Here is a 138,580-nt window from a genome sequence, read left to right as displayed (position 1 = left end):
TGTTTAACCAAGCCTGGATGTGGCACTGGGTGCCAGGGCTGGGTTGAGGTGCTGGGGCTGGGCTGGACTCGGTGGGTTTGAAGGTCTCTTCCAGCCCAGGGATTCTGGGATTCTGTGAAATCCTGGCCTGCCCCTGCCCGAGGGCAAGAGGGGTCTGAGATGGGCTGGCGTGGGAAGTGTCCCCGTGCCTGGATGTGGCCCTGGGGACAGGGTTTAGGTGTAGGGGTGCTGCTGGTGCTGCTGGGGTGGCCCTGGGTGACCCCGAAGGCTCTTCCAGCCCTGCTGACTCCGCGTTTCTGTAACCACCAAGGCCCACACTCGTTTTCCTTCCTGGGAATTAGAAAGAAACAAATCCCATGAATCCCCCTCGGTAAGTCTGGAACTGTGGGTCTCAGGTTCAGCCAAAGAAAGAAACTGAGAGTTTCTAGCCAGGCAAAAAGCCTGGGAAAGAATGTAAATAATTCTTTATCTCTCTTGCTTTTCACATTATTTATAGTTAAGTTCTATCACTGTGCGTCAAGCACTGTACACCAATGGTTTGCATTGTTTTCACTTCAGAACCAGTGGAGTTGGTCCTCATGAAGCTCTGTATAAAAGAGCAGTGTATTTTGAATAAATCAGAGTTTTATTCCCAGCAGCTTCTGAGTCAGACTCTTCTCATTCCCATCCTGCCTCGACAGCGACACGGAACGGGTGAGCTTCACGTGCTGCTGCTCCAAATCCTCTCGCAGATTTTGCACAGCACTGGCAGAAGCTGATGCTCGCAGGGCCCGCCTTGCCCAAAGCTGGACTCGGGAAATCTCAGAGGTTTTCCCAAGCCCAGAATTGTGGGATCTGTCCCTCGGGGGTCACTGACACCCCGCTGCCGTAGAGAAAAACGCAATTCCGGCCGTGCCGCGGCAGCAGCCCGAGCAGGGGGAGCGCTTGATTCCCCTCCTGCTCCCTCTGGCCGTGCTCATTACCGCCCGTGCCTTGTTCCCAGAAAAACAAGCGCTGTCTGCCCGGGAGGATCCCACGGGAGCCCGAATCTCCCGTGGAGAGAGAGGCGGGCTCTCGTTAGGCTCTGGAAGAGGCTGCGATGCAAATGTGCCGCGCCTAATTGCCCATAAACGTCATTAAGTCGAGAAATGTTTTCCACCAAATTAACTTCGGCTCGCGGTGTCTAATTAGGCGGAGATGCTGAGAGATAACAACTTATCAGGCGCTGTTTAACAAACCATCCTCAATGCGGCCGGCCAGGTACCGCAGCTGGCGCAGCGCGGCCTTGGCGGGGCAATTAGGCAATTAGGGACGAAGCCGCTTCCCCGCAGGAAAATGTGACAGCTCCTCCTCGGACCTGGCGGGATTGCTTCGAGATTGAGTTTCGCTTCTCTTTGATTATTTTTTATTATTATTATTTTATTATTCCTTTCTCAGCGTGCGCAAACCTCCCGCACTCCTTTCCCGCTCGCTCCGAAGCAAGAACTTTTCCGTCGAGGTTTTCAAAGCGCCGAAGGAGAGGAATTAGCAGGGAAGGGATGGTTAAATCCTTGTGTTTTACTGGTTGAAGGCGAGGATTTTCAGGAAGGGGTGTTAAATCCCTTTAAAACCCTCGTGGTTTGCTGCTGCAGTCTGGAGCTGAGAGCGTTTTCCCCTTTGCCAGCAGGAAGTTTTTCCCCCAGGAAGGGCAGTGCCCGCAGGGTGGGTGAGGGGATGGCACCGAGGGATTGTTTTTCACCAGGTTCTGCCGAGCAGAAAAGTCACCCCGAGCTCCCGGAATTGCTTTGTGTCAGATGCAATCTCTTGCACTCCCCTCTGCTGAGTTTATTCCACGCTGTCCTTGCACACAGATCTTTATTCCAGCTCTTGACAGGATGCGAAGCCCCTCCCATTCCTGGTTTTTCTCCCAAATAACTCCCAAACTTTCTGGCTCCTTGCTCAGCCCTGGTGAAAATCAGCACAGCCAATAAATCTGGAATTGCTTGTGCCCAACGAGCACCTGATTCCCAAAATGCAGCCCTATCCCTAATTCTCATCCCTATCATTTTCCAGATTTTTATCCATTAGGAGATTTAACACTCATTTCCCACTTTTGAACCCCTCGTGCTGGTGGTACACATTTCTCTCACTCCCATCCCTCTCCTTTCCCAGAGCGCTGGAATCCATGCGGGTGGTAACAGCTCTGCTGTAAAAACTGTCCAATCTTCCCTTCAAAAAAGGATTTTAATCAAACACCCCCTTTTTTTCTCCCTAAATTGGAAGCATGGCCTTGCTCAGTTTGATAACGGATCCACCAGGATGGAATAAGGACAGAAACCAAACCCGTGCAAGCAGAGAGGGGAGCGCATCCACAACCCCCACGGCAGGGCTGTAAATTAGGATTACATCCCTTGTGCCTGGGAGGTCATTTGAACCCGGACACCGAAAACTCCTGAGAGCCTCACCCGAGCCCCCCAGCTGGACAGGGGGTCCCAGGGCTGGCACTTCCCACTGCTCCCGGCTCCTCCCGGGGGGTGTCCCGCGGGAAATCAGCGGCGTGGGAGCTCGGGGCAGCTCTGGGAGTGTGGGAACCCCACCTTCTTCTGGGGTCCCATGTGGGGGTGAAATTCCTCCTCCAACCCGTGCTTCCAAAAGAAAACTGCTCAGGCTCTTGCTTTTCGGTCTCAAGGCAGTTTATTGTGAGTTATCTAAAAGATTTTCTTCTGGGGCTGCTGTGGTTTGCTCAGAGCTCAGGCAGAGGCACACACACACCCTGACATCCTCTCTGACTTCTTCTCTCCCCGCCCAGGGCTGCTGCTGTCTGTTATATGGTACATTACGTGTTACATGTTTGCAGTTTTTCCCAATGCCTATTACCTATATTAAATGGTGCTTTTCTATCTTTTATATGGTACATTACATGTTACATGGTTACAGTTTTTCCCCAATGCCCATTACCTATATTAAATGGTGATTTTCTATCTTTTATATGGTACATTACGTGTTACATGTTTATAGTTTTCCCCCAATACCTACTACCTATATTACAAAGTGCTTTTCTACTCTAAGCCAATCTGTGAGTGCCAACATCACCAAGAACATGGAGGCAAGGAAGAAGAAGGAGGAAGAACAGGATCAGCCCACTTTCCTCCATCTTAGAACTTCTGACCCCCATGTACAAAGTAAAACCCCCCTGTACAGGTGCTAAAACCCCCCGTACAACACTAAAAAAATTTCCCGTCTGTTTTGTAACTACTTTTACTATCCCATCTAACCCTTTGTGACTGCTTGTTCCACCTCCAAAGTTGGTAACTCATCCCATGGCTCAAACCCAAAATCTCAGCTGTTTGCAGCTGCCTGCCAGGGTCTCAAATGCTCCTGACCAAGGCCTGGAACCTCTAAAAATGTCTGAGAGACATTTGGAGTTCCAACATGGGAGCAGGCGGGCTTTGTTCCTGCAGGAAGAGAGGGATTTGTTCCTGCAGGAAGAGAGGGATTTGTTCCTGAAGGAAGAGAGGGATTTGTTCCTGAAGGAAGAGAGGGATTTGTTCCTGCGGGATCAGGATGTTCCTGCAGGATCAGGATGTTTTTTTCCAGGCAGGAGAGGGATTTGTTCCTGCAGGAGTGAGATGTTCCTGCAGGCAGGAGAGGCTGTTCCTGCAGGAAGGTGCGGGATATTCTTGGAGGATCAGGATGTTTTTCCAGGCAGGAGAGGGATGTTCCTGCAGGAGCAGGATGTTCCTGAGGGATCAGGATGTTCCTGCAGGCAGGAGCAAGAGCAGGAGCAGGAACAGGAACAGGAGCAGGAACAGGAACAGGAGCGAGAACAGGAACAGGAACAGGAGCAGGAGCAGAGCATCCATGGCTCCGTGCTCTCCCTCATCCCAACACCTCTTCCCGACGGACAAGTGATTTCCCCATTGGGAAAAACCTCCCCATCCCGGAGCTTTCCCCCATTTCTTTCTCCTCGCTGGATCCCTGCTCACCCCACTCATCCCAAGAGCTCAGCTCAAAGGATTTGAGCCATGTTTCCCTCCCGTGCAGCCGCAGGGAACGGCCCCTTCCCCTCGGCCCAGGGCTCCCACCGCCCCCCGGGCCCTCCCCGGAGCTTGGGAGAGAAATTCCAGGGGGGAATTTTCCTCTCCGAGCCTTTCCCTCCCCGGAGCTTGGGAGAGAATTTCCAGGGGGGAATTTTCCTCTCCGAGCCTTTCCCTCCCCGGAGCTTGGGAGAGAATTTCCAGGGGGGAATTTTCCTCTCCGAGCCTTTCCCTCCCCTCCCCGGAGCGCTCCGGGGTTTTCCCACGGCTGCTCCATCATTTGAACCCCCCGGGACCCCAAACAGGACCGGGAGCCCCGGAGCACCATTCCCCCCCCCACCCAGGCTGGGCCCGAAGTTTTTCCTTTTTCCTGGGATTATCTAAACCCTGGGAGTCTTGAACCAGGCTTTGACTTCAGCTCTGTCCTATAGAATTCCGTTTTATCCTATATAATTCCATTTTCCAAAGTCTCCGATGGTCTTTTTTTGCAACAGGTGTGTTGGGAAAATCCCCGTGTCACCTTTTCTTGGGACAATCCCCTAAAACCTTCAGGCAAACAAAAGAGCTCAAGGGATTTTGAGCCAAAAATGCTCCAGAGTGGAGAATCCACCGAAGCTCTGAGGAAATATTTGGGTTTACACTGAGATAATTTAAAGGCATTCCAGGTAAAGAGTAACAGCCATTGACAAAGGGATATTCAAGCTTTAACTGTTATCTCCCAGGAAGAAATGTCCATAGTATTCAAAATCATAAAAATACCTTTTATTTAAAAAAATAATTCGAGAGAAAACTGAAGTTTGGCAGAAAATTCTCTACTGCAGAATTTTAAATACCCAGCACATACAGAAATACCCACAGCTGTCAATCAGCTGCAAAGCATCTCCAAATGGATGGTGGAATAAAAATTTTAAAAAATATTAAAGAAAATTAAATAAAGGAAATGTAAAGAGTATCAAAAGAGGTAAAATTTGGAAATTTGGAATGGAATTGGCAGCTTCCACCGTAAGGTTCGTTCAAAGGAAAATGATGATTTATGTCCTGCTAAAACTAAAAATCCTTTCTGGGGTTATCTTGGACTCTTCTCTACCTGCAAACTGCTGAGTGACATAGAAAGACAAAATACCAGAATTTACTTTCTAAAAGGACGAGGGGTTTATGCAACACGTGTTTTGCATTAATTTTAAAGTATCTAACTTGAAAAATTGGGATGATCCGTATTGGTTTTGAGCTTCACTGCTCTCAGTGAGTACTGCGCGATCAGTATTTTGGAGAGCAGGTATTTGGGTTTCTGTCGGGCTGTGATTGGCACTGCAGCTCCCCCTGCTCGGCAGGGGGGACACAGGGGAGGGAAAAGGTGTCAGGCAGTTTGGAGGAGAAGGAAATGAAATTCTTCGTGGCACCATTTCGGCTGGAAGGACTTTGAAGATCACCGAGTCCAGCTGGAGAGGAGCGTTTTTAGAAGCCTCCACGGGAAAACTCCTGAACTCCTGAATTCCAGCCCCAAATTCCATCCCGGCCACCTCCCACTGCTCCAGCCCCAGTGCCCAGCCTGGCCCTGGGCACTGCCAGGGATGCAGGGCAGCCCCGGCTGCCCCGGGCACCTGTGCCGGTATCGGTGCCGGGTTCGGTGCCGGGATCGGTGCCGGTATCGGTGCCGGGTTCGGTGCCGGGATCGGTGCCGGGTTCGGTGCCGGGATCGGTGCCGGGTTCGGTACCGGGTTCGGTGCCGGGTTCGGTGCCGGGATCGGTGCCGGGTTCGGTACCGGGTTCGGTGCCGGGATCGGTGCCGGGTTCGGTGCCGGGTTCGGTGCCGGGTTCGGTACCGGGTTCGGTGCCGGGTTCGGTGCCGGCTCCGGCTCCTCCCGCGCCGCTGTCGCCGCCGCTCGCCCCCCGCGCGGCCGGGCTGGCCCGGCCTCATTAGCGCCTGCTGCTTAATTGGGCCCCGGCTCCGCCAGCTGCCCCTCGCCAGCCCCACCGGAGCGCCGGGAGCGCCGGTCCTCGGAACCGGGAATTCCCAGCGCCATCCCGGAGCTCCGGTCCTCGGAACCGGGAATTCCCAACGCCATCCCGGCTCCGGTCCTCGGTACCGGGAATTCCCAGCGCCATCCCGGGGCTCCGGTCCTCGGTACCGGGAATTCCCAGCGCCATCCCGGCTCCGGTCCCTCGGTACCGGGAATTCCCAGCGCCATTCCGGCTCCGGTCCTCGGAACCGGGAATTCCCAGCGCCATCCCGGCTCCGGTCCTCGGAACCGGGAGTTTCCAGCTCCATCCCGGCTCCGGTCCTCGGTACCGGGAGTTTCCAGCTCCATCCCGGCTCCGGTCCCTCGGTACCGGGAATTCCCAGCGCCATCCCGGCTCCGGTCCTCGGTACCGGGAGTTTCCAGCTCCATCCCGGCTCCGGTCCTCGGTACCGGGAGTTTCCGCAGCGCGGATGTCCCCGGGATGCTCGGACCGAGCCTCCGGCATCGCCGGGGCTCGGGCATCGCCCCGCTGCCGCCGGGCTTTGCCCCCGGCGAATCCAAACGTGGAGCCGAAGGGGAAATTCCCGCATTTCAGAGCTCTTAAACACGCAGCTTCTTCTGCAAAGCCGCTCCCCGTCCTCAGGAGTGGAGGAATTAAAAGGGGATTAAATTTCAGCTCTTAAATTAAAGTGGTCCTCAAAAATCCCAGATAAATGCACAGATGAAAATAGCCAATAATGTCAGGGAACAGCAGATCGGCTGTAACAATAAATAACGTCATATGGAAAAACAGGACAAAATTCGGGCGTTTTTCTGTGCCCGGCACATCCGTATCGTGATTGTAACGGAGCTTTCCTGGATCCCTTTAGAATAAATTCCTTGATATTCTGTGAATGCGTTCCGGGAGTTATTTGTTTTTAAATAATACACAGATATTGTAAAAACTGGACAATTTCTGAGCTCAATTCTCCCTCATCACGATCCCTCCACCCATCGGGATCAATTCCTTTCCACCAGCAGCCCCGCATCGTGCCGGAGCTCGGGGGTTTCCCTGCTCCAGGATTCCCCACGGAGACCCTGGGATTTGGAAAACGGGAATTCTCCCTCGAAACATCTGTCAGAGCGCTGCTGAGACAATTGCTCCCTGAGGAATTCCCTTCCCGGGCGCTGCCGTGCGGTTTGACCCCTCAGGCTCCTTTTCCCAAATTCGCTCCGGGCCGCCCCCGGGGCTGTCCCGGGGCTCCCCCCGTGCCCCGATCGCCTTTTGGGGTTAAAGCATCCCCAGGGAGCTCGTGCTGGATCCATCCTGCCTTTCCCAACCCTTCCTGAACAAAGCTTGGAACCCTTCCCACCTAAATTCCACCCTCTGCCAAAGCCCGGCCACGGCATTCCAAGGCAGGATTCCCCCTGTGGGAATTCAGGGTGGGATTGAGGGAAAAGGCTCCAGGGTCACCTGTGCCCTGGGATGGGGACATCCCACCTTTCTGCAGCCTCTGGGAGGTTCAGCATCTCCCCTGACCGAGGGGGTCCCAAAAAATCAGAGGAAGACCTGGAATGTGAGCCAGCCACACATCTCAGGCTCTGCCTCAGGCAGGAAAATCTCTCTCTGAAAGAGTGGATTTTTCCCAAGGTTTTACCAGGCCATGCATGCAGCCCAGCAGGGTGAAGCTGGAAGGGATTCGGGGATGGTGCTTGGAGGTGCTCACAGGTTTTACTTTTCTTTTCTTCTGCAGTGGAAAAGTGAAGAAATCCTGGAATGGGCTGGGTTGGGAAGGGACCTCAGAGCCCACCCAGTGCCACCCTGCCATGGGGACACCTCCCACTGTGCCAGGCTGCTCCAGCCCCAGTGTCCAACCTGGCCTTGGGCACTGCCAGGGATCCAGGGGAATCTGGGAATTCCATGCCAGCCCTGCCCACCCTGCCAGGGAACAATTCCCAATTCCCAATCTCCCACCCAGCCCTGCCCTCTGGCAGTGGGAGCCATTCCCTGTGTCCTGTCCCTCCATCCCTGGAAATTGTCTCTCTCCAGCTTTCCTGGAGCTCCTCCAGGCCCTGCCAGGCCACCCTGAGCTCAGCCCAAAGCTTCTCCTGTGCAGGTGAACAATCCCAGCTGTGCCAGCCTTTCCTGCCAGCAGAGCTGCTCCATCCCTCTGCTCATCCTGGAGCCTCCCCTGGGCTCTCTGCAGCAGCTCCAGCTCCTCCTGGGCTGGGGCAGACAAATGCTCAGAGTCAGTTCTGGATGGTTTTGCCAACAAGCCCCTGGCATTTTGGGATGATGTTCAGGAGGAAAGCGCCGGTGAGCCCAGCCGGGAGCTCCGGGGGTGCTGCGGGCAAAGGGAGCTGCCGGGGAAAGCCTGGAGCACTCGCTTTTGTCCCGGGATGGAATCGCGGGAGTCCCGGGGCTTCCCTCGGGGCACCCAGGGCGATCCCAGCACAAATCCCCCGGGCCGGGCGTCCAGGGAGCCACGGGAGCGCCTGGAGCTGGCGGCTCCGCGAGCTCCATCCCACAGTGGCCTTTGTCCCTTTTCCCTGTCCCCTTTTCCCTTTTCCCTTTTCCCTTTTCCCTTTTGTCCCTTTTCCCTTTTGTCCCTTTTCCCTTTTCCCCTTTTCCCCTTTTCCCCTTTTCCCCTTTTCCCCTTTTCCCCTTTTCCCCTTTTTCCCTTTTTCCCTTTTTCCTTTTTTCCCTTTTCCCCTTTTCCCCCCCTTTTCCATTTTTCCCTTTTCCCCTTTTTCCCTTTTTCCCTTTTCCTCTTTTTCCCTTTTTCCCTTTTCCCCTATTTCCCTTTTCCCCTTTTCCCCTTTTCCCCTTTTCCCCTTTTCCCCTTTTCCCCTTTTTCCCCTTTTTCCCTTTCCCCCCCCCCTTTTCCCCCCCTTTTCCATTTTTCCCTTTTTCCCCTTTTCCCTTTTCCTTTTCCCCTTTTCCCCTTTCCCCTTTTCCCTTTCCCCTTTCCCCTTTTCCCTTTCCCCCTTTTTCCTTTTCCCTTTTCCCTTTTCCCTTTTCCCTTTTCCCTTTTCCCTTTCCCCCTTTTTCCCAGCAAAGGACAATAAGGCCATTTCATTGTGAAAACATTTGGATATTTTAGGATGGGGTGGATGAAGCTCAGCGCCTCTGGGCAGTGTCAGGAACATTTCTCTGGAGCCTTTGCCGCCTCCTGATCAAATTCTGCGCGAGGGGATGGCCCAGAGGGGAAGTCCAAAATTGGGTTTATCCTCCCAAGGATTTCCGAAATGCTTCACTCCGGTGCTTTGGGGCAGCACCGAGCAGCTAAAAGATCAGATTTCAGTTCTACAGACCGAAATAATGAAATACTATACAAATATCACAGAAATATTTATATATTATAGAAATATTGTACAAATATGATATAAATTTGTATAGTTATATCGTACTGTATAATAATATTGTATTGTATTATATTGTATAAATACTGTATTATATTGAAAAGTATTATGTAAGCATTGCATAAATATGACATACATATTATATATTTTTATATAATATATAATAATATATTATTATAAGAAATACATTATATTATATTATATTGTATTATATTATATTATATTATATTATATTATATTATATTATATTATATTATATTATATTATATTATATTATTATATTATATTATATTAATTATATTATTTTATTTTATTTTATTTATATTATATTATATTTATTTTATTTTATTTTATTTATATTATATTTTATTATACCTATTATATATTATAATATTTACATGCTATTTATATACATAATATTATATTATCTCTCATATAATAAGAGCAATAATATGTATAACATAGATATATTATCTGTACTGTACAATAATAATACCTAACAATCAGGGTGGAGCCCTGGGTCTCGCCCCATTGCGGCGGGAGCCGTGCGGCGTTTCAGCCCCGCTGGGTGACGAGGGCAGGAGCGGAGCAGCGCGGGGGCTGCGGGCTGGGCCGGGATCCCCGGCGCGGAGCGCTCGGAGCCGTTCCGCGGATCCTGTTCCAAAGCGATTCACGGAGCCAGGCGCTCTGGGTTCCGGCTCCCCGCGGAGCCCTGCGCGCTCCGGCCGCAGCGCACCCGGCGTTTTATTTAAAAATAAAAGGGATTTGAGCCAAGCCTTGAGCTCCCGAAGTCCGACTGCCCGCAGCTGCCCAGCTCGGTGCCAGCCGGGCCGGGCCGGGCCAGGGAGGGGCAGCTTGGCACGGAGCTGGCCTGGGGCACAGAGCGGCAGCTTGGCACGGCGCTGGCCCGGGCCAGAGAGCAGCAGCTTGGCACGGAGCTGGCCCGGGACACAGAGCGGCAGCTTGGCACGGAGCTGGCCCGGGACACAGAGCGGCAGCTTGGCACGGAGCTGGCCCGGGACACAGAGTGGCAGCTTGGCACGGAGCTAGCCCGGGCCAGAGAGCGGCAGCTTGGCACGGACCTGGCCCGGGACACAGAGTGGCAGTTTGGCACGGCGCTGACCCGGGCCAGAGAGGGGCAGCTTGGCACGGACCTGGCCCGGGACACAGAGTGGCAGTTTGGCACGGTGCTGGCCTGGGGCACAGAGCGGCAGCTTGGCATGGACCTGGCCCGGGGCACAGAGCGGCAGCTTGGCACGGCGCTGACCCGGGCACAGAGTGGCAGCTTGGCACGGAGCTAGCCCGGGCCAGAGAGGGGCAGCTTGGCACGGTGCTGGCCAGGCACGGCTGGGATACTGACCCGGGCACAGATTGGCAGCTTGGCACGGAGCTGGCCCGGGACACAGAGCGGCAGCTTGGCACGGAGCTGACCCGGGACACAGAGTGGCGGCTTAGCACGGTGCTGGCCCGGGACACAGAGCGGCAGCTTGGCACGGCGCTGCCCCGGGGCAAAGAGTGGCAGCTTGGCACGGTGCTGGCCAGGCACGGCTGGGATACTGACCCGGGCACAGATTGGCAGCTTGGCACGGCGCTGGCCCGGGCACAGCCGCGGTGCTGACCCGGGCACAGAGTGGCAGCTTGGCACGGAGCTGGCCCGGGGCACAGAGTGGCAGCTTGGCACGGCGCTGGCCGGGCACGGCTGGGATGCTGACCCGGGCACAGAGTGGCAGCTTGGCACGGCGCTGGCCGGGCACGGCCGCGGTGCTGACCCGGGCACAGAGTGGCAGCTTGGCACGGAGCTGACCCGGGACACAGAGTGGCAGCTTGGCACGGTGCTGGCCCAGGACACAGAGTGGCAGCTTGGCACGGCACTGACCCGGGCACAGCCGCGGTGCTGACCCGGGGCACAGAGCGGCAGCTTGGCACGGCGCTGGCCGGGCACGGCTGGGATGCTGACCCGGGCACAGAGTGGCAGCTTGGCACGGCGCTGGCCGGGCACGGCTGGGATGCTGACCCGGGCACAGAGTGGCAGCTTGGCACGGCGCTGGCCGGGCACGGCTGGGATGCTGACCCGGGCACAGAGTGGCAGCTTGGCACGGCGCTGGCCCGGGCACGGCTGGGATACTGACCCGGGCACAGAGTGGCAGCTTGGCACGGTGCTGGCCCGGGACACAGAGCGGCAGCTTGGCACGGTGCTGGCCCGGGACACAGAGTGGCAGCTTGGCACGGAGCTGGCCCGGGGCACAGAGTGGCAGCTTGGCACGGCACTGGCTGGGCACGGCCGTGCCGCTCCACGCTGAGCCGCCAGCTGCCAGCGCGCTCCGCGGCCGCGCCGGGGGAGCCCCGGGCTAGAAGCGCTCCTGCGTCACCTGGAAATGGGTTTTTATTAAAAATAAATCACGGCTAGCGGCGCGGAGCGATCGCATCCGTGCCGAGCCGCGCATTGTGCGCACAGCGCTCCGCGGATCCCGCACGCAGCCGGAGCGGCCCAGCAGCAGAGCCGGGGGGAACACCGGGATAAAAGCCCTTTGAAGCGCCTGAAAATCGGGTTTTTATTAAAAATACATGGTGTGTAGCAGCGCGGAGTGCTCAGCTCCGTGCCGCACCGCGCATTGCGCGCACACCAGGCTAAAAAGCCCCTTAACCACTTGGAAAAACGCTTTTGTAAAGGGAATAAATCGCCTGTGGGATTTAAAGGGAATAAATCGCCTGTGGGATTTAAAGAGAATAAATCGCCTGTGGGATTTAAAGAGAATAAATCGCCGCGCTAGGGCCCGCGGCGTTCAGCGCATCCCACGCGGCGATGGGCGGCCGGGGAGTGCCCAGGGAGCGCGGAACTCCCGGCGGGCAGGGCACAAACCTCCTGCCCGCTCTCTGGGCAGAAAGGGGCGAACCCCATCCCCCAAACCGAGGGGAGTTTGCGGGCTCAGGCTGAGGTCACCCATCAGCTGCCCCGCAGGCAGTGTCGGAATCTGAGCTATTGATGATTCCAAAATTACAGAAAGTCTCTGTTTTTCAGCCCCGCTGCCAAAGCAGAAGCCATCATTGGTCTGTGCTGGTTTCCAGGTTGTTTATTCTGTTTATCTCTCACATGTTCTGCTGCCCTGCCCAGCTCTGTCCTGCAGGGCAGCGTGTGGGGCTCTGCCCTCAGTGGGATGTGACAAACATTAAATACCAGAAACTCCCTGGGCTGCATTTACAAGAACGTGCCAATATCTGTCACCTACGTTGGACAGTGTGTCCCCAAATTCCCCTGCTCCCAGACCACCATGGATGTGTAACTGGTGCCCTCCCGGGAGAAATCCAGCGAGGCTCTGGCTGCAGCCGGGGCCGTTGTGAGCCTCTGCCTTCGAGGAAGGTGTAATTAGTCGTGATTAGTGCTTCTACCTAAATGGCAGCAAAAAAATCCCACAAAACACAGCAGAGCTTCCTTCAAGTCTGCCCTGATCACAAGTAATTCCCTGAGTAAAATAATGTGAAGAAGTTAAAGACACTTTCTCTGACAGTGATTTGAAAACACTTTTCCAAAATATAAATACTTTAAAAAATATATAAAATGATTGCAGCCACGTTCTCAGCTTCTCCCGCTCCCCATTTCTCAGTCTCAGGGTTATTCTGGTGCTGAGGAATCAGAGCTGAGAGGGGGCAGGATCAGGCGAGATCTTGGACTTTGCTTCTGTCTCCTGCCAGGTCATTGAGGACAGAGGTGTAAGAAACATCAAGGGACACTGAGCTAAATTCCTGATCTCCCTATCCAGGCAAAGTGTACGAAGAAAAGATTTCATGGGATCCCTGAGGCTGGAAAAGGGAGCTGGAAATGCTCCCTGTCAGCCCGTGGAGTGCCAGCTGGGCCCCATGCCCACCTTGTCCCCAGCCCAGAGCACTCAGTGCCACCTCCAGGGGACACCTGCAGGGATGGGCACTGCAAAGCTCCCTGGGCAGCCCCTGCCAAGACCTCTGACTCCCTTTCCACAAAGAAAATTTTACCTGAGTAAAAAAAATTCTTCCTGAGAAGGCACCTTGATCCTTGGTAATTCACCAGCACAAGGTTTGAGGTGGAAGCTTCCACCCCACTCCCTTTGCCAGGGAAAGGGGTGAGGACACATCCCTTGTGGCCACTGAGTGCCACCCCAAGGCACTGCCATGTTCTGGTGGCACATGGGCCAAAGCCTGGTTTGTTGGACAGGACAAGGGGAAACGGCCTCAGGCTGGGCCAGGGCAGGCTCAGCTGGGACAGCAGCAGCAATTTCCCCATGGAAAGGGTGCTCAGGCCCTGGCAGGGGCTGCCCAGGGAGCTTTGCAGTGCCCATCCCTGCAGGTGTCCCCTGGAGGTGGCACTGAGTGCTCTGGGCTGGGGACAAGGTGGGCATGGCCTTTGCCAGCCTCAGGGATTTGGGATTCTGTTTACATTTCTTTGACCAAACCTTACCTGAACTCTTAGCACTGATTTGATCTCCAAAGTCAGCCTCCCCTTTGCAATCAGATTAAAATCCTGGTTTGATTCCCATTGCCAGAGCTCTGACGTGTGGAAAGCTTCCCACAGTCCTGTCCTTCTCCCACACATTTGTGGCTACAGAAGGGAGCATGATTCCAAACTCTTTCTTCCTGAAGGTTTAAGGGGATTTTTAAATGCTACTGTTCTAGGTTGTTTCATATTTTATTTTCTTATCTGGCACCTTGTATGGAAAAATTAAAAATCCCCCGTAATATTGGACGTTCTGCACCACAGAGACTTTTGTGCCAGGATCCTTCCACACCTTTTAAAATCATCAATTCCTCAAACATTTATTCTCCTGCCAGTTATTTCTTCTGACAAGAGAGGAAATATCAGTACAGCCAGAAAAACCTTCTGTATTGATCCAGCCCCTCCACCAAACGCTGGCCCCACTGAATGCAGCAGCAGAATCACCTGTGCCACACCCCAGCACAGGAGAGGCTCCACACAGCAATTCCTGCTCAAATTCTGAGGGATTCTGCTGCAATTAAACTGAGATTTTAGGAATGACCTCTAAACTTCCTGAAAAATCAAGCCAGGCTGTCCTCCAGGCCAGCAATGACTTTCATCTGATGCTTCTCATCTCGGGTAATAAATTCACAGATGGACCATCCTTGTCCTTCCAACGCCTAAGAATAACTCCTAAGTACTGCTCCCAGGGGATTTGGTCTGGTTTACACACATCTGCTGAGCTACGTGTCTCTGAGCCCAGATTAAGTCTTTGTTTGACGATATTTGAGCATTTGTGAAACTACTTGGCAAGAATGTCCTGATTTTATTCATTCAGAACATGTGCTGGTCGTTGCCAGTGGGATCCCAACACCTCCCACAGAATCCTTTCATTCCCAACCTATTCACAGGGAAAGGGAAATGATGGCAGAGAACGGGCAACTGCAATACCTTGAAAAATCAGTCATTCTGGTTTTAGGTAAATAAATTTTGGACTCAAACCTTTTCCCTAAGAGACTGGTCTTGTTTTGCTGCATGAGCCCCGTGGTGCAAACCTGCTCTGGCACAGCCAGGAAAGGTTTGCATTTCCCTTCTGTGGCAGAGACGGGGAAAAAGCACAACCTAAACTTGTGGTTTTATACTGAGATTGCAGAAAAGGAGCTCAGGGGGGACCTTGTGGCTCTCACAGCTCCTGCCAGGAGGGGACAGCCGGGGGGTCGGGCTCTGCTCCAGGAACAGGGACAGGAGGAGAGGGAACGGCCTCAGGCTGGGCCAGGGCAGGCTCAGCTGGGACAGCAGCAGCAATTTCCCCATGGAAAGGGTGCTCAGGCCCTGGCAGGGGCTGCCCAGGGAGCTTTGCAGTGCCCATCCCTGCAGGTGTCCCCTGGAGGTGGCACTGAGTGCTCTGGGCTGGGGACAAGGTGGGCATGGGGCCCAGCTGGGACTCCATGGGCTGGGAGGGCTTTGCCAGTCTCGAGAATTTGGGATTCTGTGAGGCCATGGCTCTTCCAGAAGCAAAATGTGATTTCCAAAGAGCACGGGAGCCCTCCAGCAGCACGGGACTCCTTGCAGCCCCTCCTGTGAGCCTGAAGCCCTGAAGGTCACCCCAGGAGCCACCGGCTGCGAGCTCGGAGCCCAGGGGACTCGGGCACCTCGGGGCCAGGCTGCCAGGGGTGCAGCTTGGTGTGGCACGAGGGCAGGAACGTCTCCAAAGGCTCTCAGAAGTGTCCCCTGTCCCCAGCCAGGACATCTCCTGGCTCCTGGCACCCCTGGCTGGTGTTTATTGCCAGGAGGAGCAGCACCTGCACCTTTCGTGGGTGTGAGGCACCCGAGGAGCTGTGGCCTCCTCGGGGTCCCTGCAGGCTCATCCCAGGCCAGGCTGGGCACTGGGGCTGGAGCAGCCTGGCACAGCGGGACGTGTCCCTGCCATGGCACGGGGCACTGGGTGGGCTCTGAGGCCCGACTCAAACCATTCCATAATTCCAATATGCCGGAGTTCACCCTAGGGCAGGGGTGGCTCCCTGTGGTGGAAAGTCTCTCCTCCAACCCGAGCTTCCAAAGAAAGGCTCAGCAGTCTCTGTTGTTTGGTCTCAAGGCAGTTTATTGCAAGTTATCTAAAAGATTTTCTCCTGGGGCTGCTGTGGTTTGCTCAGAGCTCAGGCAGAGGCACACACACACCCTGACATCCTCTCTGACTCCTTTTCTTCTTCTTCTTCTTCTTCTTCTTCTTCTTCTTCTTCTTCTTCTTCTTCTTCTTCTTCTTCTTCTCCTCCTTTTCCTCCTCCTCCTCCTCCTCTCTCCCACCCAGGGCTGCTGCCCTCTTTTATATGGTACATTACGTGTTACATATTTACAGTTTTTCCCAATGCCTGTTACCTATATTAAATGGTGCTTTTCTATCTTTTATATGGGACATTACGTGTGACATGGTTACAGTTTTCCCCAATGCCTATTACCTATATTAAATGGTGATTTTCTATCTTTTATATGGTACATTACATGTTACATATTTACAGTATTTCCCAATGCCTATTACCTATATTAAATGATTTTCTATCTTTTATAAGGTACATTACGTGTTACATGTTTACAGTTTTCCCAATGCCTATTACCTATATTAAATGGTGCTTTTCTACTCTAAACCAATCTGTGAGTGCCAACATCACCAAGAACATGGAGGTGAGGAAGGAGAAAGAGGGAGGACAGGGCAGACCCAAATCCCAAATCCATCTTAAACCCTCTGACCCCCATGGACAAAACCAAAACCCCCTGTACAGCACTCAAAAATTCTTCCCTCTACTCTGTGACTACTTCTACTCTAATATCTAAACTTTTGTGACTTCTTGTTCTTCCTGTAAGGTTGGTAACTCATTCCATGGCTCAAACCCAAAATCCCAGCTGTTTCCAGCTGTGCCAGGGTCTCAAATGCTTCTGACCGGGGCCTGGAACCTCCAAAATGTCTGAGGGATATTTTGAGTTCCGACACCAATATGCATAAACCCTTATTATGTCTTCAAAATACGTATCTATGGAGGAGGTTTTACAGTGACTCCTGTGAGCCAGAGAGAAGTTGGATCACAGGATCTGTGTTCACCCCTGAAAGAATTTCCTCCCAAGGCCATTGACACAGAAACCAAGAAAGAAAGAAGGAGAAATAACAGAAACCTGCAGGTGCCTGTTCCAATAAACACTTGGTTTGTCTTTCCTGACCAATAAGTGAAGTGTGAACTTCTGAGTTTTGTAAGAATCTATATAAAGCATGCATGCTAGAATAAAAAAGAGTTTGAAGCCTTCTAAAAATGGAGTGTGGTGCTTTGTATTGTCTCTGCCTCAACTATGACAATAGGGTTTGTGTAGAAATAGGGTTTGGGTAGAAACAGGGTTTATGTGGAAATAAGGTTTATGTGGAAATAGGGTTTATGTGGAAATAAGGTTAATGTGGAAATAGGGTTTATGTGGAAATAGGGTTTATGTGGAAATAAGGTTTATGTGGAAATAGGGTGTGGGTCTCAGATTCAGTCAAAGAGAGAAACTGAGAGTTTCTAGCCAGGCAAAAGCCTGGGAAACAGCTGGGAAAGAATGTAAATAATCCTTTATCTCACTTGTTGTTCACATTGTTTATAGTTAAGTTCTATCACTGTGTGTCAAGCACTTTGTACTAATGCTATGAGTTGTTTTCACTTCAGAACCAATGGATTTAGTCCTTGCAAAGCTCTGTATAAAAGAGCAGTGTATTTTGAATAAATCGGAGTTTTACTCTCAGCAGCCTTCTGGGTCAGTCTTCTCATTCCTGTCCTGCCTCGACAGCGACAATAGGGTTTCTGTGGAAATAGGGTTTCTGTGGAAATAGGGTTTCTGTGGAAATAGGGTTTTTGTGGAAATAGGGTTTTTGTGGAAATAGGGTTTCTGGTTGATGGTTTCTCAGCCATGCTGACTCCACAGGAAGCCCACACAAGCAAAGCCAGACGCTTTGGGACCTGTGGGATTTGTCCTACCTGAGCACAAGGTCTCAGGCAGGTTGGAGCTTCTCCCCCACAGCAGGAAATGCAGCTCTGGGCTGGCTGCGAGGCTGTTCCTGGGACAGTTCTGGGAGCCCTGCTGGCTCCAGTGCAGCTGCTGGCTCCAGTGCAGCTGCTGGCTCCAGTGCAGCTGCTGGCTCCAGTGCAGCTGCTGCAGGAGCTGCTGCAGGACCTGCCCTGCTCAGAGCAGCCCCAGGAGCTTTGGGAGGCATTGTCCACACAGGGCTGGTCCCTCCCTGTCAGCTCAGGCCCTTTTCTGACCCAGGGGTGGGGCAGCTGAGAGGTGCTTTAAAAACTTTTACTCCATCTTCAGTCTCAGGTGACGGGTGAGACAGTCCAGATGTCATAATTCACGCCATCACAATCAGAAGCTATTTTTTAATTACAATATAAGTGTTTCTTTGTTTATTAGTTTTTGCCACACCACATGGCAAACACTTAAAAGGGAATTATTTAAAATTACTTTTTGTAAATTTACATTATAAAAAACAATATATTTTTTCGGTTTTATTTTTCTAAAGTATTTTGGTTTTTTGTAAGGCTGCCTTTTGAAACTTGTTTCTATTCCCATTTCTCTCTCAACGGCGTCTGTCTTTCCGGCCAGGAAAAGCCCCGGGATCAGCCTGGCAGCCCCAGCCTGGGATGTCCTGGGACCCTGGCAGGGTCAGGAACCCCCTGGACAGAGCCCCCAGAGACACTGTCTGTGATCTCTGGCCATGGAAAAGAGTTTTCAATCTCACAGGATGAATTACCAGCTCTGAGTGTTTGATATCAGTAATAATTAAGTGTGGCATGGGTGCAAAAGTAAAATTTTAGGATTCTAGATGAGGGGTCCAAAGGGGACAAGCTGGAGGAAATTGGGTATGCCTTGTCCTTTTTCTCCTCCTTCATGCCCTCCATGTCTCACTGTGGTGTTGGCATTTTTCTGTTGGTTCAGGCTGGGGACACACTGTCCAACGTAGGTGACAGATATTGGCACGTTCTTGTAAATCCAGCCCAGGGAGTTTCTGGTATTTAATGTTTGTCACATCCCACTGAGGGCAGAGCCCCACACGCTGCCCTGCAGGACAGAGCTGGGCAGGGCAGCAGAACATGTGAGAGATCAACAGAATAAACAACCTGGAAACCAGCACAGACCAATTCTGGCTTCTGCTTTGGCAGGGGGCTGACAGACAGAGACTTTTACAATCTCAGAATCATCAATAGCTCAGATTCTGCCAGCTCAGGAGGTGGCACCTGTGCTGGCAGAGCCGGGAGCTGCGTGGAGAATTCGGGAGCTCCGGGGCACACGGGAGGGATGGAGCCACGGACGCGCAGGGATTCACCGCGGGCTGCAGGGAGGCTCCTCACCTCAGCACAGGACAATCTTCTGTTGCCCTGATTTTTAAAAGTGTTACATTTTCTAGCTCTTTTGAAGGTTTTAATGTTCTCATAAAACTCTTTCAGCTTTCTGATCTGTTTGCATCTTTCTACTGGAGTTCTCACGCGCTGTTCATGTAAATAATGATTGTTTTGCATTCTTTGAGAGAGGAGAGGATTGATAGACTGTCAGTTTGACAGTGTGGTTGGAGAGGTGGTAATTCCACCCTCCAATCCACTGTCACCTCTAGAATTCTATAAATACCAGATGCTCCAATAAAATGCTCTCTTTTTGTAGCCCTTGAACTTACCAAGTGTTTGTGGATTATTTCATGCCCAATAGCAACAATTTCTCCTCCAGTGAGTCCTCATGTGCTCCTTTCACAGAATCCCAAATCCCTGGGGCTGGCAAAGCCCTCCCAGCCCAGGGAGTCCCAGCTGGGCCCCATGCCCACCTTGTCCCCAGCCCAGAGCACTCAGTGCCACCTCCAGGGGACACCTGCAGGGATGGGCACTGCCCCACAATCATCCCAAAATTGCAGGAGCTGTTGGTTGTCAGCCCTGGCTGGCCGTGCCCCCGTTTCACACTGAGCATCTGCCACCTTTCAGACTCACAGTCGCCGTCTCCCTTTTGTCCTTCACCTTTTTCTCAGCTTAAATAAAATCGTTTTGAGGAGAGTCTCAAAATCCCTCGCACATCTGAATTCCTAAACGAGGAAAGCAGCGTGGGTTTGCCTTCAAAATAATGGCCCTCAGTCCTCTCCTGCACACACGTCATGCTGGCCAGCTTGGAAATCTTGAATTTACAAACTGGAACTGGTAAAGGAATGCCATGGATGTCTGGGAGCAGCCAGGAGTTACTCAGGGGGTTTCTCAGGAGGGATTTCCCCATGGGAAGGGTGCCCAGGCCTTGGCAGGGGATGCCCAGGGAGGGTTGGGGTCCCCATTGCCAGGAAAATTCATCCACAAACACCAGAGGTTTATGTCCAAAAAGGAGACAGAGGAGTCCTTTTGCCTTGTTCAAACAAAGGGAGAGGCCATGGGGCGTTGCCCTGGGGTCTCTCTAATTTTTTGGGAGACTCAGCCTCCTTTTTATCCTGATTTCCTGGCTGCATGTCCCTTCTCTCTTTCCCCATGGCTGAGGTACTTGAGAGGTTCAGACTTCCCAATACGACTGCTGCCAGAGATTTCCTCTAATGTGCAACCCTCCCTTTTAATTGCTAATTCGTATGGAATTTAGGGTTTTCCCCCCACAATTTCTTTCATCTTTCAACGTCTAATTTCATTTATCAGCAAACTTAAAGCTTATTTGTAAAAGCAAATGATCTTTTTCCGTTCATCAATCAGTGGAATCCTTCCCATTGTTTCTTTTATCTCTCAGTGCCAGTTTTATCTACCAGCAGCTTGTTTGGAAAGAGAAATCTGCTGCTTCTCTCACCATCCCTGGCAGTGCCCAGGGCCAGGCTGGAGCAGCCTGGCACAGTGAGAGGTGTCCCTGCCATGGCAGGGGTGGCACCGATCAGCTTGAGGGTCCCTCTCAACCCAAACCTTCTGGTTCTCCTGGGATTCTGTATTACTCTCCACAATTTGGGGATCTGGCAGCTCTAGACACTCCCTTGGGGATGGCTCAGGGTCAGTGCACAGTCATAATGGGCTCCAGATTTTGTTTTCCCTCCAAAATCAGGCATTTGGGGTTTGAGCTGATCTTTGCTAAAGAGGAATTGCCAACTCCTTTTGAATGGCTGGGGTTTTCTGTTAGGGTACATCAGGAAATTCCTGTTATGCTGAGTAAAAATGATTTTTTACTGAGTAAAAATGATGCTCTTTAAAAGATGAGGAAGCTTCCCTTCTCTTCTCTGTTAAATGTAGGGGAGCAGAGACCAGATTTATGGGATCAGCAGACAGCAGGGCAAGGTGGAGATCATTTCAATCTAAGCAAATCATGGAATTGCCAACTCCCTTTGGATATCTGGGGTTTTCTGTTAGGGTACATCAGGAAATTTCTGTTATGCTTAGTAAAAATTATTTAGCTGCTAATGTTTTATATGGTTTAAAGGATGAGGAATCCTCTCTTCCCTCCTCTGTTGAATGCAGGTGAGCAGAGCCCACATTTATGGGATGAGCAGACACAGGGCAGGGTGGAGATCATCTCAATCTAAGAACGTCTGGTCCCTGTGGGCCACAGCCACTGCAGGAGATCCCAGCCAGGCAAACCCTGAAGAAAACATCATGAAAAGAGAAGAAATGAGAAGAAGGGAGAGGAGAGGAGACCTTTTCCTTTCCCAGCTCCCTGTTGATGGCCTTGCCTTTCAAATCAAAACCTTGTGGCACAAGGCCCTGGTTGGAGCCTTGGGAAGATCTCTGGATCTAGGAATGCAGAAGGAGCCACATCCCCAAGGAAAGGAATCATCCAAGGGAGAGGAATCATCCCCAGGGAGAGGAACCATCCCCAGGGACAGGAACCAGCCCCAGGGAGAGGAACCAGCCCCAGGGAGAGGAACCATCCCAGGGAGAGGAACCATTCCAGGGACAGAAACCATCCCAGGGAGAGGAACCATCCCCAGGGACAGGAACCAGCCCCAGGGAGAGGAACCGCCCCAGGGAGAGGAACCATCCCCAGGGAGAGGAACCATCTCCAGGAAAAGGAACCATCCCAGGGAGAGGAACCATTCCAGTGAAAGGAACCATCCCAGGGAGAGGAACCATCCAAGTGAAAGGAACCATCCCCAGTGAAAGGAACCATTCCAGTGAAAGGAACCATCCCAGGGAGAGGAAATATCCCAGGGAGAGGAACCATCCCCAGGGACAGGAACCATCTCCAGGGAGAGGAACCATCCCTAGGGAGAGGATCCATCCCAGGGAGAGGAACCATCCCAGGGAGAGGAACCATCCCCAGGGAGAGGAACCATCCCAGGGAGAGGAACCATCCAAGGGAGAGGAACCATCTCCAGGGACAGGAACCATCCCAGGGAGAGGAACCATCCCTAGGGAGAGGATCCATCCCCAGGGAGAGGAACCATCCCCAGGGAGAGGAACCATCCCCAGGGAGAGGAACCATCCAAGGGAGAGAAACCATCCCCAGGAGAGGAACCATCCCAGTGAAAGGAACCATCCCAGGGAGAGGAACCATCCCAGTGAAAGGAACCATCCCAGGGAGAGGAAGCATCCCCAGGGAGAGGAACCATCCCCAGGGACAGGAACCATCTCCAGGGAGAGGAGCCATCCCTCAGCGTCCCCAGAGCAGCCGGGTGTCCCCAGCCCGTGCAGGAGCTGCAGGGCTCCGCTCAGCTCCCTCAGGCAGCAGCAGAGGTCATTAAGGATTCATTATCTGTCCCCCTCTCTGGCCCTTTTGTCCCCACTGTCACAGTGTCGTTCTTTGTCTGTTTGCGGTGGATTATCGGCCAAGAACACTTTGTAGGGCCTTTCAAAGGAGCTGTTTGCTCCGAGTCAATAAGACATTCACCCAGGAGCAGTTAATGCTCTCCCATCCAGTGCGGGGACAGCTCCAGGGGCTGCGCAAATCCCACCCCATTGTTGTGGGATTTGGGCTCCGGCTCCTGCTCAGCCCTCCCTGCAATCTGCATTGAAGGGCGGGCTGGGTGGAAATGAGGGGCCAGGGGCTGCCACTGCCAGGCTGGGAACCCAAACAGCTCCGAGGAACACCACAGAACCAGAGAATCACAGAGTGACAGAATCAGAGTGACAGAGTGACAGAATCACAGAGTGACAGAGTCACAGAGTGACAGAATCAGTGACAGAATCACAGAGTCACAGAGTGACAGAATCAGAGTGACAGAGTCACAGAATCACAGAGTCACAGAGTGACAGAATCACAGAGTGACAGAGTCACAGAGTGACAGAATCAGTGACAGAATCACAGAGTCACAGAATCAGTCACAGAACCACAGAGTGACAGAGTGACAGAACCACAGATTCATACAATCACAGAATCACAGAATCACAGAGTCAGAGTGACAGAATCACAGAATCACACAGAATCACAGAGTCAAAGAATCAGTCAGAGTCACAGAGTCACAGAGTCACAGAGTGACAGAATCAGTGACAGAATCACAGAGTGACAGAGTGAGAGTCACAGAGTCACAGATTCACAGAATCAGAGTGACAGAATCACACAGTGACAGAATCAGAGTGACAGAATCACAGAGTCACAGAATCAGTCACAGAATCAGAGAGTCACAGAGTCACAGAGTCACAGAGTCACAGAATCAGAGTGACAGAATCACACAGTGACAGAATCACAGAATCACACAGAATCACAGAGTCAAAGAATCAGAGTCACAGAATCACAGAGTCAGTCACAGAGTCACAGAGTGACAGAATCACAGAGTGACAGAATCACAGAGTCACAGAATCAGTCACAGAATCAGAGTCACAGAGTCACAGAGTCACAGAGTGACAGAATCAGTGACAGAATCAGAGTGACAGAATCACAGAGTGACAGAGTGACAGAGTCACAGAGTCACAGAGTCACAGAATCCGAGTCACAGAGTGACAGAATCAGAGTGACAGAATCACAGAGTGACAGAGTGACAGAGTCACAGTGACAGAATCACAGAGTGACAGAGTCACAGAGTCACAGAGTCACAGAGTCACAGAATCCGAGTCACAGAGTGACAGAATCCGAGTGACAGAATCACACAGTGACAGAATCACAGAGTCACAGAGTCACAGAATCAGAGTGACAGAATCACAGAATTCACAGAATCACAGAGTGACAGAGTCACAGAGTGACAGAATCACAGAGTGACAGAGTCAGAGAGTCACAGAGTCACAGAATAAGAGTCACAGAGTCACAGAATCAGAGTGACAGAATCACAGAGTGACAGAGTCACAGAATCACAGAATCACAGAGTCACAGAGTGACAGAATCAGAGTCACAGAATCACAGAATCCCAGAATAATGAGGCTGGAAGAGACCTCTAAGATCATCAAGTCCAACCCATGCCCCAACACCTCAACCTGACCATAGCACCAAGTGCCATGTCCAGTCTTTTTTTAAACACACTCAGAAATTTTGATTCCACAACCTCCCTTGGAAGACAGTTCCAATACTTTATTATTTCAGTGAAATTTTTTTTCCTAATATCCAACCTGCACCTTCCCTGAAGTAGCTGGGGCTGTGTCCTCTGGTTGTGTCAGTGCTGCCTGGTGGAAGAGACCAACCTCTCCTGTCTGCACCTCCCTTCAGGGAGTGTAGAGAGCAATGAGGGCACCTCTGAGCCTCCTCTTCTGCAGGCTGAACAGACACAGCTCCTTCAAAGGTTCCTCGCAGGGCTGAACAGGCTGAACAACCCAGGCTGAAGAACCCCAGCTCCTTCAAAGGTTCCTCGCAGGGTTTCTGTTCCCAGCCCCTCATCCTGACATACCTCACTGCCTCCTCTGAATGCTCTCAAGTGTCTCAAGGTCCTTCCCAACCTGAGGGGCCCAGAACCTCAGAGGGCAACTGGCTGCACTTGGCTCTCAGGACAGAGCTGAAGGTCCACCTGCAGCTGGAGCATTCCTGCTCAGGAGAGGAGCTGCAGGAGCCACAAGGCAGCCCTAAAATCCAGGCCAGTGCTGTGCCAAGGAGCAGGGCTGGGCATTCCCAGCAGCAGCCCCAGGAGTGTCTGGGGACACAGGGCAGCTCCCAGGAGGGAGGAGAGAGAGGGACAGAGCCAGGGGATGGCTCCACTGCCAGGGACAGGGCTGGCTGGGAGATTGGGAATTGGGAATTGTTCCCTGGCAGGGTGGGCAGGGCTGGGATGGAATTCCCAGATTCCCCTGGATCCCTGGCAGTGCCCAAGGCCAGGTTGGACACTGGCGCTGGAGCAGCCTGGGACAGTGGGAGGTGTCCCTGCCATGGCAGGGGTGGCACTGGGTGGGATTTGAGGTCTCCCCAACCCAAACCTCGTGTGATTCCATGATTTTATGAGCCAAAGAGAGTGACACGAGACTTTTTAACTGAGGACAAAACCCAGAAGTTGTTACTGAGTTCTCTGTTTTCTAATTGAGGACAAACCCAGAACTTCTTACTGAGTTCTCTGTTTTCTAACTGAGAACAAACCCAGAAGTTGTTGCTGGGTTCTCTCTTTTCTGAGGATAAAAACCAGAAGTTGTTGCTGAATTCTCTCTTTTCTAACTGAGGACAAACCCAGAAGTTGTTGCTGAGTTCTCTCATTTCTAACTGAGGACAAACCGAGAAGTTGTTGCTGAGTTCTCTCATTTCTAACTGAGGACAAACCCAGAATTTTTTGCTGAGTTCTCTCTTTTCTGAGGACAAAACCCAGAACTTGTTACTGAGTTCTCTGTTTTCTAACTGAGGATAAAACCCAGAAGTTGTTGCTGAGTTCACTCATTTCTAACTGAGGACAAACCCAGAATTTTTTGCTGAGTTCTCTCTTTTCCAGCCCTGCTCAGGGGGATCCAAAGGGGACCAAGCCCTTGAGAGGCTCCCAGGGACATTCAGCAGCTGCAGTGGAGGTGACAAAAGAGCTGTGCAGGAAAAGCAGGGCCAGCACTGGGTGAGGGCTCGGGAAGGGGGAAATGTCCCCAAATGTCCCCAAACAAACCCCAAAGCCGGGCTGGGCTGGGGATTGCATCCTGCTCTCCTTCAGTCAGATGATCCGTGGCTCAGAGAAGGGAAATTATTTCATTTCTAAACTAAACGCACAAGAAGTGCCTCAGTAAGGTGCCATTTCACTGGGATAAAATCAAATTAGCACCTTTATTTCCCATCTTCTCCCTCCATCCCTGGAAATCTGGGCTGCACCACAGGCCCAGGGAAGGCAGAATTTAGCAAAGGCTAAATTTAGGAATTTCTCTGAGAGGATTCGAGGCTTTTTAGCCAAGGTTTGCAGCAGCAGGTTGGGTATATCCCGCTAGGAAGAGGTGCTGAAAAGGAAATCAAGGAGAAACACCCCCAGAAGAGATAAATCTGAGTATGAAATCCATTTTGTCGAGGTTAATTGATTTAAGGAACATGAACCCTGTCCCTGCTGTCACCTCTATTGGTTCCTTTATTCTGTTTTCCATGGATCAGTCTGACAGTTCTCCTTAGCTTGGATTTGTCAGAGGGATTTGATGGAACTGATCTCAAACATTTAATGCTGAATCCCACAGATCTGAGACTCAGAGGGGCTCCAGCAGTTACAGCACAGCAAGAAATAATGCAACAAAAATTATTTCTTCTTTAGCTTTTAATTAAAGCACATTTTCCCCCAGGAACAAAATCCAGTTTCACAGCATAAAAAAGCCCAAAAATGAAATACAGCTAATGAAATTAATATTTTATCCCTCCAAAAAGAGTTTGTTTTTTTTTTCTTGAATCCTGTGAAATATTCCAAGCACAAAGCCATCCCAACCCATTTTCCCAAAAACCTGCTGTGGGTTGTTCTGCATCCACACTTTCACAAGGTGTTGTGACAGTTTCAGTGATGAAAAAAAAAAAAATTAATAATCTGAGATAAATTTTCTTTGGTTTGGGCAATGCGAGAGGCCACAGTTATTTGAGCCACTTATAGATGTGGAGAGGATTAAAAATAAACAGATTATAAATGTAATGCCTTGATTACACATGCAGGGTAATTCTCCCACAGACTCTGAGGAATACTTTTATCCCATATTTTTTAATCCTACTTTTTATCCCATTTATTTCTACCAATTTTTTTTTTTAAATTTTTAGGCAGACCTAACTTGATGGAACAGCTGAAAAAAATTATTTACAAAGCAGAACCGGGATCAAACAAAGCTAAAGAGACAAAAGTCCTCTTTGAAAGGCAGAAACATTATTGTCGTATCCCAGGGAAGAATTTGGGATAGAAGAATAGGGAAGGAGAGAAATTAGAGAGAAATTAGAAATTAGAGAGAAATCAGAGAGAAATTAGAGAGAAATTAGAGAGAAATTAGAAATTAGAAAGAAATTAATTAGAGAGACATCAGAGAGAAATCAGAGAGAAATTAGAGAGAAATCAGAGAGAAAATAGAAATTAGAGAGAAATTAGAGAGAAATTAGAAATTAGAGAGAAATTAATTAGAGACACATCAGAGAGAAATCAGAGAGAAATTAGAAATTAGAGAGAAATTAATTAGACAGACATTAGAGAGACATCAGAGAGAAATTAGAGAGAAATCAGAGAGGAAATCAGAGAGGAATCAGAGAGATTTTAGGGTGATTTTAGGGAGATTTTAGGGAGATTTCAGGGAGATTTTAGAGGGAATTTAGAGGGAATATAGAGGGAAACTGGGAGAAAAGACAGGCCCAAAGTCACCCAAGTCCAAGGACAAAACACCAAACATAAATAGAAATTAGGGGAAAATTTATTTCCAAGGCAAAGAGACACTCTCAGGGTTACTCTAAAATCAATTAAGAAATGGGGGTTTTTCTGCTTTTTGAGTTCCTGGATCTGTCCCTTCATTAATTTCAATCCTCTCTGGTTTCCCTCCGTTATGGAGAAGTGTGAGGGGAGATGTTTGTGCAAAGAAGGACCACGAGGGTTCCTGGTTTCGTGTGCAGGATCAGAAATTCCACTGCAGCAGCTCAGGGATTGCATACACAGAATTCCCAGAACATCCAAATTTACACCACCAAAATCAGCTGTGGAAGTACACGTCTGTGATACCTGCGCTACATGAAATAAAAACTGCATTTAACATTTAGTTCTATTCCTCCAAAGCGTCCAGTCTTCTTTGTAAGACCATCCTTTAAAACTGTTTTTTTAAACTTCATTTCTCTCTCAGCAATATCTGTCCTGTTCCACGGCGTTTCTGAATTAACATTCCTTATCCCAACATTTATATACGAATAGCTGCTGGGTGAAGGTTTTGTTAAACCCTGAAAAACTCTGCAAAAATATATTTCTCACAAATTCCCAGCAGGAAAAGGGAACCCACCTGCATCCCCTGTGCCACCCCCAGAGCCAGAGCAACTCCTGAAAGTTCCAAGAATTTCCTCCAAAAAGAGCCCACGCTCCTCTCGTCTAATTAGAAAATCTGCCCACGTGTTTAGCACCAAGCCATCCACTCCTTAATTGGAAAAAGTCAAGGGCAGAAACTAATTAGCAGCATTAATCAAAAGCAGGGGTCTAATGATAATTAACAACACGTCCCCACTACAATAAATGCTTTTATTTCGGAGGTGTTTCGGAATTGTAAAATTAAAGGAGTTTTACAGTGAGTGTTTCCAATTGCCATCTTCTGGCAGAAGTCTGCAGTGTTTCCTCCAAATAAAGATTGGGATCAGGCTGAACAATGAATTTCCACTCGAGGCCTGTAAATATTCACCCTGTTCTGCTGAAAAAGGAGAAAGGTGAAATGCCCATGTCACTTTATTTTTATTATTGCAGCCACTGAGTGCCACGGCCAGACCAGCCTGGCCCAAATTCTCCCTCCCATCCTCAGTGCAGCAAAAAAAACCCCACACAAGGGGAAGGGGAAAGCACCAAATTATTCTACAAGTGGGGGTTTTGCTGTTCTCCACAAGCATGGGTGGCTACAAGGCTTAAAAGGGTGGCAAAGACCTGAAATTTTGGGGGGAATAAAGGGTTAATGAGCTGCAGAATAAACCAAAAACTAAACCAAAAAACAAAAAAAAACCCCAATTAAAAAAAAAATTAAACAAAAAAAAAAGAAAAAAAAAAGAAAAAATGATGCTACAAGTGGGGGTTTTGCTGTTCTCCACAAGCATGGGTGGCTACAAGGCTTAAAAGGGTGGCAAAGACCTGAAATTTTGGGGGGAATAAAGGGTTAATGAGCTGCAGAATAAACCAAAAACTAAACAAAAAAACCCCAAAAAACCCCAATAAAAAAAAAATAAAACAAACAAAAAAACCCCACAAATTAAAAAAAAAAGAAAAAAAAAAAAAAGAAAAAATGATGCTACAAGTGGGGGTTTTGCTGTTCTCCACAAGCATGGGAGGCTCCAAGGCTTAAAAGGGTGGCAAAGACCTGAAATGTTGGGGGAAATAAAGGGTTAATGAGCTGCAGAAAAACCAAAAAACTAAAAGAAAAAAAAAAAAAAAACCAAAAAACCCCCAAAACCAAACAAAACAAAAAAAAATTAAAAAGGGAAAAAAAAGAAAAAAAAAGATGCTACAAGTGGGGGTTTTGCTGTTCTCCACAAGCATGGGAGGCTCCAAGGCTTAAAAGGGTGGCAAAGACCTGAAATTTTGGGGGGAATAAAGGCTTAATGAGCTGCAGAGAAAGACCCAAAAACTAAACAAAAAAACCCCAAAAATCCCCAAAAAACCCAATAAAACCCAATAAACAAAAAATTAAAAAAAAACAAACAAACAAACAAAAAAAAAAAAAAAAAAAAAAAACAAAAAAAAACACCAAAAAAACCCCCAATTAAAAAGATAAAAATAAAAATTAAAAAAAATATATATATATATTAAAAAAAAAACCCAAAAAACCAAACCCCAGAGCCAGTGCAGAGGTGCCCAGGGATAAGAGGGCTGGAGGACAGACCCCCCATCCCTTCGGGAATGTTTTCAGGAGTGTGGACGTGGCAGAACACCCCGAATGAAGCCCTGGGCTCGGGCCCTGCCCTCAGCTGCTCTGGCCCTGGAGGGAGGAAGGTGAGCCCTGCTCCTGCCCCCCTGGGGCTCTCCCCACATTCCCACCTGTTTTTCCCTGGAATTCCCTCTGCAGAGCTGACAGAAATTCATCCTCACGCCGAGGTGCCAATTCCCACCCCACGGAGAGACAAGGGCAGCGGTTGTTTGCTGCCAGCTGAGCCGCACACGATGCTGTTAATGACATTATTAGGGTATTAACAGATATTTCCTCAGGAAAAACAAGGTTCTGCCGTGCCATTATTGGTTATTGACGGCCAGGGAAGCGTCGAGGGTGGGCACAGCTCAAACCGGGGGGCTCGAGGTTCCTGTTGCACTCCCAAAAATGAGATCTGTGCCCACAGAAATGAAAGCTGTGCCCACAGCTGCAGCTCTGCCAGGCACGGAGCACATCTCCCCTCCTGCCCTGCCCCGGGGACAGCACAAAGGAAAAGCCTCAGGTGGCACCAGGGGAGGCTCAGGTTGGAGATTGGGAAAGAAAATTTCCCTGGCAGAGTGGCCAGGCCTTGGGATGAGCTCCCAGGGAGGTTTGGAGTCACTGGAATTGTCCCCGAGGAGTCTGGATGTGGCCTTGGGGACAGGGTTGGGGTGATGCTGGTGGGGCTGGTGATCCTGAAGGGTTTTCCCAGCTTGATTCTGGGATTCTGAGAAGATCCAGCACTTCCTAAACTCCACCTTCAGGGCAGGTCGGACAAGTCAAACTCTCTGGTGCTCAGCCTGGAGCAAAGGAGGCTCAGGGTCCCTCATTGCTCTGCACAGCTCCTGCCAGGAGGGGCAGGGACAGGAGGAGAGGAAATGGCCTCAGGTGGCACCAGGGGAGGCTCAGGTTGGAAATTGGGAAAGAAAATTTCCCTGGCAGAGTGGCCAGGCCTTGGGATGAGCTCCCAGGGAGGTTTGAAGTCACTGGAATTGTCCCTGAGGAGTCTGGATGTGGCCTTGGGGACAGGGTTGGGGTGATGCTGGTGGGGCTGGGTGGTCCTGGAGGGTTTTCCCACCTTGATTCTGGAATTCTGTGATCCTGACAGGGTCCTGCTCACTCCTCATTTCCCATCTGCTCCAACTCCTGCGAGGCACAAAGCTTGAGCCAACCTCAAACTTCACAGGAGCAGCCAGAAACCAGCAGAAATCCTTGTGCCACACCATGTCCAGGGCCCAGCACCTTTTGGAGGCTGAAATTCTGACTGGAAATTTAAATTTTCCACTCCTTCTTTACCTTTCTCTACTCTTTCTCTACCATTCCAAGCCCCTTTACTCACACTCATTTAATAATCTCATTGATTTCACTGAGACTATTCCTGTGAGTAGGATCAAGTAAATGCTTGCAGGGCTACAGGAACACTGAAATTCTGAAAATCCATCCCCTTTATCCAGTCTCCACGGGCTGCTTCATGTGCATTCCATGTTAGTCTATCAAATTCTGAGCAAGAGATTCCCAGGACTGGAAATGCACCATCTTTCCAGAAGTTTACAGAAGGGAGAACATAAATAAAACCCCCTGAGGTCCAGTCTTCACAAGCCCCCCAAACCAAGGTGGTTGGGATTTTCCAGCATCCTCCTCCCAAAGGACACTATTGGATTAAGTTATTTTTTTATTTTCTACAAGTTGTTTTTTTTTTTCCCTAAATTTCTACAAATTAATTTCCCACATCCTCTTCTGGAACAAAATAAATCCAACTGCTCCACCACCACGACTGCATCATTTTGCTGTTTCTGTGCTCCACTTTAGTGAGGAGGCAGAGCAAAGCAGGAGAAATAGAAATTGTTATTTCATCTGGTGCGTGCCCTGACAACAATTGCCATCCATATTGATTAACCCGTGGGGATTCCAAGCCACAGGCTGTGAAATCCCAGCTGAGGCAGGATCAGCTTTGGGGAGCACTGATTGCACGTGCCTGTGTTTGTGTTTGTCTGAACCGCTGGTGCCATGTGCAGTCTGAACTTCTTTTTGCCAAATTGGGATTAAATGTGTGAGAGGGAATTTTGGGACTCGGGTGTTTATCAGTTCTTGTCTCTGTCACAGCCTCACAGACCCTGAGACTCTAAAAACTTCACTCTAAAAATTCAAAATGGAGCCCCATCTGTCTCTCTGCAAGGCCTTTTAAAGCCTGTAGAAATTAATAATAGCAAACTGTCCAATTGAGAAATGACACCTTAATTATTTTCACTTTTAACCCAATACCCAACCACCCATGACCACAATGGGAACTTTTTTATCCAATTACACAAAACCACCCAAACCCATGGAGAAGGAGAAGAAGGAGAAGGAGAAGGAGAAGGAGAAGGAGAAGGAGAAGGAGAAGGAGAAGGAGAAGGAGAAGGAGAAGGAGAAGGAGAAGGAGAAGGAGAAGGAGAAGGAGAAGGAGAAGGAGAAGGAGAAAGAAGGAGAAGGAGAAGGAGAAGGAGAAGGAGAAGGAGAAGGAGAAGGGAAAGAAGGAGAAGGTTCAGCCTCCACCCTGAAACCTCCATCTTGCTTTATATCTATTCCTGCACTCTAAACCCTTCAACTCTGAGTTTCCACCCTGTGCTATCACACACTTCCATTCCAACTCCACACCTGTAATTTCAGTTTTATTGTTGAATTTTGGAAGCCTCTCCACGGCCTCAGGTCAGTGCAGTGTTCTCCTGGGGTCAGTGCCTGGCAGCACAGAACTGAAGTTACTCTAAAACAGAGTAACCTGAGAAATAAAACAAAACAAAACAAAACAAAAAACAAACAAACAAAAAAAAAAACAGAAAAAAAAAACAACCAAACAAAAAACCCCAAAAACCTCCCCCAAAAAACCCCCAAAAGCCAGTGTAGTTATGAGTTTTTACTAGCCCCAGAAAGCATCTGATGGTCTTTAACTCAGCACTGTTTTTTTTCTTTTTAATGAGTTGAAATCACCAGAGATTCTGCCCGCTGGCTGCAAACCCTGCAAGCTTCATTTGCTTCACTGAGGTGTCACAAATTCGCCCAGAATTTGGGTTAAAGAGTCACAGAATCATAGAGATGCAGAAAGGTGTGGGTTAGAGGGAACTCAATGATCATTTCATAATTTAATTGCACCCCTGCCATGGGCAGGGACACCTTTCACTGTCCCAGGGCGTTTGCTGTTGTGAGGTATTTCCTGTGCTTGGATATTTATCTAGTGCTAGATATTTATTTACTATTAGATATTTATCTGGTTTTAGATGGTTGCTATTTTAGATATTTATTATTGCTATTTTTGTCTGTTGTTAAATATCTATTATTAGTAGATATTTAGAATAGAGACTCGACAAGGTAAAGGCTTTGTCAAACCTCTGATGGGGGGAGACAAAACAATTCTGAAGCCATTATTATTATTATTATTATTATTATTATTATTATTATTATTATTTTAAAAATTAATTACTGGCTTTTATTTTGAGTGTGCTGATCCATGACATACTGGAAGGTTTAATAAACTGAGGTGGTGCTCAGACACAACTCAATCTTCCAAAGGTTTAACGAAAACTTGCCAAGACAAAGAGCAAAAATCGGTGTACATTGAATTTTAAAACAGGTATATCCCACCAGACTTCCCAATGGCTTTTCCAGTATTTTTTCCTAGAGAAACAGCATCACCTTCAGGCCACAGAAAGACACATCCCGGGTTTTTTTTTTAATTGGGAAAATGTAGAAAAATACTTCTCAAAATCTTACTTCTCAAAATCTTACTTCTCAAAATCTTTAAAAAATGCTCTTTTAAATTCTTTCTGAGCCAAGATTGCAAAAAACGAACATTAAAAAAATTAGGACTGTACACAAATTAAAATAAACAGAGGGAAGGAGCAGTCTCTCCTGGTTTTGGATGCACTGAAGTCTCAGAAGAGCCCACACAGCAAAAGTCCAGCCAGCAGAAATATAAATACATATTTTTTTTTATTCTCCACCTCTTTGCAAAGGGCACTGTGGCAATTTTTCTGCAAGCTGAAAGCCGCAGTGACGCCAAGAGAGCCAAAAGGCCCCTGTGGTAGAGGAGCAGTAGAAAACAGGATGTTTCAGGCGGTGCAGGACGACGTCCTCAGCAGAAATCAGATTTCTGCTCCGAGTTCAGACCCAACCACCACAGCACAGGAGGAAACGCTGTGGGCACCTGGGCTGCTGCAGGCGCCCTGCCAGATCAGCTCTAAGGTCTGCTGGAACTCCAAATGTCCCTCAGACATCTTTAGAGGTTCCAGGCCTTGGTCAGGAGCATTCTAGACCCTGGCAGGCAGCTGGAAACAGCTGGGATTTTGGGTTTGAGCCATGGAATGAGTTACCAGCTTTGAAGGTGGAACAAGCAGTCACAAAAGGTTAAATAGTATAGTAAATGTAGTTACAAAGTAGGGAGGAAATTTTTTTAGTGTTGTACGGGGGGTTTTAGTGCCTGTCCAGGGGGGTTTTTACTTTGTACATGGGGGTCAGAAGTTCTAAGATGGAGGAAAGTGGGCTGATCCTGTTCTTCCTCCTTCTTCTTCCTCACCTCCATGTTCTTGGTGATGTTGGCACTCACAGATTGGTTTAGAGTAGAAAAGCACCTTGTAACATAGGTAGTAGGTATTGGGGGAAAACTTTAAACACGTAACACGTAATGTACCATATAAAAGATAGAAAAGCACCATTTAATATAGGTAATAGGCACTGGGGACAAACTGTAAACATGTAACACGTAATGTACCATATAAAAGATAGAAAATCACCATTTAATATAGGTAATAGGCATTGGGAAAAACTGCAAACATGTAACACGTAATGTACCATATAAAAGAGAGCAGCAGCCCTGGGCGGGGAGAGAGAAGAAGAAGAAGTCAGAGAGGATGTCAGGGTGTGTGTGTGCCTCTGCCTGAGCTGTGAGCAAACCACAGCAGCCCCAGAAGAAAATCTTTTAGGTAACTCACAATAAACTGCCTTGAGACCGAACAGCAAGAGCCTGAGCAGTTTTTCTTTGGAAGCACGGGTTGGAGGAGAAATTTCACCACCACATGAGACCCCAGAGCAAGCCCAGGGTTCCCACAAAGGTCCACCCCAACCAAAGCGATTCCACAATTCTTTGGTGTTAAACCAGATGGGTTTCACTGTGCCAGGGGAACTGCAATGAACACTCTGGGTTCTTCTCTGTAACTTTGCTTTGCAGTGAGAGGCACAAGGCAGAGGCTGCAGTGAACAGGAAATTCAGCATTTCAGCTGCTCCCTCAATGTTCCCTCAGGCACCTCCTGCCCTGCCCAGGCCGAGCTGCTCCTCACCCAGCCTGGCTGGGCAGGAACCCCCTGGGCTATGGAAGCACCCCTGGGATGCTCTGGGGGGAAAAACCCCTGGAGGGGCTCCAGGAGAGCTGCAGAGGGACTGGGGACAAGGATGGAGGGACAGGAGCCAGGGAATGGCTCCCACTGCCAGAGGGCAGGGCTGGGTGGGAGATTGGGAATTGGGAATTGTTCCCTGGCAGGGTGGGCAGGGCTGGGTGGGAGATTGGGAATTGGGAATTGTTCCCTGGCAGGGTGGGCAGAGCTGGCACAGGGTGGACAGTGAATCAGAGAATTCCAGAATATCCTGAGCTGTAGGGACCCCCAGGGACCCCCCAGTTCCCTGCCCAGACCCCACCAACCCCAGCCTGGGCATCCCTGGCAGCACTGCCCAAAGGCTCCTGCAGCTCTGGCAGCCTCGGGGCCGTGCCCATTCCCTGGGCAGTGCCAGCACCTCTGGGGAAGAGCCTTTCCCTGATTGCAGCCTGAGCTGGCCTGGCCCAGCCCCAGGCACTCCCTGGTGCTGTCCCTGGCCCAGAGCAGAGATCGGAGCTGTCCCTGCAGCCCCGGGGAGCTCTGACCTCAGGCTGCTCCAGGCTGAGCTGCCCCAGGGACCTCGGGGGTCCCTCCAGACCTTCCCCACCTCTGGGCACTTTCCAACAGCTTCTGACCTTTTATTGAGACAGCCAGAACTGTCCCCAGCACTGGGGCTGAGGCTGCCCCAGCCCAGAGCTGAGTGGGACGATCCCTTCCCTCCGGGCAGTGATGGTGGGCCTGGTGTCCCCAGGACAGGGATGTCCCTCCTGGCTGCAGGGCACTGCTGCCTGTGTGATGATCTGCCCGACTCAGATATTGCTGCCCACGGACCAGGATGCACAGGTCTCTTCCTTTCCCTTCCCTTCCCTTCCCTTCCCTTCCCTTCCCTTCCCTTCCCTTCCCTTCCCTTCCCTTCCCTTCCCTTCCCTTCCCTTCCCTTCCCTTCCCTTCCCTTCCCTTCCCTTCCCTTCCCTTCCCTTCATCCCTGGCAGTGCCCAGGGCCAGGTTGGACCCTGGGGCTGGAGCAGCCTGGCACAGTGGGAGGTGTCCCCATGGCAGGGGTGGCACTGGGTGGCATTTGGCGTCCCTCCAACCCAAACCTGCTGCGACTTTGAGTCTGTAAACACGGCAGGGCATCAGCCACCGCTCCCGCAGCTTTCCCGCACAGCGAACAGCGCAGAGCCGGAGGCGGAGCGGGCGCGGAGGAGTGAGGGAAAGGGAAATAAGGGAATAATAGTGGCAGAGAGGGAAATAAAAGCAGAAACCGAAACAAAAGCAGCGAAGCCTTCCCGCGGGCGCGGGGACGGAGCGGCGCCGCTGGGCGGGGCCTGAGGGCGAGGGGCGGGGCTCAAGGGATGGGGGCGTGGTCTGGGTGAGGGGCGTGGCTTACCAGTTAGGGGCGTGGTTTCTCTGTTTGGAGGCGTGGTTTGCCTGTTTGGGGGCGTGGTTTATCTATTTTGGGGCGTGGTTTTACTGTGTTGGGGGCGTGGTCTGACTGATTGGCGGCGTGACCTGACGTATCAGGGCGTGGTTTGCCTGTCTGGGGGCGTGGCCTGGCGGAGGGGCGTGGTCGCTCCTCCCCGTCCCCGCCGCCATTTCCCGCTGGGCGCCGCCGCGGGCGGCAGCGCTGGGCATTAGTGAGGTGCTACGGGCAGCGATAAGGAGCGATGAGGAGCCGGAGCGGAGCCCGTGGGGACTCCCCGCCGCAAGGTACGGCTGGGAGGGGGCGGTGTGCGCGCTGCCCTGTCCCCCCGCTGCCCCGGGCGCGGCAATGCGGCGGCTCCCTGAGGCGAGCGGGCCGCGCTCCCTGCGCCGCCTGAGGGGAGAGGTCTGGGCCGCCGCCCGGCTGCTCCGGGCGATTCCGGCAGGGCTCCGCGGCTCCGGGAGTGCTCTGCTGGCGCACCCGGAGCCGCACACGGAGCCGCAAACCCCGCCGGGTTCGCCTGTGGCAGCGCCCCGCTGGCTGCACTGAGCGCGGCCGTGGGCTGCGAGGTGCCTGGGGCTGGGAACAGCACCGCGGCCTGCTGTTTGTGAGGGGCTGAGCCATCCCCACGGGTCCCACTGCACAGAATCCCAAATCCCAGGGCTGGCAAAGCCCTCCCAGCCCAGGGAGTCCCAGCTGGGCCCCATGCCCACCTTGTCCCCAGCCCAGAGCACTCAGTGCCACCTCCAGGGGACACCTGCAGGGATGGGCACTGCAAAGCTCCCTGGGCAGCCCCTGCCAGGGCCTGAGCACCCTTTCCATGGGGAAATTGCTGCTGCTGTCCCAGCTGAGCCTGCCCTGGCCCAGCCTGGGGCTGTCTGTTCCCCAGCACTGTGGCAGTCCATGGGAAAACGGCTCTTGGTAATGGTGTTGGGTTACTCAGGTTGGGTGATTTCCAAAACCTCAGGAGTGGTTTATCCAAAGTCTCCCAGCACTTGTGGGGGGGAGTAATGCTACAGACATGTGGTTCCTTGGCACAGCTGGATTCAGGATTTTATAGAGCTCCAAGGGTGCCAGGATGGTGCCAGGCTCTGCCCAGTGGTGCCAGTGGCAAGCCAAGGAGCAATGGCCAGGAACTAAACCACGGCAGTTCCAGCCCAGCCCGAGGAAGAACTTCCTTCCCTGGAGGGGCAGAGCCCTGGAAGAGCTGCCCAGGCAGGGGCTGGAGTCTCCCCCTCTGGAGACCTCCCAAACCCCCTGGGCACCTCTGGAGACCTCCCAGACCCCCAGGGCACCTCTGGAGACCTCCCAAACCCCCTGGGCACGTTCCTGTGTCGCTGCTGCAGGGGGCCCTGCCTGGGCAGTTTCAGAGGTCCCTGTGCAGGCTCAGAATGTTCCCCTGCAGACATCCCTGCTGCCAGTCAGTCTCTCTGCCTCTCTCAGTATTTCCATAAGATGATTTATGTAATTTAGTAGACCATCTGCTTGCTTCCAAGAATTGGGGAAGAGTTTTTCTGAAATATGAGCCTCTGACTTTTAAAACCTCAAAGCAGCTTTTTTTTCTTTTCTGATTGGAAGCAAATATAACCCCATCCAGCCTGAACCTGCGAGCCACTAAAGTGATCCCAGGGCTGGAGCCCCTCTGCTGCCAGGCTGGGAGAGCTGGGAATGTTCAACCTGCAGAGGAGAAGCTCCAGGGAGAGCTCAGAGCCCTGACAGGGCCTGGAGGGGCTCCAGGAGAGCTGCAGAGGGACTGGGGACAAGGATGGAGGGACAGGAGCCAGGGAATGGCTCCCTACTGCCAGAGGGCAGGGATGGGTGGGAGACTGGGAATTGGGAATTGTTCCCTGGCAGGGTGGGCAGGGCTGGGATGGAATTCCCAGATTCCCCTGGATCCCTGGCAGTGCCCAAGGCCAGGTTGGAGCAGCCTGGCACAGTGGGAGGTGTCCCTGCCGTGGCAGGGGTGGGGTGGGATGAGGTGTGGGGTCCCTCCAGCCCAGCCAGCTGTGATTCCATGGGCTCCAGCTGTGGCTGCTGTGCCAGTGTGCCCTGCAGTGGGGCTCCAGGCAGGTCCCGGGGTCTCCCGTGGGCACAGCCTGGCCTCAGGGCCTGATCTCTCTGCTGATTTGTGGCCTCTCCACAGGCACTGCCGCAGCCCTGAAGAGGAGGAGTGGCAAAAGCTCGTCACCGTTCTGACAGAAATGGTTTTCCTCTGGAATCTCCCTGGCAGCGGTAGATCTGCAGAGGACATCCAGCTTTAGACAGCTGTGGAATCCTGGCGATGAGCACATTTTATCACAATTTCTCAGGAAGGTGCAGAACAAGTCAGCTGGCTTTGAGCATGCCTCATGCAGGAGACTCCTTTGTTCAGCAGGCAGAGGCACACGGGAGCCTGCTGTGATTCCCAGAGTGGCACTGTTGCTGTCCTGGCAGCATGGCCAACAAGGATCCGAGGTACACCCACACATCCCCGGGGCAGGGGGGGCTTTGGACAGGGCCTGCCGTGAACTGCAAGGGTTAACAGGGAAAGGAAATGCTTTTACAAGTGAATGCAGCATCCCCAGGCTTTCTCCTGAAGGGAACACTTTGAACAGCCTGGAGAAACACAACCTGCAGGTGTAGCTGCTCTTTGCAATGGCTTTTGCTTGAATGAAGTAACAAAGTGAGGGGGGTGGAAGGTTCCCTGAGGCTGTGGAATTGTTAGTTGCACAGAGACAATTTCCTAACATTTATCCAGTGATTTCTACACTCCTGCCAGAACTCCGAGCACAGAGAGATTGGCTTCTCAGATAAGGGGTTTTACTTAATCTGAATTTAACAGATGACTTCTGTCCCGTGTTAATATATGATTATACAGGGTTATATATGAATATACAGAGTGTTCTTTGACATGATTTTAAACCGGTTGTTTTGCAGGGAAAATAATTCCAATTGTATTTGCAAATCATGTTAAGTTGAAAAGCAGTTAATTTTTGTTAAGCCTGAGGGGAAGATTCTAACTCAACTAATCCCAGCTAACTCAACACCAGGTCTTGTGGATGTTAATATTATGGGGATGTTAAATAGAGTAAAAAAAACAGTGAAGAGAAGGATTATTTTAATAGATCTTATGCATTAAAAATTGTAACATAAATTTAATAACTTCTTCATAATGATTTTTTTTCTAAGCTCCCTGTTCATCTTTTCTCTTTCTGGAAATGTTTTTTACAATGGTGAGGAGTATATTTCAAACAAAGCCAAGGAAGTTTTGTTTCCATTGTATAAATGAAGTTGCAGTGAGTGGCATTGAATTTTCAGATACAATCTTAATACAAAGTTAATATAAGTAATCATACAGTGGCTTCTGCTTTATTTGAGGTGGTAGGAGCCCCTTCCATGTGGAAAATGGGGAGTGCTGTTGCCATGAAAATGGACAAAATTGCCATAAAATGATAAAGATCAGTCCCCCCGCCCAGTAACTCTTCCAGTACCACTGCCCTCCTTCAGACACTGGAGAGTGAAGGCAACTCTGTACAGGAACCTTGGGTTACTTAAAACTTATTTACTAAGGTAATTTACTGTGATAATTTAGTAAAATGTGCTTGTTTTTGATGTTTTTGTAGGAACTGCAGCAGAATGTTCCTTTGGCAAGCAGAGAGGTTTGTTTGTTAACCTCCATGAGAACTCCAATGGATGTGCCAGTGCCTCTCTGTCAGCTTGGTAAGTACCTGAACCTTTGGGTTAGAGAGCAGCACTGCAGGGAGCTCATTAATTCCTTAATAATCCTGCTGAGTTAATGAAGTAAGCAAATCTCGGGGTCTGTGTGTCAGGATGACCCCAAGATTGTAAAAGTCTTTTTTCTCCCAGCCTGAGCAGCCAAAGAAGGAGTCTGGATGTGCAGGGTCAGCCTCTCAAGGTTGTTTCTCTTTCCTTACCTGTAACATTCTCTCTCTGAGCTGCTGAGCTCTGTCCAGCAGGCCAGCCATGGCATTCTGTCCTGGACTCTGACAAGAAACCACCATGGTATGGTAGAACTCTCCCTGGAGTAATTCCCACAGTAAGGGGCTCTTGTGTTACCCCTGCATGCTCCATTCTGTGCATAAACCACGAGCAGGGCTGGAGCCCCTCTGGAGCCAGGCTGGGAGAGCTGGGAATGTTCAGCCTGCAGAGGAGAAGCTCCAGGGAGAGCTCAGAGCCCTGCCAGGGCCTGGAGGGGCTCCAGGAGAGCTGCAGAGGGACTGGGGACAAGGATGGAGGGACAGGAGCCAGGGAATGGCTCCCACTGCCAGAGGGCAGGGCTGGGTGGGAGTTGGGAATTGGGAATTGTTCCCTGGCAGGGTGGGCAGGGCTGGGATGGAATTCCCAGATTTCCCCTGGATCCCTGGCAGTGCCCAAGGCCAGGTTGGACACTGGGGCTGGAGCAGCCTGGCACAGTAGGAGTGTCCCTGCCATGGCAGGGGTGGCACTGGGTGGGATTTGAGGTCCTTCCCAGTCCAGACCATTCCATTCCATGGTTCTGCCTCCCTGCACATCCAGGAACTCTCAGTTACATGTGAGGGTTTTTATTTTTTATTCTGAGTTTTCCCAGCACTCCTCAGTTTCCAGATTAGCAGGTGAAACAAGCACAGTTTGGCTCAGCTGTTGTTGGTGTGAGAAGGGGTTTGTTAGGATCCTTTAATTGTATAAAAAGGGTCAGATCATCATCCCAGAACCCCAGACTGGTTTGGCTTGGGAGGGACCCTAAATCCCACCCAGTGCCACCCCTGCCATGGCAGGGACACCTCCCACTGTCCCAGGCTGCTCCAAGCCCTGTCCAGCCTGGCCTGGGACACTTCCAGGGCTGGTAGAGACTCTAGATAGACCAAGATGCTGAAGAAGATTCCCCACACAATTTCCAGACTATCTGTATTTCCCCAGGCTGAATCTCCCCAGTTACTTGTTCTAAGATATTTGTCTTGGTTGTGTTTCCTTTGTTTGAGTGTATCACAAACAATTTTGCAACTGTATGACTTCTTTGCTAAACTTGTTTGTTCAAACAAAGTTCAGAGGCAATGGGAGCTCTGAACTGAAAGGAATTTGGCTTGGGTAGAGAAGAGGCTTTGAAGAATCAAATAATGTTAACTGGAATGCAGCAGCTGTTCAGCAGACACAAATTATTACAAGTCTGATCTTGTGCTCAGATGATAATAATAGTTAAAATATTGCTTTATTTATCCCCACTGGATGTTTATTTCCAAGTGGGTGATTTCCTACCTAGTCAGAAATCCATTGTTCTACCTTTAGTTGCAGTTAAACCCATTGTTTGTGGATCTCCATAAAGATTATTTAGGTTTTCTAATTCAAGGCCCAGATTTCTCTTTTCACAGTCATGGTGACTGTGGTACATCTTTTTAACACAACAGGTCAAGACAAAAGAGAGTTTTATGAAGATAAGGAAGGAACTCTCCAGATTTTCCCATGGAATTGATGTAAAATAGAGAAGAAATGTGTTTGGAATTAAAGTAGTGACTGCTTTGGCCAACTGAGTGTGGGAGTCAGCATCTGAGTCAGAGACATGACCACAAAATACCTTAAAATAAGAACAGGAAGTTTCTCCTTGTTGCATACAAAGCAGAAGGGAGGCTGAAGGGGCTTGAGAAAAAAAATAATTTGAAGAGTGAGAACCAAAACTTCAAGTGTTTTGAAGCACTGTGTTGAAAAGATGGGAACAGTGAGAAGCTGAGTTGGTCAAGGAAAAGAATCCTGGATGCAGAGAGACCCTGGGTGGGTCACAGCTTCCTAGGGAGGTTTTACAGAAGCTGTAGGAACCCCTGGAGTGGCAGGACTGCCAGGGAAGCTGGGGCTGCCCCTGGAAGTGTCCAAGGCCAGCTTGGAGCAGCCTGGGACAGTGGGAGGTGTCCATGCTCATGGCAGGGGGGTGGAATTTGGTTCTTTAAGGTCCCTTCCAACCCAAACTTTCTGGGATCCATGAGAGAGAGTCAAGCAATAATGGAATATTTTCCCAGATCAGTTCTAAAATTCTTGGGATGGCTTGAAAAGGTGTTTGAAATCCAGTCAGAGTCCTCTGAGACATGATTTGATGAGAACATCTTGGGTGTTTTTGCTGACACTGAGTCTTAAACCTCACATGAGGGAGCAGCGTCAGGATCCAGGAACCAGCTCCTCCTCAGGTTCATGGACATTTCTCCCAGGCTCTGGAGAAGGAAGGAAGTGTAGGAAAATCTGGGAAGACGTGAAAGAAAGTAACAGTTCCACCAGGGAGTAATGGGTGTGAACCCAATTGTTGCAAATGAATACCTGAAATAAAAGTCAGGTCCTGTGGATACACCAATGCATTAATACAGAGTTTCACTTTCCAGTGTGCCTGACCTTTCTGTCTACAGCTGTTTGCAGCCTGCCTGGTAAGAGTGTTACCATCTTTAAAATGTTTTCCCTAACACATTTCATAGCTTGCACATCCTCACCAATCATCATTGTGGAACTTCATGCTTTTTGAAGAAAGAGAAATGTACTCCATGTGCACAGTGCTTTGCATTGCTATGTCTGTTGTGCTGAGCTCTCCCCTGAGGCTGCTTTTTGGGGCAAATCCTGAGCTGCTCTGAATGGGTTTATTTATTAGAATTGTTGCAAAGCTCAGAGTTGTTTGTTGCTTGTTCTTTTTTGTTTTGTTTTGGTTTTTTTTTTGTGTTTTTTTTTTTTTTTTTTTTTGGTTTTTGTCCTTTCTAGAAAGAATTTTGGAGGGGCTTCCCTACAACCTTCAGATGGACTCCCACAATTTCCAGCACATTTTGTCCTGGCAGGCAGAACATGACCCAGCTGTGCCAGCATCCTACAACGTGCTGTACAGAGACCACAGGCAAGTCACACTAAAGGCACAAATTCTGCTTCTCATGTTTTTTGGCCCAAAGAGAAGGGAGCTTTGGAGTGCCCCTGGAGGTGGCACTGAGTGCTCTGGGCTGGGGACAAGGTGGGCATGGGGCCCAGCTGGGACTTCCTGGGCTGGGAGGGCTTTTCCAGCCCCAAGGATTTGGGATTCTGTGAAAATAGTAAAGCTGAGGTTTTTCTCTGTTTTTCCTGGGTTTTTTTCCTTAGTTTTTATGTTATTTTTTTTTTCCCTGAGAAATGCCCTTCTCACATCAGAGAATGGAGACTCTTTTTCTCTTTTCTGCAGGAGCCAGAGCTGGATGAGTGCTCAGCAGTGTTCAGGCATTGCCCAGCTCTCCTGTGAGCTGACAGAGGAGTTCAAGGACACATCCCCTGAGTATTCTGTACTTGTTCAGAGCATTGGAGGAGCTCAGGTGCTCAATTCTTCTGTGCTGCGTTTTGTGCCACTCATTGAGAGTAAGATCTCTGCATTTCTTTTTTTTGTAGTTTTCATTAGCAGCTGATGCCTGAATTATGTTCTGCTGCCTTTTCTGTAAGACTTCACACTGACTTGGTTGGTGGCTATTTGTATGTAGTATTTCATAGATCTGTTACAAAGCCTAAAGTACATAGATAAGTTTCTAAAATTAGTAGTTCTGATAAAGGAGTGAGGCTCTGGTTTTGAAATAAGTGCATTATAAATATAAAGGAAATACAGTAGTGCATTGACAAACACCAAGTAAAAATCTCCTGACTGTGTAAGCTACATAACTTAAAAAACAACATTGTTTTTGTATGTTCAGATAGTGAATGTTAAAAAATGCCAAGTGTGCACTTGGTGTAGGGAAGAGATTGATGGACAAACTATCAATCTGCCCTTTTCCATGCTGAAGAGACTTGTCTTTATTGCCAGAGGTTGGCTTCACCCCTGGCTCTGCTTAAAATGCAGTTTTGAGCTCAGAGAGGCAGATATTGAGGAATAGCTGGAGAGCTGTGGAGGATGAACTGATGATGTTTCCCCTGAGCTCAGCAGAGGCAGCTGAGTCCCCTTCCAGAGCCAGAAATGAGGGAACACTAGGGAATGAGGAGAACATCCCGAGGAGGAGCCCTGCAGTCCCTCAGCAGCTGATTTAGTAAAAAGGACAGGACAAAGGGGAATGGCTTTCAGCTGAAGGAGGGCAGGGCTGGATGGGATACTGGGAAATAGGAGTTGTTCCCTGGCAGGGTGGGCAGGGCTGGGATGGAATTCCCAGATTCCCCTGGATCCCTGGCAGTGCCCAAGGCCAGGTTGGACACTGGGGCTGGAGCAGCCTGGGACAGTGGGAGGTGTCCCTGCCATGGCAGGGGTGGCACTGGGTGGGCTCTGAGGTCCCTTCCCAACCCAACCTATTCCAGGATTCTCTTCTGTACTTTAACCTCAGCTTCAATCTCAGGCAGATACAAAGATCACATTTCTGTGAAGCTGGAGCAAACCCTCTGTCCCCTTTCTGCTTCTTCCTTCCAGTCCTTTTCCTTTAAAATCAGGCCATGTGGGAATGATGATTTGGCTGTGGAAGTTAAATGTTGCAAGGCCAAATGTGGATTTACAGCAGTGACCTCTCTGGACTGTGCTGAGCCAGCTCTGTGTGCATCACAGAAGTAGAATTGGTGCTGGATAAGGTGTGTATTTTTCCATCATTTTTTCCTCTTTCTTGTTTTCCAACAGCAATTCTGGGACCACCAGAAGTGAATATCACTTCCTGTCTAAGCTGCATCAATGTCACCATAAAGCTGCCAGCCTCTCACTTCAGAGCCAAGGGGAAGCTGCTGTCTTTAATTGATATCTATGAAGAGCTGGATTATGACATCACGCTGAAATCAGAGGATGGAGAGCTTAAGGTAGGGAAATTTGGGAACAGTTGTGCTTTAAGGGAGGAACACAGAAGGCATAAAATGGCTCTGATGCTTAACAGGTTCCCAAAACCAAGTATGTGAATAAAAGCAAAGGAAAACATAAAAATAGATTGCTTAGAAGAAAAGAGAGATCACAGCCTGCAGAATCTGAGCTTCCTTTCACTGCAGGGGGCAGGTCTGGAGGAGGGAGCAGGGGCTCTTTCCAGCCAATGACCGACTTCAAAACATTGTTTTTCATGGCAGAGGCCTCGGCAGACAACCACTGAAGAGGTGTTTAGTACTGTCATTGAAGAACTGTATCCCAGCAGGAATTATTGTGCATCCGTGGGGGTCACTGCATCCCTGAACAGGAATTTTGTCCCCTCCCCCTTGAAATGTGTCACCACAGACTCGGAGGCTCGGCAAGGTGAGGGAGCTGTGGGGCAGGGGGTTGGTCTGGGTGTGCTATGTGTTCTTTTGGTGTAGAGACACTTACAGTTCAGTCCTAAAAAACAAGTGATCACAGAATCATGGAATGTCCTGAGCTGGAGGGACCCCCCAGTGCCAGCCCTGCCCTGCCCAGACCCCACCAACCCCAGCCTGGGCATCCCTGGCAGCGCTGCCCAAAGGCTCCTGCAGCTCTGGCAGCCTCGGGGCCGTGCCCATTCCCTGGGCAGTGCCAGCACCTCTGGGGAAGAGCCTTTCCCTAAAACCCACCCTAAATCCCTCCTGGCTCAGCTCCAGCTGATCTTTGGGTGCTCTCCCTCAAAGCCTCACTGGCAGAGAGAAACATTCCAAGAGAGAACCATTATGGGTGTTTAGGAGGGAAATATAAAACCCCACCAGCTTTGGGGCAGCAAATCTCTTGGCAATCCCCTGAGCCATACAGATCTCCACTAACTCTGCAGAAATACGGAGTCACTTCTTTTATAATTCCTGATGCTAATTTGGGATTTGGTCTTGTTTTGAATTTGACTTTCACAGGTCCCTTCTAACCAAAATTATTGGTGATTCCTAATAGCTGTTGTGACTGGGAGATCTGGAATGTGGTGGTGGGACACTTCCTCCATGTGTGTTTATTTGATTTTTATCACTCCAGGGTATCATGAAGTTCCAGTGGCAGTTGCTGTCGGTGTTTCACTGATAATTGCTGCAGTCCTGAAGTGTGTGCATTCAGCAGGTTTTATTTTCCCGGAGTTTACCCTTCCTCAGACCTTGGTATGTAGCAGCTCTCAGATCTGCCCTTTCTGCCTGGCAGCAGGATGTTTTAACAGCTGGAATTCCCAATCTTGTGCTTTAGGTACAAGTTCTGTAAGAGCACAGAATGTTTGCATTTGCAGTTTACCTCAGTCAGAGATGATCTCTGGGCTGCTAAGTTTTGTCTGATCTTCAGAAAAAATATTCAAAACCATTTCTTGCTATTTCTGTGACAAGCTACTAGCAGAGAGGATCATCCCACCCTGCTCAGGGGGAACATTCTGGAATATTGCACTCAGCTCTGGTCCCCACAGGCTGGAGTAGGCCCAGAGCAGGGCCAGGGGGTGAGCAGAGGGCTGGAGAAGCTGCCCTGTGAGGAGAGACCGGAGGAGAAGTTGTTCCACTGTTTAATAATAATAAAATAATCTCTCTTGGACTTCTTCTGTGATCAAGCACAGAGGGAGCCAGTCCAGAGGCAGCTAATTTATTTCCATAGATTGAATTGCCACTAAATTTCAAGCAAAAAAACAAGACTTCTTGTTTCTATATTTTAGCTTGTTCTATTTTTTACAGTCTCTGACTTCTTTTCCGTTTAATTCTTTAGAGTTTTTCAGCATAGATATTTTTCATTTTTTACAAACATGCCCAGATGGGTATCACTTTTTTCTATCACTTTTTTCTAAGACTTTTTCCATGTTTCTGTTATTTGCTATGTCAGCACTCGCATCCCAACAATTGCTGAACGCATTACTAAGGAATGTCTAAGGTTTATTTATTTATTATTGTCAACATGACAAATGCTTCAAATATTGAATAATCCTCTGAAGTGCAGAGGGAAGACAGGGCTTGGGATATTAAAATGGTGAAGATTGCTTCAAAAGATAATTTCTAAAGGATATGAAAATTGCTCAGCCTTGATAGAGGTGACTGCAGGAGTTGAGAGAGTGACAAACTCAGCTCACTCTGGCAGGGTGGGCAGGTCCTGGCACAGGTGCCCAGAGCAGCTGTGGCTGCCCCTGGATCCCTGGCAGTGCCCAAGGCCAGGCTGGACACTGGGTTTGGAGCAGCCTGGGACAGTGGGAAGTGTCCCTGCCCTGGCAGGGGATTGGAATGTGATGGTCTTTTAAGATCCCTTCCCACTCAAACCATTCAGGGGCTCTGTGATGTTCAGCAACAGAAAAGAAGGAGTGATCCTAGATACCCTGAACTCTGCAAAAAAAAAAGCCCAAACTGTGGCACAGAGGGAATCATTTGACAGCCTCATGGCTGGAGGTTGTTTGGGGTATTTTTTCATGCTGTTGTGTGCATATGTGCAAAAGTGGCTGAGTGGATTGAATTCATTTTACTCTTCCAGGCATACATCAAGAAGTTGGCCTACTCGCCGTGGGTGTCTGAGTCAGAAGCACTGGCCTCTGTGGAGATCATCCCCAGAGAGGTGAAAAGCAAGGCCAGGCGCTGCAGAGGCAGCGACAGCAGTGACAGCGACAGCAGTGACAGTGACAGCAGTGACAGCGACAGCAGTGCCCCGTGTGACCACGACTACACCAGGCGGGACAGGCTGGGCAGGGGCAGTGTCCCCCAGCGCTGTGACACCCCCAGCAGCCCGAGGCAGTACTCGGAGAGCAGCACCTGTGAGCACAGCAGCAGCCAGGCTGGGGACACGCCAGCTGCTGAGCCACAGCAGCTCCAGGAGCACCCTGGAGGGGACGGAGACACGAGCAGCCAGTTGCTGAGCCCTCTCTCTGGGGACAGCGGCGAGCCCCAGAGCGGCAGCGGGTGCTTCACCATCAGCCTGCACACGGTGCTGCTGGGAACCCTGGAGCAGGACGGGCACGGCTCTGCAGCTGCTGCCCCAGCCCAGCAGGATGCAGAGGGCTGGCACTGTGCCCATGCTCTGCAGGAAAAGCTGCTGGAGGACACGGGAAGTGGGCAGGGGGCACCTTGTTCTAATGACTTCCCTGAGTGGCAAAAGTCCTCCTCTTCCTCTGAGGAAAGCGACTCTTCGGACTCGGACACAGAGCAAGTAACGGGGTACATGAGGAGGTGAAGGGAGAACTGCTTTTACTTTATAACATAGGAACCGGTGTTGTCCAACTTTTATTTCTGCACTGAACACACAGGTGTTGTCCTGTCATTAGCATTGTGTGAGTGTGGGCTCCTACAGAAAGAGCTGGGAGTGTTTGTCTGGAGAAGGATCCAAAGAGACCTTAGAGCCCCTTCCTGTGCCTAAAGGGGCTCCAGAAGAGGGGCTTTGGATGAGGGATGGAAGGACAGGGCAAGAGGGAATGGCTTCAGACTGACAAGAGGGCAGTTCTGGATTAGAAATTGTTCCCAGTGAAAGTGAGTAAAGACAGTTTGCAGGGGCTGGAGGGACAGGACACAGGGAATGGCTCCCACTGCCAGAGGGCAGGGCTGGATGGGGGTTGGGAATTGGGAATTGTTCCCTGGCAGGGTGGGCAGGGCTGGGATGGAATTCCCAGAGCAGCTGTGGCTGCCCCTGGATCCCTGGCAGTGCTCAAGGCCAGGCTGGACACTGGGGCTGGAGCTGCCTGGGACAGTGGAAGGCTGGTCTCCCAACCAGACCACTTTTACATTTTTTTAATTCTTTGTCATTGGATTTTTGTGAAACCTGTTCTTCTGGCTGGATGCTGTATTTGTGCAGAGAACGCTGATCAAGTGGAACAGTGGGGGCAGAGACAGGAACACTCAGCTGACAAAAGAGTGGATCGAGGCATTAATACATTTCTCCAATTTATTTTTAAATAATTTTCTACGATTACTCATTCATATTAAAATATTTTTATAACACTTAAAATCCCCGCTCTGAGCAGCCCCAGTGTGTGAGGGGGAACAGAGATGGCCTGTGAGGGAACCGGAGTATGAGGTGGCCCGGCTCGCCCTGTGGGGAAGGGCTCGGGGTGCCAGGGCTCCCTCACCTGCTCCTCTCTGTGGGAAGGGTTTGGGGTGCCGGGGCTCCTGGTGCCCGCTCCTCTCTGTGGGAAGGGTTTGGGGTGCCGGGGCTCCCGGTGACTGCTCCTCTCTGTGGGAAGGGTTTGGGGTGCCGGGGCTCCCGGTGACTGCTCCTCTCTGTGGGAAGGGTTTGGGGTGCCGGGGCTCCTGGTGCCCGCTCCTCTCTGTGGGAAGGGTTTGGGGTGCCGGGGCTCCCTCACCCGCTCCTCTCTGTGGGGAAGGGTTTGGGGTGCCGGGGCTCCCGGTGACTGCTCCTCTCTGTGAGGAAGGGTTTGGGGTGCCGGGGCTCCCTCACCCGCTCCTCTCTGTGGGGAAGGGTTTGGGGTGCCGGGGCTCCCGGTGACTGCTCCTCTCTGTGGGGAAGGGCTCGGGGTGCCGGGGCTCTTGGTGCCCGCTCCGCCCCGTGGGGAAGGGTTTGGGGTGCCGGGGCTCCTGGTGCCTGTTCCTCTCTGTGGAGAAGGGCTCGGGGTGCCGGGGCTCCCTCACCTGCTCCTCTCTGTGGAGAAGGGCTCGGGGTGCCGGGGCTCCTGGTGCCCGCTCCGCCCCGTGGGGAAGGGCTCAGGGTGCCGGGGCTCCTGGTGACCGCTCCTCTCTGTGAGGAAGGGGAAGGGCTCGGGATGCCGGGGCTCGCTCGCCCGCCCCGCCCCGTGGGGAAGGGGAAGGGCTCGGGGTGCGGTGCCGGGGCTCCCTGCCCCGCCCCGTGGGGAAGGGTTTGGGGTGCCGGGGCTCCCTGCCCCGCCCCGTGGGGAAGGGCTCGGGGTGCCGGTGCCGGGGCTCGCTCGCCCGCCCCGCCCCGTGGGGAAGGGTTTGGGGTGCCAGGCTCCGTGCCCCGCCCCGCCCCGTGGGGAAGGGTTTGGGGTGCCAGGCTCCCTGACCCGCCCCGCCCCGTGGGGAGGCGGAAGGCGCGGGTGCGGGCGGCCCCGCCGGCGCGGCCATGGCGCGGCCGGCCCGGCGCGGCTGAGGGAGCCGCCATGGGCGCGGCGCTGCGGGCCGGGCCGTGCAGCGCGCTGCCGCTGCCGCTGCCGCTGCTGCCGTCTATGCCGCTGCTGCTGCCGCTGCTGCTGCCGCTGCTGTGCGGTGAGTCCGTGCGGGGGCACGGGGGGACGGGGGCAGGGCGGGCGGCGCTGCCCTCGGGAGCGGCGGTGAGGAGCCGAGGGCCCGGCCGTGCCCCGCGGGCGCTGCGGAGCCGGGCTCGGGCTGTGCTGGGAAACGGGGCCGGTCCTGCCGGCAGCGCGGCGCTGCAGCTCCGGGAGAGCAAAGCCGGCCGAGAGCTCCGTGCCATGCCTGCGGAGGGGACAGGAGAGAGGGAGCGGCCCCAGGCTGGGCCGGGCTGGGACAGCAGCAGCAATTTCCCCATGGAAAGGGTGCTCAGGCCCTGGCAGGGGCTGCCCAGGGAGCTTTGCAGTGCCCATCCCTGCAGGTGTCCCCTGGAGGTGGCACTGAGTGCTCTGGGCTGGGGACAAGGTGGGCATGGGGCCCAGCTGGGACTCCCTGGGCTGGGAGGGCTGGGCACAAACCTGAAACCCCAGAAGTATTTCCTCATCTCTTTGGATCCACAGTGCCCAATGAAGCAATCTACCCGGAGGCTCCTCAGGTAGGCAGCACTGTGAGGGAATAATGCCCCGGCAAGGAAATGGGATTTTTCCTGGGAAATTGCATGCCTGCCTCAGACCTCATCCGCAGAGCAGGGGCACTGCTCCAAGAGAAATGAGAGGGACTTTGGACAAGGGATGGAATGCCAGGATAAAAGGGAGTGGCTCCCACTGCCAGAGGGCAGGGCGGGATGGGAGATTGGGAATTGGGAATTGTTCCCTGGCACGGTGGGCAGGGCTGGGATGGAATTCCCAGATTCCCCTGGATCCCTGGCAGTGCCCAAGGCCAGGTTGGACACTGGGGCTGGAGCAGCCTGGGGCAGTGGGAGGTGTCCCTGCTGTGGCAGGGGTGGCCCTGGGTGGGATTTGAGGTCCCTCCCAGCCCACGCCAGTGTGGGATTTGAACTTCTGTGTTTGTGATATGCACTGTGTTGGATTTATTTTTTGGGTGCAAGGGTAACACTGTAGGACCAGAGTCTGAAACAGGTTTTGTTTAAGCCAGGTTCAGATTTGAAACTCTTGTCTGCCAGCAGGGCGTGACTGACACAGCAATTTCATTAATTTCTGCATCAGCTGGGGCACAGCTCAGGGGTGATTGTGGGCTGCTGGGGTGGCACAGGTGACCTGAAAGGTCTCTTCCAGTCCTGGTGATTCTGTGGACCACAGGCATGGAAAATGTGTTATTTCTCTTGGAGTCTGTCATCAGGTGTGAGTCCTGTGACATTTAAGTGCTGCTCTGCTCTGGCAGGGTTTGTTTGCATTGTTCATTTGTGATGCAGTAATGGGCTGGTATCTTTGCTGTTTTAGTCTCAATACCTTCAATTATGTAAGAAAAATCATAACAGTAATGGGCTTTTCATTGATTCTTTACACCAGTTTAGGGTTTCTTTGTTTCAGTTCCAAGAAAGGAGAATAACTGGGATTTTTTCCCTTGTGAATAATGCTGACTGATAATACATAATTACATTTAATTATGTGTAATTGCTCTCTTACCTTCAGAGTTGCTTCTGGTTTATCTCTGTTTATCACTCCCCACGCCCTTGTTATTCCCAGTGCTGCTGGAGCACTGCTTAAGAAAACTGGGGTTTGACAATCTCAGGGAGAGTTCATGTCCTGAGTGCTGGGCAGCGCCAGCTCAGTCATGCAGGAGAAACGTTGTTGTCACAAGCACTTACTGGAAGTCACCAGGGTGCCAGTAATTTGCTTTGTTGCATAAGGAGGCAGGAGAGGCATCAGGATTTAAATTAATTTACTTGGCCTCTGTTTTTCAATAAGCACCTAAGACAAGGCAGAGGCTGCATTTAAATTTTGGATGAGTGACAAGTGCAGGAGCAAACACTGAAATGTTGGTTCTGCTTCCTCCCACAGTTTCTGGAATGATCCCAGAGCCCCGGAACGCAAGAATTACTTCAGTCAATCTTCACAGCACCTTGCAGTGGGACGCACCAAGGTTCCCCAGAGGGAACCTCACCTACACTGTGCAGTCCAAGAGGTGGGGCCGGGCTGGGCTGGCTTTCACTCATCCCAGGCTCTGTGTGCCTGGGATTTGTGTCCTTTGCAGAGCATGGTCTGTCCCTTCATTTCAGGGACTTCGCTGTCCCAGGAGCTGTCCCTTTATTTCAGCTTCTGAGAGGCTTCTCTGAGCTGAGGGCAGAGGCATTTCCTGGGCATTCACACATTCACTCCCAGGGCAGCTTTGTCCCGTTTGTTTTGGAACCACAAACACATTCTGACATTGGGTGTTACTGGCTGTGTGTGTGGTTTTTCTCTTCTGTGATTGAAGGGACCTGGTTGTGCTGAGGGTTTGCCCTTCCCTGATGTCTCAGATGCTCCCATCCCATTCCATCCCATCCCCATCCCATCCCACTGCCCCAGGCTGCTCCAACCTGGCCTTGGGCACTGCCAGGGATCCAGGGGAATCTGGGAATTCCATCCCAGCCCTGCCCACCCTGCCAGGGAACAATTCCCAATTCCCAGTCTCCCATCCCGCCCTGCCCTCTGGCAGTGGGAGCCGTTCCCTGTGTCCCGGCACTCTCTGCCAATATAAAAATTCTCCCTTTTCTTTAGAAGCCCCTCCAGGCACTAGAAGGAACTCTAAACCTTGCCCAGAGTCTTCTCTTCATGCTTAGTTGAGAGAAGATTTTTTTCAGGATTCTGTAGCCGTGGTCCCTTGATCAGTACATTTCTGGGCAGGGTTTTGATGCAAAGCAGAAAGGATAAAATATATTAAATATCATTTATTAAATCATGTCTTGATCAAGGCCAGGGGCTGGAGCAGCCTGGCACAGTGGGAGGTGTCCCTGCCATGGCAGGGGTGGCACTGGGTGGGCTCTGAGGTCCCTCCAACCCAAACCTGCTGTGGTTCTGTTCCCTAAGCAGCTCCTGCTCACTTCCAGCCCTGTTTTTCTCTGGCTTTTCCTCGTGTGCAAATCCTGGAGACAGCTCTGGGCAGAGTCCAGTGGGACAGCAGTGCCCTGTCGTGGCACTGGCTGAGTGTCTGCTGGCTTCTCTGAACTCCTGCCTGCTGAATCCTGCGACCCGACCAGGAAATGGGCATTTTTTAGAGTTAGAATTTTAACCCCTAAGTTTATCATGGATTTATAGATGGGTGTAAAATCCCTAATGTGAATTTTACGCGCACTGGGTACATTTTTGTGTCCATTAATGCTAACTGCTCCCATTAACAGCTTTGTTAAAGCCATTTATCCGGCTGGAATGACCCATCTGTTTGTGTTCCCTGCAGCATCTACTACCTCGGGGGCAGCTTTGAGACGCTGAGGACAGAGCTGAGGCAGCCCTGGTGTGACGTGTCCTCGCTGTCGCCCTACGGCAGCTACCTGCTGCAGCTGCGGGCCGAGGCAGGGCAGCTGCACTCCCCCTGGGTCACCCTCACCTTCAAGCCCATGGATGACAGTGAGCCTTTCCCTTTTCTTCCCAAAAAATACTGCCTGCTCTGGGAGAGAAGCTGGAGGATGCAGAGTGTTTGACATTTAATGATGGTGTGCTGGTTCCTGGCTTCCTTTCCCCACCTCTGCCGAGGTCGGGATTGAAGGTTTTTCACATTCAGGCTTTGATGTTTCTTTTTTCTTGCCTGTGTTAGTCTGTGAATTCTGCAGTGTTGCACTGACAGGGTACAGAATGGCTCACTGTCTTTCTCTGCAAGGCCTTTTAAGGGTCAACTGTCCAATTAAGAAATGACACCTCAATTATTTTCACTTTTAACCCAACACCCAACCACCCGTGCCCACAATGGGACTTTTTTATCCAATTGCACAAAACCACCCAAACCCATGGAGAAGGAGGTGAAGAAGAAGGACTATCTTGTCTTAAAACTTCTATCTTGTTTCATACCTATTATTATGTTCTAAACCCTTAAACTCTGAATTTCCCACCCTGTGATATCACACACTACCATTCAAACTCCACCCCCACAATCCCAGTTCTGCCATTCCATTTTGGAAGCCCCTCCACTGCCTCAGGTCAATGCAGTGTTCTCCTGGGGGTCAGTGCTGGCAGCACAGCAAGTCTGAAATTCTCAGCAGACAGGGTTCCTACAACGTTGAACTATAAAATCTTAGTTGTAACACTGGCAGAAAGCAGAGCAGGTTCACTGTCATGGTATTGATCACCTCTTTGGAGGAGATTTTCAAACAAAGCATCATTTTCTCTTAAAATAACAAACATTTATATTTTCCAGCTAGGGAGAAGTTGTCTACAAGGAGCCAGACTTCCTGTATGTCTAAATAATTCAGTTACTTCCTTATTTATTGCTTTGCCAGACAAAAAGCTTAATTTCTATTTTTTTCTTACTTCAAAAAAACCCCACTCTCACAGAGAAAGGTTAATTTTCAGCCAAGAAATCTTGATCGCACAAGGCAGAAATAATTCAAATATTTTCATTTTTCAAGCTGCTGATAATCAAAGCCCCTCAGCAAAACACTTTTTCTAGAGGGCCTGCTCAGGACAGACAGATGTTGTGGCAGTTTGGCCCAGAAGGAGAAGTGAGTGATAGCCATGGAAATGGTCCTTCCTCTCCTGGAGTCACCACAGCTGGCTGAAGGGAACCGAGTTCATTTTGAGGTGTGGTAACGGAGCCTGCCTTGGTACCTGGTTTTTAACTGCAACAACAAAATCAATTCCCAGAGCAGTTCTGTGAGGAAAACACTGATTTTTGCCTGACCCAGGGCAAAGAAATTCCTTCCTTCTAATGCATGATTGAAAAGGTGACATTTGGGCTGTGTGAGGATGCCTGGCTGAGCCAGCTGAGGCTGAATCCTCTCCTGTCCCTCTCCTGTCCCTCTCCTGTCCCTCTCCTGTCCCTCTCCTGTCCCTCTCCTGTCCCTCTCCTGTCCCTCTCCTGTCCCTCTCCTCTCCTGTCCCTCTCCTCTCCTGTCCCTCTCCTCTCCTGTCCCTCTCCTCTCCTGTCCCTCTCCTGTCCCTCTCCTGTCCCTCTCCTGTCCCTCTCCTGTCCCTCTCCTGTCCCTCTCCTGTCCCTCTCCTGTCCCTCTCCTGTCCCTCTCCTGTCCCTCTCCTGTCCCTCTCCTGTCCCTCTCCTGTCCCTCTCCTGTCCCTCTCCTGTCCCTCTCCTGTCCCTCTCCTGTCCCTCTCCTCTCCCTCTCCTCTCCCTCTCCTCTCCCTCTCCTCTCCCTCTCCTCTCCCTCTCCTCTCCCTCTCCTCTCCCTCTCCTCTCCCTCTCCTCTCCCTCTCCTCTCCCTCTCCTCTCCCTCTCCTCTCCCTCTCCTCTCCCTCTCCTCTCCCTCTCCTCTCCCTCTCCTCTCCCTCTCCTCTCCCTCTCCTCTCCCTCTCCTCTCCCTCTCCTCTCCCTCTCCTCTCCCTCTCCTCTCCCCCCCAGCCACCATCGGCCCTCCCGAGGTGCGGCTGAAGTCGGAGTCGGGCGCGCTGCACGTGGACGTCTCGGGGCCCTTCGCGGAGCACGAGCAGGAGCGGTGGCCCCTGAGGCTCTACTACGGCTCCTGGAGCTACAGGATCCTCTACTGGAGGAAGGGCAGCAGGGAGCACCCGGCCTCTGCCTCCTGGGTATGCTGTTTCCCTGCCCTGCAGCCCTGCTTTCCCTGCAAACACTGGCCTGGGGGCTCCTGGGGGCTCAGAGCTCTGGGGCTGGCTGGGAGAGCTGGGAATGTTCAACCTGGAGAGGAGAAGCTCCAGGGAGAGCTCAGAGCCCTGCCAGGGCCTGGAGGGGCTCCAGGAGAGCTGCAGAGGGACTGGGGACAAGGATGGAGGGGCAGGAGCCAGGGAATGGCTCCCACTGCCAGAGGGCAGGGCTGGGTGGGAGATTGGGAATTGGGAATTGTTCCCTGGCAGGGTGGGCAGGGCTGGGATGGAATTCCCAGATTCCCCTGGATCCCTGGCAGTGCCCAAGGCCAGGTTGAACACTGGGGCTGGAGCAGCCTGGGACAGTGGGAGGTGTCCCTGCCATGGCAGGGGTGGCACTGGGTGGGATTTGGGGTCCCTCCAGCCCAACCCAGTCTGGGATTCTGTGATTCTAAGAGTAAAAATGGATCTCTACTAATTACAGTTAATCAAGTCTCTTCACTACAGCTGGGACTCAGAGTAAGTGCAGGAGCTGTGCAGTTACACAGCAGCATGGACAGAATTTTCTCTTTCCTTAATTATCAATAGCCCTGTGTATTTTCCCCTCTGAGTGGGACTTTGGGCTTTTTACCCCCAGAAATATCTAAATCTGGGTAAGGCTTTTGTTTACTGTGGCCACCTGCAGCTCTGCAGTTTGTATCCACTGCAGTTCCCTTTCTCCCTCTCAGGGCCAGCCTCTTCCACAGGCAGTTGGTGCTCCTGCATGTACAGTGCATGGAGAAAGATCATTAATAATATATTAATTAGAGCATTTTGGCCTCTGTTTCAGGCAAACAGGAAGCAGCAGAGCAGCAGACCCCAGTGCCAGTTAATGAGTGCTCTGTACATCAGTGCAGGTTTATGTAATGGAGTCCCCCATGTGTAATTCTGATTTTTATCTGTTGCCTGTAACAGCAAATTCATCTGCTCAGCCACCTCACAGCTCCCAGAAATATTCTCTTTATTTCTTTTTTTTTTTTTTTTGTTTTGTCTAGATGACAGCTCACAGAATCACAGAGTTGGGAAGGTTGGAAGAGCCCTCTGTGGTCATCAGTTCCAGCCATTAACCCAGCACCCCATGTTCACCACTAGCCCATGTCCCCAAGAGCCACATCTACATATTGTTTACACTGTCAGGGGTAGGGACTGCACCATTTCTCTGGGCAGTCTATTCCAGGGCTTTTTCAGTGAAATTTTTTTTCCTAATATCCAATCTAAAACTCCCCTGGCACAACCTGAGGCCTTTTCCTCTTGTGCTGTTCCTCCATCCCACTTGCTCCCTATGCAGTTAGATGTTTAGTTAGTTTGCATGTAACTGTGCTCCTAGCTGATCTCATTTGGTTGGATGACAGTTCCTGGCTGCCCCCAGATCTCATTTATCATCCCTCATTAGCCTAAAACTTCGTTAGGGCTGCTGGCAGCAGCCCAAAGGTCGGTGCTGTGGATGGTTGTACAGTGATTGTAATTCAGTACAGTTGTAATTGAAATTGCAATTCCTTGGTTGTTCCTTAGCTAATTGCAGAGCTGGGTCACTGGTCTCACACGCATTTCTGTGTTCTGTGTGTTTGCAGGTAGCTCAGGTGGACACCAGGCACAGCTCTGAGATCCTGGCCCAGCTGGAGCCATGGACAGTTTATTGTGTCCGGGTGCAGGCGCTGATTCCCGAGTGGAACAAGACAGGGCAGCTGAGCAGGGAGCTCTGTGAGCAGACCACCCACAACGGTAACCTGGGAGCTGGAGATCATGGAATCACCCTGGGAGGGACCCCAGATCCCACCCAGTGCCACCCTGCCCTGGCAGGGCCACCTCCCACTGCCCCAGGCTGCTCCAGCCCATGTCCAGCCTGGCCTTGGGCACATTCCCCTGAGACAGTGGTCATTTGAAAATAATCACTCAGAAGTGAATAATGACAGTTTTAATTGTTTTTTTCCTTGTCTCTGGCAGGTGTAACCCCTGTGTGGATAATTGTGACTGTTCTGGTGGGGTCCATGCTGGTCGTGGGCACAGCTTTCACCGTTTGTTTCTTCTCCAGTTTTTATCTGTACAGACTCTTCAAGCATGTGTTCTGCCCATCCTACATTTTCCCACAACACTTGAAAGAGGTTTGTTTCCTGACCAACATGTGAAAATTGGCCTTTCCAGCAGAGCCACTTGTTTCTTCTAGGCTCTCAGTGACCAAACATTTCGAGCTTCTTTTATTTTGCCTCCTCTCCCTGGCATCTGATCTGTAACTTGCCATCACCAGCCTTTTATGGCTGGTGAAACAGGATGGATTTGTTGATTTTGAAGTGAGAGAGTACCAGGTGTCAACTTCAGTTCCTCATTTAGCCAGTAAGCAACAGAAATCTCTGTCTCTCCTGCCTCCTTTTAGACTTAAACCAGCTCCTTTTTTCCCCTGCAGCAAAATCCTGAGTTTTAACTTCTGGAAAGTGTCTGAGGAAGGAAGCTGGGCTAGATCAGCTGTACCAGAGCAGCCTGGGCTATGGAAGGTGTCCCTGGCCATGCAGGGACAGGATGGGAAGAGCTTTGGAGTCTCATCCAACCCAAACCATTCTGGGAATCTGTGATTCTATGGAGTCTGAAAATTCCAGCTAAAAGGAGAGCAGTGGCAGCAGCCATTGCTGATGGGGACCCACTGCCCCTGTCACACAGCCAGAAGACAAAGAGGCTGCAGCAGGATCCCTTCCCAGAAACAAGGCTGTACAAAATGCTCCTGTAGCAGCCTGTGCTCTCCTGAATCCCTGCAGTTCCTCTGGGGCTTTCATTTTCACTCAGAGCTCAGCAGCCCAGGTTTGCAGCTGACTTTGGCTCCTCTTTAGGTTGCTCATCATGAGGAGTGTCAGGAATCACAGAATCCCAACTGGGTTGGGATGGGAGGGACCCCAAATCCCACCCTGCCATGGGGACACCTCCCACTGTGCCAGGCTGCTCCAGCCCCAGTGTCCAACCTGGCCTTGGGCACTGCCAGGGATCCAGGGGAATCTGGGAATTCCATCCCAGCCCTGCCCACCCTGCCAGGGAACAATTCCCAATTCCCAATCTCCCACCCAGCCCTGCCCTCTGGCAGTGGGAGCCATTCCCTGGGTCTGTCCCTCATCCCTTGTTTGCAGACCCTGGAGCTCCGAGCCAGGCAGGCAGCACCAGTTCCACACAGGACGTGCTCCAGGCTCCTTTGCTCCAGGGGTCTCTAAAGACAGGAGAGCTTTGGATCAACGGGCAGCTGTGCCTCCCTAAAATGTGCCTCTGGCCAAGGCAGTGCTTTCACCAGGGAAATGTTTCAATGGCAGGCTTGGGCCACAACATTCCCAATCCCAGTTTGGTAGAAAAGGGTCTGACAGTGAGGATGCTTGTGCTGATGTTTGTACCTGCAGTGCCCAGCACTCCTGAGAGAGCAGCCAGTTTCTCCCTCCAGGTTCAGCTCAGAACCGTTTCCTCTGAGGGCCCCAGGACGAGCAGAGGGATGGAGCAGCTCTGCTGGAAAGGCTGGGAGAGCTGGGATTGCTCAGCCTGGGGAAGGAAAGGCTCTGGGGCAACCTCAGCGTGGCCTGCCAGGGCCTGGAGGGGCTCCAGGAGAGCTGCAGAGGGACTGGGGACAAGGATGGAGGGACAGGAGCCAGGGAATGGCTCCCACTGCCAGAGGGCAGGGTACTTGACAAATCTCTCTTCCCCTACAGCCCAGATACTGTTGAATGTTTGTTCCCAATCAAAACTGTTTGGTTTTTTTTCCAAGTTTCTGTCCCAAACAAGACTCTGAGCCCTGGGGTTGTTCTTGAAAGGCACTTCCCTCTTGCACCCAAGCCTGGAACAGGATTTTAGGGAGGAAATGACACTGTTGGCCCTGTGGGACTTGTAGGGCCTGAGAAGTCCACTTGATGTGTGCAGAACAATCCCAATGTTGTTTAATAATGCCAGTGTTTCAGAGCAAACAGGATGGGACAGCTGGAGAGACCTAATCCTCACTTCCTCTTCATTTCCCAGTTTCTGAGCAAGCCTCCCAGTGCTCCACAGCCTTTCCCTCTGCTTCCACAAGAAGAGCTCCTGGTTTGTGACAAGCTGACAGTGATTTCAGAGCAACCCCAAACCCTCCGTGAAGGGAGTGGGGATGAGGCCAGCGGGACACCAGAGCTCCCTCAGGACTCTGCACAAGGAGACACCAACTCAGGAAAAGCCTAAATATCCTCCCCATTCTTCCTTGGAAAAGGAGAAGCAAACGGACTTTTGGGTTTATCTCATTGTTCTCCAGCAGGAAAAATCCATAGACAAACACGGGGTCACAGACTTTTGACAGAATAATTTTATTTTTTTAAGTACAAGAAACTTGGCTCTAAATGGGGAAATAAAAGATCCGTAACTTTTGCAACTGTTGGTTGTGGCTCCCTTAGGAGTTGTAGCAATTCTGGCACTGATTAGGACACTAAAAATGAAATGTCATATTTATACATAATACTAATTAACTTCGATGAACTATTTATTGCAAAAACGAATCAAAATATTTATAAAAGAAAATAGTATTTTGTAAGGAAAGACCTGATCTGGTTTATTTTTTTCTAATGAGAAATGATGTGTTTTTAAGGATATCCCCATTGGCATCATCTTTATATGGAATTTATTCTTCTCTGATGCAAAGTTGTGAAATTTTTAGGGTGGGGTGAACTGATGTCTGTGGGAAACTTGGGTTAAATAAGGTTCATTTTAATTATCTGCTCATTTGTATTCCTAATTTTAAAAATCCAGGGAGCTGTGACTCCCTGTTCCAAGGCCAGCCTCACCTGCACAGGTGGGTAAAGGCTGTACCCAGCCCTGGGGCAGAAGTGGGACCTTTGCACGGGCACTGACTGGGTTTGTGTCATTGCTTCAAGGTGGGAGTGAGGAATTAAATTCTGTCACCAAAAGGAACCTTCCAGGAGTGAAGTTGTGTCATCTCAGCTTGATGTGGGAATTGCAGAGTTTGGGGGTTGATGTTGGTTACCTGGTGTGTAAATGTCTCTTTTTGGGAGTGGGTGCAGGAAGAAATCAGGAATCGATTCCATCAATTTTCATCTCCCAGCTCCCCTCAGAGGAGGCTCAGGGGGATCTTCCCAGTGTCCCCAATTCCTGCCAGGAGGGGACAGCCGGGGGGTCGGGCTCTGCTCCAGGAACAGGGAGAGGAGGAGAGGGAACGGCCTCAGGCTGGGCCAGGGCAGGCTCAGCTGGGACAGCAGCAGCAATTTCCCCATGGAAAGGGTGCTCAGGCCCTGGCAGGGGCTGCCCAGGGAGCTTTGCAGTGCCCATCCCTGCAGGTGTCCCCTGGAGGTGGCACTGAGTGCTCTGGGCTGGGGACAAGGTGGGCATGGGGCCCAGCTGGGACTCCCTGGGCTGGGAGGGCTTTGCCAGCCCCAGGATTTGGGATTCTGTGGAATCTGTAACTTTGGTCATATTCTGCTTTCTTGGGGAATATGGAATTTACTGAATTGATTTTTTTCAAGGTATTTTGTTTAACCGGTGCTTTTCTGCACCTCTCCTCAGGGCTGCTCTGGAAATGCTGATCCTGTGTCTGGATCACCATGCCAAGGAACAAGCCCAGCTCCCTGTGTGTTCCCTGTCCCTCCTGCCACAGCATCAGCTTCTTTCTATATTTTATTTTCCCCCCTTTTCTCCCCTTTTATTTTGGCTTGCAGAGTGGCAAATGCCACTGCACGTGGAGCTGAGAGGGGCTGGAGATCCCTGCCCTTCCCTCAGTGCTCCTGGAGCTGCTTTCTCCTCTCCAGCAGCTGCTTGGCACAGGAGGCCAGCGAGCTCCTGGCAGCTCCAAGATGTCTCAGGCACATCCTTCTCCCTCACAGGATTTTTCATAGAGCAGCACAGAGAGAAGAAAGCGAAGACAATTTGTTTCTGCTCCTTGTTTTCCCATGTGGGATGTGTTTGGAGAATTGTTTCCCTGGGGTGTTGCTTGGTTGGATTCTGGTGAGGATTGTTTGAGCCTGGTGGCCAATCCAACCCACCTGGGACTGGGTGCTCAGAGAGGGGCACCAGTTGTGGGGGAGTTAGATATGTGAGTTAGAAAAGTAGGTTTGTGGTTTTAGTATCTCCTTTCAATAGTATATTAATGTATTTTAGCATAGTTATACTAAAGAAATCATTCAGCCTCTGAGCTGAGTCAGACATCAGCATTCCTTCCCACCGGGCTCACCTGCATTTCCAACACCAAGGCTCTGCTCAGGGCTGATAAGGCAGAGATAAGGAGAGATAAGGCTGGGCCACCTCAGGCAGCCAGGGCAGAGCAGGAGTGGCAGCTTGGGCTGCTGGGGGGGATTGGGAGTTCAGGTGGCAGCAGGACAAGTGTCTGCAAGGACATCATGGCACAGGTGCCAGAGCAGCCAGGGCTGCCCTGGATCCCTGGCAGTGCCCAGGGCCAGGTTGGACACTGGGGCAGGAGCAGCTGGCACAGTGGGAGGTGTCCCTGCCCCACAGCCTTGGACACCTCCAGGATTTGGGGGCTGCTAAAATCACCCCAGATGTGGTTTTTTCTGCTGATGTGCACTTTGGCTTGCTGCAGAAACCTTCCTGCCCACGCCCAGGAAGGCTTTGGTAGGTGAAAGGCCTCTTCCCCTGCCACAGCTTCCCTGAGAGCCCCGTGAGCCAGGCCTGGGGACGAGGGGCAGCCTCTGCCTGTCCCCACATGGGCTGTGTGCCCAAAAATTTAGAGGAGGAGCAGTCATTTAGAGGGAAGCAGCAATTGCCAGGAGAGTTCATCTTGAGCTGAGCTTCTGGACCTTACCATGACAAGTCAATAAATCAGGTGAACTTTAACCGTGTGCTGATGTCAACTGAAAGTACAGAGGGATGCTGGAGGCTGCTCACTCTGGCACAGCGTGTGTGGCAAAGCCACAAAGAAAACAGATCCCTTGAAGGCCTGGGAGTGCTTGGAAAAAGATTTCAGACCTGGAATGCAAAGTGGAACAATTAAGGAATAGGGAAGTGGGGAAAACTGAAGGAGAAGAGTCTGAGCTTGTGGTCGGTAAAACAGATTCCAGGAGAGGGCAGTGAGGGAGGGCAGACAGGAACAGGTCAGGGAATTCCAGTCATGGCAGTGGAGGGAGAAAGAGGACCCAGAGCCCAGGACCAACAGTCACCCCCAGCTCCACATTTTTGTCCCTCTCTATTTCCTGTTGGGAACTTTGGGGTCTTTTCTGCCCAGCAGGTCCCCCCCAGTCCAGAATGAGTCCAACTGAACAGCAGAGCCAGAGAGGCTTTCAGAAAAATCCATCCCAAGCTCTAGAAAAGCTTTTAAATTGATCCTTAACCAGAAACACTTGTGCTTGTACCTCATGCTTTTTTCTCCCTGATGCAGAGTCAGAAAGATCCATTATCACCTGGCAAAATGTCATTTTCTAGGATTCATCATCCTAGAAAAGTATCACTGAATAAGTGGGATGCAGAGCAAGGCTCTTCCCTTGAGATTGTGCTGCTGTGGAAAACAGGGCTGCAAAGAGCTGCTTTCCAGGCAGAGCTGTGAAAGCCCACAGGACCACCTGTGAGCAGTCTACTGGAAATGTCCCTTCCTTAGGGACTGGAGTTCCTGAAATTCATTGACACCGGGGGCATGGAATGATGATGGCATCACAAGGACAGAGAGAAGCGCCTGGGGAAGCCTGAGAGGGGAAATCCTCGCTCCAGCATCACCCATGAGCATCACCAGCCCCAGGATTCCCCACTGGAGAAAGCACCAAAGAATCTGATGAACAACTTCCAGTTTTTCCATTTTCCCATCACCTCTGCCAGCAGCCACTCAACTCTCTAATTTCCACTCCCCCCTCTCTGCTCTGGTTCTGTGGCAGTTTTTGAAACCAAGTTACAGTTCCTCAGAGAGCGCCTTGGTTTTCCCAGCTGGGCGAATGTCCTGACAAGAGGATTTGCAGTGGGTTGGATTTTCAGCCCAAAGGTGAAACCGGGGTCTGGAACTCCCCTGAACAGGGCAGAACTCACTGATCACTGAGAAATTCCAACCTGGAGAGGAGAAGCTCCAGGGAGAGCTCAGAGCCCTGCCAGGGCCTGGAGGGGCTCCAGGAGAGCTGCAGAGGGACTGGGGACAAGGATGGAGGGACAGGAGCCAGGGAATGGCTCCCACTGCCACAGGGCAGGGCTGGGTGGGAGATTGGGAATTGGGAATTGTTCCCTGGCAGGGTGGGCAGGGCTGGGATGGAATTCCCAGATTCCCCTGGATCCCTGGAAGTGTCCCAGGCCAGGTTGGACACTGGGGCTGGAGCAGCCTGGCACAGTGGGAGGGGTCCCTGCCATGGCAGGGAGGCACTGGGTGGGATTTGAGGTCCTTCCAACCCAAACCTGTCTGGGATTCCAAATATTCTCTGTGAAGATGGAAGTCACAGATGTGTTCAAAATTACATATTTTGAAGCACCACAGGCTGTATAAAGAGGTTTATATGCCAGGCTTTCCTCATTCTTCCAGCCCGGTCAATGCTACCTAGGACACTTCTGTCCTTCCAAACCTAATCCCAGGACCATCAGGGCTGGAAGAACCCTTGGGGATCATCCAGTCCCACCTCAGCACCAGCATCACCCCAAACCCTGTCCCCAGGGGCCACATGCAAACCTCTGGGACACTTCCAGAGACAGTGAGTCCAAACCTCCCTGGGCAAATCATTCCAATGCCTGACCCCAAAGAGAATCCTTGCTGCTCTTCAGCACTGCTGAGGCCTTGTGGAGAGCTGTAAGCAGACCTGGGGAGGACAAGGAACAGAGAGGAGATGTCGTCATGTGTCTGGGGAAAGAAGTCTGATGGCAGGGTAATGAGAAACTAAAAATGGGAAAGGCTTCTGAGGGCAGGGAATGAATCACCTGTGCTCCGTGTCCCTGAGGGAGCTGGAAGCAGTTACTGCAATAAAACAGAGACCAGGGAAGTTTTCTAATGCTGAAACACCAATAAACCCCCCAGGTGATATTGCTGAGGAGGGGGACATTACAAAAATCCGTTGGAAGGGGTAGATAGATCTGATCCCCCCTTGGGCTCCCTGGGGTCCTTCCTTCCTTCCTGGACCTCTGTTCCTACTCTGTTCACACAAGATGAAATGCTGTATTTGCCCTTCATGCTGTTCCAGAGCTGACATGAGAAGAAACCACCAAATTGTGTCTCCTTTGTGTGTAAGCCAACAGAAACAAACCCAGCAGAGCTCAAACTCCAGCAGGCCTCGTTTCCTCCACCACAGGAGCGGCTTGGGACACACATCAATGGCCACAGGGACACACACCATCCTCCCCTGGCTGCCTGTGCTCTGCAGATAGCACTGCTCTCCTATGGCCAGCTTCTGCTCCTTTCTTCTACCACATCGGTGAGGAAGTTGCATTCAAACTCAGCAGGAGATAAACTGCAAATATTTCCTAGGTTATGAAATGTTTCTAGCAGTGCCAGACTGGTTCAGCAGTTTCAGTTCAAAATGGTTACCCTGAGGTGTGGTTACACCAAGAAATGCCACAATCGTGTTTCCTTATCAGCTGTGGGGCAGGAGGTCACAACGCCCACAGGTCGAGTCTGGCTCAGGCTCAGCAGTGCCCTGCAACACGCTGGGCAATGCCCCCACACGCTGCTGGGGCCAAGCATTGATCCCTCCGTGCTCTGCAGCCCCGGGGCCCAAGCATTGATCCCTCCGTGCTCAGCAGCCCTGGGGCCCAAGCATTGATCCCTCCGGGCTCAGCAGCCCCGGGGGCCAAGCATTGATCCCTCCGGGCTCAGCAGCCCCGGGGGCCAAGCATTGATCCCTCCGGGCTCAGCAATCCCCTGGAGCCAAGCATTGATCCCTCCGTGCTCTGCAGCCCCGGGGGCCTGGAGCATCCCTGTGCTGTGCCCAGGAGAGGCTGAGGGAGCTGGGGCTGCTCAGCCTGGAGAGAGCCCCAGGGAGAGGGACCTGAGCCCTGCATGTCCCTGGCTGTCCCTGTCTGTCCCTGGCTATCCCTGGCTGTCCCTGTCTGTCTGTCTGTCCCTGGCTGTCCCTGTCTGTCTGTCCCTGTGTGTCCCTGTCTGCCTGTCCCTGGCTGTCCCTGTCTGTCCCTGGCTGTCTGTCCCTGTGTGTCCCTGTGTGTCCCTGGCTGTCTGTCCCTGTGTGTCCCTGTGTGTCCCTGGCTGTCTGTCCCTGTGTGTCCCTGTGTGTCCCTGTCTGTCCCTGGCTGTCTGTCCCTGTGTGTCCCTGTGTGTCCCTGTCTGTCCCAGGTGTGGCGAGGGCTGGTCCTGGCCGTTCGGGACGGACAGAGGGGACAGATGTGCAGTCAGGTCTCCGGGCACACGGTTCATTGCGGGGCCCAGCCCGGAGCAGCCCCGAGGGGTGGGGGCAGGATGAGCCAGCGAGAGGGAGCTCCACGACAGGGCCCAAGGGGGCAGAGGGCCCCGGTCTCCCAGGACGCCTCACCGAGGGGGTTTCAGAGGGGGTGCAGAATTCAACTTGGGAACAACGGGATTACGGGTACCTGACACTTGAGGGGAGGGTTACAGGTGCGGGAGGGACTATGCATTTCTGAGGGATGAGACAGAACACTTTATCTGTCCCTTGCATCTGTCTGTGGGTCAAAAAAGGGAGTTACCTTCTACCAGCTACACCGCTGGTCACCAGCTGCTTAGCAACCAAGGTCCGAAATCTCAAAGCTTGTTCTCATCTCAGTTTCACTCACAGTCTCTGTATTTTCCAAATCCTTCGCTAAGCAATCATATTTATAAGGCTTTCTCATTTCATCTTCCCAGCATCCAGGCTCTGCTCCAGGCCCAGCAATGGCCCCAGAGCCACGGGCAGGGGCTGAGCCCAGCAATTCCCTGCACAGGAGGCACAACTCCTGCCCTGGGCAGGGACTGAGCTGGAACAGAGCCCAGAGAGGGGCTGGAGGCTCCTCCCTGGGATATTCCAGAGCCACCTGGACACAGCCCTGTGCCCTGTGCTCTGGGATGGCCCTGCTGGAGCAGGGAGGTGGCACCAAGTGGCCACTTTGGTGCCACCTCCCAACCTCAGCCATCCTGGGATTCCGGGATTCTGGGACCTGAGATCAGCAGGAGTGCTCAGAGTATGTGCAGCACCCCATGACACAAGAGGCAGCAGCAGCCAGGAACATTTTTATCCAAAAGCCAGTCTGTACTCTCCCTGAGAAGCAAAGCCTGTCCTGGTTAACAGTCAGGATGTTGAGGCCACAGACCTTTGTGCCCCAGAGTTTCAAATCCTCCTCTCGGAAAACATTGGTCTGCCCACAGAGGAGTCTGTGCTTGAGGGGGTGGGAAGTGAAAGGTGAACACCTGACTTTACCTCCCCAGGCCTGCAGCTGGGCAGGCCATGGAAAAAAAAAAAAAAGAGAAGAGGAGCTCTTTAATCTTTTAATCTTGTCATCAGAACTTGTGGCTGGCAAAAGGGAGCTGAACCCAAGCCCCAGTTCAGGGGCTGTAACACACTGCATTTAATGCACACTGCAGCATTCAATGGAACATTTCAGAAATGGACAAACTGCAGCGAAAGAGAGAGTTCTCCCTCCCCAGACAATCAGAGAATCGGGGAATGGTTTGGATTGGGAGGGACCTCAAATCCCACCCAGTGCCACCCCTGCCATGGCAGGGACACCTCCCACTGTCTCAGTGTCCAGCCTGGCCTTGGGCACTGCCAGGGATCCAGGGGAATCTGGGAATTCCATCCCAGCCCTGCCCACCCTGCCAGGGAACAATTCCCAATTCCCAATCTCCCACCCAGCCCTGCCCTCTGGCAGTGGGAGCCATTCCCTGGCTCCTGTCCCTCCATCCTTGTCCCCAGTCCCTCTGCAGCTCTCCTGGAGCCCCTCCAGGCCCTGGCAGGGCTCTGAGCTCTCCCTGGAGTTTCTCCTCTCCAGGTTGAACATTCCCAGCTCTCCCAGCCTGGCTGCAGAGGGGCTCCGGCCCTGCAGCAGCCCCGTGGCCCTGGCTGGCCCGTGCCGGGTGTGCCCCGGCTGGGGCTGCGCTGTCCCTGCGTGACACCGGCCGGGGGCTGGGGCGGCACCGCGAGCTCCGGGAGGGTCCCGACATCGCCTTAGGGAACGGCGGCACAGCCCCGGCACAGCTCCGGCTGCCTCCACACAGCCCCGACCGCCCTCACAGCCCTCACACAGCTCCGACACAACCCTCACACCGCTCCGATACCGCCCTCACACCGCTCCGGCAGAGCTCCGGCTGCCTCCACACAGCCCCGACACCGGCCCCACACAGCCGTGACCGCCCTCACACCGGCCCCAGACAGCTCCGACACCGCCCTCAGAACCTTCACATCGCCCTCACCCAGCCCTGACTGCCCTCACAGAGCTCTGACACCGCCCTCACGCTGCCCCTCATACAGCTCCGACACCGCCTCACACCGCCCTCAGAACCCTCACATCGCCCTCATGCAGCCCTGACCGCCCTCACACCGCCCTGACCGCCCCCACAGAGCCCTCACTGCGCCCTCACGCAGCCCCGACACCGCCTCACACCGCCCTCATACAGCTCCGATACCGCCCTCAGAACCTTCACATCGCCCTGGCCGCCCTCACAGAGTTCTGACACCACCCCCTCACATAGCCCTCACACCGCCCTGACCGCCCCCACAGCTCCGACGCAGCCCTCACCGCCCTCAGACCGCCCTCACGCAGCCCCGACATCCCCTCACACAGCCCTGACCGCCTTCACACAGCCCCGACACCGCCCTCACACCGCCCTGATCGCCCTCACACAGCCCCGACACCGCCCTCACACATCTCCGACACAGCCCTCACATCGCCCTCACACCGCCCTGATCGCCCTCACACAGCCCCGACACCGCCCTCACACAGCCCCGACACAGCCCTCACATCGCCCTCACACCGCCCTGATCGCCCTCACACAGCTCCGACACCGCCCTCACGCAGCCCTGATCGCCCTCACAGCTCCGACACAGCCCTCACACCGCCCTCACAGCCCCCACACCGCCCCCACACCGCCCTCACAGCCCCCACACCGCCCTCACGCCGCCCCGACCGCCCCTCAGAGCGCCCGGGCCGCTCCGCGCAGGCGCCGCCGCCGCCGCTTCCGGCAGCGCTGCCCGGGATGGCGGAGCCGGGGGCTGGGGCGGCGGAGCCCGGGCAGGGATGGCCGGAGGAGCCGGAGGAGCCCGGGGATGGACGCACGGAGGAGCCGGAGGAGCCCGGGGATGGACGCACGGAGGAGCCGGAGGAGCCCAGGGATGGACGCACGGAGGGGCCGAGGGGCAGAAGGACGGCGGAGCGGCTGCGGGAGCCGGGCGCGCTCTGGCTGGCGGCCGCGCTGCCGCTGCTCCTGGTCCCGCTGCCCTGCGCAGGTGGGTCCGGGAGCGCTCAGGGAGCGGGGCGGAGCGGGGCTCCCTCCCCGGGAGAGCGGGGAGCGGGCCCGCTGCGCTCCCGGAGCTCCGCGGGGATGCGGGCTGGGATAACGGTGTCGGTGAGGATGTGCTGTGGTGTTTGCAGGGCTGCCGTGGAATCACAGCGGGGTTTGGGCTGGAGGAACCCCAAATCCCACCCAGTGCCACCCCTGCCATGGGGACACCTCCCACTGTGCCAGGCTGCTCCAGCCCCAGTGTCCAGCCTGGCCTTGAGCACTGCCAGGGATCCAGGGGAATCTGGGAATTCCATCCCAGCCCTGCCCACCCTGCCAGGGAACAATTCCCAATTCCCAATCTCCCACCCAGCCCTGCCCTCTGGCAGTGGGAGCCATTCCCTGGGTCTGTCCCCCGTGTCCCTGTGGATTGTCCCTCTCCCCCAGCCCGTCCCACCCATTCCCGGTGAATTGCAGCGGCTGCAGCCGCGGCGTGGGAAAAACAGCTTTGGATTCCCGTTCTTTGGCTTGGAAGTCAGTCTGGCAGAGTCTAAAGGATAAATGACGACATGATAGGTAGAATGGCAGGATGGGGGTTTTGGCTCGCAGGGCACGAGCTTGTGCCTTATCTTTTTTCCTTACACAGCAAAAAGCAACTATTGCCCAAAATCTGTTACTGGAAGAGGAAGGGTTGTGGAGCATCACAAGGGAGGGCAGAGAGACTGTTTATACAGGCAGGGAGTGACAGCACCAGGGACAATGGTTTTACACTGCCAGAGGGCAGGGCTGGCTGGGATATGGGGAATTGGGAATTGTTCCCTGGCAGGCTGGGAGGGGCTGCGATGGAATTCCCAGAGCAGCTGGGGCCGCCCATGGATCCCTGGCAGTGCCCAGGGCCAGGTTGGACACTGGGGCTGGAGCAGCCTGGGACTGGGTGGGCTCTGAGATCCCAACCAGTGGGTGATCCTAACTCTGGAATTCCAATAGCTCTGCTTCAGTGGCCTCTCCTTTTCCCTGTGCTGCTGCTCCAGGGTAAAGCTCTGGCTCTGGGTTTTCTTTGCATATCAAAGTCGTTCAGAGCTTTTTCTGGTGTCACATGTAAGGGGCCTCCTCTTCCTCCTTCTACTGAAATATTGGCTGAAATTTTCCACTGGCTTCTGCACCCAGGGATGTCGTAAGCATCGAGCATCATATGCTCTTCGTGGGATTTCCCCCAACAGCAGGGTTTGCTGTGTTGCCATTTCTTGCTTTCTTCTGTTGCTGAATAGATTTTATTACATAATCATTATTATTTTCAACCATTGTTTACTGATAACATTGCTGAACATCTCCCGAGTGAAGCAGTAATTTTTCTGTATTAGAACAGGTTGGGTTGGTTTAATTTATTGGAATTTGGTAGGGGAAGGAAATAGGCAGATGTGCTAAAAGCATTTCTGGTTTTTAATCTTTTCTTTCTGCAGAAACCTAATGCCTTATAATGGTTTCTCAGAACCAAAGTATCATCATGCTCAAGTGGACAAACAGGAATTAGTTTTAAATGTTTGGCTTTTAATCATTAATAAAATAAGCCAGGAAGAAGTGTTGTTTTTTAGGTTTTTCTTTGCATATCAAATTACTACATAAATCACAAAGTTTCTCTGCTGATTAAACGTCGCTGAGTTTGCTCCTTCCTTCCTGCATAGCTGTTCATTGGGAAATGGATGATTTGTGGAATTAATTTAGGGAGGCAAGCACAAAACTCATTGGAAATAGGGAAATATGTGAAAGGGTGGATGGCTGAATCACCTATTCCTGTGTGTAGGGTGGAACATCCAGAAGTATCCTGAGAAACTGCATCAGTATTCCAGGAAACAAGTGCAGTGATATTGAGCAGGAGAATGTGCAGGGCAAAGACAGGAGGGTTAAAATATCAGACCTGAAAAAAAAAAAAAAAAAAATTCTACACATAAATTACATGACATTGTTTTGTTGGGTGTTTTTAGAAACCCCAAAAGTATCAGGGCACAGCAGTGCTAATTAGAAGGAAAAGATTAGGTCATGTCTCATATAAATTAGGCCTCCATTAAGTAGCCTCATCCAGTTCATTGTGATTTTTTGTTTCACTGCTTCAAGCAAGTTGAACCGTTTGGAAGGGATACAGAAGAGAACAATAAAATTCCCTCAGGAAGCTGGAAATTTGGCTTAAAAGGAAAACTTCAAGAATTGCTGCTGCCATTCAGCTTTCTCTTGGTGGGGAGTTGTGTTGGAAATGACCTTCCTGGGCTATTTCCCAGCTGTACAAAACACTGGCCTGGCTTAAAACACAGAAAATCTTAAAGATCTTTAAAAATCAGAGATTTTAGATCTCTGCTCAGAACACGGATCTGGACAGGATCTTCTTCCTGCTTCCACTCCTCCTTTTTCCCATCTGACCCGCTGAGGTCTAACCAGGAGTACTGGAAAGCCTCATGCTCTATCAATTAAGGATTTGAAAAGACAGGAAAGATACACTAAATATTTAAATTTCTACCCAAATCAAACACAAATACTCTAATAATTGGAATTTATTCGTGTTTTTATCAGTTGGAGTCTGTGGGGCCCTTGTTGTCACAAGGGTTTTGGCTGAATTGTAGCCATCTGTTGGATAAATATCTGGGAAAAAAAAATCTGGTTTTTCCTTTGTTTTCTTATTTTCCAAGCAAACATCCTTTGGCATTCTCTGGGTTTGTCTTACTCTGTCAGAAGCGCAGCAAATCCCTGCCTCGTGGGAATAAATTCCCTAGCGGGAGCCACAAGGTTTAAGTGAATTATTTGGCTCGCGTGTTTTATTAATTTATTTTATTTTAATTTTATTTTAATTTTTATTTTCATTATTTTTCTATTCTGTTTTCTATTTTAATTTTATATTTATTTTAATTTTTTATTTTATTAATTTTATTTTCTTTTAATTCTATTTTAATTTTTATTTTAATAATTATACTATTTTATTTATTTCAGATTTTACTTTATTGTAATATTTTGTCTTAATTATATCCTAGCATTTTATTTGCATTTTATTATAGTACTTTAACATTTTATTTGAATTTTATCCTGATATTTTATTTGCATTTTATTATAGTACTTTAACATTTTATTTGAATTTTATCCTGATATTTTATTTGCTTTTTATTGTAAAACTTTAACATTTAATTTTAATTTTATCTTCATATTTCCTTTTCTTTTTATTATAATATTTTATCTTAATTATATCCTAATATTTTATTTGCTTTTTATTATATTTTTTCACATTTTATTTTAATTTTATCATAATATTTTATTTTATTGTAATATTTTATCTTCATTTTATCCTAATATTTTACTTGCTTTTTATTATACTTTCCTTTCACATTCTATTTTAATTTTATCATAATATTTTTATTGTAATATTTTATCTCCATTTTATCCTAATATTTTATTTTTATTGTAATAATTTATTTTATTTTAATTTTATCTTAATATTTTATTTGCATTTTATCATAATACTTTATTTTATCTTAATTTTATCCTAATATTTGATTTGCTTTTTACTGTAATACTTTAACATTTTATTTTCATTTTATCTTAATATTTTCTTTTTATTGTAATAATTTATTTTATTTTCATTTTATCTTAGTATTTTGTTTGCTTTTTATCATAATACTTTATTTTATTTTAATTTTATCGTAATATTTGATTTCCTTTTTACTGTAATACTTTAACATTTTATTTTAATTTTATCTTAGTATTTTATTTGCTTTTTATCATAATACTTTATTTTATTTTAATTTTATCTTGATATTTTCTTTTTATTGTAATATTTTATTTTCATTTCCTCCTAATATTTTCTTTGCCTTTTATCATTATACTTCATTTATTTTATTTTTTTATTTTAATTTTATGCTATTTTTTTTATTATTTTTGTTGTAATACTATAACATTTTATTTCAATTTTATCCTGATATTTTCTTTGCCTTTTATCGTTATACTTCATTTATTTTATTTTTTTATTTTAATTTTATGCTATTTTTTTTATTATTTTTGTTGTAATACTATAACACTTTATTTCAATTTTACCCTGATATTTTCTTTGCCTTTTATCATTATACTTCATTTATTTTATTTTTTTATTTTAATTTTATGCTATTTTTTTTATTATTTTTGTTGTAATACTATAACATTTTATTTCAATTTTATCCTGATATTTTCTTTGCCTTTTATCGTTATACTTCATTTATTTTATTTTTTTATTTTAATTTTATGCTATTTTTTATTATTTTTGTTGTAATACTGTAACACTTTATTTCAATTTTACCCTGATATTTTCTTTGCCTTTTATCATTATACTTCATTTATTTTATTTTTTTATTTTAATTTTATCCTTTTTTTTATTATTTTTGTTGTAATACTATAACATTTTATTTCAATTTTATCCTGATATTTTCTTTGCCTTTTATCATTATACTTCATTTATTTTATTTTTTTATTTTAATTTTATCCTATTTTTTTATTATTTTTGTTGTAATACTATAACACTTTATTTCAATTTTACCCTGATATTTTCTTTGCCTTTTATCATTATACTTCATTTATTTTATTTCTTAATTTTTATTTTATCCTATTTTTTTTGTTGTTGTTGTAATACTATAACATTTTATTTCGATTTTACCCTGATATTGTATCATTATTCATCACAACACTTCATTTTTTCCTTTCCTCCCGGTATGTTTTTTCTCCTCACGGTACGAGTGGCCGTTGGCCGTAAGTTCTCTCCCCTTTCCCGTTCTGTCTCCGCAGGCCAGAGCCGCCTGCCCAGCCCGGCGCGGCTGCGGGTGCACGCCGTCAACACCAACTTCTCCCTGAGCTGGGAGCACCGCGGGGGCAGCGCCCGCGGCGTCACCTTCTCGGCCCAGCTCCAGTGGTGAGTGTCCCTGAGTGTCCCTGGCCACCGCCCCGGGCACACCGGGACCCCTCCGGCTGCCTCCAGACCTGCCACGGGCTCACAGCACCCCTGCCTCCCACTCTGGCCTCTGACAAGCTGTATCAGCAGCCACAAGGGTTTCAGTAATGGGATATTTCAGCTAACAAACTAGAATTTTGGGGTGTTTAGAATGTAGTTCAGGGGGTCAAGATGGAGGGATTTGGGCGTGTGTGACCAGGGATTTGGGCGTGTGTGACCAGGGATTTGGGCGTGTGTGACCAGGGATTTGGGCGTGTGTGACCTTCTTCTCCTTCATCTTGTCCTTGGCGTGATGGTGACACTCTCCTATTGCTTTAGGATGGGGACACACTGTCCAACGTAGATGATGGGAATTTGTAATAAATGGTAAACACACACACACACACACACACACACACACACACACATAGTTTTGAGTATATAAGGTGGGAGCCACCCAAGGCTCAGGGCAGATGGCCATGGGCTCCTTGCTAGGCAGAGCTGGGCAGGTCAGAGAAAGAATGTTTAGATAAGAAGAAATAAAAAGCCTTGAAAACACAATCAGAACCATTCCAGGCTCCTCCTTTGGCTGAGTGGGCTTAGGGAGCAAAGATTCTGTACAATATCAGGGTCACCCTGACCCTTAGGAACCCTGAGAGAAATAAAGACACTGAACCACCAGCAGGGCTCTGGCAGAAGATTTCTTGGCACACTCAGAAGTGGAATTTATGTTTATTTTGTCTCTGCTTTGTTTGGTTTCTCTAGCTGTGGCCACACACAGGGGATTTGAGGGAATTTTCAGTGTAATTTGCAAGTAATTTCTCAGTGTTCATTAACTCACCTTTCTCAGCTGCAAGTTTAATGCCCAGATGAAACAATTTAAGGTTTATTCTTAAAGATTTCCTTGGTTTCCTTCAGTTTTTCCATACCCCCATTCTTTTGCACACATTAGCACAGACATTCTGTGGCACTTTTCCTGACAAGTAAATATTGAAAAACATTGCTGAGACAAAATTACTGAAATTCTGAGCAACCTGGGATTGTGAAAGGTTTCCTGTTTGTGGCAGGGGTGGAACAGGATGGGCTTTAAGGTGTCTCCCAACCCAAACCACTCTGGGATTGGGATTTTAAAAAACCCAGTTCCTATTTTCCAATACATAGATAAGAACAGCTGCTTTGAAAATAGATTTATTTCTTAAAATGTCAGACTGGTCTGAAAGACAAGGTAGGAATTGAGGGTAAACAATTGCTGCTTTAGGTCTGTGCCTCCTTTTTTTGACCAGGACATTTTAAATGTCTCTATAAATCTCTTCCTTTACTGAGGTGTGGATGTGTGTTGATTTAAAAAGAGCTGCTGAAAGCCTGATTATTGCTGAGCTCCACTTTTCACCTCTGTGTTTTTGTTTTCCCTTAATTTCCATTCCTGGCTCATGTTATAATTAGTGGAGTTCTGCTGGTTTTATGCTCTTTTAACTTTTGTCAGGACCTTAAAATTTCTTCCCATGAATTATAAAACCTTTGCCAGGCTAGGAAATATAATAATCCTGAGGATGTAATTCTGTGTTCTGGCAGTTGTAGGATAATTTACAGGAGATAACACTGATTGCACTGATGATAAAGCAGCATGAAAAAGGGTGATGTTTATTAAAGTTAAGAAGAAAATAAGAATAATTTCAGTGGTTGTGGGTTGGATTTTTCCCAGACTATTTTATCCTGGAGGTGTGTTATAAATAAGTATGTCATTATTGTATTTTGCTATTATTGGCTTTTGTAAATTACTCTGATATAGTACAGTTGGTAATCTCTTTTTAACTGCTTTTGATATAGTATAATTTGTCAGCTTTTTATAGTTAATACTCTAATCCCTGTGTGGATTGTATATCTTAGCGTGATAAATATATATTATAGTTTAGGTTTTTGCAAAATATTATGCACTGTGTATTATAACATTAACTTTTGCAGAAGTAATTATAGTTGTGAAATAATGATGATGATGAATAGAACAACTTATTAATATGTATAATGTATTAATATTAATAAAATTAAAAATTAAATTAAAACAAACATTAAATTAATAAAATAATAGTAATTGTAGTCCTGAAATAATAACTAATGCCTTTATTTTTGTAAGTAACTGATAATAGTGAAATATCTATTCAAATAGTAAAATATCTACTCAATATCTATTCAATAGCGAAATAGCTAATATTGATTGAAATTACTTGTAAAAATGGCTGGAATGTCTGTATGATAAGAAAACATGGAAAAAAACCAGACAAATAGCACCAAAGAAAAATTTACCACTGCCCCTTGGGCTGTCAGTAACTGTCAAACCACAGAGCAGGGGCCCTCATGAGGAAATAAGATACAAAACTCTCAAAATCCCATCTGTGAGGAAGTAAAATACAAAACTCTCAAAATCCCACCTGCATTGTGCTCTAAGAAGATGAGGCCAGGGACAAACTAAGATAAAGAATTCCTGGAGCATGTGAACTCAAGGGAACATTGAATATAAATTAATATAAAATATAAATAATATAAATATATTATTTTTATAAAATAATATAAAATAATATAAATATAAAATGCCTGGAGCATGTAAACTCAAGGGAACATTGAATATAAATTAATATAAAATATAAATAATATAAATATGTTATTTATATATAATAATATAAATATAAAATGCCTGGAGCATGTAAACTCAAAGGAACATTGAATATAAATTAATATAAAATATAATAATATAAATATATTATTTATATAAAAGAATATAAATATAAAATGCCTGGAGCATGTAAACTGAAGGACACATTGAATATGTATAAGCTTCATGAATATGCATCAGCAATGCAGTGAGAGAGCAGCTGAGAGTGGTTACAGTGAAGGTGTGCTCACAGTGAAGGTTGCCAGGCACCCCAGCACTGGGCACTGTCCCTTCTATCCCCTATTAAACTTCTGCACGTTGGGGTGTTGTTTGTCCTGGGGCTGTTGTTTATCCTGGGGTGTTGTTTAATCTAGGCTGTTTGTCCTGGGGCTGTTATTTGTCCTGGGGTGTTGTTTAATCTAGGTTGTTTGTCCTGTGGGTGTTGTTTATCTCCGGGTGTTATTTATCCTGGGGTGTTATTTGTCCCGGGGTGTTGTTTATCCTGGGATTGTTGTTTGTCCTGCGGGTGTTGTTAGTCCTGGGGGTTGTTTATTCCAGGGTGTTTGTCCTGGGGGTGTTGTTTATTCTGGGCTGTTTATCTCCGGGTGTTATTTATCCTGGGGTGTTGTTTGTCCCGGGGTGTTGTTTATCCAGGGTTGTTGTTTGTCCTGGGGGTGTTGTTTATTCCAGGGTGTTTGTCCTGGGGGTGTTTATTCTGGGGTGTTATTTGTCCCGGGGTGTTGTTTATCCAGGGTTGTTGTTTGTCCTGGGGGTGTTGTTTAATCTAGGTCGTTTATCCCGGGGCCGTGGTTTATCCCGGGGCCGTGGTTTATCCCGGGGCCGTGGTTTATCCGGGGCCGTGGTTTATCCGGGGCCGTGGTTTATCCCGGGGCCGTGGTTTATCCGGGGCCGTGGTTTATCCGGGGCCGTGGTTTATCCCGGGGCCGTGGTTTATCCCGGGGATGTCGTTTATCCCGGGCCGTCGTTTATCCCGAGGCCGTGGTTTATCCTGGGGCCGTGGTTTATCCCAGGCCGTTGTTTATCCTGGGTCGTTGTTTATCCCGGGGCCGTGGTTTATCCGGGGCCGTGGTTTATCCCGGGCCGTGGTTTATCCCGGGCCGTGGTTTATCCCGGGGATGTCGTTTATCCCGGGGATGTCGTTTATCCCGGGGATGTCGTTTATCCCGGGCCGTTGTTTATCCTGGGCTGTCTCTCCCGGCTGTTCTCTGTCCCGCAGGCCGGAGCTGAAGGACACGGGCTGGCAGGAGCTGCCGGGGTGCCAGGCCGTGGCTGGCACAGGCTGTGACATCTCCTCGGCCATCTCCGAGTACTACGATCCCCACTACGTGCGCGTGAGGGCCCAGGCAGGGCCCCTGCTGTCCCCCTGGTCCGAGGTCCTGGAGATGGTGCCCGAATACGTCGGTACGAGCCCGGGGGGCTGGGGACACTTTGCTTCCTTCAGCACCTCAGGGGAGGGTTCTGCTCCCCTGCCCTGCTCAGGTGGGACCACACCTGCAGAGCCTCCAGCCCTGAGATCCAGCAGCAGGAGCACCTGGAGCTGCTGGAGAGAGCCCGGAGGAGCCCCGGGGCTGGAGAGAGCTGGGAATGTTCAACCTGGAGAGGGGAAACTCCAGGGAGAGCTCAGAGTCCTGGAGGGGCTCCAGGAGAGCTGCAGAGGGACTGGGGACAAGGATGGAGGGACAGGAGCCAGGGAATGGCTCCCACTGCCAGAGGGCAGGGCTGGGTGGGAGATTGGGAATTGGGAATTGTTCCCTGGCAGGGTGGGCAGGGCTGGGATGGAATTCCCAGAGAATCCCCTGGGTCCCTGGCAGTACCCAAGCCAGGTTGGAGCAGCCTGGGACAGTGGGAGGTGTCCCTGCCATGGCAGGGGTGGGGTGGGATGAGATTTAAGCTTCTTCCCAACCCAAAGCAGTCTAGAATGAGGGAGTGTGGAAAAGCCACGTGTGGTTTCCACTGCTGGTAACGGCAGAATGGAGAATTTCCCAAGAGGGACACAAGACCAGGCATCTGCAGGTCATGGCATGCAGTTCTGTCTTTTCTGGAAAGGGAAAACTATTCCAAGTCGTGCTGGTTTCCTGACTGAATTTCCTGTCACTCTGTATTTTCCCAGATTACTTATTGGAAAAATCCTTTTTGACAATAGATTTTTGTAGAATCCCAGACTGGTCTGGATTGGGAGGGACCTTAAAGCCCATCCCATCAGGCAGGAACACCTTCCATAGGCCAGGTTGTTCCAAGAACCTTGTTTTTGGGATGTTTGTGGCTTTTCAGCAGTTCCAGTGGTACTGAAGCCCTCCTTTGATGTTGCATTTATTGAACTGAGCTAAGTCTCTTTCCTTGCAGGTTTTAGACTAATTTATACTGATTTTTTTGGAAAACATTTGCTGGTAATATATAATTTTAACTGTTTTTAGAACCAGGTGATGGTAGTTGGTTGTTAGGTTAAATTTCTTTTAGAAACTGCCTGATTCATGAGAACTTAAGATCCTGTGTGTGATTATTCAAAAGAATTAAAAATAAGAAACCATACGGCAGGTATTTCAGGTTTGTTATTGTATAATGCTTTTGGGGTGTATTTTCTCCAAGTAGACATGTTTAACTTATTTTTTCTTTCCATATTTGCAGCTCAGATTGGTCCACCAGGACTGGAATTGCAGTCCACAAATGGAGTCATAAAAGTTATGGTTTCTCCTCCAGAAGCAAATCAGAGGAAAAAAATGTGGATCGATGATCTGAGTTTTAAATATAACCTAGTCTTCTGGGAAAACTCATCACATGCTCAGGTATGAGCACTTCTTTTTTTGTTACTTACATTACCAGAAGTGTCAGAGATGGACTTTAATTCATGCTCTGAAATGGAATTGTTTGGTTCTGTCACTGTGTAACTGCTCCTGTGAGGTTTGAAAGTTGGGGGAGGTGGTTTTTTCTTGGTGGAATGATTTTGTTCTTACCATACGATTGTTTTATTTGGATTTCCCCGATCCAGGGACTTTTTTGAGGTGTTGCCATTGTGAACTGGTTTCCAAGGCAGCATGTGTGTCCTGCAGAGCACCCAGAGCTCTCCTGTGAAGAGCAGGGGAGAAACTCTTCTTTTTTTATCTTTTTTAGGGAAGTGAGAGTCATCTAAGTTAGGGCAGGGGTCAGAGGGCAATCTGTGTTCTTTTGGGAGATCAGATCAAAATCATCACTTCAGAAAGGACCTTGAAGGGCTGGAGTGTGTCAGGGCTGGGAAGGGAATGGAGAGTTCCTGAGGGATCTGGGAAGGGGCTGGAGAGTTCCTGAGGGAGCTGGGAAGGGAATGGAGAGTTCCTGAGGGAGCTGGGAAGGGGCTGGAGAGTTCCTGAGGGAGCTGGGAAGGGAATGGAGAGTTCCTGAGGGAGCTGGGAAGGGGCTGGAGAGTTCCTGAGGGAGCTGGGAAGGGGCTGGAGAGTTCCTGAGGGAGCTGGGAAGGGAATGGAGAGTTCCTGAGGGAGCTGGGAAGGGAATGGAGAATTCCTGAGGGAGATGGGAAGGGGCTGGAGAGTTCCTGAGGGAGCTGGGAAGGGAATGGAGAGTTCCTGAGGGAGCTGGGAAGGGGCTGAGCCTGGAGCAAAGGAGGCTCAGGGGGACCTTGTGGCTCTCACAGCTCCTGCCAGGAGGGGACATGGAGGGAAACACAGGAATGAGGAAAGGACAAGAGGGAATGGCCTCAAGGTGCACCAGGGGAGGATCAGATTAGAGACAGAATTAAATTTCCCTCAAAGAGTGGTTAGGCCATGGGATGAGCTGCCCAGGGAGGTTTGGAGTCACTGGAATTGTCCCAGAGGAGTCTGGATGTGGCCTTGGGGACAGGGTTTGGGTGATACTGGGGTGGCACTGGGTGGTCCTGGAGGGCTCTTCCCACCTCTGGGATTTTGGGATTATACACTGAAGGAGCACAAGGCCCACAATTGTGTATGGTCAGTCACCACCAAGTCTGGGAGACCAAAAGCAGAGGACAGAGGAGTGTTTGGGTGATGGAGGGATGGGAATGTCTTGCTCCATTCTGGAATGTCAGTGGGGTCAATTCCTGGGCACGCCCAATCCCTCCCCGCTTCCCTGGCAAAGGAGCCCAAAATGCTCCTGCCTGTCAGTCACTGGCTAAGCTGCAAACTTCCCTGTTGGATTTCTCCAGCTCAAACTCTGTCCTGCTTTCTCTGTTTTACCTTTTTAGGTGAGGTATGATACAAATGGGCTGAAACCCTGCAAAGTGATGATTAAAGATGGTCCTGGGGAAGCACAGTTCCCCTCACAGCTCTTTGTGCTTGTTTCTTCCAGCTGCAGAGTAAAACCATTTTCCCTGTTGACACCGTTGATGACCTTGCCCCAAACAGCACCTATTGCTTCAAGGTCCAAGCAAATCTCCCCAGTGATGGAAAGCAGGGCTTCTTCAGCCCCGTCAGCTGTGTGAAAACCAGCCAGAAAGGTACCCAGGAAATCAGCTCATCCGCCAGTGATGACTTCTCTTAAACTGCCACACTGTCAGTTGCTCTGAAGCAACACAAGTAGGCAGAAGGGCCAAATTCCTCCTCACTTTGGTATTAAAAAAAATTATATAAATATATATATACATGGGAGATATGTATATATATTTATATATATGTATGTGTATATATGTGTATATATATATGTGTGTATATATGTATATATGTGTTATATGCATTTACCCTTCTCAATCAACATAAAATATGCCAAGGGCAGAGTTTTAATAATACAGAAATGTTTTTGCCATGAGGTGAATTTTGGCACTGATTTGGAACAAAAGCTTCTTTGTGTGCCTTGGAAAACTCTTATTTTTCAATCAGTGGCTGAATCGGGAGGTAAAAAAACCCAAAAGCCTCTGGGATACTTGGCACTCAATGAATGCACAGAAAGTTGAGCTGAGCTTAAAAAAAATGCTGGTTTTATATAATCCTTGGTGAATTGATTTTTATAGCTGGTGAAGAAAGCCTTTGAAGGGGGCAAGTTTTCCACCTTATAATGTAAAATTAAGTTCTTTTTTATGCTGTGCTGTTGCTTTTAAATGCTTACTTTAGGAAAAAATAACTGCAGAAAGGCAAATATTAGATTGGACAGGGTTGGTAAGTCATAATTAGTTGATGGTACATCAAATTGTAAGTAACTGATGGTAAATGAAAATTTCTTTATACACAAAATACACTAATTAATACACATCTGTGTCTTTAATAATATTAAAAGAATACACGTGTATTTTTAAAATATTAAAATAATACATGTGTATCTTAATAAAATATTGCAATAATTGATACATGCAAGTTTTAATTATTTTACCAAAATATTAAGTAATTGTTGCATTCATATTTTATTAAAACAAAAAATCTAAATGTACAATAAATACAGACGTGTAGTTTTTACATTTTTCTCCTCATGTTATTCCCAAACCAGTTTATTTCTGCTCCTCTCAATATTTGTGTATTTTAATTTTTTTCTGAATTGATTTTTAGCTGATTTTTTAATCAAGGGCTTGATGAGATGCTTTACATATCACAGCCTGTGAATTACAATCTGTATAATGAATAATCTTTATGTTTTCATTATTGACATGAGAAATATCCATTCCCTGTCCATAACATGAAGTTTTTTGGTAACTTTGGGCTTCCTTCTCCCCCTGAGCAGTGAACGACCTCCTGTGTGCAACCAACGTGACTGTCCTGGCTTTGAACATGAAATTCCACCTGTTTTGGCATGCCCAGAAAAACCAGGGTGTGAACTACAACGTGCAGTACCTGCTGTGAGTTCAGCCATTCCCACCCCTGCCATCTGAAATGCCCTTTGTTGTGTTCTGCAAGTGTTTCCTAGAGCTGAAAATGAAATATCTGCTGGCTTCCCCTGCTAACTGGGACGTGAATAGCTTAAGAATTCCATGTGACACCTGAGCCTGGAATTTCAGGGGACTGGGCCGCTTTTGGGGGTGTTAAACTCCTGATGGAAGGGACTCCTAAATGCTGAGGGACATTTTTAAAGCTGGGAAACTTGAATTGCTTAGTGGCTTTTTGACTGTGAAGAAATGAGATGAGTAAAAGTGAGCAAAAATACAGGTGTTGGAGGTTTCAGTTGTCAGCAGCTTGGATCTGTTCTGGGCAGACCCAAATAGGGGAGAAAATACAAGGTAGCACACAGTGTCACCTTAAAAGAAATGTTGTGTCACATTAAAAGAAATGTTGTGTCACATAAAAGAAATGTTGTGTCACTTTAAGAGAAATCTTGTGTCACATAAACCCATCAAGTCCTATGAAAGCCCCCTCCTGTCATGTGAAATAACCCTTGCATCACATCAAACCCCATCGCATCACACACTAAAACACTGTATCACATAAAGAAAACCGGACAAAAATCATATTGCATCAAAAAACAAGGAATGCCATAAAACCCCCATCATGTCCCATAAAAACTCATTGAATCACATCCATAAAATCCCATTAAGAAGCAGCTCTATAAACCTGTATCTCAATCTCCAGCTGTTGCATAAATACTGTGGCCAGCACCTAACAGAAGAGGAGGGATCCCCTGGCATTCCTTGGGAATTCTTTGGCATGACAGAAAAACAATGGACTGCACTGAGCTACGTGAGAACTTCTCATTTGGATTTTCAGAACCTGCACACCCCACATTTCATTTCTCTGCTGAGGCTTGGTTAAAGCCCTGATTTGTATTTACTGGCCCTTTTATCTTCATTGTTCCACTCAGAAATGTCTCATATTAACATGCTGGGGTTGTTTTTTTTTTAATTACTAGAGGCCTTTTTGCCCAAAACTGAGCCAAGTGCAGCACAAACAAATACGATTTTCTTGAGAGTTGAGGGAGCTGACATGAAAACTCTTGAATTCTCTCTTGCAGTAGCTTCTGGAAGAAGTTCAATGAGGATTACTCAGACAAGTGGCTCAGTGTCCCCAGCTGTGAGAACATCACCAGCACCTGGTGCAACTTCTCCTCCATCAACACCACTGGATTTTATTACCTGCGGGTGCAGGCCAGGGAGGGGCACAACAAATCCTGCTTCTCCAGGGAAGTCAAAGTGGATCCTCTGCAAACAAGTAAGGAAATGGTTTCCTGAAATGCTCATTGCTCAGCAAACTTGTGCCAAATGCCTTCATGAGCTGACAGGAGTCTGGAGAGGGGATTTCACAAGAACAGAGTGAAATTAATTGAAGTGTCTCTCAGGACAAAACTATGAAATTATACTTCTAACTGGATGTTTCTTCAAAGTTATCATGGATTTCATTGACAGTCTTTGAGGCAATTTTTTTTAGTGGGATTTTAATTATTTATTTTATTGTTTTCAGATGAAATTGGGCCTCCTGGTGTAAGGCTGGACCTCAGTGACACTTTGCTCCACATCATTATTTCTCCTCCAGGAGGAGCTGAGGAGAAATTCATGAGGGAACATTACCAGTTGTCCTACAGAATCTTGTACTGGAAGAATTCCTCAGATATGGAGGTGTGAGCTAATTACATACAATATAAAATTGATTCTGACTTAAATCCTGAGCTTCTGTTCTCCCTGAGGAGCTCCTCTCCAAAAGTGGCACATTTGTGGTATATCAGTCTTTAAAAAGTCAGTTTATTGGGTTTTTTAATGAAAGATCACTGTGATTTTTATCTCCCAGTGATGACGTAAAATCTCCATTTCTCTGGATGTGGCTGTGTGCAATGTGATGGAAAAAGCTCCTCAAACACTGAAGTCCTGCATCCTTTTAGTTCACATTTTAATGGCTCTTTCCATGTTTTTTAAATACTTCTTAGGGTAAAATATTTCACAGTAATTGGTAAGAGGGGAGCAGAAGAGAGGGAAACAAACTGCGGCAGGAAGGAATTTCCTGGAAACTTGGAATTGTGACATTTCAGAATGGGGGAAGCACTTGGTTCTTGCCCAGGAAGTGTTTGCTGAGTTTTGCTTAGGAGCTAAGGGGGTGGTTTATTTATTTTATTGAATCTGGGTGCCCAGGGAGGTGGTGGAGTTCCTGGAAATGTTCCAGAGGCATCTGGATGTGGGGCTGGATGAGCCCTGCAGATTCTGGGTTTGCAGCAATGTCTGACATTTCACAGAATCACTTCTCCATCAGAGGCCGCAGCTCTCACTCACCTGTTTGAGATTCCTGCGCTGCCCATGGGATCTGATCCTTCCTTTTTCCTTTTTTTTGCTTTTGCCAGGAGGAGGTGAAGCAGAAGGAGGTGAAGCAGACCATAGCCACAGTGTCTGATGTGTCCCCCTCCACCCTGTACTGTGTCAAAGTCCAGGCCATCTCTGAGCCCTACAACAAAAGAAGTGCCTACAGCCAGCAGGAATGCATCCACACCCCTGCAGGTGGGCACAGCCTGGCAGCAACTCCCCCTCTGCAGCTGGAATTGTTCCCCCTTCACTGGGAGCTCAGAACTCCTGCCAGCACTGGGAGCAGCTGGCTGGGCAGAGAGCTTCACTTCCCAGCCCTTCATCTTGGGAGGGAGCAAGGAATCACAAAATTACACGTTAGCAGGGTGTTTTACCTTTGGAACTTAGTTCTTCTGGGAATGAATCTCCTGTGCCAAAGAGTGAGGAGATAAATCACATTTATTAGGGCTGGAAGCTCATCTTGGTGCCAGGGGAGAGTGGGGGGATTGCACTCACTCAGAAAAGAAGATCAAACCAGGGTGAAGATAATTAGCCACATAAAATTCTGTGAACACTGTGAAAATTTCTGACTCTTCAATCTGCCTTAAAGCCAAGAAAATATAATAACAGCAATGCCTGGCTCACATTCAGGATTCATTTATATTGTGGTCCTCACTGCTCTGTCTTATCAAACCTAAAAACAACCAAATGCTACTTTTTACCTGAATGGGGTAAAGATAAATATTTAAATCTATTTACCTAGGTATTACTCTTACCCTTATCCTGCTATTTCAATGAATATCTTTAAATCCAAGCAGTACCTTCAAGTCAGACCATGCTCTGTCTTTCCCAGGTTCTTATACCCCAGAGTGAAAATCTTCCATTCTTTGATCATAAAATAAGACCTGATTATGTTCTTTGTATTCCTTAGAAATGGGTTTCTGGTGCCTGTTAATTTTGGTATCAGCAAACTCCTTTCAGTTTGTTGAGATAATCAGGAAATCATGGAATGGTTTGGCTGGGAAGGACCTTGAGGATCATTTCATCCCATCCCTGCCATGGCAGGGACACCTGCCACTGTGCCAGGCTGTTCCAGCCCCAGTGTCCAACCTGGCCTTGGGCACTGCCAGGGATCCAGGGGAATCTGGGAATTCCATCCCAGCCCCTGCCCACCCTGCCAGGGAACAATTCCCAATTCCCAATCTCCCACCCAGCCCTGCCCTCTGGCAGTGGGAGCCATTCCCTGGCTCCTGTCCCTCCATCCTTGTCCCCAGTCCCTCTGCAGCTCTCCTGGAGCCCCTCCAGGCCCTGGCAGGGCTCTGAGCTCTCCCTGGAGCTTCTCCTCTCCAGGGGAGCCCCCCCAGCTGCTGGTGTGGGGGTGATGGAGAGACTGGAGCATCTTGGAGGTCTCTTCCCACCTTGGTGATTCTCTGTCCTTGCATTGGGAGATATTTTGTGGCTTCTTTAAGCAAAATTGTCTCAGACACTGGCACAGCATCACTTTTCCCTGGTGCCCATAGCTGTGGAAATGTTGTAGAACATTTCCCTGATGTGGAAAGGTTGAATTATTTGATAAATTCTGCAGCACATTTGGAGCTGTGCTTTAATTTTTCCTGGTTCTGAATACCTCGACTGAATGGTTTTTATTCCCAATTTTAGGTACATCTTTGCCTCTGATCATTTTCGGGATTTTCATGGGTGCCCTGCTGTTTGTCCTGCTGGTGGTCACTCCTCTTGTTTTATTGCTCTACCAAGCCTACAACAAAATCAAATATGTGTTCTTCCCCTCCTGCCAGCCCCCCATGAACATCGAGGTGAGCTCTGACTTCCCAGTCATCACACAGCTTCTTTGTAGGAAAATGAACTTTAAATATCATGGAAAAAAGATGTTTATCTGTTATGGGTCAGTCAGGGTTCATTTTAGAGGTTTTATCAGTGGTCTCCAGAGCTTTGTCAGTCTCAGCTTGGCACAGGTGCTGCTTAGCAGGGATCCTTTTCTGGAATGGAAGGGCAACACTCAAGTGTGTCTTGAAACCTCTATTCCTGGATTTCCTTTTCATTCTTGTGTGTCCTCCTCAGGCTCTAACCCATGAAATGTTACAATTCTCTGGTGATGACAGCTGAGAGCAGGAAGAGAGCCGAGATAAAATGTTGGAGTCACCCTTTAGTGTTGGATTCTGTGAATGCAGCTGGGAGGTGTCCCAAGAACAGGGAGAGGAGGAGAGGGAACGGCCTCAGGCTGGGCCAGGGCAGGCTCAGCTGGGACAGCAGCAGCAATTTCCCCCTGGAAAGGGTGCTCAGGCCCTGGCAGGGGCTGCCCAGGGAGCTTTGCAGTGCCCATCCCTGCAGGTGTCCCCTGGAGGTGGCACTGAGTGCTCTGGGCTGGGGACAAGGTGGGCATGGGGCCCAGCTGGGACTCCCTGGGCTGGGAGGGCTTTGCCAGCCCCAGGGATTTGGGGATTGTGTGAACTAAACTTCATCCTAAATCTGAGTTGGTGTCCTTAGGGAAACAAGTGGTGTGTTGGGGTAGGAAACAACACATTGCTGCTCAGCATGAGCATGGAGCCCCAGACTGGTTGGGCTGGAGGGACCTCAAATCCCACCCAGTGCCACCCCTGCCATGGGGACACCTCCCACTGTCCCAGGCTGCTCCAGCCCCAGTGTCCAGCCTGGCCTTGGGCACTGCCAGGGATCCAGGGGCAGCCCCAGCTGCTCTGGGCACCCTGTGCCAGGGCCTGCCCACCTTCACGGTAAAGAATCTGATAAATCCCATTTGTGTGACTGTGGTGTGAAGCAGAATTAGAATTTATTTAAATCAGTATATAATTTAAAATTTATGGATGTTCATCTCTTCCCCTTCTGCTTCTGTCCTCAGGGATTTGGAGCACACCCCTTCAGCAGCCCTTACCTGTCAGCTGCAGAGGAATCCGTGGAAAATTGCTGTGTGATTGAATCCATGGTCACAGAAGAGGGAAATCAGATTGTTTTTGCAGACTACAAACATTCCAAGCAGAGCAGTCGAGACTCAGGGAATTATTCCAACGACGACAACACTTCTGGGAGCAAAGAATCCAAAGAAACCCTGGCCAAGGAAATGGTGTAACTTTGGGAAATCGGAATTCCTTTATGGGATTGTCAACTTCACAAGCACTTCAGACTTCTTTGTGATGGAAGTCCCAGCCTGAGGGGGACACTGTGACCTTTGGGACCCTCAGGGGGACACTCTGGAATTGCTGGGTTTGGGTTCCCAGAGCTGCCCTTGCTGGGAGAGCTCCTCAGGCCTGGCTGGAAATGACCCTGATGTCCCCACCCCACCCAGGGCTGTCCCTCTGCACCAGGAGCAGCTTTGGGCACTTCTCTACTTGAAGCTGTGAGTTGAGCAAAACCTGCCTGCTCCAGCAGAGCTCCGTGTGGAGTTACTCCCACAGTGTTTACACAGCCAAAGGAAATCCATGCTGGACACAAACCTGTGGAATTTTCACCTGCTCTTCCAGCCCCTGGCAGGGCTTGGCTCAGCAGGTCCAGAGCTAAAGGTGATAGGGGAGCAAGAGGAGCAGCAGTGAGAAGGCTGGGGTCCTTCAGAAGGTTCCTCACAGGATTCCTCACAGGGATTCCTCACGGGATTCCTCAGAAGGTTCCTCACAGGGATTCCTCAGAAGGTTCCTCACAGGGATTCCTCACAGGGTTCCTCAGGAGGTTCTTCAGGAGGTTCCTCACAGGGATTCCTCAGAAGGTTCCTCACAGGGATTCCTCACAGGGTTCCTCAGGAGGTTCCTCAGGAGGTTCCTCACAGGGATTCCTCACAGGGTTCCTCAGGAGGTTCCTCACAGGGATTCCTCATGGGATTCGTCAGAAGGTTCCTCACAGGGTTCCTCAGAAGGTTCCTCACAGGATTCCTCAGGAGGTTCCTCACAGGGCTCCTCATGGATGTTGCTGGGCATGTTCCCAGTGTTTGTTCCATGCCTCACTCCCCTGGATCCCTGGCAGTGCCCAAGGCCAGGTTGGACACTGGGGCTGGAGCAGCCTGGGGCAGTGGGAGGTGTCCCCATGGCAGGGGTGGGTTGGGATGGGTTTTTGGGTCTCTCCAAACTCCTTCTGGAATTAGCAGGGCCCCGGTGGAATTGAGGAAATGCCTTTAGCAGGGGGCTGAGCTTGGCGCTCAGGGCTTTCCCTCTTTTGCCAGCAGACTTTTCTTTGGACAATCAGGATGTGCTGCAGGAACATTTCAGTTTTCATATCCCATGTTTTCCATGCTGACTCCACTGTCTTCCAGAGCCTTTTTTTTTTTTAAATACCTTATTTTTTTATGAAGAAACTGCTTTGGAGCCAGCTTTGAGCATCCCATGGGCTGCTGTTTGTTCTATCTAGGAACTCTTGGTGTTTATGTAACTTTTTTTCTTTGATTTTGAAGATATTACCTAATTTTATAAATTTCCTCTCCCTGTGTTCATTGAAGGACATAATAAATTTTGCACATTTGCTTCTTATCCCTCTTTGTTCTGTGTGTTGTTGGTGTGGAGACCTGGAAGCTGCCCTGTGGGTACTTGGGATGTTCCCACGAGGAGCTGTCCTCCTGACAAACCCAGTGTGAAGGATCGAATGGAATATCCCATATAAATGATACAAAAATTGAATTAATGGCATGATTTGGACAAAATTCACGGGAAGGAATTCACTGTCAGATTTTAAGCAAAGCACCCAGTGAGTGTTCCTGAAAGGGGCAGGATAATTCACAGGCAATCCCCATTTTCCTCTGGAATGCAGAACCAAATGGATCATAATGAATGGATATTTATTATTATTATTATTGTATTTTATGCTCTTAAGTGTGCTTATAGAAAATCTTGTACCAGCTCTTTCCAGTGGGGCCAGAAGCATCAAAACCAGGACAGTGAGATGGAAAAACTCCTTGATTCAATGGGTATTTAAATATCTAATATCAATATTTTAATAATAATAATAGAAAAACAATTTGTTTGTTTGTGTATCAAATATTTAAACTGGAAAATTAAGTTCCTCAATGCCCAAGTCAGCCTCATTCTGATTTTTCAGATGTAACCAGAAATACTGGAAAAAGGATTTGACCAGAATTTACAGTTCATCTCAGAGTATAAAGGAAGTGCAATAAACTGGATTTGTTCAGCTCCAAGGTATTTCTGGGGAATGTGGCCCTGGGGGTGGTTTCCTTTGCCTTGCTCAGGATATTCCCAGCACATCAGTTAGTTCAGAATAATTTATATATTATATTTATAAATATTTACCGATATTATCTATTAATATAATATTTTATATATTATAATGTATAATATATAATTAAAATATTATATATAATATATATTCTTATATAATACATTATATAATATATTATATTACTATATAAATATATAATATCTAATTAAAATATGTTATATAATATATATATTTATATATTCTATAATATATTATATAATATATAAAATAGATATTATATAAAAATATTTTCATATATTTAATATATAATTTTTCAGCACATTGGTCCAATGCATGTGGATGAAGATTATGCATATTCAAACATTCCTTTGAGTTTGCTGGTTCTTGACCCATCTTTTTAAAGTGCTGCAGGTGAAATTTATCTATTTTATGTTCCCACAAGGCCCCTGTTCTGTGCTTGGACAGTTCTGGATAACCAAAGGTCAGTGCTAAATCCTTCCTTGCATCCTTGTTTATTCCCTTTTAAATATTATTTCTTGTCAATATTATTTTATATTATTTATATCAATAGTTTATTTCTTTTCAATACTATTTCATGCAGACAAGACAATTTTGTACAGACAAGCCCATGAAAGCAACATTAGCCATTTCCCAAATTCTCTTCAGCATTGTCAGTGAGTTACACAAATAAAAGCATTTAACTCCACACTGCACAACACGTAGTCTGTGTTTGAATATTTACTGACAGCCTAAATGTGGAGGTTTTAGGGGTTTTCTGTTAGGGTTGGGATTAAATCTATGAGATGGTATTTCTGTTTGGATTTAGATGTTTATTAGATTTTATTATAGCTTTATAAACTGTGAGTTTTATAGTACTTTATTTTAATAAACTAAAAATGGAGTTGTATCTCTCTCCCTGTAAGATCTTCTAAGGATAAACTGTCTAATTAAGCAATGGCATTAAATTATTTTTAACTGTTAACTAACTACTTGAGGTCTGCAATGCAGACTTTTTTATTTAATGGATTTTTAATTTAATTAATACTTTAAAATAATTAATTTTAATAAATATATTTTTCTTTTTAAATTATTTATTTCATTTAATTTTCTTACTTTTTTATTTAATGAAGTATCACTCAAACCCATGGAGAAGAAGGTGAAGAAGAAGGACTAGTCTCTGCCCTAAAACTCCTCTCTTGTTTTATATATATTATTATATTCTAAAACTTTAAACTCTGAAGTTTTCCCCTATGTGATATTACACACTTCTCTTTAAACTACACACTTATAATCTTAATTCTATATTTCAATTTTGGGAGCCTTCCCCGCAGCCTCAGGTCAGTGCAGTGGTTTTTTTGGGAGGTCAGATTCTGTCAGCACAGAAATCTGAAATTCTCAGCAGCCAGGGTTCCCACATCTAAACTATAAAATATGTGTTTTGTAATATAACCTATATATAATATATATGTTTGTCACACTAAAATATACAATCTACACAGGGCCAGGAGATAAATTACACTGTGTTAAAACAGTTCAAAGTGGTTACAGACTGTACTGTACCAAAATCATTATAAGTAATATCTAAATAATAGAAATAATATAATTACTTATAACTATGGTAAATAATTTAATTATTATAAACATTATATAATATATTAATATAATAAATTATATTTATATATGAATAAATTATAATATAGGATATATGTTATAAATATTATATATAATAATAATAAAATTCATTATACATATTCTAAATATTATTATTAATAAAAATAATAAAAAATAATAAAGTAATAAAAATATTTTTCTTTCTTTTTTTTAAAGCCAATATATAATAGGGAAAGCCAGCAACTCCAGAGTTATTTAGAACGAGCTGAGGGACTCCAGCAGATGGGGAAGATTTTCCAGTGCTGGGATTTTCCCAGGACTTCTGCCTTTGGAATGGATCCAGGGATTGGCCTGAATTATTGGTGGGGTTTAATCGTTTATTTATTAGATTTGATTATAGTTGATTTATTTCTTATTAGGTTTTATTTGTAATTATTAGGGTTTTGTTTATTTCTTATTAGGTTTTGTTTATTTTTTTATAATTTATAATGTTTTATTTATTATTGGGTTTTATGTAGTTATAATTGAATAGGCTTGATCTATTTATTATTAGGATTTAATTATTTGTAATTTATTAGGTTTTTTTGTTGGGGGTTATTTATTTCTTTGTAATTGATTAGGTTTTATTTATTTATTATTCGGTTTTACTTGTTTATTTTTTATAATTGGCACACCTGTGTTGAGATTTTCCCTGGAAAATCTCTTCCTTCCCCTGGAAAATCTTTTCCTTCCCCTGGAAAATCTCTTCCTTTCCCTTAGAAAATCTCTTCTTTCCCCTGGAAAATCTCTTCTTTCCCCTGGAAAATCTCTTCTTTCCCCTGGAAAATCTCTTTCTTTCCCTTAGAAAATCTCTTCTTTCCCCTGGAAAATCTCTTCCTTTCCCTTAGAAAATCTCTTCTTTCCCCTGCCTGCCTCCTCCCTATGTCTGGACTTGCTCACCAAAGCAGGAGTGCTCACCTCCTCTCACTTCTGCTGAGTTCCTTCACTGAGTCACAGTGAATTTTTGTCACTCTTTCCCAGCAAAATGCCCTTTTTTGGCTGTTGGGGTTTTCCACAAGGCCCTGGAGGCCTCCTGGAAGCTGCTTCACTTCCCTGCTGTGCCCACCTTGCCCCAGTCCCTGATTTTCTCATGGGGGAGGTTCACATCAGAGACTGGAAGGAATTTTTCCCTCCTGGAGTGGTGAGGTGCTGGAATGAGTTTCCCGGGGTCTGCTGGAGTTTCTGGGAGTGTCCCAGAGGTGTCTGGAAGTGTCCTTGGGGACAGGCTTTGGGGTGACCCTGGGACTGGCAGTTTTCTGTTACCAGAGCCAATGTTCCATCAGAGGAGGTGCCTTAGGGTGTGTTCCTTAAATTCACATTTTCATTTCCCACACATCACCTTGAGAACCCCTCCACCAAAAACTGACCCACGAGGGATCCTCGTCCAGAGGGGACCACGGGGCTGCTCCAGGGCTGGAGCCAGGCTGGCAGAGCTGGGAATGTTCAACCTGGAGAGGAGAAGCTCCAGGGAGGGCTCAGAGCCCTGCCAGGGCCTGGAGGGGCTAAAAAGGGAAGGAGAGATTTTTATGTGGGCAGAAAGTGGTAGGACAGGGGGCAGTGGCCAGAGGGCAGGGCTGGATGGGAGTTGGGAATTGGGAATTGTTCCCTGGCAGGGTGGGCAGGGCTGGGATGGAATTCCCAGATTCCCCTGGATCCCTGGCAGTGCCCAAGGCCAGGTTGGACACTGGGGCTGGAGCAGCCTGGCACAGTGGGAGGTGTCCCTGCCATGGTAAGGGTGGCACTGGAGGGGATTTTAAGATCCCTCCCATCCCAACCCAGTCTGGGATTCTGTGACTCCCCCTAAATGTCACCATTTGAGGAACTGACTCCCCTTGGCCACTGTGATCTTTTTGTTCCTACAGCTCTTTGCCACGCTCAGTGTCATGCCCAGACACCCAAAATTCAGGATGAATTTCATACCCCAAGACAAGCCTCTTCTCGGAAGGGCTGACCTGGCAGACGAGTTCATTCCTGGCAGAATGGGCTGTTTATCTCTCACATGAGTAGAGCTCTGTTTACTCTGCTCACGGAAACTGCTCTGATCAGGCACTGCCTGACTGCACTTCCTCTGTCTCCCAGACTCGATTTCATCACAGATTTACTGTAAGTGAATCTCTAAACACATTTTTTTTTAACTGTGGCATAATTTTTTTTTAAACTTTTAACAACATTTTTTTTTTTTTTACTTTGAGCCTCACAACATGGTGAAATGCACACACACAATGAGCCCAAAGGCTCTGGGAAAGCCTGGCCCAGCTCTGAATTCAGCAGCAAACCCAAAATTCTGCTCTAGGCGAGAACACAGAACATCCAACACAACCCAGGGAGGGAGGAGTTGCTTTTTTCCTTTCTGATCTCTTTTTGACCTCTCCCTTTTACAGGCACAGGATGTGTCACCTGAGCCTGGTGAAATCACAGAATCCCAGGCTGGCTTGGGCTGCAAGGGACCTTAAAAATCATCCATTAAAACTCAAATCTCTTCCCAGGGTGATGTAATTTCCTTTAACCCTCTGTAGGTAATATCCTTTAACCCTCTGTAGGTAATTTCCTTTAACCCTTTGTAGGTAATGTCCTCTAACCCTCTGTAGCTGTGGCACCTAAAGGGGCTCCAGGAGAGGGAATGTTGACAAGGGCTGAAGGGACAGGACACAGGGAATGGCTCCCACTGCCAGAGGGCAGGGTAGGACTGGAAACTGAGACCAAAACTGAATTGGAGATGCCTCTTTACACATCTAAATAATTTTCTATCTACCTCCAAGAGTTCCCAGCTGGCACATGAGGGTCCAGATCATCCCCAAACATCAGCAGAGCCCCCACAGCAAAGTTTGCAGTGGGAGGCTTTGTGGCTGACCAGACCAATGTGGGTTTTCTCTAAGAATGTTTTTCCTGTTCATGTCAGGCCACTATAAAACAACTCAATTCTGTCTCTCTTCCAGCAAGAAGGTTAAAAATCCAAGCAGCAGACACCAGGAGTGGCAAGGACTGAGGTCAGAGTTTGAAGAGCTTTTGGTGTAATAAGTCTGGAATTTGTTTAAAACTTTCTGAAGTGTAATTTGAATAGGACAGGGGATCCCTTCTGCTTTCCTTTCTTGTTTCAGTTTCCTGACTGAGTTACCTGTGTTCTTTAACAGAGGAACAATTGAGGAACACAAGGTTTGGGCTGATTTCTCTCCCAGACCACTGTGGTCCTAAAATTGTTCACATCCTGATCACTGCCTGATGTGGAACTGCCCCTGGGTCTGGCAATGGATTCATTTCCCCTCTTCCTCTCTGTTATTTTTGGGCACCTTCTTTATCTTTTTGTAGATTTTTTTTTCAAGATTCTGTGCCAGAAATTTGGCTGCAGGAAAATCACGGGCTCATTTATCCCCCACTGTCTGATTTGACATTGACTTTGCTTCCCTCTCCCTAGGCTCAAAGACAAGAAAGGCAATACACAGAAATCTCCCTGGACTTCTGTAGGTTCTGCAGATTTCCTGGGTTATTGATATTATTTTCTTTCTGATCGGATGTCATTAAACCCATCTCTCTCTTCCCTGTCTTCATCAAATCACTTTATTCTCCATTCTCCCCATTCTCCTTAAGCTCCAGCTTTAATAAACCCTCCCTCATCATCCGATGGTGGGTACCACATCTTCCACGAACCTTTTCTCACTTTGACCTCCCTCCTACCCGAGAGGACTCCAGGAGAGCCATTTCTTGGGCTGTGATTTATCAGGAACCTCCAGATAAGACAGAGCTGGGCCAAAACCCTGCCTGGGCTGAAACCAAAACCCTGGCCTTTGCAAAACCCTGGCCCTGGCAAAGGGCAAACAGACACGACAAATTCTGGGATTTCTGTCATCCAACGCGTCCTTTAGCAGAAGGGAGGAGGGGAACCCCACTGCCTAAGTCACAAGTGGAGTTTCTTTAATTTTGAGTTCCTCCATGCTTCTTTCATCCTTTGCGGCGCGGTTAAAGGCTGTTACAGGAGATTCTCGCCTGTTTTATTGCTGCCCCGCCCGAGAGCCCGGGGCCGAGCAACAGGCAGAAATCTCCCCCTGGATGGAGAAAGAGCTGAACTGCAGCGAAATCCAGTGATTCATCCAGCCGGGAGCACAGCTGCTCGGAACGTGAGCTCCTGCCGCTCTTCCCTGCTCGGAAATCCCGTGGCGCCGGTGCCGGCTCTGCCCAGGGACCCGTCAGGCAGCCGAACGTGAGCTGCGTTCATTCGAGTGTTTGACGTGCCCTAACCTTGCTCGGGTTCCTCTGCTGGCAGTCCTGCCAGCCACAGTCCTGCTGACACTGTAGTGCTGCCATTAGTGATGATCATGAGAGTGATGCTAGTGAGAATGATGAGAATGATGATGATGATAACAATGATAATGATAATATTTCCCCTCTGAAGTGTTTCAGAGAGAGCATTTCGATTGTGTTCAGGAGATACACGAAATACCCCTCTGCTTCCGTTGCTTTTGACCAAAGCAGTTTTCAGGCACAATCTGCTGTCACTGGCATCAGCTGCAGGTGTGGTCAGTGTCACCAGAGGCTGCAGGTGTGGTCAGTGTCACCAAAGGCTGCAGGTGTGGTCAGTGTCACCACGAGTTGCAGGTGTGGGTCAGTGTCACCAGGGGCTGCAGGTGTGGGTCAGTGTCACCAGGGGCTGCAGGTCAGTGTCACCATGAGCTGCAGGTGTGGTCAGTGTCACCAGGGACTGCAGGTCAGTGTCACCAGGGACTGCAGGTCAGTGTCACCATGAGCTGCAGGTGTGGTCAGTGTCACCAGGGACTGCAGGTCAGTGTCACCAGGGGCTGCAGGTGTGGGTCAGTGTCACCACGAGCTGCAGGTGTGGGTCAGTGTCACCAGAGGCTGCAAGTCAGTGTCACCAGAGGCTGCAGGTGTGGTCAGTGTCACCAGAGGCTGCAGGTGTGGTCAGTGTCACCAGAGGCTGCAGGTGTGATCAGTGTCACCAGGGGCTGCAGGTGTGGTCAGTGTCACCAGGGGCTGCTGCCATGCCCAGTGCAGCCAGAGAAACCAGGGTGAGGTGTCCTCACATCGGCCACAGGGACAGGAGCAGGGGCCGTGGTAGGGACAAGAATAGTGAGGGGGAACGGATGGGGATGGGGATGGGGATGGGGATGGGGATAAGGAATGGGGATGGGATTGGGGATGGGGATGGGATGGGGATGGGATGGGGATAAGGAATGGGGATGGGGATGGGGATGGGGATGGGGATGGGATGGGGATGGGGATGGGGATGAGGATGGGGATGGGGATGGGGATGGGGATGGGGATGGGGATGGGATGGGGATGGGGATGGGGATGGGATGGGGATTGGGGATGGGATGGGGCTGGGGATGGGGATGGGATGGGGATGGGATGGGATGGGATGGGGCTGGGGATGGGGCTGGGGAGGAAGGCAGGGGCAGGGAAGGACGGGGCAGGCACTCAGACAGTTCAGGAGAAGGGGCCGGAGCCGGCACAGAGACAAGGCCGGGGGCAGGAGAAGGGGCAGGTCAGGGCCAGGGGACCGCGGCACCGCCCTGCCCGGCCCTGCCCTGCCCTCCCGGGGCCGGCAGCGCCGTCGGGCGGGGCCGGGCCGGGCTCAGCCCCGGGGGCGGTGCGGGGCGGGGGCGGTGCGGGGCGGAGCGGCGGAGCGTGCGGCCGCCCCGGCACGGCCCGGCACGGCCCGGCCCGGCCCGGCCGCGCTCGGGGGCCCGCGGCCGAGCGGGGCCATGCGGGGCCGGGCTCCGCTCCGCTCCCTCCCGCTCCTGCTGCTGCTGCTGCTGCTGGGCTCGGCGCGGGCCGCGGCCGCAGGTGCGTGCGGGGCTCGGGGTGCGGGGCTCGGTGTTTGCGGGGTTTGGCGTTTGCGGAGTTCCGTGTTTGCGGGGTTCGGTGTTTGCGGGGTTCGGGGGATGCAGAGTTCGGTGTTTGCGGGGCTCGGTGTTTTGGGGGTTCGGTGTTTGCGGGGCTCGGGGGGATGCGGGATTCCGGGGGATGCGGAGTTCCGTGTTTGCGGGGCTTGGTGTTTTGGGGGTTCGGTGTTTGCGGGGCCCGGTGTCCGTGGGCGCGGTCTCGGCCGCCGCGCTGGCCCGGGGCCGGTGTCCCTGTGCCGCCCCGCGGCTCTCGGTGGGTTCAGCGTGTCCCGTGTCCCGTGGCCGTGTCCCGTGGCCCGTGGCCCGTGGCCGTGTCCCGTGTCCCGTGGCCCGTGGCCCGTGGCCGTGTCCCGTGTCCCGTGGCCGTGTCCCGTGGCCGTGTCCCGTGTCCCGTGTCCCGTGTCCCGTGTCCCGTGGCCGTGTCCCGTGTCCCGTGGCCGTGTCCCGTGTCCCGTGTCCCGTGTCCCGTGGCCGTAGCCCGTGTCCCGTGGCCGTGTCCCGTGTCCCGTGGCCGTGTCCCGTGTCCCGTGTCCCGTGTCCCGGCGGTGGCCGCGGCCAGCCGGACCCTGCGGGCTCTGCGGTCCGCACCCGCTGCATGCAGACCAGGGCGGAGCTCCTGCGGCCAGCGCTGCCCGGCTCCATCCCACCAGCAGCCGAGCGACTTCCCAGGGAGCTCCGGGAATCCCAGAGTCCCAAAATAGGTCGGATCGGGAAGGGCTGGTAGCTGACCTTCCGCTGCCACGGATGGGATGTTACACTGCCCCCGAGAAGCCGCTTTGGTGCACTGGAACAGCGAAAGTCCGCCCCAAATCCCCCAAAGCCCAGCTTCCTGTTCTGCCAGCTTTGCAGAGCGGCTGGGAGCTGGTGCAGGGCGAGGATGGGGAATCCCTGAGGAGCAGCAGGAGCTGGGACACGCGTGGGTCACCCCAGCCAAGCTGCTTTCGCTGGCAGTGATTGTGGCTTCACACTCTGCCGGGTGAAAGTTCTGACTCGTGGTTTGAAGTGCCATTAATCCTCTGCACAGCAGGAAAAAACAATCTGAGCCTTCCTGGGCGGCTGCTCTGAGAAACCAGCCCAGTGCAAAGCCCTGCCAGGTGGGAAGGAAGGATGGGACCTCTCTGTCTTTGCCTGGGGGAGTTTGGGGGTTTGAGGGTGCTTGGACCCATGGGTGCCGTGTTTGGAGTGTTCATTGTGTTATTTTAGGCCGTACCAACTGGAGGTGAGTAGGAAGCTGAGGGCATGATTTCAGCAGCTGCAGTCCCTGCCCTGCGAGGGAGGGATCTGACAGAAATTCGGATTTCTCTGGGTGCTGAGAAAGCAGTTCCTCAGCCTCGTGGCACCCTCGTGGCAGCCTCAGAGGGCTGGTAAGCCCTGCGGTGGCTCTGATAAGTTCTGCAGTGTTTTTGGTGAGCTCTGCAGTGTTTTTGGTGAGCTCTGCAGTGTTTTTGGGGACGAGAGGGGAAATGACTAATTTCCAAATGCAAATAAACAATGTGCAGTCATGGGATCCCAGGCTGGGCTGGAGGAACCTTAAATTCCATCCTGCCATGGCAGGGACACCTCCCACTGCCCCAGGCTGTTCCAACCTGGTCCTGGGCACTGCCAGGGATCCAGGGGCAGCCCCAGCTGCTCTGGGCACCTCTGCCAGGACTGCCCACCCTGCCAGGGAACAATTCCTAATTCCCAAAATCCCACCTCCCCCTGTCCTTCATCGCTCTTTTCTCGATTTGCTTTGGAGGTGTGCTGGGAATTGCTGCTGTGGTGTTTTGCTCTCTGAGCTTCCTGGGATTCTGCAGGAGGGCGTGCAGCAGAGTCTGAGGGCACAGATGGTGTGAGATACCTCACCACGTGCCAGACCAGCAGTGAGAGTGCAAGACAGGACCCGTGGGACTGGAAAGTGAAAATTTCTCACCAGTTTCCAGCAGGCTCCTTGGGGGCCTTCCCAGCACCCGAGAGGAGGATGGTTTGGGAAGCTGTGAGGAATCTCCCAGGGGTTTGCAAAGCTGAACCAGCCACGCGTGGCCCAAGGCAGTGTGTGTGTTCTGAGAGTGCTGCCCCAGAGCTGAGGCTGGGAAATGAATGTGGCAGACCTGGGAGAGGTTAATGACAGCGTGATGAAAGCTTTGAGAGAAACACAGCCAGGCTTGGGGTGGGAGGGATGTCACTGTTCCACCCCCTGCCGTGGGCAGGGAGACCTTTCCCCATCCCAGGTTGCTTCAGCCTGGCCTTTGGACACTTCCAGGAATGGGGCAGCCACAGCTTTTCTTGGAAAGCTAAAGCTCAACTCATTATTCAGTATTTTGGACTTAGGGTTTAATGCAACTAGATGTAGAAATCAAAAGGACCCAAACTTTTTAAATTAATTCAAATTCCTGGGGAAGCCTGGGCCAGAATTTGACTTGAATGCTTGATCTTCTGATCTCGTTGATGTAAAAATTAACAGACTGTTAATTAGGAGACTCTGTTCTTCAGAGTAGTAACTTGCCTGCTGTGATGTGGGTATTTTGTTTTTGTTCTTTGTCAGGCCAAGGGGGGAGGTGTCCCTGTCCCTGGCAGGGGGTGGCACTGGGTGACCTGTGAAGCCCCTTCCAACCCCCTCCACCCCCTGATTATTCTGTGCCCCAATGGTGTGAGGGAGTCACTCCAGAAAAGCACCTGGGGTGCAGGAGGAAAGCCTCCCTCCATCCCTGCTGCTCCCTGCAGGCTCCAGGAGAGATCCCAGAGCAGCCAGGGCTGCTGGGGCTGACGCCGGAGCTCGGCCCTGTCCTGCAGAGCTTCTGCTTCTGCTCTTCCTCCCTGGCTGCTGCTGCTCCCTCCTCCTCCTCAGCCCTTCCTCCTCTCCATCACCGCCCCCATTTCCCTCCTCTTGGCCTCTGGCTGCCCTCCAGGCCCTGCCTGCCTCTGTCCCTTTTTGGCCATGTTTTTGGCATCTTCCTCCTGGCCTTCCTGGCCTGTCAGTCTGTCCTTCTGTCCCTCAGACACAGCTCTTCCCTTTGCTTTGCCCTTCCTGGCCAGGAGCTGGAGGCTGATGGTGGCCCCTGATGTGGCCCTGATGTGTCCCCTGTTGTGGCCCTGATGTGTCCCCTGTTGTGGCCCTGATCTGGCCCCTGATGTGGCCCTGATGTGGCCCTGATGTGTCCCCTGTTGTGGCCCTGATCTGGCCCCTGATGTGGCCCTGATGTGGCCCTGATGTGGCCCTGATGTGGCTCCTGATGTGTCTCCTCATGGTGTCCCCTCATGGTGGCCCCTGATGTGCTCCTGATGGTGGCCCTGATGTGGCCCTCATGGTGTCCCCTGATGGTGGCCCTGATGTGGCCACTGTGTCCCCTCATGGTGGCCCTGATGTGTCCCCTGATGGTGTCCCCTCATGGTGTCCCCTGATGGTGTCCCCTCATGGTGTCCCCTCATGGTGGCCCCTGATGTGCTCCTGATGGTGGCTCTGATGTGTCCCTGATGTGTCCCCTCATGGTGGCCCTGATGTGTCTCCTCATGGTGTCCCCTCATGTGTCCCCTCATGGTGGCCCTGATGTGTCTCCTCATGGTGTCCCCTCATGTGTCCCCTCATGGTGGCCCTCATGGTGTCCCCTCATGGTGGCTCCTGATGTGGCTCCTGATGTGCTCCTGATGGTGGCCCTGATGTGTCCCTGATGTGGCCGCTGTGGCCGCGCCGCTGCCGGGTTCCGTGCCCTCCCCAGCCCCAGAGCTCCTGCCCTTCCTGGCTGCAGGAATCACCTCCAGAGCTGGCACAGCCACAGCTCCTGCAGGGCCACCACCTCCTCCTGGAGGGCTCCGTCCCAGCTGGCTCCTGGCATTCCCTGGAATGGCCTCAGGGCAGCAGGAGGGAGATGGGGGAGAAGAAGAGAGGAGAAGCTCCAGGGAGAGCTGGGAATGTTCAACCTGGAGAGGAGAAGCTCCAGGGAGAGCTGGGAATGTTCAGCCTGGAGAGGAGGAGCTCCAGGGAGAGCTGGGAATGTTCAACCTGGAGAGGAGAAGGTTCCAGGGAGAGCTGGGAATGTTCAGCCTGGAGAGGAGGAGCTCCAGGGAGAGCTCAGAGCCCTGCCAGGGCCTGGAGGGGCTCCAGGAGAGCTGCAGAGGGACTGGGGACAAGGATGGAGGCACAGGAGCCAGGGAATGGCTCCCTACTGCCAGAGGGCAGGGCTGGATGGGAGATTGGGAATTGGGAATTGTTCCCTGGCAGGGTGGGCAGGGCTGGGTGGGAGATTGGGAATTGGGAATTGTTCCCTGGCAGGGTGGGCAGGGCTGGCACAGGGTGCCCACCTGGGTTGTGCAGGGAGGTAATCATGAGCTGCAGATAGAACAGGTCAGCTGCTGGGATCACCAGTGGGCAGGGAAGGGGCTGGAAAACCTTGGAAGGGCTGGAAAACTTTCCAGAAAAAAAAAGAATGTGGTGTGAAGAGCGGAAGGGGGCTCAGCTTGAGAAAGGAGGCTCGGGAGGGACCTCACTGCTCTGCACAGTCCCTGCCAGGAGGGTGGCTGGGCTCTGCTGCATGTCCCAGGGGAAAGGAGAAGAGGAAATGGCCTCAAATGGCACTGGGGGAGGGGCAGAGCAGAAATTATAAATAATTTTTCCTCACAGAGTGGTCAGGCCTTGGGATGAGCTGCCCAGGGAGGTTTGGAGTCACTGTCTGGACGAGTCTGGATGTGGCCCTTGGGGACAGGGTTTGGGTGATGCTGGGGGGCTCTTCCAGCCTTGGTGATCCTGGGACCTTCATTTATGGCTTCATGGGGGTCTGGGTGGGGTTTATGGTTCTGTGCTGGGCTTGGTACTTTCAGCTTTGTGCTCGTTATGGAATGAATAAAACAGGGAGTTGGAATTCATGGATACACAGAATCCCAGACTCAAATCCCACCCAGTGCCACCCCTGCCATGGCAGGGACACCTCCCACTGTGCCAGGCTGCTCCAGCCCCAGTGTCCAACCTGGCCTTGGGCACTGCCAGGGATCCAGGGGCAGCCCCAGCTCCTCTGGGCACCCTGTGCCAGCCCCTGCCCACCTGAACATGGCAGAGCCCTGGAAACAGATGAAGAAGGAGAGGAAAAAGTTTTACATACAAGTAAGCGCAAATTTAATATATGGCGATGGAATTTGGAGACCAAAATTTGGTTACTGTGCACTTGAATGTTTCAATATATATATATATATTTTTAATTCCTCTTCTTCCTTTAGAAAGTCCTTCCTATTTACCAGCACCGAAAAATGTGGAGGTTTATTCCTACAACTTCCAGAGTTTGCTGAGGTGGTCTCCTGTGCCAGTGGAGAATGGCTCGGTGGTGTACACAGCCCATTACAAAACGTGAGTAACCAGTAAATAAAACCAACTCCTTTTGTTCTAATGCAGGTTAACAACTGGTTTTACAAACCCCAGAAACACTGAAAATGATTAAGCACAGACTTTAATAAAATAGATTAGAAAGATAATATAAATAAAAAAGATAAAAAGCGTTTTTTATCGCAGATATTTTCATGTGTCTCCAGGAGCAGCTCCTGTGACTGACAGGCCCTTGGCCCGTGAGGAGCTGAGGAGACATTGAAGCCCTGAGGACAGCCAGGAATGCTGCACAGAATTTAACCTTGCCTGATTCTGGCCAATTTAAATTTCCCCAGCTCCCAGGGGCTGGGTGGGGTTGGTTTAACCCTTGTGAAGCCACAGCTGTGTCACAGGTTCTTGTCTCAGCAGAGCTGGCTGCGAGGGGGGTGCTGCTCCAGGAGGCTGCACTGCACTGCTCATGGTTTATTGTTCTCTTGGTTTGAAAAGCCAGGTGTCTGCTGAGGAAGGCAGAGCCTCCCTTGACATGGAAAATGCAAACCCCCTCTGAATTGTTCTAAATTTGAAATTAAGGGGGTCTCGGGCAAAGATATGGGAATAGGAATAACAGTTCTTTAGTAGGAAAATTAAAAATACAAATGAAATAGTACAAAAAAACACTGCCAGGGTCAGAGCAGCCCTGTCCCCTGTGGGTCAGGGAGGTGGCTCAGCCCCATCCCAGGGGGGCTCAGCCCTCCTGCAGTGCCAGCTGTGCTTCTGCTGGAGCAGGATCTGCACAAGGGGGGAGTTTTCCTTGGAGCTCCAGGGCTGGGGGAGATGGGCCTGGGCTCCTCTGGGAATGCAGGGGGAAGAAAGCTGCTCCTCTGGGAATGCAGGGGGAAGAAAGCTGCTCCTCTGGGAATGCAGGGGAAAGAAAGCTGCTCCTCTGGGAATGCAGTGGGGATAAAGCTGCTCCTCTGGGAATGCAGGGGGAAGGAAGCTGCTCCTCTGGGAATGCAGGGGGAAGGAAGCTGCTCCTCTGGGAATGCAGGGGGAAGGAAGCTGCTCCTCTGGGAATGCAGGGGGAAGGAAGCTGCTCCTCTGGGAATGCAGGGGGAAGGAAGCTGCTCCTCTGGGAATGCAGGGGGAAGAAAGCTGCTCCTCTGGGAATGCAGGGGGCAATGGCTGCTGTGCTGTTCCCAGGTCAGATTATATCCAAGTAGGAATTCTCGGCTCCTCCCCTGGGCAGAGCATCTCCCCATGGATGATGGAATTTTATCAGCCATGCAGGGACACTCAGTGGCCATGGACAGAAGATATTTAATAATTGATGGCCCATGGACAGAAGAAATTCCCCCAGAGTTATGAGGGATGGTTGTGGAGGAGATAAAGAAAACTGCCCCACCTGGTTTTGGCCATTCACAGAGGCTGTCCCCCTTGGAGTTGTGAGGGATATCTTTAACTACTGCTGTAATTTGACAATTTGAGGAGAACCTTTGGCTGTTTGGATGTCTGATTCCCTGGTTTTAGTTGTCTGGTCATGCTGTGTTATTTCTGATTCGTGTGTTTCCCCAGAGCCATCAGTAAATACTGTTACAGCACTGAAAGGCACTTCACCTAACGTGGGTTTTCCTCTGAAGCTGAGTTTTGCTTGCAACAGCTTGGAAAGTGAATAGAACAAACAGCTGAGAAGTTCAATAATGCAATTTGCAAATCCTCTGATTTTTGCCATGCCTAATCAAAATATCCCTTTTTCAAGGGCAGGTAAATCACCTTAAAATCTTTGCCTGCCATTGATAATAATCATGGGTGAGATGAAGAACAATGCCCCACCTGGTTTCAACAGATGGTGATATGTTGTAGTTGAGATGGAGGCAATACAAAGCACCACACTCCATTTGCAGAAGGCTTCAAACTCTTTTTATTAATGCATGCTTTTATACATTCTTACAAAACTCCTAAGTTTACACTTTACTCGTTGGTCACCAGAGACAAACAAAGTGTTTATTGGGACAGGCTGTTTCAAGTTTATCTTATTTACCCTTCTTTCTTTCTTGGTTTCTGTTGCTATTGGACATGAAATAAAAGAAATTCACTCTGTCTCAGACAGTAAATGAGTACACAGAAGCTTGGTAAGTTCAAAAGAGAAAAAGACCCAGTTTTATTGAAACATCTGGTATTTATAGAATTCCAAAGGTGACTGTTTTGGATTGGAGGATGGAATTGCTACCTTTCCAATCACACTGGTCTAAAGATCAATCAATCATTTCTCTCCACCCACAAATATATAAACTATTCTATTTATCCATGAAATTGTGTGGGAACTCTGATTCTCAAATATGTAAACATTATCAGAAGGCTAAAGAATTTTTATGAGAACTTTAAAACTTTCAAAAGAACTATAAAAGAAAACTTGATGCTTTTAAAAATCAGGGCAGCAGTTTTCTATGTCAATAACCTTGGTAGAGTTCTGTGTCCAATTCTGGCCCCTCCATTTAGGAAGGACCTTGGGACACTGAGCACATCCAGAGAGGGGCTGGGAGCACAAACCCTGTGAGGAACCCTGAGGGAGCTGGGGGTGCCCAGCCTGGAGAACAGGAGGCTCAGGGGTGACCTTGTCACTGCCCACAGCTCCTGGAAGGTGCCTGTGCCCAGCTGGGGCTGGGCTCTTTCTCCAGGAGCTGACAGAGCCAGAGCTCACAGCCTCGAGCTGCACCCAGGGAAATCCAGGCTGGACATCAGGGAAAAGTTTTTACAGAAATGGTGACAAAGTTCTGGAGTGGCTGCCCAGGGAGGTGGTGGAGTCACCACCCCTGGGTGTGTTTAACCAAGCCTGGATGTGGCACTGGGTGCCAGGGCTGGGTTGAGGTGCTGGGGCTGGGTTGGACTCGATGCCTGGAAGGTCTCTTCCAACCCAATGATTTTGTGAATTCTGGGAATTCTGTGAAAGTTCTTTCAGGGCTACACGTGGCTCCTGTTACCAGCCTCCTCCCTGGCTGGCAGCAGTGGCTGTGAAACCTCTCCCGCAGTGAGGGGATGGTAGCAGCGGCAGCTGTGGGGGTCCCCCCCGGCCCTGCAGCCTAAGGACGGTTTCTCTGTGCTCTGCAGAGGCTTCTACGGCGCCTGGAGCGGGATGGGCTGCACACAGACCCCGCGGACGTGGTGCCCGTTCCCCCCCGAGCTGCGGCGGCGGCGCTGGACCATCCTGCTGCGGCTGCGCGCCGAGCGCGGCGCGCTGGCCTCGCCCTGGGTGCTCAGCGCTCCCTTCGTGGCCGAGACAAACAGTGAGTGCTGGGCACGGCCCCGCGGGCTCTGGGGAGCTGGGCTCTGCTGGGAGAGGGGGCCTGAGCAGCTGGGACAGAGCTGGAGTCAGCTCGCAGGAGAAAGGGGATATTTACTGAGGGGTCTGTTCGTCGGGATCTGTGCTGTCGATGATTCTCAGATGTAGAAAGTTGTGGCTGTCGAGGCAGGACGGGAATGAGAAGAGTCTGACTCAAAAAAGCTGCTGGGAGTAAAACTCTGATTTATTCAAAATACACTGCTCTTTTATACAGAGCTTCATGAGGACCAACTCCACTGGTTCTGAAGTGAAAACAACGCAAACCATTGGTGTACAGTGCTTGACGCACAGTGATAGAACTTAACTATAAACAATGTGAACAACAAGAGAGATAAAGAATTATTTGCATTCTTCTCCAGCTCTTTCCCAGGCTTTTCCTGGCTAGAAACTCTCAGTTTCCCTCTTTGACTGAATCTGAGACCCACAGAAAGTCTCTGTCTGTCAGCCCCCTGCCAAAGCAGAAGCCATAATTAGTCTGTGCTGGTTTCGAGGTTCTTTATTCTGTTGATCTCTCACATGTTCTGCTGCCCTGCCCAGCTCTGTCCTGCAGGGCAGCGTGTGGGGCTCTGCCCTCAGTGGGATGTGACAAACATTCAATACCAGAAACTCCCTGGGCTGGATTTACAAGAACGTGCCAATATCTGTCACCTACGTTGGACAGTGTGTCCCCAGCCTGAACCAACAGAAAAATGCCAACACCACAGTGAGACATGGAGGGCATGAAGAAGGAGAAAAAGGACAAGGCACACCCAATTTCCTCCAGCTTGTCCCCTTTGGACCCCTCATCTAGAATCCTCAAATTTTACTTTTGCATCTGTGCCACACTTAATTATTACTGATATCAAACCCTCAGAACTGGTAATTGATCCTGTAAGATTGAAAACTCTTTTCCATGGACAGAGATCACAGCCAGTGTCTGTGGGGGCTCTGTCCAGGGGGTTCCTGACCCTGCCAGGGTCCCAGGGCAGCCAGAGGGAAGCTCTGGATTCCCACATCTGTTGGATGGTTTTGAGGCTGGCAGGGGGAATGACTCATTTCTAAATGCAAAATCAACAGTGTGAAGTCTTGGGATCCCAGAGTGGGCTGGAGGGACCTTAAATCCCACCCTGCCATGGCAGGGACCCCTCCCACTGTCCCAGGCTGCTCCAACCTGGCCTTGGGCACTGCCAGGGATCCAGGGCAGCACTGGACCCACAGTCCTGGCTCTGCCCAGGTGGCTTCAAAATGGGCAAAAGGGCTTGGTCAGGAGATCTCACATTTTTATTAGTCCATTTGCATACAGGACTCAACTCTCCAATTAAAGCTTCAAATGATGAAGTTTCATCCTCCTTGCTCGCTTGCCTGTCCTCTTTTCACATTTGAGCTTTGGGCCTGAAGTTTGAAGAGATTGTCCTTGAGTCTCCAGCTGGAATAGGATTGTTTTGTCTTCCCCACACTGTGAAAAGATCCTAGTAACACTTAATATAAAGCTAAAAGCTGCACACACCAAAACAGAACAGAGACTCTTAAAACCAAGGTGTCAGGAGGATTGAGCTGTTTCTGCCCACAGAGGCTCCGAGCCTCCAGGGGTGGCTGAGCCACAAAGAGCCACAGCATTCTTCTGCTGGAGGATTTTCCATCTTCTCATTTCCCTGCTTAGCTCTGCCCACACACACACACCACAAACTCTCGGGTTTGTGGCAATCTGAGGCTAAAAGCCTCTTTCTGCTGGACAGATCCCTCTTCTGATAAACATAAAGTGTCCTGATAAATATAAATTGTCATGACAAATCGTCCTGATAAGTATTAATGGTTCAGATAAATATAAATCGTTCAGAGAAATATAAATTGTTTACAGTACAGTGTAGAAGTGTCAAGGCCACGCTTTAAGTCACAAAAGGGTTGGGTTGGAAGGACTCACAGCCCACCCCATCCCACCCTTATGACATCAAAGCAAGGAGAGGAAAACTCATTATTCCTCTGCCCATCTAGGGCCCAAACAGGGGGGTTTTGGGGAGCATGGAAAGTATGGCAGGCTGATCAAAGGAAAAGATAATGATTTTATGACAAGTAACTGCAGATAAACTGAGACACTTGAGAGCATCAACTGTTGGTTAATATTCACTGAATTTCTGGGAAAAGTCAAGCAAATATTCTTAAATGCAGCAAGTAGGTGAGGAAATGCTTGTCCTTTCCTGAGGAAAAGCTGTCGATATTTGGGGTGCTTGCTGAGAGTGTCCAGGGCAGGGAACAGAGCTGGGAAGGGGCTGGAGAGTTCCTGAGGGAGCTGGGAAGGGAATGGAGAGTTCCTGAGGGAGCTGGGAAGGGAATGGAGAGTTCCTGAGGGAGCTGGGAAGGGAATGGAGAGTTCCTGAGGGAGCTGGGAAGGGGCTGGAGAGTTCCTGAGGGAGCTGGGAAGGGAATGGAGAGTTCCTGAGGGAGCTGGGAAGGGAATGGAGAGTCCCTGAGGGAGCTGGGAAGGGAATGGAGAGTTCCTGAGGGAGCTGGGAAGGGGCTGGAGAGTTCCTGAGGGAGCTGGGAAGGGAATGGAGAGTTCCTGAGGGAGCTGGGAAGGGAATGGAGAGTTCCTGAGGGAGCTGGGAAGGGGCTGGAGAGTTCCTGAGGGAGCTGGGAAGGGGCTGGAGAGTTCCTGAGGGAGCTGGGAAGGGGCTGGAGAATTCCTGAGGGAGCTGGGAAGGGAATGGAGAGTTCCTGAGGGAGCTGGGAAGGGGCTGGAGAGTTCCTGAGGGAGCTGGGAAGGGAATGGAGAGTTCCTGAGGGAGCTGGGAAGGGGCTGGAGAGTTCCTGAGGGAGCCTGGAAGGGGCTGAGCTGGAGCAAAGGAGGCTCAGGGGGACCTTGTGGCTCTCACAGCTCCTGCCAGGAGGGGACAGCCGGGGGGTCGGGCTCTGCTCCAGGAACAGGGACAGGAGGAGAGGGAACGGCCTCAGGCTGGGCCAGGGCAGGCTCAGCTGGGACAGCAGCAGCAATTTCCCCATGGAAAGGGTGCTCAGGCCCTGGCAGGGGCTGCCCAGGGAGCTTTGCAGTGCCCATCCCTGCAGGTGTCCCCTGGAGGTGGCACTGAGTGCTCTGGGCTGGGGACAAGGTGGGCATGGGGCCCAGCTGGGACTCCCTGGGCTGGGAGGGCTTTGCCAGCCCCGGGATTTTGGGGTTTGTGTGGAGCTGGAGGCAGCTGTGCCCCCAGGCTCCCCCTGCTCTCTCTGCTTGTTTCCAGCCACTCTGGGTCCCCCCAGGGTGAACAATGTCAGCGCCAGACCCGACTCTCTGCTCGTCGGCGTCAGCCCCCCCTTCACCCCCGAGCCCGGGGACCTCGTCCAGTACCTCGTGTCCTACTGGGAGAACTCCTCCAGTCCCACAGAAAAAGTGAGAATTCTCTCCAGTTTGTTTTGGTGCCTGGGGACCGAGGGCTGGGAGCCGGTGTCCCTTGGCAGGATGGCAGTGGGGGCAGAAAATCCGTGTATTCCGTGTCCAGAGGGTCACCCCTGCCTGTGGGGAAACTGCTCCTGGCCTGGGCACGGGGGTTGCTGCACTTCCAAACCTGGGAGCTCCCTCCCTCTTTGGAAAGGGATTAAATCCCTCTGATTTCACAGCCGGGGACAGCACTGCTGCCAAAAGTGAATTTTGATTCCGCAGTTTGCTCAGGAATTTGGGAGATGTCCCTGCTGCTTTGCTGGGAGCTGCAGGAGCTGCTGCTGGGCTGGTGCCAGGCAGGAGAGGAGGAGGTGGCAGGATCCTGCTGGGATGAGCTGGGATGAGCTGGGATGAGCTGGGATGAGCTGGGATGAGCTGGGATGAGCTGGGATGAGCTGGGCCTGTTCATCCTGAGGCTCAGAGGTTTGGGATCATCCTGTGCTCCTGCTGCTGCCTGGGGGCCTGGGAATCGTGTTTGGACAGGCCAGAGGCACAGGGGAGGTTAAGCCAGGCTTAAAAAAAAAAAAAATTTAAAAAGAGGAAGCTTCCAAATGACATCAATGTGAAGTCAAACATTTAAAAAACAGAAGCAAAAAAAAAAAATTATTTACAACCCCCTTCTGCTTCAGAGTCCTTGGTCAATCATCTCCACATCCTTCCTGCCTTGCAGCGCTGTGTGTTTTTCTCACACACAGAACACCTTCAGCTGAGAGCCAGGAAAGGAGTCACTGTGGTTTCATTTTCCCCTCCATTTCTCCGTGTTTTGCTCCCTGCCTGAGCTGCTGCAGAAGCTGCACCAAAACTCCCAGAAAAACTGAAATATTCCACTGTTTCTGTTGTTTGGGAAAGCTGAGCGAGAAAAAAAACTAAAATTTGGTTTCTTGAATGAGAAATTTAAATGGGGGAGGGATATTTGTGTTGAAGACTGGTCTGGTTACACCTTTCTGTTCTTTCCAACAGAAGCTAAGTGAAAGCAAGACACGGTTCGAAATTGGAAATCTAAAGGAGGCAACACTTTATTGCTTCAGCATTCAAGTGCAGTTGAAGATCTACTCGGGTCACTTGTTAGAAGGGCAGCAAAGTGCCCCAGAGTGTCACAGAACTGCCCTCAGTGGTATGGAGAGGAATGGGGTTTGTGTGGAGAGGAATGGGGTTTGTGTGGAGAGGAATGGGGTTTGTGTGGAGAGGAATGGGGTTTGTGTGGAGAGGGAATGGGGTTTGTGTGGAGAGGGAATGGGGTTTGTGTGGAGAGGAATGGGGTTTGTGTGGAGAGGAATGGGGTTTGTGTGGAGAGGAATGGGGTTTGTGTGGAGAGGAATGGGGTTTGTGTGGAGAGGGATGGGGTTTGTGTGGAGAGGGATGGGGTGGAACAGAGTCCTGGATCACCTGAACTGGTCCCTGCCACCCCCAGTGTGTCAGGAGTGCTGAGAGCACCATGGGGACTTCACACGTGGCATTAGTGGCAAAAGGATCAGGGATGGAGGGGCCGTGTGGTACCTTCTCCTTTTCCTTCCTAATCCTGCTGTAAAATGGGATAATGGAGCTGCTCCAGGGCTGGAGCCAGGCTGGCACAGCTGGGAATGTTCAACCTGGAGAGGAGAAGCTCCAGGGAGAGCTCAGAGCCCTGGAGGGCCTGGAGGGGCTCCAGGAGAGCTGCAGAGGGACTGGGGACAAGGATGGAGGGACAGGAGCCAGGGAATGGCTCCCACTGCCAGAGGGCAGGGCTGGATGGGAGATTGGGAATTGGGAATTGTTCCCTGGCAGGGTGGGCAGGGCTGGGATGGGAGATTGGGAATTGGGAATTGTTCCCTGGCAGGGTGGGCAGGGCTGGGATGGAATTCCCAGATTTCCCCTGGATCCCTGGCAGTGCCCAAGGCCAGGTTGGACACTGGGGCTGGAGCAGCCTGGGACTGTGGGAGGTGTCCCTGCCATGGCAGGGGTGGCACTGGGTGGGATTTGAGGTCCTTCCAATCCAAACCATTCCATGATTCCATAAATGTGAACCTGCTATTTGTATTTGGATTTTTTTCCTTCTTTCCCAGAGGCAACCCGAGCTTGGTACATCATCCTCCTGTTTTCCCTGGGGTTCGTGGCTTTAAATCTGGTGGTAGTTGCTTCCCTGTTCCTGTGGAAATACCACCAAAAAATCAAATACTGGGCTCAGCCACCTCTGGAAATCCCATCACACTTCAGGGAGGTAGGTGGGGACCTGTGGGGTTTCTCCTGTAGAAGAGAACCTTTGTTTTTCAACAGAAGCACTTGCTAGAAATGGAGATAAACAAGTGATGTCTCAAAAATGCCTTTTCTGGTGGTGATCTCCCTGTGCTTTCCTGTTTGGCTGAGCTGAGAGCTCCTCCTGTGCCCTGGGGCACAGCTGTCCTGGCCCCTGCTCCTCCCGGGGGGTTTTGTGGAACAAGGGCAGCAGCAGGATCCGCAAAAGCAAACCCACATTATTTTTTTATTTTTATAATTGCTTGTTTTCACGCCTCAGGATGATCTCAAGGGGATATTCTTGGGCAATTCATCTTTTTAAATTTTATTTATTTATTTTTTTTTAAACAGGACTCAGATTCAAAACTCACCCTGGGGCATTTTCCTGCTGGTAGCTCAGACATTTCTGGGTTTCAGTCCTGCTCTTCTTCCTCTTTTGTCCTTGCACAAGAAGCAGCCCTGAAGCAGAGCTTTGCTGTAAAAGTTCTTATTCAGCACAAAATTCTGGGGTTTTAAAGCTTTTATTTGTGTGCAGCTCGTGGAGCTGAATATTTTGTCTCTGCCAGAGCCCTGTGGCACTCCTGTAGTTCTGGAAGAGAATTCCCAGCATTTTGTAGTAAAAAAAAATCTCCCTGTAATTATATTAAAACAGTAAAAAAATCCTTGTGCAGGGTATGAAAATAATGAAAAAAAAAATCCTTGTACAATGATTAAAATGGTAAAAAAAATCCCTGTAATTATATTAAAATAGTAAAAAAATGCTTGTACAGGGTATGGAAATAATGAAAAAAGTCCTTGTACAATGATTAAAATAGTAAATATATATATATATATCACTGTAATTATATTAAAATAGTAAAAAATGCTTGTACAGAGTATGAAGAGAATAACAAAAAGAAAAAACTTGTACAGAATATTAAAATAGTAAAAAGATCCTTTTAAAGAGTATTAAACAGTAAATTGTGTAGGGTATTAAAAGAATTAAAAACTCTTTGTAGAAGATATTAAAATAATTAATAAATAATTGTTCAGTGTATTAAGAGTAAAACCCCTGTAAGTATATTAAAACAGTAAAAAATCCTTATACAGGGTATTAAAATAATAATAACTTTAAAATCCTTGTACAGGGTATGAAAATAGTAAAAAAATCTTTGTACAGAGTATTAATATAGTAAAAAAACCTTAATAATAAAATAATCTATACAGGGTATTAAAATAATAATAATAATTTAAAAATAATTTTATAGGGTAATAAAATAGCAATAAAGTCCTTGTACAGGGTATTAAAATAGTTTAAAAAATAATTGTTCTGAGTTTTAAAATTTTTTTTAAAATAACTGTACAGGGTCTTAATAATAAAAAAAAAGTTGTTCTGGGTATTAAAATAATAATTAAAAAATAATTGCGCAGGGTATCCAAACAGTGCAGCCTGTCAGGCCAGGGAGCTGCAAGGGCTGAGGCTCCTGCTGTGTTCTGGAGGAGGAATTTTCCAGATCCAGGAGCAGCAATAGTGGATCCCCTGCACTGCTGGGGCCTGGCATGGGGCAGAGAGGGAAAGAAGGGAGAGGGCAGAGTGTTTAAAATGTGAATTAATAAAAGGGATCAGCCTGGCATGGGGCAGAGAGGGAAAGAAGGGAGAGGGCAGAGTGTTTAAAATGTGAATTAATAAAAGGGATCAGCCTGGCATGGGGCAGAGAGGGAAAGAAGGGAGAGGGCAGAGTGTTTAAAATGTGAATTAATAAAAGGGATCAGCCTGGCATGGGGCAGAGGGAAAGAAGGGAGAGGGCAGAGTGTTTAAAATGTGAATTAATAAATGGGATCAGCCTGGCATGGGGCAGAGAGGGAAAGAAGGAAAAGAAGGGAGCTGGCAGAGTGTTTAAAATGTGAATTAATAAATGGGATCAGCCTGGCATGGGACAGGACAGAGAGAGGAAAAGAAGGGAGCAGACAGAGTGTTTAAAATGTGAATTAACAAAAGGGATCAGCCTGGCATGGGGCAGAGAGGGAAAGAAGGGAGAGGGCAGAGTGTTTAAAATATGTCTGTGGGACACTCCTGTGGGTCTGTGGGACACTCCTGTGGGTTTCAGGACACTCCTGTGGGTGTGTGGGACACTCCTGTGGGTCTGTGGGACACTCCTGTGGGTCTGTGGGACACTCCTGTGGGGCTGTGGGACACTCCTGTGGGTCTGTGGACACTCCTGTGGGTCTGTGGGACACTCCTGTGGGTCTGTGGGACACTCCTGTGGGGCTGTGGGACACTCCTGTGGGTTTCAGGACACTCCTGTGGGTCTGTGGACACTCCTGTGGGTCTGTGGGACACTCCTGTGGGGCTGTGGGACACTCCTGTGGGTCTGTGGACACTCCTGTGGGGCTGTGGGACACTCCTGTGGGTTTCAGGACACTCCTGTGGGTCTGTGGGACACTCCTGTGGGTTTCAGGACACTCCTGTGGGTCTGTGGGACACTCCTGTGGGTTTCAGGACACTCCTGTGGGTCTGTGGGTCACTCCTGTGGGTCTGTGGACACTCCTGTGGGGCTGTGGGACACTCCTGTGGGTCTGTGGACACACCTGTGGGGCTGTGGGTCACTCCTGTGGGTTTCAGGACACTCCTGTGGGTGTGTGGGACACTCCTGTGGGTCTGTGGGACACTCCTGGATTTCCCAGCAGGATCTGAGTCTCGGGGAGCAGGAAAGCCAAGCTGAGATTTGCTCCTGTCTGGAATTGGCTGCAGAGGATCTGTTTGGGTTTTTGGAAAAGGGACCCCATGCCTCATTGGCCTTGTTGTGACTGCACAGAAAGCGGGGCCTGAATTGAAACCTGATTTAATCTGTCCCACTTCTCTAGAGCTGCTGAGCACCTTTATTTGATTTCTTCCCTGGCTTGGGTTTGGAGGGAAGGGGAGCAGGGGGGACGCTGGGGACAGGAGAAGCTGCAGCTCCCACTGGCCTGGCTCTGATCAGAGCAGCACCTGGGTCCCACTTGCTGCAGTTGCTGCATTCCTGCAGCTGAGCATCTCCCAGCTGGAAGTGGTTTCTTCCCAGCTCAAAGGAATTTGAACTGACATGGAAAGATTGGGCAAAATTTATTTAAAAAAAAACCCCTAAATAGTCCAACTCCAAACAGAGGAACTGCAGCTGCTCTAACTCACTTGAAGGGGTATTGGAGGGGTAATTTATTTCTTTTCCTCACAGAAATAAGGTTTTTTAACATTCTCCTTGTTTAGTGTAGTTTCAAGGAAGGCCAGGATGGGATGGCCAGGTAGCAGCTCCCGGGCTGGAGCAATCTGCTGGCTCTGGGGTTTCTAACAGGACCTAACCTGGTGGCTTGTGGTTTTATTCCAGTTCCTGAGGGACCCCGACGTGGCTGGCTTGGAGGAGCTGCACAGTCCTGCTGAGGAGGAGGCCCAGGCTCTTGTGCTTGGAGAAGAAAGTGGCCAGGAGGGTGAGGATCCTTCACCCAACACCTCCAGGGCCAGGGCAGCCTCTGAAGGGCCACCCCAGTGAGTGTCACCTGCCCCAGCACTGGCCAGAGCTGCTGCCATGGTGAGGCTGCTGCCAGCAGAGTCCTGAACATGGACCTTGGGATCTCAGGACAATCTAAACATGGACCCTGGGGTCACAGGAGAATCTAAACATGGACCCTGGGGTCACAGGAGAATCTAAACACAGACCCTGGGGTCACAGGAGAATCCTAAACATGGACCCTGGGGTCACAGGAGAATCTAAACATGGACCCTGGGGTCACAGAAGAGTCCTGAACAGGGATTCTGGGATCACAGAAAAATCCTAAACATTGATTCTGGGATCACAGGAGACTCCTGAACATGGATTCTGGGATCACAGGAGACTCCTGAACATGGACCCTGGGGTCACAGAAGAGTCCTGAACATGGTCCTGGGGTCACAGGACCATCCTGAGCCTAGACTCTGGGATCACAGGACAATCCCTAGGATCACAGGACAATCCTGAACACAGACTCCGGGGTCACAGGACCATCCTGAACATGGACTCTGGGATCAGAGGACATTCCCTGGAATCACAGCACCATCTTAAGTATAGACCCTGGTGCTCCAGGGGCCTCTGCCCAGCTCCCCCAGCTCCTCTCTCTGCCAAAAGGAGAGAAAAGGAAACGTGGAAAGGGAAGGAAAGGAACACTAAATTGCCTGCAGACAGGTGGATACAAGGGGTGAATCCCCACCCCAGTTTGGAGGAATAACTGCACTTTATTGATGTGGGATAACCTGGGATCTTTCAGGGAGTGAAGAGCTGCAATTCCATTTATACTGTTCTGTTTCTGTTGGCAATAATACTCCCATTATACCCACCCTAGTCTGCTTTCCTGATTCATTTTAAGTGCAGGACAAACTAAAAACAAATGTGTGGGTACTTTCCTCGGGATGAACCTGTGCCAAGAGCCCCTCCCAGAGAGCTCTGCTCTTATCTGCCTCCTCCCACCCTCGTGGGAGCATTAATCTGCTGCTGCCAGGGCCCTGCACACCACAAAGCACCTGAAAGGAATTTTGCTCCGGGTTTTTCCAGTCACTCTCAGCCACTAAAACCTCTTGCTGAGCACCAGCAGAAGAGAAGGTGACTGAGAGCTCTGGTTTTAGTGCCTTAAAGCACAAGAGCCCAGGTTAAACCCCACATCACCCCCTGTGGGGTCTGCAGTCCAATAAAGCACAAAGAACAAGTGAACCTCTTCTGTATTAAAAAAAATGGCATTATTTGATTTTTTTCCCCCCTGGGTTTGATATAAATAATTTAAAAAAACAATTTAAAAGGTGGGGTTTTTTCTGGAAGTGCCTGGTTGAAGGGCCCTGGCAGAGCTGGGGTGCCACTGCCCCAGCCTTTCCAGAACAACCCAGGCCAGCAGCTGCCAAAAGCTTCAGCAGGTGTTTCCTTGCAGATCAGACCTAATCCCTTGGGATTAGGCTGCTGACAAGGGGGCTCCAGGGAAGCCTGACTCATGTAGGAATTGCCAGGTCAGCACCAGGTCTGCTTTAATCACCCATACTCTGAGGGCTTTAATCACCCACACCTCACAAAAAGGAACCACCAAACTCAGCCAGAGGACAGAAATAAGGTTAAAACCCCCTGGGAATATTCCTGAATAAACCCTGCACTGGACTTGTGGTAGGGAGTGTGGTGTTAAGTACTTTTATACAATTAAAAAGCATTTAGTGGGAGTAACTCCAGGGCTGTTGTCACTGAGCCCTCCCTGTCCCCTTGGTTTGTGAGGTGTAGAAGTGCCCTGTGGCAGTGGGAGCCATTCCCTGGCTCCTGTCCCTCCATCCTTGTCCCCAGTCCCTCTGCAGCTCTCCTGGAGCCCCTCCAGGCCCTGGCAGGGCTCTGAGCTCTCCCTGGAGCTTCTCCTCTCCCCAGCTCTCCCAGCCTGGTTTCCACGTTCAAGCTGCAAGTCCAGGCTCAAGCTCCTGGCAGTGGCAGCAGTTCCAGGCCAGGCTCCTTCCCGAATTCCTAGAGTCCAACAAAAATTTCTGAGCTCCTGGCCAAGAAACCTGACAGGCCTGGACCAAAGCCTGGCTTCACTGTGTGGGGCAGGCCTTGTGCAAAGGTGAGTTGCTGTCCAAAAGTCCCTGTTTTGAGCACCTGAGCTCACTTTTCCTGCAGCTTGCTGGAATCCCAAGCAGTGGGATGGGCTCACTGCAGCCAGGGCACAGGGGCAGCTCCAAACTGGCCCCAGCAGGTGCCAAACAGTTCCCAGTTCCCAGCAGAGCATTTCCACTCAGCTCCTGCCACCACTGAGGCAGCAGCTTGGATATGGGGAAGCTGTAAAAGCCTTGGGAGCCAAGGGAGAGTAATGCTGTAAAAACCACAGAGAACTCGTGAGAAGGACTCACCCCAGCAAATGGATCTACAGGGACACTCCAGGGACTCCAACCTCCTCAGCCTCACTTTCTGTTTCACTCCACTGAAACTGGATTTCAATAATTCATTAATGGAATCAGCCATAAAATGTAAGAGATAAATACATTTTAGCTGGGGCAATAGCAGCCCTAAAACTGGGTGTGTGTCACACCTAGAATTTATTGAAATTTGAAATTACTGCAAGGTTGGACTGAGCAATAAATCCATCCATATCCCACGTCCTTTTAAGCAAAGAGGGAACAGGTCAGGAAAACTCATTTATCAGCAAACAGCTTCCTCTGGAGACAGTGAGACTTGCCCAAGTAGCAAGATTGCTACATTGCTCTGACTCATTTATTCTTTATATCAAATACAACTGGCATCAGTTTGTTGGAGTTTTTTTATTCTAATATCAGGAAATACATTAAATACCAACTGGTATCTCTTACACTGAGCAGCATGAAATTAATTCCAAGGACTGTGGTGCCAGCAAAATGTCCTTTGTGCCAGAGCCATCACAAGTCAGGAATACTTTGCTTTGCCATGCACAACCTGCTGAGTGTAGGGACTTGCTTAAAAACCCATAACCTTTTACCAAAAGAAGACAAAAAAAAAAATCTACTTTGTATTTACCTGAACAATAATAGAAAATGTTTAAAATCAGCTTTTATCCCAGCTGGGCCCCTGCTCTGGGATGGGCTCTGTCCTGTTTGCTCACTAACTGCTCACCAAAGCCCCGGACACGGTGGAGCTCTGGAAGAGGAAGCTGATGGAAAGGCAGGGATGAAGGAGAAAGCCTGGAGCAGGGAAGCCTGGCAGCTGCCATGCCCTTTGAAATGCTTGGTGCTGTCCTATGTACATATTCACAAGTGTCAATGGCCAGGGGAGCTTGGACAGAGCCTGCAATTGCCTCACTTCCAGCAGTTTGGGAAGCAAACCAAGGACAAAGGACTGTTGAATTATCTACAGACAAGAACCACATGGCAACTATGGACCAAGCCAGCAGGGAGCTCAGCCCCACAGCTCTTCTGTTCTCCCAAACTTGTAGATCAGGGTGCTGAGGGGAAAAAAAAAAAGAAAAGAAATAAAAATCAGACCACACATAGGGTAATTTTATCAGTATCCTTAAATCTTACCCTGTGCAAATCAACAGCCCAGCCCTGAACTTTTAGTCAGATCAGGATTTGGTGTTTATAATTAGTTTCCTGTGCATGGCTGGAACTGTGGGAGCCAGCTGAAGCTCAAACAGAAAAACACCCACTTCCACAGCCCTTCTGAAGGAAAAGCCTGGGAGTTATGAAATTCAAGAGTCCAGAGTAGCAAGTGTCACTCTGGCAGCTGGGAATCAGCTCAACATGACAGGATGTGCTGGGATAAAACCTAAACAATTCCATTTTTATGAACAGATCAGAAAGGGTATTAAGCCTGTGGTAGAGAATCAGCTCCATATCACAATTTGATTTCCAAAATGCCACATGTTGTGGCTGCCCCATGCCTGGCAGTGTCCCAGGGCAGGCTGGAGCCACCTGGGAGAGGGGAAGGTGTCCCTGCCCAGGTGGGACTGGATGGGATTTAAGGTCCCTTCAACCCCAAACCTTCTGGGATTCTAAAAAAGACTAAAAACTTCAGGCACAAAATCTGCCTCCAGCAGTTTCCCTTTTCAGCCCCAGAGGGGATTTAGGAGCTGTTGTTTTCCTGCAGGAATATCCCTCATTTTCCAGAACCCATCCATCCAGGGCACTGCAGAGCATCTGGTGTGGGGCTGGAAGGAAAAGGATCAGCCAGGAATTGGAAGAAGAAAGGAGGTGAGATGAACTTTCAGCGACTGATCTTGGAACTGACACTGTTTAACACTTTCAGTTCCTTTTATCAATAAAATCTGTGGATTGCAAAATGCATTCCACAGCTAAAAGGAGTTATTAGAGACTCCAAATTGATTTTCAACTGTTACATGATAGATTTAATAATATTATTTGAAATAAATCCAGTGTGCTGTTACAAAACACACCAGCATGCTCTGACAAAAAGGAATTCTCACTCTATAACTGCAAGCTCAGCCAGTGAAAGGAAATAAGGGAATATCAAGTACCAGAGACCTGAGCCATTGGTGTGAAATAGTCTGGAAAAGGGGAATGGAATCCCCCAGCTGGCTCTGCTGGGAGGGGAGCCAAGGGATTGCAGGACAGAGATGAAAGATTGCCATTGTCCCAATAAACTGGCAATCCCTCATCCAGAAAACTGTGCATCCCTGGCCACCCACATTCCAGAGCTGCACGTCCAGAGGGAGCAGAGACAGCTGGACCAAAAGGAGTGGAAGGGAGCAAAGAGCCTGGGCAGGGACAAATCAACCCTGTCTCTCAGCTCTGCAGCAGTGGGAACAGAAAACAGAGCTGCTTTTCCAGGAGTATCAATGTATGGAAGCAGGAAAGTCCCTTTGGAAAGGGGGGAACTTGCCCAGGTAACTTACCTGAAAAATATTAATGCATTCTGGAAAAACACTGCTAATCCAGGGTACACATTAGTGTCTGCAGAGGAACAGAGAAAACACCCAGCTCTTTAGTTCTGGCAGGTGGATTTAACAGGATATTCCACTTACTGGGAGCTGGGTTGAACAGGACATTTCAGTTACAGGGAGCTGGGTTTAACGGGATATTCCAGTTACTGGGAGCTGGGTTGAACAGGACATTTCAGTTACAGGGAGCTGGGTTTAACAGGATATTCCACTTACTGGGAGCTGGGTTTAACAGGATATTCCAGCTACTGGGAGCTGGATTTAACAGGATATTCCACTTACTGGGAGCTGGGTTTAACAGGATATTTCAGTTACTGGGAGCTGGGTTTAACAGGATATTTCAGTTACTGGGAGCTGGGTTTAACAGGATATTCCACTTACTGGGAGCTGGGTTTAACAGGATATTCTGGTGTCAATCTCAGAATAAAACCTGGATGCTGTGGCTTGGATTCTCCAGAGACCACAGGCTTCCATCCCTGTGGATTTCCTGCCAAAAGCTGGCAAGAAAAGCACTCTCCTAGAGGATCAAATACCCAAACTTACTCTGTGTAACATATGCTCCAAAGAGAATCCACATGGAAGCAATGAGTGATCCAAACATCAACATGAAGCCGATGAAGAGCCAGATCCGAGCCCCTGCAGGGAGAGTGAAATGTGGATTTTTATCCACAGGGACAGGCAATGCAGCTACTCCTCTGGGAGGATGGAACACATGATCTCACTAAAGGCACAAATGGAAAGGGTTAAACCCAAGGATCAAGGATAAAATCCACCTGCTCAGTCATTGGGAAGGAAAGATATTCCTGTGCTAAAGTTCTCTGGAGCTGGGCCATGAATGACACACAAAAAAGCACCACAGGCCACTTCAAATAGCAGCAAATCCCTCCAAATTTACAAATCCCTCGGAAAAGGCTGCTGGGATCCATGTGGGAAATAGAAAGGGAATTATGAATGGAAGCAGAGGGGACAGCAGGTCCAGGAACACCCACAGCAGTGACACAGGGGAAATGGAAATGTTTGTGACACATCCCTAGGGAATGCCTGCTCCAGAGCCACCCCCAGGCAGGAACTGATTTCTCCCAGCAGCTATCCAGGATTTGCAGGGAAAGTTTTGGAAGCCAAAACATCCAGAAACTGAATTTCACCAAGTTCCCTTTCTAACAAAGCCAGCACTTATCTCCAATGATTATTTCTGTAAAGAAATTAATTCTCAGAAGTTCTCTCCTACTCCTCATTATGATTATTTCTTTCACCACCACTTGGAAAAAACCCCAGCTGGTAAATGATCAGTTCTTCACTTGAGCAGGATTTGTAGAGTTAATTTACCTGTTCTTCCTAAGCATCCATCACTGTAGCTGTCTCCTCTCACCTGTGCATTTGATACAGCATTTATCCTGGGGGCAAAAAAAGGGGTTACTCTTCAGATTACAGAAAATCAATTCAGAGTTCTAAGTAAAACCCCAGCTTTTTTTTTTTTTTTTTTTTTTTTTTTTTTTTTTTTTAATGATGTGACAAATTCTGGGAAAATTCCCTGGCACTCTGTTGCAGTCACAAATCCCAGGTCATCCTTTTTTCTTGCCAATATTGAATGATTCAATAAAAGTTGTTACTTTTATTTACATCTCCACAACAAGAGCCAGGCTATTATTACCCCTCCCGTTTGAGGAAGTTTTGGGCAAGGAACAGCTGTAAAAATTGTAAAAACTGAGGGAAATACAGCCAATTGTTTCATATTGAGGTGAGTACTGATTTCTCCATCCTGGCAGTGCCCAAGGCCAGGTTGGACACTGGGGCTGGAGCAACCTGGGACAGTGGGAGGTGTCCCTGCCATGGCAGGGGTGGCTCTGGGTGGGCTGTGAGTCCCTCCAACCCAAGCCATTCCCTGATTCTCTGATTTATCCATGCTGGACACACTGTCCCAAGGCCTGGTTCAGTTCCTGGTGGTTTTGAGGTGAGTCCCTGAGCCCAGCACTCACATGAAGAAGGCCAGCGTGGAGAAGACCCCGCAGGTGTGGAAGGCGTGGTTCAGCTGCTCCGGCTTGGGGTAAACCACGGCAGCGTCGATCATGATCCACCAGCCTGTGAAAAACTGGCCACAGACACAGGGGGTGAGCCCAGGGGGCAACCAGGCCAGTGGGCTGGACAGCACTGCCTCAACTGGCTTCTAACAAACACCAGCTCTTCTGCTCTAATTGTGTTTGATGGGCAATGCCTCCACAAATCCCAGCGCTCCTGTTTTCAGAGCTTGGGAATCAGCCACACTTTCTGTGCAAATTAAGGAGTGGGGTATGGATAAATTTATGCCCAGAGCAGCTGTGGCAGTGTCCAAGGTCAGGTTGGACTTTGGGGCTTGGAGCAGCCTGGGACAGTGGAAGGTGTCCCTGCCCATGGATGGACTGTGAGGTCCCTCCCAACCCAAACCCTTCTGGGATTCTGTGAAATTCCCTGTGCAATTTCTGTGAAATTCCTTGTTCCTTCTTCCCCTTAAGATCAAGAATCCAGACTCTAAACACACATGAGATGGAGATGGTGCAGAACAGAGCCATTCTAACAGACCCAACTCTGCAGGAAATCCACAAGGAACTTCTTTTCAAGAAGAGAGAACAGAAACGGCTCACGATCAGCAACGTCACAGGACTTGTGACAACGCTGCTGACGACCCCACAGTGAGCCCTGGCAGGAACAGGCTGGCTTTGGGGAAGTTCAAAGGGAGAACTGGCAGAACCCGAGGCACAAGTGTGACTGTTTGTGGCTCACCAGCACCCCGGCCACGATGGAGGCGATGGCGTTGCGGCGCTCGCTCCAGTCGATGCACTCGCACTCTGGCCAGCGGAAATTGTCCAGGAACCCTGCCATGGCCACGGCCCACAGCACCCTGGCCACGGCCCACAGCACCCTGGCCACGGCTCACAGCACCCTGGCCACGGCTCACAGCACCCTGGCCACGGCTCACGGCACCCTGGCCACGGCTCACAGCACCCTGGCCACGGCTCACAGTGCCCTGGGCACGGCTCACGGCGCCCTGGGCACGGCTCACAGCGCCCTGGGCACGGCTCACAGTGCCCTGGCCACAGCTCACAGCGCCCTGGGCACGGCTCACGGCGCCCTGGGCACGGCTCACGGTACCCTGGCCACAGCTCACAGCACCCTGGGCACGGCTCACAGCGCCCTGGGCACGGCTCACGGCGCCCTGGGCACGGCTCACAGCGCCCTGGGCACAGCTCACGGCGCCCTGGGCACGGCTCACGGCGCCCTGGCCACGGCTCTCGCTGCCCCGCTGGCCCAGCTCTCTCTCCTGGACTCTTCCATCAACAGCCGTTCCCGAGTACCTGAAACACAGCCAAGGGTGAGGTCAGGATTGATGCCTTCAGTGTGAGCTTTCACATCTCCCAGACTCTGCAGTGCATTACACAGTCACACAGATTATTCTCCAGATTCTGCAGTGCATTACACAGTCACACAGATTATTCTCCAGATTCTGCAGTGCATTACACAGTCAGATTATTTCCCAGACTCTGCAGTGCATTACACAGTCACACAGATTATTTCCCAGACTCTGCAGTGCATTACACACTCACACAGATTATTCTCCAGACTCTGCAGTGCATTACACACTCACACAGATTATTCTCCAGATGCTGCAGTGCATTACACACTCACACGGGTTATTTCCCAGATGCTGCAGTGCATTACACACTCACACAGGTTATTTCCCAGATGCTGCAGTGCATTACACACTCACACAGGTTATTTCCCAGACTCTGCAGTGCATTACACAGTCACACAGGTTATTTCCCAGACTCTGCAGTGCATTACACAGTCACACAGGTTATTTCCCAGACTCTGCAGTGCATTACACAGTCGCACTGTGGATGTCTGCAGCAGAATTTACACTAAAGGTGCAAAGGTTTAACACACTGCATTCTCCTATGTCACTGGTGCCTTGGTTAAATTCATCTTGCCCCTAAAGCAAAATAATCTCCCAACTTAGATAAGCAATTTAAACACCAAGGATATACTTATTAAAGTACATGTACACATATAGTGTATATTATATATATACATTACCAAAATGTGCTTAAGAAAACTTAAGGTGACATTACTGACACTGAATAAAAATTAATAAAAATGGAATAAAACATGAAATCTTAAAATGAGTAAGAATTAGACCTGATCCTGAATAAACTTAAGAACAATCAACCTTAACAGAGATCAATCCTAACCGAAAAATGCTCTTAATTAACTCAATGGAATAATAAAACATAAGATTACAATGAAAATAACAACAGGATAGATTTACTGGAGAAACTAAAAACTATAGAAGTGTGACAACTCTTTTCTATGTGACTCCGAGTCCATCCTGGGTGTAGCCACAGCCAGGCTCTTGTGCTGCCCAAGGTGAATCCTGTGAAGGACTTGTAATAAATCCCTGCTTTTTGCTTTGACTCTGTCCATTCTCTGCTCCAGCAGACTCTCAGAATCAATCAGCAACAGCTCGAGGTGTTAGACAACTCTGGTGAGTTACAGTCTGGGTTTTTTTTCCAGAATTCAGGTTTTTATATACAACCTTCCAGAGGAATTTGCCCCACCATGGCAGGAGAGGGAACGAGATTGTTTTCAAGCCCTCCCAACCCAAACCATTCCATGATAAACTCTGTTGATGCTGTATTGAGCTATATTCACAAAACAACCTCCCTTACACAGAGCTACAAAAGAAAATCACCACACAACCCAAAAGCTTATGGCAGAACTTGGTCCTTAAGTCATGTCAGGGAGTCTCAATTAAACACTAATGTTTCCAGACTCCAATCTAATAGATAATATGATTTAGTGCCTTTTTAACACAGAGAAAAAGAGCCCAACTCAACAAAAAAAAACCACCTTGATTCTGAGGGTAAAGATCTCACTACACAGAGAAAAGATCACAGATAATCTTAATTATGGGAAGAGGAAAACAAAGTTGATTAACTGACACACAACTGCTCTTAGCACCATTCTAATTTGGTTTAGAACTGTCAACTTCTGCATTTCCCAACCTGTCATAATTCATTTCCAGCCATTTGATAAAGACTAACAAAAATGTCCTTCATGACTGTGTGACAGCACAGACTGATGGAGAACATTTTCTGCTTAATAACAGAAGTGAGAAGAAGTGGAATAAAATTCAATCAATATACAGTTTGTCTATGCTAGAAACACAGGTGACCTCCTGGAACAGGATCCAAAAGTTTGTCCTCCAGAAACCCACCCTTGTGATACTGCTTCAAATTCCCAAGTTATTTTAATTTGTGCAGCATCTGGGCTCAGCCATCTGGTTGTTCTCCTCAATAATTCTCCTCTCACCTTTCCCTGGCAATGGTCAGATCCCTGCTCATTCCACAGCTTTCACAGGGAATTGCTGTGCTTCTACAGAATTCCAGGACCATCAGGGTGGGGAAAGACCTTTGAGATCATCCAGTCCCAGCCAGCACCAGCCCTAAACCCTGTCCCCAAGGGCCACATCCAGATTCCTCCTGAGCACTGCCACAGTGACTCCAAAGCTCCCTGGGCAGCCCCTGCCAGGGCCTGAGCACCCTTTCCATGGGGAAATTGCTGCTGCTGTCCCAGCTGAGCCTGCCCTGGCCCAGCCTGAGGCCGTTCCCTCTCCTCCTGTCCCTGTTCCTGGAGCAGAGCCCGACCCCCCGGCTGTCCCCTCCTGGCAGGAGCTGTGAGAGCCACAAGGTCCCCCTGAGCCTCCTTTGCTCCAGGCTCAGCCCCTTCAGCTCCCTCAGGAACTCTCCAGCCCCTTCCCAGCTCCCTCAGGAACTCTCCATTCCCTTCCCAGCTCCCTCAGGAACTCTCCAGCCCCTTCCCAGCTCCCTCAGGAACTCTCCAGCCCCTTCCCAGCTCCCTCAGGAACTCTCCAGCCCCTTCCCAGCTCCCTCAGCTGGTTTACAACTGCTCCTGAAGCCCTTCCTCATTCTGCACTCTTAAATGGCTCCCCTTTCTTGGTTCCTCTTCAGAGCTGTGTCTGTCCCTCTCCTGCAGCAGTTCCTGCTTTCCCCTCCCAGTTCCTCACCCGCCCACACTGGAACTCTCACGGTTCCTGCTGCTGCTGTCCCCACTGTGGAGCTGAGGGGCCTTGCCTGGGAGTGGCTGCAGGGAAACAGGGAATTATGGAATACTTTGGGTTTGAGGGACCTCAAATCCCACCCAGTGCCACCCCTGCCATGGCAGGGACACCTCCCACTGTGCCAGGCTGCTCCAGCCCCAGTGTCCAACCTGGCCTTGGGCACTGCCAGGGATCCAGGGGCAGCCACAGCTGCTCTGGGACAGGGACAACCCAAAAGGGGTGGGAAACTCCTCAAAAGGTGTTCAAGAAATCCAGCTAAAATATCCCGGATTTAATATGGCAGAGAAAAGGAATGTACTGATACAGGAGAGGGGAGAGATCCTCCCAAGGACCTCACGAGAACACCCCTGTGGGAAAAAGGGCCATGAAGCAAGTCAGAGAGGCAGAGGTGTCCTGGGCTGGGGGACAAGAAGTAGGAAAGGGATTGAGATTTTGACCCCTCAGGTGAGAGCCCACCTGCAGAGCTGCCCCAGCCCTGCCCCAGCCCAGGAGGAGCTGGAGCTGCTGCAGAGAGCCCAGAGGAGGCTCCAGGATGAGTAGAGGGATGGAGCAGCTGTGCTGGCAGGAAAGGCTGGCACAGCTGGGATTGTTCACCTGCACAGGAGAAGCTTTGGGCTGAGCTCAGGGTGGCCTGGCAGGGCCTGGAGGAGCCCCAGGAAAGCTGGAGAGAGACAATTTCCAGGGATGGAGGGACAGGACACAGGGAATGGCTCCCACTGCCAGAGGGCAGGGCTGGGTGGGAGATTGGGAATTGGGAATTGTTCCCTGGCAGGGTGGGCAGGGCTGGGATGGAATTCCCAGATTCCCCTGGATCCCTGGCAGTGCCCACGGCCAGGTTGGACACTGGGGCTGGAGCAGCCTGGGACAGTGGGAGGTGTCCCTGCCAGGGCAGGGGTGACACTGGGTGGGATTTAGGTTCCCTCCCTACCCAAACATTCCATGACCCATAATTCTCCATAATTCCTTAGAAAAAGAGGAAGAAAACAATAAACTGCATTTAAAATCCCAGCCCCACTGCAAAGCTGAGGCTCCACGGACAGCACAAGAAGCAGGCTGAGGTTTGTCCCCAGAAGGATTAGCAGGGACACATGGACAGCTGCCAGCCCAGGGACCTCCCTGCACACAGCCCTCTGGTGGAGGCAGATGCCTTCAGCTGGAATTCCTGGATAATCCAGGACTCAGTCTCTGGTTTAAACTCTTCCACCCACACACTTCCCAGGGAGGAAGCAGGTAAAGCCCTTGGCATTCCTGTCCTTCAGTGCCCTTCCCTCCTTCAGCCTCCTCCCCTCTCCCAAGGGCAGGCAGGAACATTCCTCACCCTGTCCAGCAAATAAAAATCTGCAGGAACAAACTGGAGACTCTGAGCGAGGTGAGCACAAGTGGAGCTGTAAAAACCACCCCTGGCAGATGCCAGCACTGAGAGCAAACCCACCGGTCTGTTATGCAGACAGAAAACACAACGGCAGCTCCACATCTGCACCCGAAATTCAGCTCATCCCTCCCCAGATGAGCCGATTTCACTGAAAGCATTTGCAAGGAAACACAAAAAGTCTGCAGGAAGAAAAATGCCTTAACGTGGGGTTAGTAAAGAACAGAACCCCTGTTTCCAAAGAGAGGAAAAGACAGAAGGAGAAAGAGTAGAAACCTAAAGGCATGAAGAATATTCAAGTTTTCCTTGAAGAAGATGTACCTTCCACAAGCAACTCATCAGAATATCCTTCAGGTCACACATTTCCCCACATGCACAGAGGATGAGAAGTATATCAGGGCTTTATGTGAACATTTCTGCTACACCCCACTGTCATTTTCCCACTTATTTCAGTGATTTCCTGCAGTTTCACTTTCAGTTCTCCCTGTTCCACAGTACTGGGCTCTGCTGTCTAATCTTTAAGGATTACAGAAAGACATGAGCAAAGAAAGGAAGTTTTAAATGAATTTAGACAAAAGCAAGGCTGTGTGGCAGACTTATTAAAAAGTGATATTAATTATATTTACACTCCTTACAAGGCCCCCTCCCTGGCAGTGCCCAAGGCCAGGTTGGACATTGAGGAACAGCCACAGTGGGAAGTGTCCCTGCCATGGCACGGGTGGGAATGGGTGGGATTTAAGGTCCTCCCAAGCCAAGCCAATCCATGATTTATCCCTTCACAGCAATGTGCTGCTCAGGCCCAGAACTAAAGTTGGAAGACTTGAGGAGGAAAAAAAAAAAAAATAAAATCTCGATTTCGCAATTCTCCAGAGGCCGGTTTTGACTCAGCTCCGAGCGCATCGCTGTGCCTGCCATGGGACCGGGCCGTGACGGGGCAGGACGAGCCCCGCCAGCAGCTCCTGCGGCCCGACCAGACACAAACCCGAGACGTTTTCTCCTTTAACTTCCCCTGCTCCCCACAGCGCGTCCTCAGGGCCGGCCGATCCGTGCCACACCGGGACGTGCCGGTGTCCCAGGGGAGCGGCCGTGGTGCCGCTGTCTCTGTCTGCCCCCATCCCGCTCTGTGTCCGTGTCTCGGTCCCTGTCCCGGTCCCTGTCCCGGTCCCGCCCGGCCCGGCCCGGCCGCACGTACCCGCTCCGAGCGAGACGCTTCCGCCTGAGGGCACCGAGCCCCTTGACTGACGCGCCCCCTGGCCAATCACAACCGAGCGCCGCGCGTCAGCCAGGGGCCGGGTGAGGGCGGGGCGCCGTGATTGGTCAATGCGGCGCAAGCCCCGCCCCCCGGTCTCGGGCGGGGCGGGAAGAGGCGCGGCCGGCGCTCTCCCGCCTTTTCCCGCTGGCCCCGCCCCCTCCCTCACGCACGGCCCCGCCCGCCATGGCCGCCCCCTCACGGCCCCGAGTGACAGCGTAACTTCCCAACGCTGCACGCGTAATAGCCACCGTAGCGCTTACGGAAAGCCAGTCATAAAACATGCGTTTTTCACAGTGACATGTTAGAAAGTTATGCTGTGTTCATTTGCTTAAGTAGTGTGTTAAATATATTTTTAGGCTGTGACACAATGTTGAAATAGGAACTCTGCGGCGTAAGGTACTTTTTAACTAGCTCAAGAAAGAGATGGGCTAATCTAGAAACTCTTCACAGAGAGATAACAGTGACAGGGCACATAAAGAGTTACTGCCTCCTTATCAGAACAGATAACATTCTTCCACCTTCTCTCCGTCTTTATGGAACCACAGGATTAAGGGGAAGAAGTTGACAAAAACCAGAAAAGTTCTTAATTTGCAAGGAATTTATGCATCATGTATGAGATATATGAATATGCAACAGGCTGTTGCTTTTAAGGGTTATTCCTTTGTTCACAAGGTATGTTTTCAGCAGCTTAGTGCCCAAAAACATCTAGACATCCGTAATTCTTTGCTTTTTATTGTCTTGCAATTGTCCTAACTCTAAATATGTATTACTCTAATTGTATTAATATTTTTATAACCGTTTTTTATTATTAAACTTTTAACATTTCTAAAAACAAGTGACTGTGTTTTTCACAGCTGCCCCACGGGAACAGCACAATGTTGTCATTCCCATGTTGGAATAGATAAAGTTCACCCCTAAATGCTCTTAAACCTCAGTCTGGTGTCTGGTTTATTGAAACTAAGAGGAAATAAAAAACATGGATAAATTCTAATTCATAGGATCAGCCACAGAATGGTCTGGGTTGGAAGGACAAGCAAAACCAGATAAGCAATATGGGGGCAACAAACACATTGTGGAACATATTCCATCTAAAACAGCAAAAAAAGTAAGTGACAAAAGACAGATGTTGAATAAAAGCCTTGGGCAAAGAAAAGAAATGGATCAAAGTTAGCATTCTGAGGATTAGAGGGCACATCTGACAGACGTGGAGTTGAAAGAGTCCAATTGTACTCAAAGTCCTCTCTCCTTCCTTTTTAACCTTAATTTACACATACATGCTGTGTTCCATCAGGCCCACACCACACTCCCTGCTCCCTCAGAGGACACCTCCCACTAAGAATAAAGATTTATCACCGTAATATATGATTTAGAATAAATTTGTGCTCAGGATACAGCATCCTTTTAAATGGATAATACAGTATCCTTTTAAATGGAACCAAGTGATGGGAAAGAGCAATATGCACAGGATGAATTCCTGTCTCAAAAGATGGTTATTCTGAAGGATTATTCTGTCTAGAAGATGTGCCTTGAAACCACCAGAACAGGATATTCTAGGGGATTACAGTCTAACAGGATTTCAGCAATCAGAGTATTCCTGGAAAACCTCTGTTTAGAAGCACCAGAAGAACATGCACTGACATGTGAAAAAGGACAAAAGGAAGCAGGAGGGCCACCTCAGAATCTCGTTAACTCTAGAAACATATAAAAACAGGATAAAGAACCCCTGTGAAACCAGCACCCTGTGAACTGCCAGGGTTCGGTACTGCACAGTCCAGGCCCAGTTCACCCAGCACCCATCGCCTGGCTCTTACAACTTCACTTTGATTTAATAAATTCTTTTCATTATTAAATTGACTGATTCATTTATAACAATCACTTACATATTTCTTTTACAAGATGCCCTGACGTTGCTTCTCTTTTATTCCTTCTCCTCAGACCCCTCTCTGTATCTCTACGTTCATCCCGAGATGTTACCGCTCTGAAACAGAAAAATCCTCAGCAGGACTCAACATTTACAGTGCCTAGAGAAGGAAAGAATTTCTTCTCAATGCTTTGTTTAAATCTTTCACTTTCAAGCCATTCCCACTTGTCGTGTTGTGCAAGAAACAGATTCTTCACCCTGAGAAAAACTGATACCTCAAATATTGTAACTTCATAATATATAGAATTATATATGTATACAATCTTTTGTCTTCATATTAAGATGCCACCTAAGACTTTCAAGCCACGAGGCATGTGGTCATTAGACCAACAAATAGGAAGTTCTGGGAATAACAACATGGTTTTGGATCTGGGGTCAGCAATGATTGCACCCTTTTTCACAGTCATAAAATAACATTTATCAAATTCAAATTAGCAGTCCAGTGTCAGCCAGAAAAATTCATTCTTAAGGCCATTCTCTCCTGGATTTTCTGTGTGCAGTAGTTGATATTCCTTAGGATTGACTAAGCACTGCTCTTAAGGTTTTATGAGCTCAAAGCAACAAAATTATAGACAAGCCCTGAAACACTGAACTCCTCTACATACCTGGGGAAAATTAAGGTGGAAATTACTTTTTCCATCACCACTGTAAATGTTGCAGAAGTGGGTTTTTGTGCCTGGCAGGTTTTGATGACATCAGTGCAAGGCTGATTTAAAGTGCTTCGGTCAGGTTGTGCCTGCCCTATTTAAACCCGAGTGGTTTTAATAAGAACTTAAAAATCCCTCAGTCTGCTGATTCACCCCTTATGGCACCTCTGGTGTTGAAGGTGCTGATGCTTCTTTGTGAGCCAAAGTGGGTCCCATTTCCTGTAAACTGGCTTCTATTTACCCTTGTGCCATCAATTCCATCTATGCTTGAAATCTCCCACTGGAATTGTCAGCAATTCTGATCCGATTCCTGCAGATCCTCATGTGAATCAAAATATGGGGGTTTTGAGAGTAATGTGTCAAAGGACCTTCAGAAAAGTATCTTTCATGAACAGTTTTGTTATAAACAAGAATAAATTATGGAAATAAGCATTCACACACAGAGCTGGAAGGTGTTCCTGCCCATGGCAGGAGGTGTTCACCAATAAATAAATTTCCAAGATCTCTTTCTGTGTTAAAGAGGCAAAAATGGACTTGTGCATGTGTATGTTCCAAGCAAAGACATCCAGAACCCTCCCTTCCAGTGAATTTAACCCTAAAGAGGTGAACATACTTTTGAAAAATATGCAGTGAACCTGCCAAAAATTCATTGTAAGTTGCAAGTATTGAAATAATAGTGCAAAGGACAAACAGGCCACAGCAAGACATTTCCCTCCACTTTAATGTGTTCTTCTTATGCCTCTGTTTCCCCTCTGAAGGGATAAGAGCCTGTAAAAGTGATTAGGGCCTGTGCTGAAGTGAAGCATTAATTTGGATTTCAGCAGAAGGAAAATGGCCTGCAAGAGAATTGATTTGCTTCTGCTGTGGTTTAACTCAGCCAGCAGCTGCTCAGGGGTGGGGAGGTGTGAAGGGCACAAAAGGTGCTGTGCAAACCCTGCCCAGCAATAAAACACCCTGGAATGGTCAGCACTGCCTCCAGCCCAAACCCAACACGCAGCCCCAGACTAACGATGAGAAAAATTAACTCTACCACAACCCAAACCGGCACATTTCATTTAATAATATTTTAAAATAATTATTTATAATGAAAATACTCATCACACAGCCAAATTTCCTTCAAGTAGGCTAACAGTGTGGATTTGACATTTTCAGTGAACCTGAAATTTCTCTAGCGTTACATTTAATTAATAAAGTGCATTCAAAACCTTGACAAGAGGAATTAGCATGAAATTATTTTGGTGCAAGTTTTAACCATTTCAAGAGAGAAGACTTCCACCCAAATATTTTGCCCTCTTCCCCACTGCTTTCCTTCCTGTCTGAATCAGCAACCTTTTCCACGACAGCCTCGTAAATCTTTCGTGCTCGGAGCATTTCCTTGTCGGTGCTGAAATGCACCATCTGCCTGCTCAGGATGGGCACCACCAGGTTGAAGTTGTCAACTCTCTTGTTTAATTTCCTGATGTCTTCTGCGAACTGCTCGCAAATCCGACCCCATTGCTTCTGCTCCGACAGCGTCATCGGCTGCCCCAGCTTCCTCCTGGAGGCCACGATGCTCTTCCTCAGCCGCTCGATGGTCTCCCGGATCTCCTTCTGCAGCAGGATCCACTCGGGCTGGTAGCCGTTGTCGATGAGGATCCTGTTCAGGTTGTGGGTCATGGGGTCGATGTGGGGGCTGTCCGAGAACTTCCGCAAAGGCTTCCCTTTGCCGCTGAGGTTGTCGAAGTCTCCTTTGGCCATGGACTCCTGGATGAGGTCCTCCACCAGCCGCTCCACCGCCTGAGTTATCTTCACCTTCTTGCTCTGCCGCACGTCCTTGGCCCTGCTGAGGTCGCTGCCGGCGTAGCGGCTCTCCAGCCGCTGCTGCCGGTACTCCAGCACCTGCTCGGTGGCGCGGTCCACGCGGAACTGCATGTACTGCTTCTCCCGCTGGCTCGGCGTGCCGATGCCCACGCCCTCGAAGCTCAGGTAGTGTCTGTGCTGCAGGGACTTGGATTTGAACTGGTCTTCCTCCTCCTCGCCGGGGTCTGCCTTCTGTTTGCCTGCCAGGTCGCTGAGCACGACCCTGTAGGCCTCCTCCACCCTTATGAAGGCACCGGAATCGGCCATGCCAGAGCTGCTGTCCGGGTGGTATTTTTTGGCAAGATTGCAGTAGGAGTTTCTGACGTCATCGAGGGAACATCCTTCCTCCAGCTCCAGAATTTTGTAAGAGTCCTGGACATCGTTTTTGGGTTTGTAACCCGACAACATCCTGCAGAGAAATGGCTTCAGCTTCCTTGGAATCATGGCTCTCCATCCCACGAAACAATGTCCCATGTTGTTACTCAGCATGACACAGGCCACCGGGGATTTCTTCAGATGCAGCTACCTTACAAAGAACCTAGGCATATTTGGACAAAAATCACGGTAAATATCCTTTTTTTATGAGAACTTCCATGGCATTGGTCTTATCTTTAGCCTGATAGATTAAAGAAATCCCTACTAAAATTCAGCAGTATTTTTTTCTTTTACAGACTAATATTGAAATCACAGAATCCCAGCATGGTTTGAGTTGGGAGGGACCTTAAACACCCCACCCAGTGCCACCCCTGCCATGGCAGGGACACCTCTCACTGTCCCAGGGGGCTCCAGCCCCAGTGTCCAACCTGGCCCTGGGCACTGCCAGGGATCCAGGGGCAGCCACAGCTGCTCTGGGCACCCTGTGCCAGGGCCTGCCCACCCTGCCAGGGAACAATTCTTAATTCCCAATATCCCATCTAACCGTGCCTTCCTTAAGCTTAAAGTCATTAATTTACATTTCTAATTAAATACTATTGAAGTTCACAATTTACTTTTTTCTGGAATCACAACAGGAACACAGGTTTGTTTTGCACTGCAGAATTCCCTGAAAGCACTTTTATCACCTTTATTCTTCTATTATTCTTCTATTTTTTTAATTTTATTTTTTATTTACTTTATTTTAGTATGAAATATTTATTATTTTATTAATATTTATATTATTGCCTTTATTGCTTTTCAGCAAACTCATGCCAGTGTAAGCTGGAAATAAGCTTGATGCTGAGCAATAACTGATGAAACAAATCCCTTCCTTTTCCTCTGTACCTATATTTAGCAACAGCTCAATGTCCTACTCCCCTGGATCAATGCCTCAAGACCTGTGACCTGGTACGTTGGCAAAGGACGTCATCACAGCATATTTTGGGTATTTCACAGCGACATCTGGATCAGCACTCATGTTATAGATTCACTAGGTTAGCCCTTCTATCCCTGCAGTGGCCAACCTCCTTCGCTGGTGCCAGGCGGGGACATAAACCTGGAATTAGAACAGATCGATAGCAGTCAGTCACTCCGTCAGCAATTCCAGTGATTCTGGGTTATTTGGGGACACAGCCAGGGTAAAGGTGACAGCAGGTGACAGAGTCAGTCCTTATGAAAAAAATCAAAGTAGAAGTATGTAACACTAATTGGACACACCAGTTACACATCAGCCAAATCCTCTTCATTCATGGAAATCCTTAGGGAAATGCTGGATCAGTGGAGCTAAAGACACAGAGAAGGAAAGATCACTCTATTTTCAAACAAAAAACTAGGTCAAATCAACTCCTCAAGGTTAATCAAAGAATAAGCAGCATTTACATCTTCTGCCCAAATCAAACTGCCCTTCTGCCCTAACCCAGAGAAGGAAAAGAACAAATACTTAGGACTGGATCAGCCCTCCGTGTTTTCAGCTGGCTTTGATCTATGTAAGGCATTAAATCATCAGCTTGTAATAACGGAGTTCATTAACACCTTTTATTTATGATCCAGTGATTTCGCTCCATCTGGGTGGCGGACAAAGATAACTGATTTTCATATGGCCATAAAACCCCATCAAACTACTTAAAGAGAATTATCAATAAACACACTTTAAAAATTAAATTATTGCTCCGACAGTGACTTTCTCGTAAGTCGGCAGCCCCGATTTAAATAAACCTGGTCTTAAAGAACCGCGCTTTGAACCCTCACCCCCCGAGGGGACCGGCTGGGAAAGAAGGGCAGTGGGAACGGAGCGATCCCCGCTGGGGTTTGGGAAGGGGGGATGGAGGGGACCCCAGGACCGGCCCCGCTCCGTCGGGTCCCGGCCCCGGCCCCCGGCCCGCCCTGCCTCACCTGGAGCCGCCGGCAGCCGCGGCACCGCGCCGGTAACGGACCGCAGGAAGAGGAGGGGCGGCAGGAAGGGGAGGGCCGGGCCGCCGCCGTGACCCGCGCTCAAGGACGGGCAGAGCGAGAGCGGGGAAGGAACGGGCGGGGAGGCGAACGGAGGGGGCGAGACAGAGAGAGAGAGGGACGGGGGAATGGGGAAGGAGGGCAGCGCCGTGCCAACATGGGTCCCGCTTGTCTCGGCTCTCCGCCAGGGGGAGCCCGAGCGGCGCCGCGGCCGTGAGGGGAGGGAGCCGTGAGGGGAGAGGTGCCATGGTGAGGGGAGAGGTGCCATGATGGGGCTGTGAGGGGAGAGGTGCCATGGTGGGGCTGTGAGGGGAGAGGTGCCATGGTGAGGGGAGGGAGCCGTGAGGGGAGAGGTGCCATGGTGAGGGGAGAGGTGCCATGGTGGGGCTGTGAGGGGAGAGGTGCCATGGCGGGGCAGTGAGGGGAGAGGTGCCATGGTGAGGGGAGAGGTGCCAGGGTGAGGGGAGAGGTGCCATGATGAGGGGAGAGGTGCCAGGGTGAGGGGAGAGGTGCCATGATGGGGCTGTGAGGGGAGAGGTGCCATGGCGGGGCAGTGAGGGGAGAGGTGCCATGGTGAGGGGAGAGGTGCCATGGTGAGGGAAGGGAGCCGTGAGGGGAGAGGTGCCATGGTGAGGGGAGAGGTGCCATGGTGAGGGGAGAAGTGCCAGGGTGAGGGGAGAGGTGTCATGGTGATGGGAGAGGTGTCATGGTGAGGGGAGAGGTGCCACAGTGAAGGGAGATGTGCCATGATGGGGCTGTGAGGGGAGAGGTACCGTGGTGAGGGGAGAGGTGCCGTGGTGAGGGGAGAGGTGCCAGGGTGAGGGGAGAGGTGCCATGGTGAGGGGAGGGAGCCGTGAGGGGAGAGAGCCGTGAGGGGAGAGGTGCCATGGTGAGGGGAGAGGTGCCACGGTGAAGGGAGATGTGCCATGATGGGGCTGTGAGGGGAGAGGTGCCGTGGTGAGGGGAGAGGTGCCGTGGTGAGGGGAGGGAGCCGTGAGGGGAGAGAGCCGTGAGGGGAGAGGTGCCATGGTGAGGGGAGAGGTGCCACGGTGAAGGGAGATGTGCCATGATGGGGCTGTGAGGGGAGAGGTGCCGTGGTGAGGGGAGAGGTGCCGTGGTGAGGGGAGAGGTGCCAGGGTGAGGGGAGAGGTGCCATGGTGAGGGGAGGGAGCCGTGAGGGGAGAGAGCCGTGAGGGGAGAGGTGCCATGGTGAGGGGAGAGGTGCCACGGTGAAGGGAGATGTGCCATGATGGGGCTGTGAGGGGAGAGGTGCCGTGGTGAGGGGAGAGGTGCCATGGGGAGGGGAGAGAGCCGTGGTGGGCAGTGAGGGGAGAGGTGCCATGATGGGATTGTGAGGGGAGAGGTGCCATGGTGGGGGGAGATGTGCCATGGTGGGGCTATGAGGGGACAGGTGTCATGGTGGGGCTGTGAGGACAGGTGCCATGGTGAAGGAAGATGTGCCATGGTGGGACTGTGCACAGTCACCACGGCTCAGGTGGGCTGGGGAGCTGTGCATCCAGGCAGCAGGGAGTGGGAGAAAGGACAGACCTCTCCCAGTTCAGGCTGCGCTCTGAGATTGAAGTAGCTGCTGTGAGAGCAGTGAGAGTGTCTCACCTCTGCCAAGCTGAACAAACTGCTGCAAATAGAGCGCTGATACTCCGCAGTTCCTGTTCCAAAATGAAAACTCTTCACCCCATTGCAGCTCAGCAGCTCATGGTTTTCCTTCCTATGTGTGAACCCAGGGGCTGACAAAAGTCAGGCTGGTCTGCATAGAGCTGCCCCTGTTCTTTTTTCTAACATGAAGGTGTTTCATGCAATCAGGAGAGCACAAAGTGGTTGTTGTTCCTGTGCTGTCCTTGGCTTATCCCTGTTCCAGAACACTGCTGTGTGCACCTTCCTGCTGGAGGTGTCTCTCTTCAATGTCCCAGTGGGAAGAGAACAAATAGTGGGAAGGTGAACTAAAGAAACAGGTGTGCCCAGGAGAGACGACACTGAGCTCTCCCCAGGGGATAACAAGAGTGCCTTGGAGCTGTCCCAAAGGGAAAGGCCACCAAGGTGTCCCCAGGAGCCAAGCAGAGTGACTGGGAGGCATCCCAGGGCCAAGACTACCATGAGAAGAGCTGTCCCAAGAGGAGAGTGACAGTGACAAAGAGGATAACAACAGCAACAGGATAACAGCAGCAACAATAAGCGTTCCCAAGAAGAAGGCAAGTATGACAAAGAGCTGTCTTTGGGGAAGGCTGTAATGTTCAAGTCCCTGTCCCCATGGGAAGTGGATGAGGACAAAGGACTCTTCCAGTGGCACTGAACTGTCCCAAAGGATGGCAAACAGAGTCCAGAGAGCTGCTGGATCCATCTGTGCTGGAGGAATGACAAAAATTATTGAGAAGATGGACAAGGAGAAGGGGACCCCAATTCTCCTTTCTTTCTCTTCCCCACCAAAGTAGACTCCTGCAATGGGAAAAGGGATTGTTCATGCTGGAGCTGCCCCGTGGGTCTCCAGCCCACAGGAGAGGCCTGCAGGATATCAGGTGTGCTCCCACCTGCAGCTCGGCACTTCATAGCTGTGCCAGGAGTGGAAAAATTGGAGAGAAAACAGATTGTCCAGAACCACACTTGATCTGTCTCCTCTCACTCCCCGCACTTGGAGAAGGTGCTGGATAAATGATGGAGGGCGAGTATAGGAAATCAGGAGGAACTCTGATTTTACTCCCCGTGTGCTGCCGTGCAGCCTCGGAAAGGAGAGGAGCTTTTGTGCACAGCTGAAGCGTGCGAGTCCTCCGGGAGTTCCACAACCATTGTGGAGCCTTGGACCCA

At 49.8% G+C, this 138,580-nt stretch overlaps 6 protein-coding genes across 11 annotated transcripts; 4 read left to right on the top strand and 2 right to left on the bottom strand.

The window, feature by feature from the left end:
• The first annotated feature begins 36,544 nt into the window (after positions 1-36,544).
• On the top strand, positions 36,545-48,420 carry IFNAR2 (interferon alpha and beta receptor subunit 2). Its single transcript, XM_021538749.3, has 10 exons — positions 36,545-36,661; positions 38,518-38,828; positions 39,977-40,073; positions 42,713-42,754; positions 43,080-43,209; positions 43,525-43,694; positions 44,923-45,095; positions 45,354-45,516; positions 46,189-46,307; positions 47,641-48,420. The coding sequence occupies exons 3-10, from the start codon at positions 40,031-40,033 to the stop codon at positions 48,331-48,333; spliced, it is 1,533 nt and encodes a 510-aa protein (XP_021394424.2). The 5' UTR covers positions 36,545-36,661; positions 38,518-38,828; positions 39,977-40,030; the 3' UTR covers positions 48,334-48,420.
• Positions 48,421-50,209: 1,789 nt separating this feature from the next.
• On the top strand, positions 50,210-60,835 carry IL10RB (interleukin 10 receptor subunit beta). 2 transcript variants are annotated; one of them, XM_021538721.3, is made up of 7 exons: positions 50,210-50,333; positions 52,217-52,340; positions 53,592-53,761; positions 55,701-55,885; positions 57,511-57,661; positions 57,884-58,041; positions 59,918-60,835. In XM_021538721.3, exons 1-7 carry the CDS (start codon positions 50,228-50,230, stop codon positions 60,110-60,112), a joined length of 1,089 nt encoding a protein of 362 aa, XP_021394396.3. In that variant the 5' UTR covers positions 50,210-50,227; the 3' UTR covers positions 60,113-60,835. The 2 variants fall into 2 exon arrangements, with proteins under 2 accessions (XP_021394396.3, XP_077637847.1); XM_077781721.1 differs by having other exon boundaries at positions 57,972-58,041; positions 59,918-60,020.
• An 8,114-nt stretch (positions 60,836-68,949) lies between these two features.
• Positions 68,950-88,660, top strand: IFNAR1 (interferon alpha and beta receptor subunit 1). The gene is made up of 11 exons (XM_077781720.1): positions 68,950-69,240; positions 74,025-74,148; positions 78,051-78,235; positions 79,460-79,617; positions 81,131-81,278; positions 82,490-82,604; positions 83,711-83,907; positions 84,157-84,311; positions 85,025-85,178; positions 86,622-86,776; positions 87,838-88,660. The coding sequence occupies exons 1-11, from the start codon at positions 68,991-68,993 to the stop codon at positions 88,063-88,065; spliced, it is 1,869 nt and encodes a 622-aa protein (XP_077637846.1). The 5' UTR covers positions 68,950-68,990; the 3' UTR covers positions 88,066-88,660.
• An 8,810-nt stretch (positions 88,661-97,470) lies between these two features.
• Positions 97,471-116,206, top strand: IFNGR2 (interferon gamma receptor 2). Its single transcript, XM_077781730.1, has 7 exons — positions 97,471-97,598; positions 102,845-102,971; positions 106,032-106,207; positions 109,476-109,624; positions 110,633-110,786; positions 111,715-111,869; positions 115,225-116,206. The coding sequence occupies exons 1-7, from the start codon at positions 97,517-97,519 to the stop codon at positions 115,384-115,386; spliced, it is 1,005 nt and encodes a 334-aa protein (XP_077637856.1). The 5' UTR covers positions 97,471-97,516; the 3' UTR covers positions 115,387-116,206.
• A 1,923-nt stretch (positions 116,207-118,129) lies between these two features.
• TMEM50B (transmembrane protein 50B) lies at positions 118,130-123,250 on the bottom strand. Its single transcript, XM_021538746.2, has 6 exons — positions 123,017-123,250; positions 122,236-122,348; positions 121,586-121,653; positions 120,803-120,895; positions 120,215-120,272; positions 118,130-118,804 (listed from the first exon to the last, which is right to left on the bottom strand). Exons 1-6 carry the CDS (start codon positions 123,113-123,115, stop codon positions 118,759-118,761), a joined length of 477 nt encoding a protein of 158 aa, XP_021394421.1. The 5' UTR covers positions 123,116-123,250; the 3' UTR covers positions 118,130-118,758.
• A 9,350-nt stretch (positions 123,251-132,600) lies between these two features.
• On the bottom strand, positions 132,601-135,819 carry DNAJC28 (DnaJ heat shock protein family (Hsp40) member C28). 5 transcript variants are annotated; one of them, XM_021538719.2, is made up of 4 exons: positions 135,563-135,695; positions 135,032-135,097; positions 134,660-134,870; positions 132,601-133,937 (listed from the first exon to the last, which is right to left on the bottom strand). In XM_021538719.2, exon 4 carries the CDS (start codon positions 133,886-133,888, stop codon positions 132,791-132,793), a length of 1,098 nt encoding a protein of 365 aa, XP_021394394.2. In that variant the 5' UTR covers positions 133,889-133,937; positions 134,660-134,870; positions 135,032-135,097; positions 135,563-135,695; the 3' UTR covers positions 132,601-132,790. The 5 variants fall into 5 exon arrangements, with proteins under 5 accessions (XP_021394394.2, XP_021394393.2, XP_021394395.2 ...); XM_021538718.3 differs by lacking the exons at positions 135,032-135,097; positions 135,563-135,695 and adding an exon at positions 135,707-135,819 and having other exon boundaries at positions 134,713-134,870; XM_021538720.3 differs by lacking the exons at positions 135,032-135,097; positions 135,563-135,695 and adding an exon at positions 135,707-135,819 and having other exon boundaries at positions 134,839-134,870.
• Positions 135,820-138,580: the final 2,761 nt, after the last annotated feature.

The sequence above is a fragment of the Lonchura striata genome, chromosome 2 (genome assembly GCF_046129695.1).
Source record: "Lonchura striata isolate bLonStr1 chromosome 2, bLonStr1.mat, whole genome shotgun sequence".
Classification (NCBI taxonomy): domain Eukaryota; kingdom Metazoa; phylum Chordata; class Aves; order Passeriformes; family Estrildidae; genus Lonchura; species Lonchura striata.
The sequence above is the reverse complement of the archived record's forward strand: the minus strand, read 5'-3'. Positions and strand labels throughout refer to the sequence as shown.

Bases quoted from the DNA above. Each gene is read 5' to 3' on its own strand.
- IFNAR2 (XM_021538749.3), top strand. From the start codon at position 40,031: ATGAGAACTCCAATGGATGTGCCAGTGCCTCTCTGTCAGCTTG. The intron at 43,210-43,524 runs GCAAGTCACACT...TCTTTTCTGCAG, and splicing joins GTGCTGTACAGAGACCACAG to GAGCCAGAGCTGGATGAGTG. The intron at 45,517-46,188 runs GTGAGGGAGCTG...TTATCACTCCAG, and splicing joins AGACTCGGAGGCTCGGCAAG to GGTATCATGAAGTTCCAGTG.
- IL10RB (XM_021538721.3), top strand. From the start codon at position 50,228: ATGGGCGCGGCGCTGCGGGCCGGGCCGTGCAGCGCGCTGCCGCTGCCG. The intron at 50,334-52,216 runs GTGAGTCCGTGC...TTCCTCCCACAG, and splicing joins GCTGCTGCCGCTGCTGTGCG to TTTCTGGAATGATCCCAGAG. The intron at 55,886-57,510 runs GTATGCTGTTTC...GTGTGTTTGCAG, and splicing joins ACCCGGCCTCTGCCTCCTGG to GTAGCTCAGGTGGACACCAG.
- IFNAR1 (XM_077781720.1), top strand. From the start codon at position 68,991: ATGGCGGAGCCGGGGGCTGGGGCGGCGGAGCCCGGGCAGGGATGGCCG. The intron at 78,236-79,459 runs GTACGAGCCCGG...CCATATTTGCAG, and splicing joins GATGGTGCCCGAATACGTCG to CTCAGATTGGTCCACCAGGA. The intron at 82,605-83,710 runs GTGAGTTCAGCC...TCTCTCTTGCAG, and splicing joins TACAACGTGCAGTACCTGCT to TAGCTTCTGGAAGAAGTTCA.
- IFNGR2 (XM_077781730.1), top strand. From the start codon at position 97,517: ATGCGGGGCCGGGCTCCGCTCCGCTCCCTCCCGCTCCTGCTGCTGCTG. The intron at 97,599-102,844 runs GTGCGTGCGGGG...TTCTTCCTTTAG, and splicing joins GGCGCGGGCCGCGGCCGCAG to AAAGTCCTTCCTATTTACCA. The intron at 106,208-109,475 runs GTGAGTGCTGGG...GCTTGTTTCCAG, and splicing joins CTTCGTGGCCGAGACAAACA to CCACTCTGGGTCCCCCCAGG.
- TMEM50B (XM_021538746.2), bottom strand. From the start codon at position 123,115: ATGGCAGGGTTCCTGGACAATTTCCGCTGGCCAGAGTGCGAGTGCATC. The intron at 122,349-123,016 runs GTGAGCCACAAA...GTCTGTGGCCAG, and splicing joins CCATCGTGGCCGGGGTGCTG to TTTTTCACAGGCTGGTGGAT. The intron at 118,805-120,214 runs GTAAGTTACCTG...TTTTCCCCTCAG, and splicing joins AATGCATTAATATTTTTCAG to CACCCTGATCTACAAGTTTG.
- DNAJC28 (XM_021538718.3), bottom strand. From the start codon at position 133,888: ATGCTGAGTAACAACATGGGACATTGTTTCGTGGGATGGAGAGCCATG.